Source organism: Pipistrellus kuhlii, unplaced genomic scaffold (assembly GCF_014108245.1).
Source record: "Pipistrellus kuhlii isolate mPipKuh1 unplaced genomic scaffold, mPipKuh1.p scaffold_m20_p_9, whole genome shotgun sequence".
Lineage (NCBI taxonomy): Eukaryota > Metazoa > Chordata > Mammalia > Chiroptera > Vespertilionidae > Pipistrellus > Pipistrellus kuhlii.
Window position 1 is genome coordinate 7,821,086 of NW_023425595.1, and position 121,896 is coordinate 7,942,981.

Below are 121,896 nucleotides of genomic sequence, written 5' to 3' on the forward strand. Positions count from 1 at the left end.
AGGCTGGTGGCGGGCGGGGAGTGTGGGAGTGTAGGAGAGCGCGATGGGGTGGCGGGCGCCGCGGCTCCGGCTCCGGGCTGGTGGGAGCCACCGCCGGGGCCTGGGCTTGTCTCTCAGGGACCCTGCCCAGGCCGGAAGGGAAGGAGCGAATGTGTTTTCTCTGCCTGTTGAAAATGATTCCGAGCGAAGGGCCGCGCCTCCTGGCCGCGCGAGCCTGACTCCACTGTGTCAGGAGATGATCTTTCACAGATGCTGAAAAGTTAGGAAGTGTAATTACGGGGAAATTGCACTCCGGCAAACGAGTACAAGCCAAGGGCTGCCAGGCCCCATTCCTCACCTGAGCCCCCTGATTGTGGCCGACAGCCCCACATCTGCATGTGCTTTGCAGCCAGGAGAGGAGAGAGAGGGGAAGCGGCGATGGCTCAGGGAATTGGGGGGAGGTGAGGGGACCTTTAGCTACCCTGCCAATGGCTCCCTGGCTTCCTCAGGGAGGAGCTGAGGGCAGGCTGAGGCCCGGGGCACATTCCTGGGCTCTGAGGGCTTTCTGGGGTGCCTTGGCTCCCGGGGTGATGGGCTGGGGTGAGCTGGGGCTGGCTCTGAGGGAAGAGAGGGGAGGCTGAGGCTGCTTCCATTCCAACTTCCTCATTTCGTGGCAGGGAAACTGAGGCTGGGGACGCCACCCAGTTCACACAGGGAGTTAATGATTTAGGCAGGATGCCACCCTCTACCTCCTGACCAGCTAGGGCTCTTACTGCCCCAGAGGAGTTGGGGGGGGGGGGGGTCAGGCAAGGGGCTGACCTGGTGAGCAGCAGGGTGCCCCTGCCCTCTGCCCAGCCCCTCTGAGGGCAGCCCTTGCATTCCTCAGATTCCTCCTTCTCATCTCCTCGCTTTGGTTTCTGCCCCTTGGCACCAACCTGCCAGGGAAGTTGGGAAGCTCCCTGTAGGGGGTGGGGGGCTCGAGCCCCTCCTTTGCTGTGGAGACCACTGCTCTGTCACCCCACATTGGGCCCCTTCTCACGCCTGTCCCTTCAGCTCCTGGGCTGGTCCAGAGCGTGGGGCAGCCCCTCCTTGTTCACATCGTCCCGGGCTAACTCAAGGGCAGCCTGATGCCCACTGCTCCCGCTCCTGGTCCCTCCCTTGGAGTATGGACACTCTGCTTTCCGTCGGGCACAGAGTGTGTGCCCCACTTCTATTCTCCTCTAACAGGAGCCCTGCCCGAGCCTCAGGTGAGCTCAGGCTGGCCCAGGCCGGACCCATCCCCCCACATCCTCTTGGCGCCAGCGGTTGGGTGAACATGTGAGTTGTTCCTTGGTGAGGACACCCGGAGCAGGAAGCTGGCTCTGTTCCCACTGGTCTCCATAGGCTGGGAAGCTGCAGGCTCTGGGTCCTAGGGCCTTCTCTTTAAATGTGGAGAAGCCCATGCACAGCAGGCAAGAATGAGGCACGTGGAGAGCAGAGAGCTTTGGGGAGGCAGTGAGAAAAGAACACAATTATCGTTAGCATTCTGCTTGTAGTCCTGTCCCCATCCCCACAGCTCCTGTTACATTAGGCAATGATTCTATTCTATTCTATTCTATTCTATTCTATTCTATTCTATTCCGTTCCATTTTGCTATTGGTGCATTCAGCTGGGTTTCTAACACGTGCAATAAAAGAGACCTGATTAAGGCAGCTGCTTGGGTGTCCTGGGAGGTGGCGCTGATGGCTAAGTTGGCAAAACCAAGGGAGGACCAGTGCCAGAGAGGATGGTGGTCACCTCCTGGCTAGGAGGGGCTTGGCAGGGGTGGGATGGCATGGGAGGTAATTGCCAACAAGAAAGCAGGCAAAAAGGAATTAAACAGCAAAACCTCAACACAGAAAGAAATGGACCTTTTTTGTCCAGCTGCAGCCACTGAGGGATTGCTTGTCTGTAAGAGAGAAGCCCCAGGAGGGAAGGGCATCTGTGGGACGTTAGAGTGGGGGGGGGGGGGGGTCAAGGAGGAAGCGGAGAGAGGGGGAGAACTTCCGGGCAATACGCAGCTGAGAGTGGCCACGGGGATGCTGCTGGGGAGGATGTTTCTGTCCAGGAAAGGGAGTGGTTGAGAATATTGCAGAGAAAGCCTGAGCAGAGAACAGCACCAACATCACTGCCGCCCGACCCAGGATCAAGCAAGCGGAAGCAAACCGGAAGCAGCCTGAGTGTGGGAACTCCCCTGGTGGAGGCCGTGTCCTGGGCAGAACCTTGAGGGACCTGCATTCTAAGGAACTGTGGGCGGAGACCTCCTGGCAGGTGGGGCTCCAGCTCTCAGGGACGATGAACAGTGTGGGATAGAAGACATGGGCCGGCAGGATCCAACCAGGACCACACTGATTTCTGGCTGCTGTGGCCCGTGGTTCTCAAACCCCCGGAGAGGACGGAGTGGGACTGACCTCCGAGGTGCAGCTCTTTAGAAGGAGGCTGTGACGTCTCCTTCCTGTCATGCAGGGCAGGTTCGATTCTACTGAGGGAGCATGATAGCATGGGGGGGAGGACCAGAGTTTAGAGAGGCACAGGTTTGAATTTGAATCCTGGGCCTGCCCCTGTCTAGCTCATAGACCTTGAGCAAGTTACCGAATCCCTCTGAGCCTTGGTTTTCTCATCTACGAAATGGAAACAATAGCATCTACCCCATGAGATTGCTGTGGGATTAAATGAGATCATGTGAATTAAATAAAGCAATTAAGTAAAGGACATTTGCCTGGCACGGTGTAGGCACTCCCCAAACACTCTCCTCTCCCCTTACTGGCTGCGGCTAAGACAAGCCACCATTTCCAGTGTTGTTGGGGCAAGGTACCGTCCATTCTCAGTAGTCAGCCAGAGCTGGCTAAGCAAGAGGCTCCCACACCTTCCCACCAGCATTCCAGGCAGACTTCCTCTTGGGAAAGCCAGACATGCCAAAAGGGCATAAGACTTGGCACTTTGTTTTTGTTTTATTTATTTATTTTTATTTATTTATTTATTTATTTATTTTTTTTACTAAGGTATTGTATGTGTACATATCTTACCATTGCTCTCCTTACCCCACTCCCATACATGCCCCCAGTGAGGACTGGGACACCAAGATCTTACCTACACATCTCTGTGCAGCGGGCACTCCAACATGCTCAGCCCATGTTTCCAGGATGATGGTGGATGGCCCAAAACACCCGCTAGTCCTCTTCTCTACATTGACTTAATGTGCCTGGGGTAGAGCCACAAGAATGGGATTGAGCCCCCTCTCCCCCCTCTGCCCCAGGCAGCCAGGGCCCTTCATGTCTGTCTCTCTCCTGGCTGTCTTAAATGCCTCTGCCACCAAGCGGTTAATCTTCGGTAACTGCCTCCCCTCTTGAAAACTGAATTTCCTCAACAGTCAGATGAGGAAGTTGACCAAGATCATCTCCACAATCTCCTTCAGCCTAAAAATTCCCCTCGCAGGCTCTCATGGAGGTGGATCAATAGAAATGGTGGATCTGTAGTTAATAATACTGTAGCCTGAGTATTCTCACCACAAAAAAGAAACAATAATTATGTGACATGATGGTGTTGGCTAACCCTATGGTGACAATCATTTTGCAACGTGTAAGTGTATCAACACGTTGTACACCTTAAACTTACATAATGTTATGTCAATTTTATCTCAAGATAACTAGAAAAGAAATAATGGTGGACAAACACTTGATTGGTGTATTCTAAGCACCTGGACAGCCACTTGGAACAGAGTAACCAGGTTGATGAGGGTGTTGACAGTGCTGTTAAGATTTATCCTGATCGTTTATTAGGTCTTGCTGCAAGTTAGGCAACTTTGTATGCCCCATCTTAAATTCTTCCAATAAACCTTTGAGGGAATGTTAAAACCCATTTTACAGATGAGGAGACTGAGGCTGAGAGAGGTGATGTGACTTTCTCATTAACCTACCGGCAAGCGGCCAAGGCAGAACTTGGAGTCAGGCCCACTGGGCTTCCTCCCCGGCTCCTCTGGCACATTCCAGGCAGGCCCAGTGGCCAGAGCAGGCCCCACCGGGCTCCCCACCCGGCTCCCCACCCGGCTCCCCGCCCGGTTCCCCTCCTGCCCTCTGCGGCTGTTTCACATCCTGCTGGATTCCTAAGGTGTCAGGCCTCATTAGAGCCCGCACCCGGGGAGCGCCGAGAGGCAGTTGACAGGTATACAATCTGACCGCGGCTCCCTTCAAATCATCAAGCTGTCTTCAGGCGGGAACGTGCCGAGAAGCCGGGCAGAGGCCCCTGGCTTGGCTGCATAATCTGATGCACATTAAAAACATCTTTCGGACGCCTTTGCCTGGCTGCACGCTCATTCTCACTCTGCCGGTTCCTCTTTTTCTCCATCCAACAAAAGCTGACGAACTTAGCCAGACGTGCATGCTCTCCAGCGGGAGCAGGGTCCCGCTGCCTGGTTGGCCACCCAGGGACGGCTGACATCCTCGCTGTTTGGCTGGCATCTGGGAGTGAGCCCCTGTGACATTGGGCCTCATCCATGCAAGTTTAATAGAGAGCAGGAGCTCCCCCTCCCGCTCCGATTCTGGGGAATAGGTACAGGTTACCACGTCCTTCAATTGAAAGCCTCGACTAGCAATACTCATGGCTGGCATTGAAGAGTGCTTGCTCTATTCCCTTTTCTGTTTGGGGAATTCCCCATCCCATGAGTCCAGAGGGAAAAGAGAACCAGCCTTCTACCAAGAAGCTGAGAAGGCCAGATCCCAGCTTTCCCAGGAACCCTTGCAATCAGGAAGTGGTCATGTGACCAGAGCCAGCCAATTGGAGCCCTCCTACCCAGTGTTGATCCAGCCCAGGAGCAACAGAGGGTCTGGCTTCACAGCTGGCAGAGTCCTGGGGTGGAGGAGCCCCAGGTGGCAGCAGCAGGCATGGGGTGCACAGGACTGTGGGTGGTACATGGAAAGTCTCGCTGGGCAGGTTACGTAGCATGGCCGAGGCTGTGGTTCTAGCTGCCGTGTTCTGGCAGTTTCTGACCCTACATTTGCAGCCTTTCTGATGACTTTATGAGCTTCTACTTTTCTGCTTAAAGCCGCACCAAGACAACGTGTGTTGTTTATAACTAAGGCTCTCTGGCTAGAACTCCTACAAAAGCTTGTTTAAGTCTCATAAGAACCCCTGAGTTTGCTTCATATTAGTCCCATGCTATGAATGAGGAAACTGAGGCACAAAGTGACTCAGTAACAGGAGGTCATACACTAAGAAATGGCAGAGAGGGTGGATTCAAACCCAGGTCTGTGGACATCAGAGCTGTCCACAGAGCTCTCAACCACTTCAAGAAAGAGATTGTTGCCTGGCCAGTGTGGCTCAGTGGCTGAGCATCAGCCTATGCACCAGGAGGTCACAGTTTGATTCCCAATCAGGGCACATGCTTGGGTTGCAGGCTCAATCCCCAGCAGAAGGCATGCAGGAGGCATCTGATCAATGATTCTCTCTTATCATTGATTTTTTTCTATCTCTCTCTACCTCTCCCTTCCTCTCTGAAATCAATAAAAATATATTGAACAATGCAGGAGGAAAGGGGAACTATTACCAGTTTCTGGAAGAATCCAGACATTATAACCTGGGTGTTAGAGGAAGAGTAAATGGCAGCATCAGGTAAGGGACCATCAGTCCAGAGGCCAGAGAGGAAAATGGGAAAGAGGAGCCCAGTTGCAAGGGCCAGCGATGAGTGGGGTAGAGAAAATGACCCCACACAGAGACCAGCCACTGACACAGACACAGCCACAGCCACAGACACAGCCACAGCCACAGACACGGCCACGGCCACGGCCACAGACACAGACACAGACACAGCCACAGACACAGCCACAGCCACAGCCACAGCCACAGCCACAGACACGGCCACGGCCACGGCCACAGACACAGCCACGGACACGGACACGGCCACGGCCACAGCCACAGCCACAGCCACAGACACAGACACAGCCACAGACACAGCCACAGACACAGACACAGCCACAGCCACAGACACAGACACAGCCACAGACACAGACACAAACACAGGCACAGCCACAGACACAGACACAGACACAGACACAGACACAGCCACAGCCACAGACACAGACACAGACACAGACACAAACACAGGCACAGCCACAGACACAGACACAGACACAGACACAGACACAGACACAGCCACAGCCACAGACACAGACACAGCCACTGACACAGACACAGACACAAACACAGGCACAGCCACAGACACAGACACAGACACAGACACAGCCACAGACACAGACCCCTCATCTTCCAGAAGGTGGACGTTCCAGACGTGCATGCTCTCCAGCATGTTCCCACCACGGCCTCTTGCGCTGCTCTGAGCCTGGGAAAACCTGACAAATCAGTCAGAGGCCCTGGGCAACCCTGCCTCTCCCCCTGCTAGAAGGGCTTGGTCTGTTTTTTGTTCCACAATTAGAAACGGGCTCTTGTCCCAGCCCGAGCAGGGAGCTTTTGTGTGACAGGAGGAGGAAGAGCCAGGCAACTCCAGAGAGGAGCCCCCCAGTGCCACATGCTCTGCGTGTCCCCCACTGTGCCCGCCAGAGCCCAGGCTGGCGGGCTTGGGGGACTTGGGAGCTCCCGCCACCTAGTGAGCAAGGCCCCAGAGTCCCAGCCCCACCGCCAGAGGTGGTGGCTGTCAGCGTGAGGAGCAGAGCATTCTGAGGCACAAGAATAGCCTGACCACAAGACAGGGAGGCGCTGTCTCTGAAGCAAGGCCCTCCTCCAGGAGCAGAAAAGACCACATGTTGGGAGGCCCCGAGGTTTCCTGGAACTGCGAGGAGCAGAGGCCGAACCCCAGGTAGACCAGTTTCCCTTGCAAAGTCCCGCTGCCCTGTTCACAGGTGGGCACATTCATGAAGGGTTCTGTTCCAGACTCCTTCCCCTGCAGCTGATGTAGGTGACAAGAAAGTGCCATTCATGGGACCACCCATCAGAACAAAGCCCCACTTTTATTGTATGTGTTGACAAAGCCTGGATCCCACGGTGAACCACAGACACAGACACAGCTCTGTCCCACATCCTGGTGCATTTCATTGTTCCGTGTTAAATATTAAGCCAGCACCTTTGTGTCTGGAGGGAGTGGGATGACAGACAGGATAGGCCCTTGCACTCACAGGGGTTACATCTAGGAGGGAGAAGAGAAAATGAACCAGGAAATGAAGGAAGATAGCAGATGCTTTCAGGTACTGTTAAGTGGTCCAAAGACCGTAAACATGTTTACAAAGACCGTAAACGTGGTTATGGGATGGAGATGTCTGGGCCTGGGTGCATGGGGCAGGTGCTTCAGTCTGGTGGTCTGGGAAGCTTCTTGGAGGAGGTGACAGTGGAGTGGATTCCTCGGAGGTGAGAAACAGGCAGCCATGCAAACATCTGGGTGAACAGTGTTTGGAGCACAAAACTCATCAAACTGAGCAAGCAGGAAAGGGCAGAGTGGCCAGAACAGAGTGTGAGCAGGGGAAAGGCACCAGATGGGCTTGGTGGGATAGCAATGGCTGGGTTGCCTAGATGCGGAGCATTATAAGTCAGGAAGGGAACCTGGAGTAGATTTCTAAATGGACTAGGAAGCCACTAGCAAGCTATAAAGAGGCATGATGTGATCTGGCTTTAAAAAAAAATCTTTATTTTTATTGATTTCAGAGAGGGAGAGAGAGAGAGAGAGGAGAGAGGACATAGGAGAGAGAAGAGAGAGAGAGAGAGATTAATGATGAGAGAGAATCAAAGATTGCTGCCTCCTATACACTCCCTACTAGGGATTGAGCCCACAACCCAGGCATGTGCTGTTGACCAGAATTGAACCTGGGACCTTTCAGTCCACAGGCCAACGCTCTATCCGCTGAGCCAAGCCAGCTACAACTTGGCTTTTGTTTTCAAGTGCCCACTCTAGCAGCGGGAGGCAAGTAGGTTGCAGAGGGGCAGTGAGGAAGAAGCAGGGAGATCTGGCAGGCGTGTTTCAGCTCCAGCCAGAGAGGATGGTGGCTAGGACAGGAGGGAGAGCAGTGGACAGAGAGTACTCTGGAAGGTTGCGCTGCCGGGAGCTGCTGATGGATGATGTGATGGAAAGTAGAGGATGAAGATCTGAGGCCTGAGCAGCTGGATGAGTGACGATGTCCACTTGCTGCAGGGGTTGGGGTCCGAGAGTGCCACCTTCAGCAGGAAGCGGGTGCCAGGGGGTTGGGCTGGACTCAGGTTCTCACAGAGTTCAGGAAGGTGTTCCGGGGTCATGGAGCTGCTGCTGCAAGGTGGTGGGGAGATTGTGGGAGGAATCAGATCTCAGTTCAAACACAACGACTCCTTTTTTTTTTTTTCCACTGAATCAGAAAAACAGAACAACCATTTAGCCTGATGGTTAAGGCTGTAGCCACTGACACCCATGCTCATAGCAACTTGATTCACAGTAGCCAAAGGTGGAAACAACCCAGATGCCCATCAACAGATAAATGGGTAAATGAAAGGTAGTACCAGTCACCCACAAAGAGGAGTGAAATTCTATGCTACAACATAGATGAACCATGAAGCTAAATGAAACCAGCCAAATATTTGTCCCCAGGAGGAGAAATAGTATATGATTCCGTTCATATGAGGTACCTAAAATAGGCAAACTCATAAGGACAGACAGGAGAGTTGATGTTATCAGGGACTGGGGGAAGGAGAAGGGAGTTAGTTAATGGGTCTAGACATTTTGTTTGGGATGATAAAAGTCTAAATGTAGGCAGTGGTGATGGTTACCCCTGATCTTCTGGGTACTTGGCCCCAGATTCAGGCAGGTCTGCATCCCTAAGAGTGTTCCCAGGTGAAGGCTCACCCAAATTCACTTCCATACCTAGAAGGGTCTTGTCTGAGTCACTCAAGCTGCCATAACAGAATACCATAAGCTGGGTGACTGAAACAGTAGACCTTTTTCATATTGTTCCAGAGACTGCAAGTTTAAGTTCAGGTGCTGATCAGCTCTGTTCTTGCTGAGAGTGCTCTCCCTGGCTTGCAGACCTGGCTTTATCCTCACAGGGCTCTCTGGTGTCTCCTCTTACAGGAACACTGATCCCATACAACCAGGGCTCACCCTTATGCCCTTACTTAACCTCAATTGCTTCCTTACTCTAAGTACAGCCATAGGGAGATGTGGGGGTTCCCACATATGAATTTAGGGGCTGGGAGACACAATTCAATACATAGCAGGCCTCCACCTCCATGTGGCCTAATCTAATATGTCACCCTGATCCCAAATCAGCATCTCCTTACTTCTCTGTTGCGCTGGTGGCCCCCTCTTAAAGATAAATAATGAATATCTTAAATACTCTAAGAAGCCCTGCAGCAGAGAGCATCTCGGATTTGTGTAACTCACTGGTTCCCAAGAAAAATTCATCACAGAATTCTTTCGTCTAGTAAATACCCTGAAGAACCAGTGTCCCATGGAACCCACATTAGGGACTCTGGGGCTGGGATCTTTAAAGCTGCTTTTGGCCCTGTCATTCTTGGGAAGTCGCTGAAGCAGCTGGGGGCAGGGAGTAAAAGAGGACCCATGGTCATGGTCTCCAAACCTTTGAACAGTTGTCACTGGCAGAGGAGGCTGTTTTGTACGATGCCCGCCTGTCCCCAACAATGCCTGCCTTTCACACCGAGCCCTTCCAACTTACTGGTGAGAGTATGAGTTGGGTCAGCTTGTTTCTTGCCATCCTTTTAGCAACAGGTGCCTCAATTCTTAAAAAGGTGTGCATCCTGCCGAAACTGGTTTGGCTCAGTGGATAGAGCGTCGGCCTGCGGATTGAAGGGTCCCAGGTTCGATTCCTGTCAAGGGCATGTACCTTGGTTGCGGGCACATCCCCAGTGGGTGGTATACAGGAGGCAGCTGATCGATGATTCTGCCTCATCGATGTTTCTAACTCTCTATCCCTCTCTCTTCTTCTCTGTAAAAAATCAATGAAATATATATTTAAAAAAAAAAAAAAGGTGTGCATCCTTTGCTCCCGCAATGCCACTTCTGAAATTTTATCCTAAGGAAATAGCGGCATGAACACACAAAGAGAGAACAAAGACATCCATCAGCTGTTGCTTGTTATCTCGTAAACAGAAAACTATCTGAACTGCCAGGGTTAAGGACAGGTCAACAACATTGCAGCACATTCCCTATCAGCCACTGAACACGTGACATGGTAAGGAAAACACGTATGAAGACATGGTGGGGAGCAGGCTACACAACAGAATATGAACCCACTTTTATTAAACTATCTATATTAGTGCTTCTTCAACTAGCTATGCTGAAGGACCACATTTTGGTTGGTTTCCAACTTGTTGTAAGTCGTTGCTTTTGTGAAACACAGTGAATAAGAATGTCGCCGAAACCGGTTTGGCTCAGTGGATAGAGCATCGGCCTGTGGACTGAAAGGTCCCGGGTTTGATTCCGGTCAAGGGCATGTACCTTGGTTGCGGGCACATCCACAGTAGGAGGTGTGCAAGAGGCAGCTGATCAATGATTCTCTCTCATTGATGTTTCTAACTGTCTATCCCTCTCCTTTTTTCTCTGTAAAAAAATCAATAAATAAAATATATTAAAAAAAAAAAAAAAAAAAAAAAAAAGAATGTGGTGGCCATGTTAGATTGCTGTACAAGTCTCTAAAGTCTTACTCTCCTTTTCCATACTTCTCTCTTCCTGTCCCAGGAGCACACAGTTCCCAGGCCACACTTTGAATTGCCTTGTTTTATATCTTCTATAAAAGCCAGGGGAGAAATGCAACACTAGGTCAAGAGTGTTTTTCTCTAAATACTGAGTTAAGGGTAATAATTCTTTTTTTTTTTTTTAATTTTTCTTATCTGTACTTCAGCATCAGTACAATGACTGAATACTTGAGCAATAAGAGAGCTGCAAGTGTCTGAGGTGGGGCTGGATGAGCAGTGACTAAGGAGGGTGTGCAGGCTGTTCTGGCACCGAGTGGGAAGCTGGGAGCAGATGGCCATGGCGGCTGCCTGTGTAGGAGGAGATACCCATGGGTCAGCAGTTTTCTGCAGGAGGCAGAGCCGGCAGATGCAGAAGGCTTTGGTTGTCTTCCGAGCAGGCGTCCTCAAACTTTTTAAAGTGGGGGCCAGATCACGGTCCCTCAGAGAGCTGGAGGGCCGGACTATATGAACTACTAATTCCTACTGTAACACCTCGGCTGCGCTCACTGCCCAAAAAACCTGGCGGGCCGGATCAGACTCCTCTGCGGGCCGCATGTGGCCCGCGGGCCGTAGTTTGAAGACCCCTGATCTAGAGCATAGTCCCTGGCCCCCACCCCTGCTGTCCCCACCACTCTATCTCCATCCCTGGGCACTGAGCTCTCTGGCCATCCTTCCCCTGGCCAGGTAGGCCTCACGCTGGGAAACACAGCAACATGCGTGCGCATCACCTGCATAGCACCCCGCGGCCAGGCCAGCGCCAACACACCAGACATCACGTCAGCGCATCCCCACCGGAGGCCGGGCCGTGGAGGAGGCATCCTGAATCCAGGCCCGTGCCAAGGCCCCAGGCACTGTCTGCCAGCTCCTCAGCGCTGGCTCCTCCGGGTAGCTTTCCCAGGGCCCTCCACCCTGCTGGCGGCCAGCCCCTGGAGGAGGGAAGAAAGGCAGGGCAGCACAGTTGTGGTTAGCGTGGGGAGGGGAGGAGGGTGGGAAAAGCTCTCTCCCCACTACTCCTGCTGGGGATGGGCAGTGCCGTCCCCTAAGACAGGAATGCGGCTTTGTTGTTGTTGTTTCCTAAAGAGAAGAAAGGGCAGCGATGAGTTTCCAGACACCAAGGATACGGAAGAATGAATGTAAACCGCTGCTACTGGGATGGCAAGGCCTTGGCCTCCCTAGTGCTCAGGCCCCAAGGATGCCTGAGGGCCAGGGCAGCCTTGGCAAACAAAGTTGCCACTCATTCTGGCCTCAAAACAGAGGGCAGCGTGACCTGGAGTGACTGCTGGCCTCTTGGGGCCTCTTCAGGGTCAGGCACATCATGACAGACAGGGAAGAAAGCTGAGAATTAAGACTCTTTCAGAGTTCACACCAACTCTGTTTTGCAGGTGAGGAGCCTGAGGCTCAGAGCCAGGCAGTGGTTGGGTTGCCCAAGGCCACAGAGCTGGGGCGTGGCAGGCCAGGCTGACTCAGAGATGTCACTCTCTCAGACAGAGTGCTGTGTGTCTGAAGAGAGTAAAGTAGGTCAATCTCATTCTGGTTTGCACCCACATCCCCACCCAGACACCCTGGGCCCAACCAGGGCTCTACCACCTGGCATGTAGCCTGTGCTTCTTCCTCGCCTCCAGCGCTGTTGTCAGGTTCCAGGAAGTCAGTCGCCAATGCGCCCGTGGTGATAATTTAGGACGTTTCCATCCCAGAAAGATTAGCATTTTCAGAGTGGACTCTGGGAAACCCCGAATCTTCAAGGCCCGAAGGAATAACTGCCTAAGAGTGGAATTTCGGACACGGTGGCAGGTCTGTGATTGTGGAGTTCTTCCTGAGGTTCTTCAGATTGTCCTCTACCAGGTATATATCCAGCTCCCCTCTCACCCTCCACTGGCCTGCCTTGAGCTGGATCAGGAAACTTCCCTGGGATCTTCCCTGAGATCTGACTCCCACTAGCAGTGACACATTGGATATCACCTACCATCTCTGAGCCTCTGGAAACCAAGGAGGTGTAGGAGAAAGTGTCCCAGAGTTCACCTGTTCCAGAGTCACTCTCGAGGGATGTGACAATTGCAGGTGCCTGTGCCCCACCCAGCCCTAACGGACTAGCCTGTCTGGAGGGTGGCCCCTGGATATCTGCCTTTAGAACAGAACAGGTTCCTCCAGGGATTCTAACAGCCACTGGGGTTTGACAATCACGGACATAGAGAATGTCTAAGGTCAGTTTCAGGCTCTGCATGTGACCCCAAGGTGGGTAAGCATCGTGTCTCTCTGTCCACCTCCCAACCTCTACCCCACTTCAGCAGCAGGACAGCGGTGGGTGAAGGCAGGCGCCTGGGTGGAGCAGGAGCTCTGTGCTGGGCCTCCAGGCTGGATCTCTGCTCCAGGGCTGGCTGGGCCCTGCCCCAAGTCCAGAAGGCCGTGTGGGCTGCAGCCTGAGTGGAGCCATTGCTTCAGCCCACATTGACCTGGTCTGCTCCAGACCTTTCCCTGCACCACAGCTCTGACCAGGGATGCCTGCCATCCCCGCTCTGCAGACTTGCCAAGGCCTGAATCTCTCTGCCCACACTTAGCGATTGCCACCCAGGAACTGGTGACTTAGGCCAGCCTAATGCTTTTATTACACAAAATGTATATGACATAGAAAAAACAATGGAAGGAAACCCCTCAACATTTGAATAGTGGTTCTCTCAGAATGCTGAAGTTCAGGCAAACTGTGTGTGATGGGTTCACCAGAACACACCTGTATTTTCCTGACACAGACTACATTTCCCAGCCTCCCTTGCAGTCGGGTGTGGCCGTGTGACAAGATTCTAGCCAATGAAATGTAAGCAGAAATAATGCTTGCCATTTCCAAGCCCATAAAACCCACTTCACAATCTTCACTCTCTTGTTTTCCCAACCACTGGTTAGAGAAAAAGCCCCCAGAGCCCTAGAGGATGATGGAACCACAAGATACAAGGATTCTGAGTCCCTGAATCAGCAAGAGAAAGGCTATGCAGCAAATATTGTCATTAGAGCAATGAGCAGAACTAACTATTGCATGACAGAAATAATCTAGTATATTAAGCCACTGAAATTTGGAGGTTGTTTATTAACAACAGGTGGTCTGTCCTAATGAGTGCATTGGCAATTTTCTCCCCCCCCCCCCCATGCTAATTTTCTTAACGTTCTATAATAAGTACTTATTATTTTTGTAAAATGAAAGGAAACATCAAAGTTATTCTTTTTAATGACAACATACAAAAATATTAAATTAGATGGTTAGAAAGGAGGGTGCCTGAATAATTTAAAAATGCTTCTGAAGAAAGTTTTAATAGAAACATTTGATAGCACAGGAAAAATCTTTGTTCTTCAGGTCTGACTGGCTTGACAGCTGAAGTTGGTCCGGGAGCCAGCCGGTCAGTATGTTAGGAGACATCGACTGAGGTCCCATTGGGAACCTGGCCTCAGCACGTGCCGGGAACCCAGATACAAGTGAGATGTAGGCCCTGCACGCCTCTGGCTCACTGTCTGGCCAGGCAGCACAAAAACATCTTTCCTGACAACCACCCAGCTCTCCAGACCCCACACTGCAATCCCTGGCCAGCCTTCACCTTCCCGCTCTGGAGTCTGGCCTCCCAGCCTCCAGGCTGCTGCCCAGTGCCAAGGCCTGGCCTCCTGGAGGGTGGTGGCATCTGGTTCTGCTTTGCCTGGAAAACAGCTCCGTTTACAAATATTTGGACGGTGGAGCTTCTCTCCCTGTTCAACCTCACTTGGGCCTCAGGATGAAGCCTTTCTGTAAGGGATGTGGCTGAGATGAGGCTCCAAGCGGGGAAGGGGAGGCCCCTGTGTAAGTCATCATTTTCCTTCACAGAAACTGGTCCCCCAAGTCTCCCCCCAGCTCCCCAGCAAAGCTGCCCATGGCCTGGAGCCCTGAGGCGGGCAGTGTGCCCAGATACCAGGGCTAAAGTGACAGCACGCCACTGAGACCTTGGGCCCTGCCTGTGACACCTCAACAGTAGCCTTCGACTCTTCTTTTCCATAACTCCCCCCTTCCTGCCCCCCCCCCCGTACTCCTCTCCCCTCCCACCCTTCAGTCCTGGCAGCCGTGCTAGCCTTTCTGGAGCGATGTGGCCTGGAAAGCAAGTGACTTGGGAACAAGGCTCTGGCTGTACAGAGATCAGGATGGTTCTTCCAGAGGGAAGTGCCAGGTATTACAAGGGCAGGAGGCCCAGTCAGAAGCCCCCTCTGAGGACCCACAGACAAGGCAGAGCAGTCCAACTATGCCAAGAGACATGATTCACTCACTTGCCAATTGCTGAGTTCCTCCTCAGTGCCAGCTCTGAGCTAAGACCTAGGGTACCTCAATTCCTCCTCCCAGGACCTCCCTCCCTAGTGGGAAAGTGGAGGGAAATCACACTGATAGGTAGAAATGAAAAACGAAGAGGAGTGCTGAGAAGAAGAGCTGGATTCTATGAGGCTTGAAACAAAAAATCAGATGGGAGTCCTGGGAGGACTCACTGGAGGAGGTGTCGCTCATCTGGGTTCTGTCATACGAGTAGGAGTTCACCAAGGGAGGGGCAGAGGAGTGAAAATCCCAGGTTTGGATGAGCAGGGAGTTTGGGAGGAAAGGAATGAAGTCCCAGTCAGTGGGAGGACAGGACAGAGATGAGGGGGCAGGTCATGGGGGATGGGCTGGAAACCCTGGAGGAGAGGCAGATCAGGCAGCTCCTGAAAAGCATGTTAAAGGTCGTTGTCCTGGCCACTGAGAGGCAATCTGTGTCTTCTATGGGCCTATGGTTGTCTAATGTCCATCCCTCACTGGAGCTGTTGGCATCCATATAGACTTTTTATTATTTCCTTTACTTCTCTTTGTCTATTCTTTTGGTACTTTTTTTTTTTTTTTTAAGAAATGTTATCAAGTAACAAAATTTGCTGAAAAAGAGTAAAATGACAGTTTTTAAAATCCTATTATTTATAAAAGTTTACTTATAAAGCTACTATTGGGTCAAACAGTTAAGAGCAGGCAGACTTGGAATCTCAGGTCTGTCCTTCATAATCTGAGTGTCACTTCCCCTCTCCGAAACTCTTTTCTCATCTGGAAAATGGGAAAGTATCTATTTCACAGTGTCACTGATAGATTAATGAAGCTAATGATATGAGCAAATGGTGAGCACATTGTGTCCCATTAACGATACTAATCCTGTTCGTCATTATATTTATGAACTTTTCATTTCCTCTCACCAAAATGCTGCTTCATCCTCTGTGTTTTTCCTCTTAGACCACAGCCTCCCCATTTGGCTAGTTCTGTTTAAGCTAAAATCCCAGGAGTCGCCTTTGATACTTCACTGTCTTTCTTTTCTTTTTAAAAAATATATTTTATTGATTTTTTACAGATAGGAAGGGAAAGGGATAGAGAGTTAGAAACATTGATGAGAGAGAAACATCGATCAGCTGCCTCCTGTATAAAACCCACTGGGGATGTACCTGCAACCAAGGTACATGCCCTTGACCAGAATCAAACCTGGGACCCTTCAGTCCGCAGGCCGACGCTCTATCCACTGAGCCAAACTGGTTAGGGCTACTTCACTTTCTTTTCTCCCAAGGGCTGACCCATGTGCAGATGGTACCACTACCTAAATCTGTCCCTTAAGGACCATGTGTCTGCATTTCCCCCACTTCCTCTCCTTTCAATTCTCCATCATCACACCCTCGGCTCACTGCACTGCTTCCTAAGTGATCTCCCACTTGCCCTTGCCCCCAACCCCCCAGTTCATTCTCCACACTGTGGCCTAGTGACTCCCATATCCTCACAGCTCTGGCTCTTAACATTCAGTTATAATTTAATTTCATCTCCTCAGAAAAGAATCCTGACTGTCCTAAGTCACTCCTCCCCACCTCTCACTTTCTATTCCTTTATACAGCACTTCTCACTATTTGAAAATATTTTATTCACTCATTTGTTTACTTGTTAGTGTCTAGAATGTAAGATTATTTTTAGGGTAAGACCCTTCTATCTCATTTATCACTATATCATCAGCACATAGTAAGGGCTTGGTAAATATGTATTTGTTTGGCGAAGGAATTAGTATCAATACTATTCATATAAAATTAATTTGGAAATGCCTCAAATGTCACCTCCTCTCTGAAGCCATCTTTGATTTCCCAGGGCACTTTGTGCCTGGTGACATCTAGACATACAGACACTGGCCAGCTGACCTGTGGTTGAACTGGTTTGAGTTGAGTTGGTCCAGAGCTGCTGAGAGGAGCTGTAGGTTTTTTCTGAGAGAATCGCTCAGTCCTTTTGCCTTAGAGGCCTGGAAACCCCGCCCAGGAACAGGCTGGTCCATGGGTCAAGGAGCAAGACGTTGGGATCAAAAACCAGCTGCAATTTTCAAAAGAGGAAGAAAACTCTGACCATCAACCACAATGTAATGAGATGAGAAAGCCACCCAGAGGATATTTTCATTTTAAAAAATGAGGTCTTCCAGGGCTTGGTCATAACATGTCAGTGTCAGCTTGCTGTCCCGTAACTCATCTCTGCACCCTGTCCTTGGAACCTGCCCAAATGGCTCTGCTTGGCCGGTCCTGTGTCCTCAGGCTGCCTAGAAAGCTGGGAGTCCATGACCTCCTGAGCTGGTGGCCGGGTAGAAGGAAATGAAAAAAAAAAAGAGAGAGAAGGGAAACCCTGTGGTGAATCTGAACTTGGGAATCAATGCTTATTCAGCAGCTTTGTCTAAAGAGCAGATTTGTACTGAGTTAACCCATATTGCTGTATTCACTATGGGCAATAGATTCTAGAGTCATTGGATTCAAATTCGGATTCTGTCAACTATAAGCGGTATGGCCATGGGCAACTCACTTAACTTTTCTGGGCCTCAGTTTCTCCATGTGTAAAATGGGGCTAATAATACCCACTTCCAAGGAATGCCTTGAAGATTAAATGAGAGACTGTGTGTGCATGTGAGTGTGTGTGTGTGTGTGTGTGTGTGTGCGCGCATATGTGTTTAGTACAGTGCCTAGCACACAGTTAGTACTCTGTCAGTGTCCACTTTTATTATTATACTTTATCCACACTGATTGATTTTCTGCAACATCAGAGTTCATCACAATCAAGTTGCATCTCAAGAAATTGAAGATTCATTATACCTCATTGTCAATTCAAAAGTCATTATTGCTAGATTCTTGTCAACTAACCTGGAAGTTTTCTATCCTGACGTAGTTTGTGAGAAAGAAAACTATATATATCCTATATAATAAAAGGGTAATATGCAAATTGACCTTAAAGGTGGAATGACCAGAACAACCACTGGACCAGTTACTAAGAGGCACACTGACCACCTCTCAGACTCTTTTCCCGGCTGGCAGGCTTCGATCGCCCAATGGTGAACGGAAAACCGGGGGTAGGGGTTAGGGGATGCAGGGGGCTCCAGGCCAAGGCCCCCACCCCACCAGTCACCCCACACACAGAGGCCAACCTGTGGCAGGGGTGTGGGCAGTGAGCAGGCAGAATGGCCAACCTCTTGGTTCCTTCCCCTGCCTGGCAGGCTCTGATCACCCGATGGTGAACGGGGAACTGGGGTGGGTGGTGGTTGGGGGCATGGCCAACCGTGGGCAGCTGGGAAAAATAGCCCTGACCACAGAGTAGGCCTAGGGACCATACCCAGGCACGAATTTTGTGCGCTGGGCCTCTAGTACTTAGCCAGGGCTAAGGCATGTTGTGCCTCCAACCTCTCACCTCATTTTTGTTTCTAGAGAATCATCTTTCTGAAGTATAGACCTGGGAGGCTGGAAAGAGAAGATAACTAATGGAAAAACTGTTATAAACAATAGACAGCTTGCTATTGTGCCTAGTTACAAAACATACACAAAAATCAGTAGCTTTCTTATATAGCAACAATAACCAGCACAATGGAGACAAATAGCCTATTTACCAAGGCAACAATAATAACGAATAAAATATTGGGAGTAAATTTGACAAAAAATGAGCAGGTTCACATGAAAAAAATATATCTCTACATATAACATGGAGAGGAAGACTTGAATAAATAGATATGTATCTTGTTCTTATCTAGAAGGATTCAAAATTATTCAATTGTCAATTCTCCTAAAATGTATTTAAGAAATTCAACCCCATCTCAATCAAAATTCCAGTATGATTATTTTTGAAGATTATCAGAGTTTTCTAAGTTTTATCTGGAAGAATGTAAAGGAGAGAATAAAAATCTGGGGGGGGGGGGATGAGAAAAGATTGGAGAAGTTCTACTAGCAGATTATTAAAACCTAAAGATAGACTAATATATTGTAGATACTTTGATATGGGATCAAAAATAGCCAGATTAACATAATAGAGAAGAAAGTTCAACTTAATACAGCAACCTAATAACTAGAAGACATGCTTCTAGTCAGAGAGGAATGTATTATTTAATAAATGATGTGGGCAACTGGCTGGCCATTTGGGGTGGGGGGGGGGGGGAGAAGGGGGAAGAGATGGATTCAAGTTTCTTTCACCAGGATAAATTCCAGATGGAATAAAATCCAAATGTAAAAACCCAAACCATAAAAACATTAGAAAAAAAACTATGGAAGAATATTTTATAAGGATAAAGCCTTTCTAAGTGGCAAATGAGACCCAGAAGCCATAATGGAAAAGATAGGCAGTTTGAGGTTTTACAGATTTTATAGTAAAATTCATTGCAGATAAAGCTGAAAGACAAGCTTCGCTTGGGGGAAAATATGACAGAGATACATTTACTATTCATAAGATAGCAATAGCTGCTACATCCGTGAGGGGGAAAAGCAAGGAATATAAACAGCATTCAAAAAGATGATCAACTTTTCTAGTAATAAAAGAATTGAAAACTACAATGAAACGTATTCCCCTGCCCCCCTCCCCCCATCATATTGACAGTTTTCAAAGATCAGATACTCAAAGCTGGCAAAGAGGTTGGAAAATAGGCATTTTCATCCACTGATGATAGAAGTATAAATGGTTTAAGCTTTTTGGAAAGACATTTGACAGCATCAATCAACATTTCAAATGTGCAAAATGTGTAGAATACATTTCTATTCTTCCGAGGATCTTTTATACATCTCTTCATGCGAACAAAATTGTGGTGTAATGGATGTGGTGCTGGATGACCCAGATCCTCCTTCAGCTGCTAAGAGGGTTGACAGCTGAGAGCTCAGAGCTGAGTACCACGCCATGTCAAGGATTGCACCCCCGGGACTGTTCTTGGTAGAAAAGAAACATCCTGCCCAAAGGGCAGCCTGAATCCAATGAATGGTTAATGGAGGTCTATAAACACCTAACCCTCTTGCCCCGCTTTGGGGTAACCACAGGTTCCAGAACTCCCTGTGGGATTGGCCGAGGCTCTTGTTGTGTCTGCAGTGCAGCCCAACTTCTTCCTGTGCCCAAACATGCTCCCTGGTCTCCCTGGCAGATGCTGATGCGGAGAGCATCTTCCAGTAAACCTTCCACAAGCAAGTGTCTGTTTCAGAGTCTGGTTCCCAGGGAATCAGCCCTGTGATAGTTGGTGCTATGAGTGATCCAAGAAGACAGACTTCAAAGTGGGGTTTTGGAGCTGGATTATCTTCTGCCAGACGGATACCAAGGGGCCCCTCACTGTTGGTGTGTGGAGCACTGATCATCATGGGAACACTGTAGCCATGAAGTTACTAGTCTCTGACTGGTGGTGAACTGGGAGGGCTTGTGAGTAGAAGAGAACAGATGGTTTGGGCCACGTAACAAGAGTTTGATAAGCATGGGGAACGTAGACATTCTAGGAACAATGGAATCGAAAGACAGTTGCAATAGATGCTTTGGAGATAGACAAGGAAAGGCTAAAGGTGTTTAACCTGCAAGGAAAGGTTAATTGTGAAAGCCAGAAGGTCTCTCTTGCAGTTTGAAAAGAGACTCTAATCTCTGGAGGCCAGGAGGCAAGATCAACTGAAGATCAGGTGCAGGACTGATTAGCTCCAGGAAAGCAGCTTCTATAATAGGGCAGAGTTTTGTAAAGGAATAGGGGCTATGACGAGGGGCTATCTGAATCGATACACTTGAAAATCATCTGTCCCCAGATGACCTTGGATCTTTGGGCACTGCCTGAAGGCAGTGCAGAGGCTTCTGACTTACAAGGCAATATACACTGAGTGGCCAGATTATTATGATCTCTGAATGCATAAGAATTTGGCTGCACTGCAGACACAACAATTTGGCCACTCTAATAAATATATATATTTATTAGAGATCTGGTTCATGAATTCATGCATGGGTGGGTCCAGCCAGCCTGGCCAGGGGGAGGGGACATGGGCAGTTGGCTGGCTTGCCTGCTGGTCGAAGTCCTGGTCAAGGGGACAATTTGCATATTAGACTTTAATTATATAGGATATACACTGAATGGCCATATTATTATGTGTTCAGAGACATCGATACTGAAAGCATTATCATGGGCTTTCTGTTAGGATGGAGACATGTGGGAGCCAGGCCAGCCCAGTGGGTCTATTTGGTCTATGGACTTATTCAGATCATTTGCCCAAAACCCCAAATTTATCACTGGAATGTCTTTACTTAGAAGTTGGCAAAACGCATTGGTTGCTTAGCATGTGGAGTGGGATCCAAGTGTAAACTCTGGAAACTGCTTCCCTTGCCCCAGCAAAAGCAGTAAATAAAAAACAGCATTGAATCCCAAAGTTGGGGTAAGGGATGGAGAATGGCAGCAATCAGTGCCTCGCTTAAAGTTCCAAATGATGCATGCATAAAAGGTGGTTGTCAACATGTTCCCATTTAATTTATCAGTCTGGCCCCTATGAAAGCCAAGCAGAATCTGGAGGAGGACAAGGGACCCCTGCAAACTTAAGCAACTAGTAGCTGTCTTGTCCAATGCTGTTTCTTTGTTGGAGCAGATTAATACGGCCTCCAGGTATAGTATATATGACCAGCCTTTTCACCAGAGAGACCTACAGCCACTTACTTGGGTAACTGAACACTGAATGTGTTTTTCCCCACGTCTAGCAGACAGAAGGGTCAGAAATAGTTTGCATTCACTTGGAAGGAACAACAGTGCACATTTACTGTCATGCCCCAGGGCTATGTTAATTCTTCCACCCTCTGTCACAATATAATCTGAAGCTAATGGACCATGCAGACATTCTACAGAACATTGCATTTGTCTACTGTGTGGATGACATCATGTTAATCAGACTAGATGAACAAGAAGTAGCAAATATACCTGAAGCCTTGGGGAGGACGTGCTCAAGGGGTACGAGGTAGTTATAGAAGGTTCATGAGCCACATTAATAAATTTTTGGGGTCCACTTTGGTCCAAGAAACTCCCTTTGACTTTGATCCCTCCTGCCTTCTTCTTATAAGGACGCTTGTGATTATCTTGAGCCCACCTCAATAATATAGGGACATCTCCTCATCTTAAAATCCTTAAGTTAGCCACTTCTTCAATTTCCTTTTTGCCAGGTAAGGTAACCTATTCACAGACTCAGGGGGACTGAAATGTGGACAACTTTGGAGGAAGCACTTCATTCTGTCTTCCACAGTGGTAACTCTGGCAACCACAGTGATCGAAACAGCCACACATAAACTGTAGGGTCAAATAGCTCTTTCACACACTATGCTTTGAAATCTGGTATGCTTGTCTGTCTGTCTTGGCTAGGACAGAGAGCAGAGCAAGCCATGTTAACTTAGAGCCATCAAAAGGCTAATAGCTTGGTGAGAGCTGAGGGTTGATGATGGTGGTCATGCTGGGCAGAGATATTAGCCCTGGGTCGCTGCACAGGTGGGTGATGGAGAGGGTGTAATGCAGAAGCTGACAGGATAGCACTGTTGTGTTGGTCAGACAGCACCCCTGGTCAGCCTTCAAGCCAGGGTCCATCATGGACCCAGCCACCTTGCCAACACAGTGAGAATGCAGGAAGAACTGCTGCTTCTGAGAGCCAAAACTGCATAGCCTAGCTCATCTCTGAGGGCCTCACTCCGTAGTTGGAAGATGAGGTGATAATATGAATTCTACCTCATAAGCATCCAAGAATTATGGGCATAAAGGGCATCATCACCTGGTGCAGGCACATAGTAGGTGCTCAGGGAGTGCTAGCCACTGAGGCAGTGGCAGCCATCTGTCCACTTCCAGAATGCAGTCATTTCTGACAAACAGCAGTCAATCCAGGGACTACATTTCCCAGACCCCCTTGCATCTGAGTGTGGTCATGTTACTGGTTCTAGTAGATGGAATATGGGCAAAAGTGATTGTTCCTCCCACACTGGGCCCATACAATCCCTCTCCACAGGCCTCCACACTCTCTCTTCCTTGTCTCTTAGTCTGTTGACTGAAATGTTAATGACCTTTGACCATAGAGGGTGAAGCTGACAGAGACTCCATCCGCAGTGGGTCCATGATAATATACAGTGAGCATCTCCCTGGGGCCTGCTGCCATGTAGACTTCGCATAGATGAGAAATGAACGTCTATATGTTAAACCAACCACTAAGATCTCAGGACTTAATCTGTCTGTAAAATCAACCAACCTGACCTTCCCTGATCCAGTTGTCCATGGTTACTCTGGCTATGCTGAAAATGCAACCCAAGAAAACAAAATTACCATGAAGTTCAGAGAAGAAAATCAACAAATCTGAAAACAGAAGGATGGGACCCTGCATTTATAATAACCCTCAAGTGCCAGGACTGACCCTGGGGGCACAGTTTGGGGGCATGCAGGCTAGATGCTGAACCTGGGACAAATGGACTCATTCAGCCCAGCAGCTTCAAATCATTCACTTCCTTTGGTCTTTATCACTGATTCCTAGGAGACAGGTACCAAGTTCACGTCCATCTTTACAGAGGAGCCTCTGTGAAAGCCTCATGGAGATGTTCTGTGATTTGCTTATACTTGCACAGCCAGAGAGCAGGAGGGCTGGGATTCGAGTCCAGGGTACCTGATGCCAAACCATGCTCTCAGCCCTGTGCCAGCCTCCCTCCACCATAGGCTGTTGAGAGCTGAGTGGATTGCAGACTCAGGAGAATCTTCGTTTCAACGATGAACAATTGCCCAGGAAGTGGATAAAGCTGTCATAGTAAGATGCTTATAATAAGATTTGAATATCAGCAAGGAAGGTCCTCAGGAGAGGGCTCTACTTTATTATTCCGGGGCCAAGAAGTTTACAAAAATTTGGGTTAGGAGACAGAAAGAGCAGCGGCCTGGCCTGTTTCCCCCCTTCTCACTTCTTCTGTCTGGCCAACATCACCGTGTTTCTGGCATTTTTTATTCTTGGCTCTTTATCTCATACAAAACAAGGAGGCTTATTTACTATAATTCAGATTTAGAAATTTATGGGTTCACTGTCAAAAAATCTTCCGGGGATTAGGACAAGAGTGAACTCTCATTACAAGTGTCAATATCTTTGGGTCCCAGAGGCCCCAAGACCCATCTCAAAGAGTCTGTGTTTCATTAGCAAGTGTCAATAATGTGGCACATTCCTATCTGTATTCATTATCTATTGCCACAGTAATGCTGGGTTACAGCCACAGAGGCTTGGATGCATACAATGAGAAATGTGTGTTTGGCTCAAGGGTCTGTAGGGTTCTGCTGACCTGGGCTGGGCTTGGCTGTCCTGGGCTGGACCCACGCCTGCATCTACAGCCAGTCATGGGTGTCTGGGCAGCCTCATGATGGTGGAGCTGCATACATGTCTGGAACTGGCTGGCTCTCCACTGATCCTGGATGGCATTGTCTGAGCTGACTCAGCTCTGCGGCTCAGGTCGCATCTTCCCACAGGGGGTCCTTGTCTTCTGGCAAGTGCAGAGGAGCAAAAAATAGGAAGTGGGAAATTGCAAGTGCTTTTGGAAGGAGGTGTTGGCATCATATCTGCTAACAGATATGACATTGGTCAAAGCAAGTCACAGTCAGAGAGGAAGGGCACAAAAGATAGAGGGTGAGCATGTAGGGAGGGTCAAGAATTTGGCAGTGGGGGAGGAAGAGGAAGCATCATTGTCACCCATCTACCACAACACCTATCGCTACTGTGCGTTCACCATGAGCCACGTCTTGAGCCAGGTTCTGTAGTCCTGTCATCCTGACCCTGATTGAAGGCCTCAGAGAGGTGTGGCAACTTGCCCAGAGTTCCACAACTAGTGAACCGCAGAGATGAGATTAGAATTCCAGGCCTGCGGACAGTCCATTTTGCATATTAGCACATGGATTGGATATACACTGAGTAGCCAGATTATTATGATCTCTGAACACATAATATTCTGGCCACTCAGTGTGTGTGTATATATATATATATATATATATATATATATATATATATATATGCACTGTGGCCCGGTGCATAAATTTGTGCACGGGTGGGGTCTGGCCAACCTGGTCAGGGGGAGGGGACATGGGCGATTGGCCGGTCTGTCTGCTGGTCAAACTCCTGGTTGAGGAGACAATTTGCATATTAGCTTTTTATTATATAAGATATACACTGAGTGGCCAGATTATTATGTGCTCAGAGATCATAATCATCTGGCCACTCAGTGTAAATACTTTAATACTAATTTTTTAGAAAGATCAGACCACAACTACTTAAAGTTCTACCTTAAGCGGAGCATCGGTGTAGGAGTTGGAGCCTTTGTTGGTTTGTTAGTGTGACCATTTTAAATATAAAATTTCAATATGAGATGATTACCCTCCGATAACAAGAATAACAGTGACCGTAATAAATAACTGAGCAACGACGTATTACATGACAAACACTGCAAAGAACTTTCCATATATTACACCTCATTTAGGCCCCACAGTTACCTTATACACAGGTATTATTTCTCCCTACTTTTTACAGAGCAGCGAGGAGAGGCAGATCGGGGCTCTCACACAAGTGGCTGATGTCAGAACTTACGCTTCCAACCATCTTGCTCAATGGCTCCCTCCCTCTGTTATTCAGTAGAATTGAACGTGCTTGGGGCTCCCTTTGGGGACAGTGAGCCTTGGCCCCCGGTGCCTCTCCATCTATGCTTTTGCAGCACCCCACTTCATCTTAGGTGGTTTATCTGCCCGGGGAAGGGGTGAGGGCCTGGGCAGAGTCGGGGAGCCTCCAAAATTGTGCTGAGAGGGCGGGCAGGGTGGGGGTGTTCCTGCACACGCAGTGAGCAGACATCGGCTACAGGGACCCGGCTTCCTGGCAGTGTAGACTCCAAGATGGATGGCCATGGCCTTCAGGGCTGAGCAACCTCTTCTCAGGCCTTTGATGCTGAAAGCAGAACAAATGTGAGCTGGCCGCCCGGCCACAGCTGCCTCTCATTAGAGCCTGCTTCCTCCAGCCCAGGACAAGGTGGACCCGCGAGGTAAGCCGGGGCAAACGCCAGATGTGTCCGCCACAGCTGGCTGCAAAACCTTGCTCTTGACTTCTCGCCCCCAGACCTACTTCCCTGCCCTCCCCATCCCCGCCCCCATCCCACCCAACCTCCCCTTGGTTCCCCAAGCAAGAGCCTGAAGTCTGAAGGGGTCTCCTCTCCCTGCTACAACCACTTTCCATCACACATCCCATCCATCAGCAAAACCCATCAGCTCTGCTTTCAAGGTATGTCTCCTGTCTAACCACGCTCTCCATCTGCGCTGACATCCCCAGACACAGGCTATCGCTCCCGGACAACTGTGTAGCCTCCTGTTCTGCTTTGAAATTTTCATCCATTTTGAATTCATACGTTGGAGGCCGAAATGGGATCTTATTTGGAAATAGGGTCGTTGCAGATGTAATTCATTATGAAGAGGCCATCATGGAGTAGAGTGAGCTCCAATCCAATAGGGCTGGTGTCCCTATAGAAAGGGAAAATTCGGACACAGACATCCACACAGGGAGAAGGCCATGTGAAGGTCAGGGTGAAGCGTCCATAAGCCAGGAATGCTAAGCATGTCCGCAAAGCACCAAAAGCGCAGAGAAAGGCACCAAGCAGATCCTCCCTCACACCCTCAGGGGGAACCAACCCTGCTGACACCTTGATTGTGGTTTCCCAGCCTTAAGAACTGTGTGATGATAGCTTTCTAGTGTCCAAGGCACCCAGCCTGTGGTTCATTGTTGCTGTAGCTCCAGCAAAGGAATATACCTCTGACCCCGATTCTCTGCTTTCTCTCTTGCCTCTCTCCCCTCCCACGCACATGACAGTCTCCAGAAAAAGGGCATTTTAGAAGTCGAGTCGGACTGTGTAATTTTTCTGCACACAATAGTTTGCCATGCCCTGCAAAGCCCTGGAAGACCCGGCCCTGTTGAGTTCTCTGACTTCCTCTCCTCTGCTCTCAACCCAGACCACTACACGTCACTCATACCAGCCTTGGTGTCAGTCATGCCAAGTCCTTCCAGCCGAGAGCCTTTGCACATGCTATGTCTCTCACTCCTCCTCCACGCCTCTGCATGGTCACCTTGTCTGAAGAGCGATGGAGACATAGACACCAATGACATCACTCTGATGGGGAGGAAGACACCCAATGAGAAAGGGGAGAGGCAGGCAGGAAAACTGATGGAAGGCTCAGGGTCTGAGCCCTACTCTGGGAGTGGACATTAGTTTGTGTCTCTGGTGTGAAGACCCAGGAATTTGGTTTGTGTCTCTGGTGTGGAGACCCAGATTCTTAGCCTGATTCTTCTCTAGGGACTTGTATAGCCTTCAGCGGGTCTCTGGTATCATGTCTTGGGCCTCAATTTACCCATCTGTAAAATGGATCTGTACATGACCTCATTTGATGACCCTGACAGCAGTGTAAGGGACATGCTATCTTGACAATAGGTGCTATTGGTATCCTCATTTGTTAGAGGGGGAAACTGAGGCTGAAGCCGATGAAACAACTTGCCCAAGATCACCCACCAGGAGGAAGGGCAGAGCTGGGGGATTTAAACCAGAGTCTCCCTGACTCCAGAATGCACTTCTTTGGTCTTGGTGCTAGAGTGCCTCTAAGAGCTGGGCCCTTAGTGTCCACATCTGTAAAATGGGCACGTGTCGGTGCACACACCGTTCTGAGGGACCCAATGCATCTGTCTGGTGTAATTCCATGAGCCTTTCCAAAGGTGAATTCCATCTAGATTGAGCGTGAGGTGGGAGAGCACCCACCAAAGCGCACACACCACAGGTGATGTGCACATTAAACATACCACGCGCCCTCTGCTGTGCAGCTTAAGCAGGAAGAGACCCCAAAGCCACACAAGCCACAGCCTGTGGGCTCTCCCCAAAGCCAGTGGCCACTGCTTTAGAGGAGAGGGAGACAGCACTGCTCCCATGAGGACTTCATGTTTTCAACTCTACAACAGCTCTGTGTTTTTGAAAAACGAGTCTAAGCAAGATCACACATTCTAAATGCTTGGAGCAAAGTTTTAGTCTCATGTACATCACCTGCTTGCCAGCACTGCATATTATAAACGGGAGTCCCCCAATACAGCTGACCTGTCACCTGAGAATGGCAGCTGGGACCCCCTGGCCAGCCTGTGTAGGGTGCCAGGCTCTGGGCTGACACTCACACACGTGCTTCTGGTTGACCCTCAGACAACCTCCTGAGGCAGATGCGACGTTCCTGTACCCGTTCTACAAGAACGGAAACTGAGCTGCAGCATCCGGATCGGGAAGCCCACGCTGCCCATCATGTCAGGACCATGGCAGGCTAAATAAGTGACACCTTAGTTAATAGGTTTTTCTACAACTTTCTCAACCCTCAATTGTGCCTTTAAGTAGTCGTTAGCTATTGTCCCCAGGAATGTAACATAAACCAACCTTGAAAGCACAGAAATTCTGAGATTTCATAACTTGCTGAGATTTAGGTGATTAGTTAAGCCCGTGGTCAGCAAACTGCGGCTCTTGAGCCACATGTGGCTCTTTGGCCCCTTAAGTGTGGCTCTTCCACAAAATACCATGCCCTGGGTGAGTCTATTAGGAAGAAGTGGCGTTAGAAGAAGTTTAAGTTTAAAAACTTGGCTCTCAAATGAAATGTCAATTGTTGTCCTGTTGATATTTGGCTTTGTTGACTAGTGAGTTTGCCTATCACTGAGTTAAGCAATTTGGGAAGAGGGTTTGCTTCGGGAAAGGCAGAGTTTGGGGGAGGTAGCAGGAGGCTTTGACTCAGAATCAGGGCTCTGCCAGCATTGGTTGGAATCTGGAGGTGAGAATAACAGTCCCCTATACATTGCGAGATGGAGAGGCAGAAGGAGCAGCGCCTTCCTGCCGCCCCTGCCCAAGGAAGCCCTTTGTCCCCAGGTATGACAGTGCCCCCAGGAGGACCTGTGCCAACAGCCCCTGAGCTAGATGTGTGGGGTCTCCCATGGCACCAGAGTGGGGTGGACAGCCTCTAGGTGGGTGTCTAGAGACACCGCCCCACTGCCTCTGTGGGACTCAAGTTGGCTAAACGACAGAACACAACCAGACGGTGGCCCAAAGTGGGTCCTGTTGGGAAGTGTTATGGACCCCAAGTATAAAGAGCTGCAAGGAGAGGCCCTCGGAGGCCCAGCTGCCTCCTCGGGCACCAGCCTGAGGAAGTGACCTCTGAGGGCCACATGGAAGGGATGGAAGGACGGGGCAGTGACCCCAGCGGTGTCATCCTGCCTCAGCAAAAGCCTGGGAATCGCATTGCTGTGAGCGTCTGCCTGAATGTGACGACGTTTTATTGCATCAGCAGAATGAGGTTTCTGAACACAAGTGAAGGCTGTGGCAGAAAAATTAGAGAGTTTACATGTATTTGCACACCGGAGCCTATAACCTGTAACATGTATACCTGCGCTATTGTTCCCCTCACACGGTGCATTGGTTCTGCTAGAATGTCCAGTTCCCTGTGCTCACACAAGCATGCAGACACTCTCATGATGTCTCTGTGACTCTGTGGTAGGCAGGACACAGCTCCCCAAATAGGCCCCTGTCCTAATTTCCAGGACCCGTGATATGTGGCGAGATGGGAGAATTAAGGCTCATCTGGCAATGGGCACCTCCCAAATCCCAGTCCCCACCGGGCAGGGCCTTCCTAGTGTTCTCTGAGGCAGGACCAACAGCCCGAGCCCTGGACCAGAGCCGGAGCGCCCCTGACTGTAAGGGCTCAGATGTGGGCTGGGCAGGAAAGGGGCCGGGCAGGGGCCTCCTGAAGGGAGCAGAGTGTGTCACACCTCGTAAAACCCTGGCACCGAGTGCAGAGCGGGACTGCCCCCGGCACTTTCATCTCCCGTCAATAAAGTGTTATCAGCGCTGAGCTGGGTTTTCAGCTCTTAATTCCAGATGTGTCCCGAGGCCCATCCCCGGCAGGGACCCCTTCCCCTTGCCCTCTTTCCACTGCTCAGGGCTCAGGGCGATGCTGGGCTGGGTGAAGGAGAGGGACAAAAGGCCTCGAGGGAACATGTCCTGGGGTCCCAGGAGCTTGGCCAGTGGTGGAATGACCTGATGCAGAGATTCCTGCCCCGTGAGCTGCTGGTGCCTCATGAGTCTATCTGTCCCCACTGAGGTGTGGGTGCAGGCACTCTCTGGACTGGGAGGCCTGGACCCCTAGGCTGTCCTTGATCTGAACCGTCACCTTGGGATAGGCAGTTTCCTTGTTGGGCCTCAATAGTCTTGGTAAAATGAAGCTTGCTCCAGTTCCTTTGTTCCTTAGTCAGTGCCCACGCAATAAGCCCTCCATGCAGCTGACTCCCGACTAGTCTTGGAGAAGCAGATGGACAAAGAGCTGGGCTCTCTAATCCTGTAACATATCCATCCTTTGGGGAAAGCAACAGTAAATCCCAGGTAAACACATAAAGGAGCAACAAACCCAGGCGGTGAGAAAGGCTGTGCAAAAAAGGAAGTAGGACAGTAGGACAATATGACAAAGGACAGACACCTCGGGGAAGGGTCTTGGTGGGAAAGGTGGTCAGGACACGGTCTCTGAAGAGGGGATGCTTGAATGGAGCCCAGTGGGAAGATGTAAGGGAAGAGCATTCCAGGCAGAAGAGACAGGAGGGAATGCCAAGTCTCCGAGTGGGAACAAGCTTGGAGCCTCAGAACAGAAAAGACACTGTTGCTGGCATGGAGGGAGAGGGAAAGGGCAGGAGGCGAGGACAGTCCAATAGTCAGTCTTGATTAGGGACTGACCAGGTCCATGGCAGAGAAACCTAGAGGTGTATAGTTCGAGGCTGGTGAGGCTCTATACCAGTGGTCAGCAAACTCATTAGTCAACAGAGCCAAATATCAACAGGACAATGATTGAAATTTCTTTTGAGAGCCAAATTTTTTTAAACTTAAACTTCTTCAACATAGACTCGCCCAGGCCATGGTATTTTGTGGAAGAGCCACACTCAAGGTGCCAAAGAGCCGCATGTGGCGCGCAAGCCGCAGTTTGATGACCACAACTCTACACTGTCACGTCCCCAGCTCGTCCAGGTTGCTGCTCCTCTACATTCTCAGCATGTGACGCACTCCTCATTGTCCATGTGGCCGCTTGAGCTCTAGCCATCAAGTCCGCCTTCCCGTTACACAGAAAGAGGGAGGAAAACAAACGAGAGCAGACCATTTCCTGTTCTGGGCACCGGGCACTAGTCGAACACAGCATTTCTGCTTGCGTCTGGTTAGCAGGAAAGCAGGGAAGTGTGTTCTGTATTTCAGGTGGTTACATGCCTCACTAAGAGCCGGAGTTTATATTACTCAGGAGGAAGAGGAGAAAAGGGATTGAGGTGACTAAGTGACAACTCTACCACCTGCCTACAAGGCAGGGCATTCCCATCCAGAGCTCTGCTGCTGGTTCCATAGCTCATACCCACGAATCACGAATCCCTCTCCCCGTAAACCTAATCTTCCCCATCTCAGGAACTGGCACTTTCCTTCTCTCTCTCTCTCTCTCTCTCTCTCTCTCTCTCTCTCTCTCTCTCTCTCTCTCTCCTCCTTCCACATTGGACTACTTTAAAAGTCATTAAACACTTCAAGTTCCTTCCTGCCACAGGACCTTTGCACATGCAGCTTCCTCTGCAGGATACTGTATGCTTCACTCATGGTTAAATCCTGTGTAAGAGGGCCCTCTTACCACCCTACCCTAGATGCCATTATTTGCTCCCATGCACCTGTATGTCTCACACATAACATATGTATCACAATTAATCAGTTGTTTCATGTCTGCTCTCCTGCCAGAACATCCACTCCTAGGGCAGGGAATGTACCACATTTATGATGTGTGTGTGTGTGGGGGGGGGGGGGGGAATCCAATAAACATTGGTTCAATGAGTGCACTCAACTTCTGTCAATCCCGAGCCCAGCCCTGCACCAACAGATGCTGCTCAGTCCTGAAGAGGGACACACGCACACATCTGGGAGTTGAGAAACTACGTGTTAATGGCAGGGCTCCGTTTGTATGGGCTGCTCCCTGCGTAATAAACCTTATGTCTCCTTAAAGGGGCCTTAATAGTTTCATGAAGTGCTGGGTCAGCCACAGGATTTCGACCTCACTGGAGACCTCCAACAGAGAATTTCAGAAGGCAAGAGAGGGAGGGCTGGTCAAGGGCCTGGGAGGGGGAGCAGGGGTCTCAGCAGGGTTTGTGGGAAGCCAGGGTGGTCTACAGTGAGCTCCCAGAGGCAGGCAGCATCTGGGAGACCAGAAGCCTGACCTCAAGCAAGATGTCTTTTTAGGCTTCTTTTAAGGAGCAAGTCTCTTGAGCTCTTAGAGGTTTTTTTTTCCCACTGAAATTTATATTTGATCAGAGTGGTGAAGATGGGCTTTGGATCAGGGGCCCAGCTGTGGACTCACCCATGCATCACCTGATTGCAACAGTGGGCATATGTTGCTTCCACTCTCTGGGCCTGCCTCAGTTTCTCCATCTGTGAAAAGGGGGTGATTGCATGAATATCCTTGCAATTAGCTCTCCTGTTGACAAAACTAGGAGCTCTTGACTATCTCTGAAAAACCGTACAAGATGTACTTAGGTGTGAAATCTATTAGTCAGGTTAGGCTAGGCTGTGCTGTGATGACTGATAAACACTGATGCCTCAGCAGCCTAGCACACTGTGTGTTAGTTGCATCATCAGTAACATGTGGCTAGCAAGGACCTGGGGCAGGGGAGAAAAAGTCGAGGAAGGTGCGCTGCTGGCTCTCACTGCCTCTGTCTGGAAGGGACACCCAAATTTTCCATTCATAGTCCACTGGCTGAAGGAGCCCTATGGCCCCACCCCAGCTGCAAGGGAGTCTGGGAGATGGGAGGAGCACTTGGAATATCTGGTGGGCCCAACTGCCTCTGACATTCCATGACGTCATGGCGGGGGTGATGAGCCTTTGTTGCAACACGTACCTTCCCAATGGCATTGATTACCTTCCCAATGCTCCCCGAAGCCGGGCTTCACCCCTTGCACTATGCTTTGCTCCCGTTCGCATGCCAGCTGACACTCAGAGACCCTGACCTCTCATCCATACCTGCCACTCCTCAACAGAGCATCCAGCTCCTCAGAAACATCTGGAATCCCAGTGGGAGACCTGGAGCTGGCCACAGATGGTGTCTCACCAATGTTGGGGCATCCTTGGTATGACTAAGGGGACATCTGTTCTCCCTTTGTCTGGAGCGTGGTCCAAGTGAGTGGAAAAGGAGAGTGGTTGTTCAACGGGAGAGAAACATTGGAAATATTCAATGTGCTATGTCTGTCATTCATTCTCCCACCACACAGCCCATCCAACCATTCAGTCAGTTACTCAAGAGCCATTTCACACCAGACACTGGATGACACTTAGGAGGGTAGTGTCCCTAGAATATGCCAAATACCATTGAGGGCACAAGAGCACTTGTTTTCTTTGGGAACAAGGCTAACTGGCTCGATGAGACTCATCACAAGATGATGAGATGTGAAGACCACAGCGGTAGCTGCCATTTCCTGAGTGGTTGTGGGCCAGGCATGGGGGCACGGTAAGGAGCACTCAGGGATGGTGGTGGCATGAACCAGTCCTCCCATGTGACTGAGGCACTGTTCCTTGTGGCATCACCTCCAAGCCTGTCTCAGCACTTACCTGCTTGAATGAGCCACATGTGCTTTCTGTTGCTTGCCACCAGGGGCTTTGTGTAGTTGGTGACGACCAGCAGGGAAATGCCTGGGCACACATGGGGAGGAATCCAACAGTCTTCAAAGGTACCTTCTTTTCTTTCCCCCCTGCTTCTGCCTGGGTCCAAAGCTGCACCATCTCCCCCGGGATTATTCAGATGGCCACCCACGTGGTCTCCTTGGCTGCTCCTCACATCCTGCACACAGCCACCAGAAAGTGCTGTCTAACATGGACACTGGCCCATCCTCACCCTCAAAGTGGACATGTGGCCAGCAAGGACAAAGGACCCTTCCTCCACCAGGCCTTCCAGGCCCCTCAGATTTGCCACGACTTGACTGTGGCCTCAGCCCCAGACCTGCCTTCTCCTGGCCACTCTGGACTGTACCCTCGACCCCCAGCCCCAGAGCCTGTATTCACACTGTTGAATGTTGAGCCTTGTGCTGGTCTTACAGCATCCACAGTGTCTGGTAGATATCGAGCTTCCCAAAAATGGTTATTGAATGGACTGAACTAAGATGTGAGGGGCCCTGGAGTGTCACCTCATTCAGAGGCCACCAAGCAGGTGGCCGTGGGCTGGATGCAGTCAGCATGGTTTAAAATTTTAGTGAATCCCACTTTCTGACTTCTCTTCAACCAGCAGAAGGGCGGCCCTCACCCACTTCCTGGGACCAATTCTGACCATCATCCGGTTGGCTGGAGCTGAGTGGTGGCCACTTCTTACAAACACTGAATGCTCTCTATGTTCTTTGGGGGGGATTGTGAGGGGATTTTTTTTTCTTCTTGTTTAGGTTATTTTTTTGGTTTTCTTTTTTCCTTTCCTTTATTTATTTACTTTCACTTTCCTTTCCTTCCTTCCCTTTCTTCTTTCTTTCTTCTTTTCTTTCTTTCTTTCTTTCCTTCCTTCCTTCCTTCCTTCCTTCCTTCCTTCCTTCCTTCCTTCCTTCCTTCCTTTCTACAGCTTCTACCAAGCCCACTCCCTTCATTTCTCAAAATCTGTCCTGGGCCCCTGTAGGCACCAATGTTTTCAGCCCCCAGTCAGCTTGAGACCTTATTCCACTGGTGGACATAGATGCCCTGCGAGGAGCGGGTGCACTGCCCCATTCAGTGGCAAAGCTGTGGCAGGAGCCAAGGTGCCTGGGTGCTCGCTGGGCTCCACCATCTGCCTCACGTTCTCCACGCATCCTTCCCGGGACACGGCATCGGCCCTGCGCACACCCCACACATGCTTGGAATCTCCGTTTTGGATTTGTCTTAAGCTCCTTTTGCTACAAGGTTGGGATGTTTTAGAGCCTCCTAAGTCTACACGGGCTCTTCCCATTACCACCCCCGGCAAGGCCCCTGGTGCCCCTGAGCTGGGCGTCCAGAGCCACATCCATCATGGACACTGGGCTGTCAGCACGGCCACGCGCCCCCTCAAAGGCCTGGATCCAGAACGGATTTATCCCAGGGGGACCTTGTTATGCTTTTATGTCTTCAGTTCATTAGATTTCCTGTCAGCGGCATAAATCAGGGCTGGACCCTCTTCTCACGCGCGTGCGGATGGGAAGACACCAGGAACAGATAGAAAATGCACAGAGGCCTCGGTGTGGCATACAGTGACTTTATCCCTCTCTATTAATCCCTTTATTTATAACCAAAAAGTTATCTCAGGGAGATCCTTGAGGATAGGGGTGGAGGGGAGAGAAGGATGAATGGGGAAACTGAGGCTGAAATTGTTGCTTTTCCCATAATCCTACCAGATTGCCCCAATTTTCCCCCAATGCCATAGTCAAAAATTCTCTCCTTTCAGGGTGTGCTTGAAGATTGATTTAGTAAAGATTACATTTCTTAGCTGCTGACATTACATTTCTCATCTAGACAAGACGAGTATACACTTGATTGTCTTATTGAATTTTAAAATATGTGAAAACTATCCCCTTTTATTCTGCCCTGGTGTGACTAAGGAGAGTTATTTTTAAAATTTAACAAAACTTTCACTTTAAACCGTCAGTAGCTCCCCATTGCAATCATTTCAAAATCCAAACTCCCTACCAGGGTCTTGCAGACCCCCCTATGGTCTGGTTCCTTCCTTCTCTCTCATCTCCGTTTTGGATTTATACAATTCAAATACAATCCTTGCTGTATTCATTGCAAAAATGCTTTTCTTTCCTTTACTTATTCATTCATTCGTTAGCCAAATGTTCAATGAGCACTTGCTGGAGCCAGCTACTTTGATGAGCCTGGAATGTGCAGTAGAAAACAGAGAAATTCCCTGTCCTTACAGAGCTTACATTTTAATGCAGGAAAGGCGGTGCTACAAATAAACATATATGTCAAGTTGTGACAAGTATATTAAAAGAAAGCAGAGACAAGGGGTAGAGAGGGAAAGGGAGCTATTTCTGATGGGGTGGCCCAAGAGATCTCTTTGGAGCCTTGTCTTTTGGGCAGAGACCAGAGAGAAACGAGGGAGTGAATCGCTGGGGTAAAGGGAAGGAGAGATAACAGCGAGTGCCAAGGCCCTGTGGTGGGAGTGTGCAGGGTGTGTTCAAGCAAGAGCAAGCAGACCCCTGGGTCAGGCAAATACTGGGATAGGAGTGAAGTTGGAAGAGGTGGCCAGAAGCCAACTCATACAGGGTCCCTGGGCCATAACAGGGACTTCAGGTATATTCTGCGTGTGGGAGAAGCTCTGGGTATTTCATAGGGAAGTGACATGCTCATCTTTATGTTTTCAAAGGATCACTCTCTGTGCTATTCTCCCTTGGGATAGACTATGACATGACTGAGTGGGTCCTGGAACTATGCAGGTGGAGCCTGAGCTGGGGCAGGAGAGGCTGGAGAGCAAGGAGTGGGTGGAGGTTTGCAGCAGCAGGAGACTGAAGACTCCAGCTTCATGCCTTGGGTTTTTGTTTGGGGCACTCACATTACACCTCTGCTACATTTCTATATTATTGTCACCTCCATTGAGCCATTCCACTCTCCAAAAACCCCCTTGGGCCTGGAACCTCATCTCACACTCTGTCTCTACCTCTCACATAGTTTTGTGTATCTGAAAGGGTATTTGGTCCACACCAGCATGAAGTTGGACTAGATGGAAGAAAGGCCTGTCCAAGAATAGAGGATGAAAGAGAAGAACTTTTGTTCCTTATAGTCCCAAATGCATTTCCATGTCAGGGCTTTGAAGCAGCTACTGCTTTAGAACGTGGGCCTCCCTTCCCCTAGCACCTTCACCCAGAGCCTCAGCCCCATCCTCCTTTAGGTAGAGGTGTGCTCCCTCCCCAAAATCATATGTTGAAGACCTAACCCCCAATGTAATTTATTTGAAGACTAGAAGACTAGTGTCCCCAGGCATGTGATTGGTGCCAGCAAGAGCTTTATATGTATTACGCATATGCAAGTCAACTTAGCTCTATTAAACTTGCTTAATTAGACCTGCTTTCTGATTTAGCTAAACTTTTTCCAGCACAGTGAAGCACCCCCACTTCTCTTTCAAGTAATTGTCAGCAACACAGCAGTAAATATCCACATGAAGCAGATTATTATTGTAGATCATGCAGGGAGAACAAAGGGTAAAATATTTAATTGTAGCAGTATTTGACTATATTCTGCCTAGTGAGAAAACCTGAAGTCATTTTCAAGGTCCACAATTTCTTACTTGTTTTCAGTCAGGTCAGGTTTCTAAACTTTCTAAATCTCCATTTTTTGGCTAATGAAAAGAACATAAGATTCTACTGAGTCTCCTATCTACCTACTCCAGGACTTCTATGAGGATCAAATGAGATGAGGCATGGGAAAATGCTTCACAAACATTTGGTTAAAGTGTAAAATGTTTGCACCTGGCTATAAAGCAAGTTGTGTTCCTGGGCTGAAGAAACTCCAAGGAGGCTAGTCACAAGGGAGAGGAAGCTGGGTGTTGCTACATGACATCATTACCCAGTGCCCACAGCAATGGTTTCTCTGCTGGGCTGGGCTGTGGACCGCATTTTGCTCCATGGGGTCTTGGCAGCATTGGCTGCGATTTGGTGGGGTGGTGGTGGAGCTTATGTCCCACTTTAGGGAAGCCAAATGTTGGTTTGTCAGTGCCAGGTCCATGGTACCATTTCTTTTTAAATGGCCAGTGTGCATCATGGCAGCTCTGCATTGAGCATCTGTCCCCTGGTAGTCAGTGCATATCATAGCTACTGGTTGGATGGTCGTTTGAACACTTAGGTATATATATATATGTTCATCCTCTCTCTCCTCCATATATATATGGAGAGAGAGAGAGAGAGAGAGAGAGAGAGAGAGAGAGAGAGAGAGAGAGAGAGAGTTTTTAGGAAGTAATTAAGGTTAAATGAGGCAATAAGGATGGTTTCCTAATCTGGTACAATAGGAAAAAAGAGAACTCTGTCGCCCCACTCATGTGCACATAAGTCATGTGAGGTCACAGGAAGTAGGTAGCTGTCTGCAAGCCAGGAAGAGAGTTCTCACCAGGAATCAAGAGGCAAACACCTTGATCTTGGACTTCTGAGCCTTAGAAGTGTGAGAAATAAATGTCTGTTGTTTAGCCACATTTTCTCTGTGTTCCACACGGGCTCCTCTTGCCACTCTACTTTGGAGACATTTTCTAGAGCTCAATCTCTGTTCTTCAGGAAGGCCTCCTCTGATCTACAACTCACTCACTCATTCATTCATTCGTTCATTCATTCACAACAAATATTCATAAAGGACCTACCAGGGACCAAGTATAAGTAGACATGGATCTGTTCGTGAAGGCAACAATCCCGTCTTGGCAGGCCTTCCTGTAATGCACTTTCCTCTGTAATTTGCTGTAATTAATTAAGTGTTTAATTACCTGTTTACAAGACATCTGCCTTTCCTACCAGAAGACACAGGCTGTGAGGACAGAGGCCGTGCTGGCCTCATTCACTGTTGCATCTTCAGTGGTTGGTGCATAGTAGGCACTCAGTAATTAGTGAATGGGTGAGTGATGAATGATGAGTGATGAATGAATGAATGAATGAATGAGTGAACGAAAAGTGAATGACTGAGTTTACTCCCCTTTTTCCTCTGGTCAGTCCTGCCATGGAGAAATGTGGACTGGCCAGAGTGGAGTAAGGGGGAGAGATTTGCGAGCAGGGCCAGGTTAGCAGTGGTTTTATTACATCCCATTAGGCATATGGTCATGATTATAATAAGCGCATGAGTTATGGCGAGTGACATATGTTCCTTCAAATAAGAGAGAGAGGAGGAGGAGGAGAAAAAGAAGCACAGCAAGCCCCCAGAAGCTGCCTGCTGGCTGGGCAGAAAAGTGGGCCTGGGAATAGGCCTGCTCTGCCCCCTGCTATTTAACCCCTTCCCATCCTGGGTGGGTCAGGCTGGGAGAGAGGAATGTCCAGAGACCAGTCAGGGCCTGGGGATCCTCAGGAGGATCTTGCCCACTTGTCTGAGCACCACCAGAGGATAGGGATGTGGTCAGCTCCATTTGATGGGTGTTTGTGTGTAAAGGTTAGGAGGACCAAGGGGGTATAGTAGGAAGGAGAAAGAAAGGAAGAATTAAAGGAAGGAAGGAGGAAGGGAGTGAGGGACAGGAGAAGGACCCTGAAGGTTCTCGATGTTCATTCATTCATTCGTTCATCATTCAACAACTGGCATCTCTTTGGCACAAAGCATGGTGTAGCAGGTAAACCCCAGGTTAGGGTCAGGACACCTGGGTTGCTCCCTAGTCCTGGCCATGCACATCCTGCGTGGCCTTGGTGAGTCCCTTTCCTCCTCTGTGTCTCATTTGCAAAAGGAAGTGCTCACTCAAGTCTCCCCTGGCTCTGATTTTGTGGGGGCTGCAAGTCTCATGATGCTAAGGGGCCCAGAGACTCCTATCTCCTGCCCCAGCCTCAGGAAGGTCTGAGCCCAGCCCTCAGCTGGACAGGGCCTAAGAGATCATCGAATCGCCCTTCCTTCTCACCCATTTTACAGGTGTGGAAACCGAGGCCTCGGGGTCTGGGCTGCCTAACGATGAACTCGCAGGGTCTCCTTCACGCCAGGTCTCCTTCACGTCCTTTCCTTCCTCCTTCTCACCCCAAGGTCAAAGGGTATTCTAACCAGAGAGTCAAAGACGTGAATATCGTCAGCCCATCGTCTGCGACAGACAAAATCCCACCTCTGGGCGGCAGCAGCAGACAAGGACCCTGTCCTGGGAAGCTTCACCTCCCCCGGCAGCCAGGCCGAGCTCTCGGCTCCAGGAGCAGCCATTGTGACTGCAGTGGAGGGTGTGGGAGCTGGACCGTAGGCCCTCGGGTGTCAGACGTGCCAGGACCCCCTCTCTGAAAAGGTGCCCAGGAGCCAGATCCCCTGAAGTGGTTTCACACCCTCTTTCCAGACGAGGAGATGCGGTTTGCTCACACTCCCCCAGCAGCAGGTGGCAGAGCCGGGCTGAGGTCCAGGTTTGCCTGGCTCCAAAGCCCACACAGGGGTCCTCCTCTGTAAGGCCTCTGCCTCTGCTCAGGAGAGGCCTGGCCTGGACTCCACCTTTGTGACTGCGGGCAAGTCACGTCACTTCCACAATGCTCGCCTTCCTCAGCTGCATGTGACCGCACTCAGAGGCCGACGGGAGGGGCGTCAGAGCAGCCCAGGCACGAGCTGGGCCAGTGCACAGGGCTCGGTGCTGTCCTGGATGAGGGCTTCCTAGCCTTTCCCCCCAAGGAAGGTGGCTTTTGGTGTCCTGTGCTTGGACAGATCTTGTCTCTTGAACAAACCCTGTTTTTAAAGTACTAATGAGCCTATCTCCCTGCTCTTCTGCCTTGTGTGTGCCTGTGGCCATCCTCTGAGGTGACAGTCAGGTCTGCACTGGGCTGCGGGAATTCTAGTCGCCTTCAGACCGGCTCTGTCCATCTGGCTGGGATTTCCTGAGAGGGGTTGTGGGATGACCCCCATCACTAACCATGGGCCTCAGAACGGTGGGGACTGTGGGATGACCCCCACCACTATCCCCTCTCTCTGGATCCCGGGTAGAGAGCCTCTGGGAGGTTGACTGTGAGAGTAAACACCTTCTGGGCCCGCACAGTCCCAGGAAGCTACTCCCCGGGCTCTTTGCTTGTCCTCCCTCTGCACGGGAGTTGCTGAGAACAGAGACATCAACAGCTCCCCGAGGTCATGGGCTGGGATATGGGGAGACTTGGCTGGAGCCCTGTGTGACTCCAAAATGACCCCTCTGAACCCAAAATGACCCTCTGCACAACTAGTAAGCCCCCTTCCCAGGTCTGAGAGATTGGGCAGGGGGCCTGAGGCAGCGTGTGCCCTCCTGCAGGGCTTCCCAGGCCCGCCTCGGACATGGACATGACCTCATCCGCCCAGACCCACAGAGCAGCAACGCCAAGGCTCCCCCACGTCTCATGTGCTTGGCCAAAGGCAGGCCACTGGGCCACTGGTACCCACAGCAGCAGAGCCAGGCAGCCAGGGAAGCCCCGAGCTGAAGGGCTTGCCTCTCTGTGCCTCAGTTTCCCCCCGTGCAGCATGCAGGCACTAATGTTTCAAAGGGCTGCTGTCAGGCTGCCAAGGGATGGCAGAGGCCCAGACACCGGGCCAGCGCAGCCTGTGATGAAGATGCATCGCCCTCAGCTGCAGGCCTTCTCTCTGCGCTGCCAGGTGGGGACGGGAGAGGAAGCAGGAGGAGGATCGCATTCTGGGGGCCTGTCCTGAGAACAGGGGGCCGCCCCGCAGAGTGATGGCCACAGGGGGACAAACCCGAAGATAAATAAGAACAGTCCGCGTGAGCCGGGGCTCATCTTAACACTAAGCAGAGAGGCCTGGGGCCGGACTTGAAAGCCCGAGGCCGAGATGGATGGGCTGCTCGCCAAGGCGGGGGCAGCCGGGCGTGGGGGATGAGTGATGGGGTGCCGGGGCGCTCAGTCACCGCCAGCCAGAGATGCCGGCCTCTGTCCGGCCGCCAGGACATGTGCGGGGGCCGGCCCCTCCCGCCACCCTGCCCGAGGATTTATGGCTTCGTTAAGGCCCGGAGAGGGGCCGAGGCCAGGCCTGCGGTGGGAGGGTTTGATGTCAGCTGGCCGCCCCGCTGGGTTTCCGCCCTGCGCAATGGAGGGAAAGCCGGGCCAGGCCCCGCGGGGCTGCTGTGGCTCAGGGTCACGCACACAGGGGGCTCCAGGCCTGGTCTCCTTCCTCTGTTGTCTGGCCCCCAAGGACTTCTGGGTAGGGTGCCTCCAGGCGACTCCCTCAGTTGCCCATCCTCAAGCCAATGCATGTCCTGGCTTCTCCAGGCTCTTGGCCTTTACCCACGCAGGTTCCTCTGCCTGGAGTGCGGGAGGCTGTAAAAGTGCCACCCACCTTTGCCGCTTTGGCTTCTGTGCCATTGCAGGCCTGGCATCTGTGCCACCTGCTGTATGGGGCTTTCTCCTCAGGATCCTGCCCCACCCCTAGCCTTACCAGCCTCTTTCCACAGTCGTTTGGTATGTCCCCATAACCATGAGCTTGAGGGCAGGCAGCCTGTTTTTCTCCATCTTGACAACTCCCAGAATTTACTCCATGGAATTAACCAAACGGCCGTTTGTTGGGTTTTCCTGCATGCCAGCCGCTGAGCAATGTGTTTTACTGTTTCGCTTTTTACCATTTTCATGTGTGTTACAGGCATGGAAACGCAGCTCGGAGCACCGTTAGTCAGGAGGCAGATGGAATCACCAGGTTCCAGAACACAAGTGCTCGGCTCTTCAGCTCAGCGCCGCCTGGGAGAAAGAATCAGCCAAAGAGATGCAAGTTTTCTCTTTTTGCTCTGAGTCTACCACCCAATGCCCACCCTTTGCCTTTGAACCATAATTCGGCTTCACCCATAGTCTCCTATTTGACCCCCATAGCCATCCTGTGAGGTCAGTGTTACTGTGATCATCTCATTTCACACTGAAAGAAGTGAGGTCCAGAGGGGGGGCATGCCTTTCAGGGTCCCAGCCGGTGGGCGGCTGAGCCAGGGTCTCCCCACAACCCCTCAGGGGGTCCCACACCTCCTCCTTCTCAGCCAGTCCCAGCTAAGGGGGGCCACCCCTGCAGATGCCAAGACTCTGCAGGTGACTCTTGGCCTTCACACTGGGGGACCAGAGGAGCTCCCCAGAGCCCATGCCCTCACTCACAACCGCTGCTCTGGGAGGGGTCTGTCTCTTTGGGGGAATAAAGCCCCTGGCAGCCAGCCAGCCTGCCTCTCCTGAGCCCTCTTTCAAGGGGCCCTGACCTCCTGCCCCCCTCCAGCCCTCTGTGCCGGGGTTGGAGGTACCCACCACATTCCCATTCCTGGCCAGGCCTGCAGCTCCAGAGGCAGCACAGCTGTTAGGAAGCAGCCTTCTCCCACCACCTTGGGGGCTCTGAGCACTGCAAGTAGGGGTGTGGATGACGGCCCATCCAGGCAGTCAGGGAGACGCTGGAGCAAGGCCAGCTGGTCCCCTCTCCAGCTTCCCCCCCTGGGTCCTCCAGCTCCCGCAGCCTTGCTGCTTGCTGGCTCTCTTAACTGCCTATTTTGGGTCCAGACATTTAATGAGTTGGGATTCTCAATACCTCTCCCAAAAGATCAGGCAAGGCCCCCATTCACTCACCATTTGGAAGTGGGGGGTAAGGGAGGGGTTTTGAGGAGGAAAACTGATATTTCTGCCACCTCTTCAGGCCTGGAGTGAGGTTAGAACTTGATCCTGCAAAGATTTTCTGCTTCTGTCATTCATTCATTCATTCATTCATCCATCCATTCACCTACTGTGAGCAAGGCACTGTTTGTTGAGCACATGATATATGCGAGGCACTGTTCTAAGCACAGAGACACCCTCATGAACAAAACAGGCAAATGTTTTGTTTTCATGGCGCAACAGTCCAGTGGGAAATACAAACATCAAAGAGGTCACAAGAGAATAATGAATGCAAGCTGGGATAAATTACTTCCCTCACGGCTCTGCTCAAAAGTCATCTTCTCAGAGACTTCCCTTGGCCCCCCAAATCTAAAATACCACCCATTTTATTTCCATCCCCCTTTAAAAAAAACAAACAACAACAACAACAACAAAAACACTTCATTGATTTCAGAGAGGAAGGGTCAAGGAGAGAGAGAGAGAAATACCAATGATGCGAGAATCATTGATCAGCTGCCTCCTGCAAGCCCTCCACCTGGGCATGTGCCCTGACCAGGAATCAAACGGTGACCTCCTGGCGATGCTCAACCACTGAGCCACGCCAGCCAGGCTCCATCCCCTTTCTTGATAGTGGATAGCGGTATTGAATCGTGCATTTCTCGGTTTATTTTCTCTCTCTCTCCCACTAGAATGTAAGCACCACGAAAGTAGAGATGATGACTGTTTTGTGCTCAGTCTCCAGCCGCTGGCATGCAGTAAGTGCTTAGTAAATACCTGTTGAATGAGGAAGAAAGGAAGGAAGGAAGGAAGGAAGGAAGGAAGGAAGGAAGGAAGGAAGGAGACAGGAAAGAAGGAAGGAAGAGAGAAGAAAGGAAGGAAGGAAGGAAGAGGGATAATAGCATGTGTAGAGCCCAGGATGCCAAGGAGAACTGATAAGGCCCTCGTGGCTGCCTCAAGGGCACATGAAGGTGACCACTTTCCAGGGGGTCTTGGGTGGCACCCAGAGGGCTCTGGGTCTCTGAGTTAAATCCTGGCTCTGCCACCTCCTGTCTGAGGGACCTTGGGCAGAGACGTAACCTCACGTACCTGCAGTTTCTCCATCGGGAAAGTGGACATGAGCGCAGCATCTACGTCGTGTGGTTGCTGTGAGGACCCAGGGAATGCCAGCTGGGAGTTCTTTAGGTGGCAGGGGCTTCAGACATGCTGCTATTGGACAACTAGCCATGGAAAACTAGGCTAAGGCGTTTAGGATTTTAAAGATGTGGCTCCTGGTTAGCTTTGATCTGGGGATGATGGGGTACAAGGTGGGAAGAACGAGTTCATTCTCAGCCTCTGCCTCCAACAAACCATCCGCCTCCCAGCCTCAGTGTCCCCATCTGCTCAGGGAGGCATCCCCCAGCTTCTCTCAACAGCTGAGGGCCCCTCCTCCAGCTCCCTGTTCTCCGAGGCCTTCGCTCCCCATCAGAGATCTCAGGGCCATGCACAGCTAGGCCTTCGCCTCCTGCACAAATACTTTGCACCTTCCCCAGCCCAGATGTCCTGGAGTCTTGCCTCTCCGGCTCCCTCTGGGCCTGCTCTCTGTCCCCACCGGCTCCTAGCCAGAAACTGAGGACCCCTTTCCATGTCTCCAGTCCCCAGTTGCAGGGAATGGTGGGCCCTGAAAAGCCCCCACATTCCCAACTCTCACCCATTCATGCCCTCGGCAGGAGGAGGTCACCCCCAAACGTTCAGTAATTAATTTGAGGGTGGTTGGGAGCCCTATTTCTAAGGACTCTATTTCTAAGAGAACGCCCCCACCCCCTACTGCAGGGGAGACATGCCCCAGGTAAGCGCGCGCGCGCACGCGCGCGCGCACACACACACACACACACACACACACACACACACACACTGTGAAGCTTTCCCTAGAGATGGAGGAGTTTCAGAAATGCAGGACAGTGGGAAGGGGGTCGCTGAGGGGGCAGGCTCTGGCAGTAGGCCCAGAGCTGTGGTTTCAGATGCTGCCTCAGCCTCGGGGCTGGAGGGAAGCTGGGGAGGGAGGAGGGAGAAGAGGAAGCGCTGAGTCTGCAGCTGAGCCATAAAGAAACATTTCCCAGGGCAGAGGCGGTCCTGAGACCTACACCAGGGCGAGGTGACCTGGGTCTCCTACTTCGGGGGCTCTGGGAAGTCACTGGCCTTCTCGCAGCACATTCCTGTCTCTTTGAAACGGTGGCTCCCGGCAGCAAGTAGAGCGGAGCCATGCACAGAGCAGGCTGAGCTGGGTCCCAGTCCCGCCCAGGCCCCTCAGAACTGCAGCTACACCTTGTTAGGTCTTCCTCTCCTCATCCTGAAAATGGGGATGATGACCTTGCCTCACAGAACTGCCACGAGCTGGAGAAACGTGTATGGAGGGCACGTGCCGCAGTGCCTGGAAAGCACACCCCTTCCCAGGGAGCCGCAGGAGCCAGGGCAGGAGCCAGGCCCCTCAGCAGGGCCTTTGCTCATGGATCTGCCCCTCACGGCACTGAGCCCCTGTTCTGACCTACAAATTTTGTGATGGTTCGGTGAGTGCCCTTCTTCCCCGCTAGATTATAAACCTTTTGAAGGCAGGGACCTGGATGTGGCATGTAGTAGGGGCTTCTATTCAATCCAGTCAGGAAACCAGAACTCAGGCAGGTATTTCAACAGAGAGAACTGTGTGCGGGGAACTCATTCTGCGGGCGTTGGAATTGCTGACTGACCTGAATGGTTTGCGGGGCAACTCAGAGACCAGCAGCAGCAGGAAGCTTCCACGTCTCTAGATAGAACAAGGAGGGCGAGATGACATCAGAGCCCAGGGGCCAAGGTCAGTGGGGACACTGGAACCGGAGTCAGGTGAGGATCTGGGCTGAGGGCCTGGAATCAAGGCGGTGGCCTAGTCATTGCCCAGATCACACTCAAAGGGGGTGGCTATCTACCTTGGCTCTGGCTCCTCCCATTGGCCGAGGCTGACAGGAGGCTGGTTGGCAAAGGAGCCTGGGAGATGTGGTTTGGCAGGTGTCAGTCCTAGGACACAGAGTAAGACAAAGAAAGAATGGGGACAGATCTGAGTTGAACAGACACATGGGTGGCCCAAGCCTCAGTTTATTATCCACTCACAAATGCATATACATCTAGTATTCACTAGTTACTGGGCACTGTTCTAATATTTTTACTAGAACAAACTTAGGGAATAAGCATGTGTTTAAAGAATAAACAGCAGGCACTCAATACCTGCTGCCCCATCCTTGGTGATGGTGGTGCTGTTGTCAGACTTGCTGGGATTCTGGAATTTTCCTGTGGACACTCCAGGACCTCCACCTGGGCCCTGGCCTCCCAGGACCCACACCCCAGGCTCTCCTGGGCAGAGAGGAAGGGCAAGGGATGCTGGCCCTGGAGCCAGAGCCCCTGTGGAGCCCCCGAATCTCAGCCCCAGCTCCACAGGGAGCCCCGCGGCCTTTCCCTGCCTGTCAGTCAAACCCAGCGCTTGGAAGTTCAAGCGTGGCCAAAAGGAAGCAGATTTCAAAACACACCTCTGCTCGCTGCTTTCCTCCCTCCCCCTTGCGGCCTCTGCTCCGGGCTCCCCAGGGCTCCGATGCCCTGGCCTGTCCCAGGCAGAGCTGTAACCATACGGTTTTGAGGCAGAAGTGAGGGTGAAGGGGTAGGGGTAGGCGGTGTAGCTATGAGAGGGAGAGAGGGAAGGAGGGAGGGAGGGGTACCAGCCAGTGTTCACAAGGTCCCCTGCCTCTCTGGGGACTGCTCCTGGGGGTGGAGGAGGAATCTGGGTCAGATAAGGGCCACAGCTGTCCCTTCTCAGTGAGGAGGGGTCCTGGGGGTGGCAGGGAAAGGGGCCTGACCCCCCAAAATCAAAGAGGCTGAGGGTCTTTTTATCCCTCTCTCCCTGCATTAGCACAAGCCTCAGCTTCTAGAAGATGCTCCGGAGCATCTGCTGAATAAATGAGAAGTGAACTCCCACTAGGGAGAAGCTGGCCTAACTTTGACACTGAAGGTAAAGAGGAGGTGGGGTGGTGGAGAATAGGGCTGGAGGGGACTCCTGTCTGCCCCACAAGAAAAACCAGAACCCAGGCCGCCTCTTTCCTCTGTCCCCTTCCTCCCACTCTCTCTCTCCACAATGGGCTTTGGGTCAGTGTCCTGACTCTGCACCTTCTGACTGGATGGCCCCGGACAAGCTGGAGGCCTCGGCAAGCCTCGCTTTCCCACCTGTGATACCGGAGACCAGCCCCCTCCACCGTGGCTGAAGGAGGCCCCCAGGCAGTAACCTTGGGGAGCAGGGGATTGAGCCAGAATGTCCAGGCGGGCCTGGACGGTGGGAGTCTGCCCTTCCTGGCTGGCTGGTTCGTGTGTGACTGTTTCTTCTCTCTGGCACCCCCTCCCTGCTCAGAGCCCCACCAGGACAGTGGTGACAGCCATGCCCACGCTGTTCCCGTTAGGGCAGGGTTGTTTTCCATTTGGAAGAGCTCTCTCTCCGAGACGTGCCTGAAATTTTGAAGACGTGAGTTAACAGATCGATGATGTCTTTATGGTCGGGACGCTTCCTGAATTTGACATAAAAGGCTCTACTGCAGCCAATCCTTTCCCAGGATGGAAGCCCTGCTTTGGTGGCTCGCTGGGAGGGGCTAGGGCCCCACGTTCTGAAGCTCAGGAGATTCTTCTGAACGCTCAGAAGCCAGCTTCCTGAAGGCAAAGGAGAAACCCCTGCCCTTTTGGGAAGCAAAGAGCTAGGCCCAGGGCTGAGCAAGCGCCCAAAGACCAGCCTTTGGTTTCAGACCCAGTCGCTACGTCTCTGGGTGGCCCGTGGGAGACACAATGCTACCTCTTTGTGACTTGGTTTCCCCATCTGAGTAATGGAAGTGTTCCTCCCCTCCACGCCATCCACATCTCTTATTGCCCAGACACTCCAAGGAGCCTACGGGAGAGGGTTCCAACAGCTGTTGTCTGGGGGTCTGGGGGTGAGTGAAGCGGGTGGGGAGAACAGTCAGCTGGCCTGGCTTAGAGGCCAGAGGAGGTGAGGAAGTGGGGAGGAGGCCATGGGACAGCCCGCCCGCCGCAGGCACATGAGCAGCCCTATCCAGACGAGCCGGACCCCACTAGCACACATGGCCCTGCAGCCAGACCTCCAGCACGCCCCCACCCCGCTGGCTGCCTTCCCTGCCACCCCCGGATTTGTACCCACAATCTGCATATTTAGCAGTTCACCACATGGCAGGCCAAACCATAAATCCTCCTCCTCCTCCTCCTCTTCCTCCTCCTCAGAGAGCCGGGAAAGAGCTCCCCATACCCTGCAGCACCCCAAGGCCTGGCTTCTGAGAACCCGCTCTCCAATCCTCCTGGCAGGCAGGGCTGTCGGCTCTGTCCTCAGGTGTCCCCCATCTTCCAGGGGCTGAGCTTAGAAATTATTTTATTCCTCTGAGCTTAGAAATCAGAGGAATAAAATAATTCGGAGAGAAATACAAGGGAATAAGAGCAATTTCCTTTGACCTGCCGGATGCTCCGTGAGGTGACCTGGGCAGCACCTTCCTCCCCGCCCTGCAGAGGGGTCACCGGAGGCTCAGGTCAGTTCCCCGTCATTCAGGGCCCACTCAGCAGCAAAGCCAGGCGAGGCTGCCGGGTCTCGAAGGCCTGGCCAAGGCAGGTGCAGGGCTAGCCATCGAGTCCGGAAGCTGCTGGAAACTATGGGCGGGTCACAGCATGCGGAGCCCACACATGGCTTCCAATCCCAGCCCTGCCCAGCCAGTGGTCTGCACGGTCCTGGGCTAGACCCTCTGACACAGGTTCCGTGCGCCCCCCCCCCTCGCTCCTGGGCCCTCTCCAGCCTCCTGATTCAGCCCCCAGCCTCCGCCTTCCCTGCCCCCACCCCACAGAGGCAGGGCCTTCCCTGTCCCTGATTCCCTTCAATGCAATGCAGATGGACAGCCTTAGAACGCTGCTACCAAGAAATATGCACAGCAGACACCCTGGGGCCCTTAAGCCGTCCTTGAACCTGATCTCTTCGCTGCCATACCAGCCATTCGCTGTTCTGAGCTCCCTCCGTGTAAGGACCAGCTGCTCAGTGAGCCCTTCGGAGAGGGAGGAAAACAATGAAGATGCTGGTCAGTGAGCAGTAAAGGCTGTGCTCCAGCCAGAGCTGAGCTTCCACACCAAGCTGGAGAGCCCTTGGCCTTGGCGTCCCAGGGAGGAAGGAATCCTCTCCCTTTCTGCTTAAGCGGCTCCTGCAGCTCAGTCTGCGTGTGACCTGACCTCTCCCCATCCCAAAGGGCGTGCACACACCCAATTTTCACACCCATCTCGAACTCCTCTGTCTTCTGTCTGTAGAGATCTACCAACAGGTGACTCCTCCGTAGCCTGGCTGTGTGCCATCGGCTGGTCTATCCCTAGCAGCACCAGGGTTCCAGGTCTTCTCTTCTCTCTTCTACTCATTTCTCTAACAAGCACCTCGTGCCAGGCACTGGTCTGATGAGGGAGAAAAAGTCACTTTAAAGATGCCTCAGGCGTATCCTCTCCAGCCCAGGTTGCCCCTGCCCACCCCCCTTAAGTGTCCACTCCTGGGTGAAATAGAAATGTAGAACAAAGGTGGGAAAACCTCTCCTGGAATCCAAGGACCACGGTGTAGGTGCCCACCTTGACATTTGTAGAGGGCCACCTGGGAAGGCACATGGGCATTTCTTTAAATTGCTGTCAGCTGAGCCCGAGGCCACTGGCAGAGCCATGTCTTGGTTAGGTTACACGCCCCTCCCCAAGAAGGTGGGGGTAAAGGGGGTGATGTTATCAGTTCTGATTTCACATCAGCCCAGGTGTCGGCAGGGGGGCGGGTCTAGATATGTAAACCCAGTCAAGCACTAGGAATGCTAGAGTCTACTTAAGAATGCAAATAAGCTCCTCTGATCCTAAGTTTTGGTGATACTTCCTGGTATTGGGGGTATAAAATAAATGTTCTGCTTGGGCTGAGTCATCGCTGCCTCTCCATCAGAGAGAATGGCGTCCCACCTAGCTCCCAGCTTGCTTCTATTTCTGCATCTTGTCTCTTTCTTTCTTTTATTTCTTTTTTTTAAAATATATTTTATTGATTTTTTACAGAGAGGAAGGGAGAGAGACAGAGAGCTGGAAACGTCGATGAGAGAAAAACATCGACCGGCTGCCTCCTGCACACCCCCTACCGAGGATGTGCCCGAAACCAATGTACATGCCCTTGACCGGAAACAAACCTGAGACCTTTCAATCCGCAGACCGATGCTCTACCACTGAACCAAACTGGCTTCGGCTCTTTCTTTTATTTCTTAATCCCCAGCTCCTCCACGCAGCAACGGGACCCGTGCATTTTTCCTGCTGGACGTGGGGAAAAAAGAGAAACACCCCTACAGGCATTAATTTGTGGGTCACTGGACTTCTGGGGGTCAGCTTGCCCAGCTGTCATGTGGGGAGCCTGGACTCCATCCAGCAGGCAGCCTCAATCACTCGGGCCCCTCCTTCCCAATTTTTGTCCTGTTCACCTACTCCTGTAACTTTATCAACTGAATATTATTCTTTAAATAAATGTGCTTCCCCCAGTTAAATGAATTTGTTTTAAAAGGAAATTCTAAATCACTTCCACAAATGAAAAGCCCAGGTTCTCTTGCCATGAGAAATAAAAGGTAACCAGAAAAATAAATACAAGGAAGACAAAATCGTGTAATAGCCTCAGGGGGAACTGTTCCCTGCCAGAGGCTGCGGTCCCAACGCCCTGCTCTCCTTCCACTCATTCATCTACTCCATGTTACCCAAGCTCCTTTCCTGGGCCGGGCATTATTCTGGTTCTGGGGATAAGGAAACTGAAAAGCAATAGACAACGTTTCTACCTGTTGCAGCTCATGTACTGGTGGAGAGAGGCAGAAAAGAAGTAAAATAAGCTCAGTATGGGAGAGGCACATGCTATGGAAGAGAAGCAAAGCAAATGGAGAAGGGGCCATTGCTTTACCCAAAATGGCCAGGGAAGGTGTTGATATGAATTTGAGCAAAACTCTGAAGGAGGCAAAGGCATGAGCTACGTGAATGGCTGAGAAAAGAGCATTGGGTCAGAGGAAAAAGCACATGCAAAGGCCCTGGGGCAGGAGGAGTGTGTTCACGTGTCTGAGAAATCTCGAGGAGCCCAAAGGTGAAGGGAACAGCGGGGCCTCCAGGGCTAAAGAAGTCAAAGAAGTTAAAGAAATCAAAGCTTTGAGCTCACCCTCCGGGGCTGCCTTCAACATAGGGAGGCAGACCCCAAAATCCTCTTTCCAGAAGGATCCAGGCTGGGGGAGAGAATGAGAGAGAGGCCCAGAGCTGGGACCAGGGGGAGGCAAGCTGGTGTCCGGGGCACAGACCTGAATGAAGGAGGCACTCCTGGGAGGGTGGGCCCTCACACACACACACACAGAAGCAACTCCTTACGTTTTGCTCCCCTGTGTCTGGCTTGCCTCCCCCAAGTCCTGGCCCTGACCTCCTATCCCACCATCTAGCTTCCCCTAAGGCAGGAGGATCCTCCCCCACCCCACACCCTTTCCCGAAGCTCAATGCCTTGGGCTGGCAGAGCAGACACTGCTTATGAAGAGTGTGCTGCCTCCTACTCTGTGTGATCGGAGGCTAGCTCCTCCCCGCTTGGAGCCTCAGTTTCACTGTCTGTGAAAGTGAAACTACATTAAGCTGCCACAGCATCAGGACCACTTGGGACTCACGCAGGGGCGGAGTGGGGGGAGCCCTACTTATTTCAGGTCTCCACTCCAAGCCTACACATCAGAATCTCAGGGGGTGGGGCCCGGAAACCTATTTCAAGTTCATGGGCCATTTGCTCTGTGAGCGACTTAGAGCCTTCCAGCTCTGACTGTCTTTGGGTTTATATGCCCAAATTTAGAGAAAAATGCCATTGGTTGGTTCATTCATTCATGTGTCCTTCCAAGCAAGCGCTTATGGAGGGCCGGGACATATTCTAGGTCCATAATCCTGTATTCACAAGGCACACATACTGACTGGTAGGGGAAGTTGTAGCTGGGGAGATGGGGGGTGGTGAGTCATAGGAAACAGGGCAGGATGGTTTAAATGACAAGAGCTGTGAGGAAAAGACAATGGGAATGAGACTGGAGGAGGGGCAGGGCTCCCTGAGGGTCCTTATAGGTGGCCCCTTGAGAAGAGACATTTGAGCTGGCACCTGGATGACATCCTCAAGGAAAAGGTGCTCCAGGCAGCACGAACAGCCAGTGCAAGGGTCCTGGGGCAGGGGCAAACTCGGCGCATGTGAGCAATAGATAGAAGGCCAGCACAGCAGCAACATGGTGAGTAGAGACAAGGAGAAGGTGACAGGGATAGAGAAGAACAGGGGACAGGGCATGCAGGGTGAACCTGGACAAGGTGTTCAGCAGGTTGTAGCAGGATGGGATCTTCTTCAACAGGTGACTCTGCTACTGGCTGAGAACAAACGGGAAGGCACAGTGGAGTCAGGGAGGCAGCCCCAGATGCTCAACTGAGACTGTCTGGTCTGGTGGCTGAGCTGGAGGTAACTACAATAAATACTAGCCTGCCTGCAAGCTATGCAGAGCACAGGTAATTCGTGGCTGTGTCCACAAGATGGCAGAATTCCAGCGAGCACAGGGGAAGCCAGATCCAGGGTCAGCAGGGTGGCCTGTGGGGCCAATGGGTGGTACAGTTCCAGGGGGCACCCCTCATGGTGCATTCCATGTGAACAGTGCCTACGGGAGTTGTCCAGTGCACGGTCTGGCCTGGAATCTGAATTCTGCTTTGCCTGGTGGTGCTAACCAGTAAGTGGAGCTGAGGCAGGCCTAACGTGGCCCCCTGTCCACAGCAACTAGCCCCTCTGAAAAGCCCAGATCCCTGCTGGTCTGACCGGGGCTGAAGCCTGTCTCTGCTACATACCAACTGTGCAACCTGGACATGCTGCTTACTTTCTCTGTGCTTCAGCTTCTTCACCTGTCAAATGGGGCTGGTAATAGCCCCCCCCCCGCGCCCCCTAGTGTTGCTGGGCAGATTACATCAGCTAATATGAAGAAAAAAAAAAAAAAAAGAAAAAAGCTTGGGATAGGGCCTAGGTGTGGTTCAGCGTTAGAACCACTTCTTCAAAACAGACTCCCCCAGGCCAAAAGCCGACTTCTGCACATGGGCCATGAAGTTTCAATCACAATGTACATATGTGCCTGTACGTGCTCTTTTGTGGAAGAGCCACATTCAAGGGGCCAAAGAGCCGCATGTGGCTCGCGAGCCGCAGTTTGCCCACCACCAGCCTAGGTCATTGTTAGCTCTCACCACATGCAAGCTTTTAGGTGCAGTGAGAACTCCTTTCTTTGGCAAGTGAGCTGAGAAAGGGTTCAGCAAGTGGGTGGAGAAGGTCCCCAGGACCTGGAGGCCCGGAGCAGATGGTGATGGCTGAGCAGACACCGGACCAGCAGAGGAGAGGGAAGGAGTGGACTCTTGATTTGCATGGAGGCAGGGTCGGGGAGGAACAGCAGCAGTGGCAGAGGTGGGTGTTTGTGGGAGGACCGAAGGAGCTGGCACCTGGAAGTGAGAGTGTGGGGAGGTGGTGTGGAAGAGGAGAGGCTAGGCAGACTGAAGACCCAAGAATGCTGAGAAGAGAAGCTGTGATCTGGGGGAAAAAATAATAAAATGATTTAACAATAGCATATGTTGTACATAGTCTCTCATTTAATATTCCAAACAAAACCTGTTGTTATCAACAACGATTATTACCTCTGTTAGGGATGAGTCCCAGGCGGGAGAATTTTTTGTTTCAATTCCACTCAGAGAGGCAGAATCGGTGAGGTGGGCAGGTCTGCAAATGCCCTGGCTTTCTCCAATAAACACAAACAGAGAAACAAGAAAGCAAGTCAAACCCTTTTCAATGATCAGATAGGGTCTTGTCATAGCATATGGCCCCCATTTGGCATATGAGGAAACTGAGGCCCAGAGGGGGGAATGGACTCTTCGATGTTCCCAGCTGGATTAGAACCCACAGCTAAGACTCCACTGCCCATGTGGTCTGCTATGGTGAGGCTTTGCTTTGCACACCTCTCCCAGTGCCTCGTACTGAATGCAGCCCCAACACCCCACCACCACCATCATCTGCTGGGTCAGCAGCATCCTCAGGTATCACCTGCCCCTCCATCAGCTTGGAAGAGTCCACTTTTAAGGACAAGTGCGACACCTTGTGGAAGCCATGGCATCCTGTTAAATGTTATGGGCATTTTCCTGGAAGGTGCCTGGGCACGTTCACCCCTCGCTTCCTTCCTCTCGGTGAATATTTATTGAAGGCCTGTCGTGTGCCAGGCAGTCTAAGGCGTTATAAACACAGAACGAAATGGGATCCTTTCCCCAAAGAAACTTCCAGCATGGGAGAGGCGTTTCCCTCAAGAGCCTTGCAGCATACAATGTTGTTTTATTACGTAGCAATCATTGCAATCACCATTGTCAGCCACTATCATCAGTGTCACAGTGATGTCATCCATGTCACCACAACACATCGCCATTCTCACCATTACTGTTACCATATACTATCACCATCCTCATAGACCACTCCCATACCCATTGCCTTATCATCATCATCTGTATCACTGCCACCACCATCAGTGCCACTATTAACTACATCCATTTATGTAGTTCTTCTTTAACGGCATTAATCAGGGGTTTATTTCCTTTTCTTGTCTTATCGCATTAGCTAGGACTTCCAATATGGTGTTGAAAAGGAGTGGTGAGAGGGGACATTCTTGCCTTGTACCTGACCTTAGTAAGAACGTTTTAAATTTCTTACCATTAAGTACAATGTTAGCTGTAGTTTGTGTGCATGTGTGTGTATGTGTGCATGTGCATGCATGTGTGTGTGTGAGTGTATGTTCGCTAGATATTCTTTATGAGGTTGGGGAAAATCCCCTCTATTCCTAGTTTACTGAGAGTTTTCGTCATGAATGAGTGTTGGTTCTTCTTCCTCGGAAATCCAGGCTGGTGGATACTTTTTCTGTCAATTGCTTTTCTGCATCTGTCGATATCATCATGTGATTTTTCTTTTTTCAGCTTATTAATGTGATGGATTATAGTAATTGACTTTTGAAAGTTGAACCAGATTTACAGACCTAGGATAAATCCCACTTGGTCACGCTGTATAATTTTTTTTTAGGCATTGCTAGATTTGATTTGCAAATATTTTATTAAGGATTTTTACATCTAGGTTCATGGATGTTATTGGTCTGTAGCTTCCTTTTTTTTGTAATGTCTCTGGTTTGGTGTCACAGTAATGCTGGCCTTCTAGAATGAATTAGGAATGATTCCCTCTACTACTACCTCCTTTTATTTTTATTTATGGTGAAGTTTAGAACACACATACACATGTATATGAAAACGTGTATGTCCACCATAAGGACCATATTAAAAACAAATGTCTGTCTACCCAAGCCAGGAATTGTGACCTTGGAATAGTTTACTCAGCCTCTTTCTTCTTTTTCCTCATTTTTAAACGAGCATTAATCATCACAAGCATATTGAACCTCAGGCCTATTTCAAATATCAAATAAATTACAGCATGTTCAAGGTTTAGCAGTCTCAGGGTATGGGAAGGACCCATTAATATCAGGTATCACTATGACCAGGTCTTTCATTTTATATAGAGAAGTATGTCTCAGCCTAAAAATTGAATCCATGCCTGAAGTTTCACACAGTGAATTTTGCATAATGAGGGACTACATTCTTCTATATCAAAAACAATGCATTCCTAACCCACCCCAAATTCCCAACCAAGCCCCCAATTATTATTTAAACATAAAGTGGCTAAAACACTCATCGTCTAATTACTCAACCCCACATGGACTCTTTGGTGTGCCTGCTTGTCCGCTGGGCACACACTGTATGGACACGATGGATCAGGAGCTCCTTGGTGAGTGAAGGTGGTCAGTACAGCACTCAGCATTTCTCTAGGTTTTTAAAAAAAACATGTCATGCTCAGGAATGTGATAATGCATTCAAGAACCAACAGCACGTGTATAAGTGTCCTTTACTTTTTAATTCATAAAAATGTGTGTGTGTGTGTGTGTGTGTGTGTGTGTGCATGTGCGGGCCATTGATGGAGGCACATGTGTGGCTCAGTGAACAGCTTTATCCAGACATTTCTTTTCTCTTCTTTTTTTTTCTAGTTAAACAATGTCTTTGTTGCTTGAGTACATAGACATTTTATACAACCAAGACAGAGGTTGTGGATGGACTTGTGTTTCCAATGAGGGGGGAAGGGGAGAGAGACTCATTTGGTCTTATAATATTGAGCCAACTGGTAAATACAACTGGTGAGTAATATAGCTCTCGATCAGAATCAGGTGGAATTAGCATTCTTATCCTTCCTGTTCCTCTCAAGATGCTTTCGAACAGCAACTGCTTTTTTCCCCAAGTATATTTTTACTGATTTCAGAGAGGAAGGGAGAGAGACAGATAGAAACATCAATGATGAGAGAGAGTCATTGATCAGCCGCCTCCTGCACACCCCACACTGGGGATTGAGCCTGCAACCCTGGGCATGTACCCTTGGCCAGAAACAAACTAGGGATCTTTCGATCTGCAAGCCAATGCTCTATTCACTGAGCCTAACCAGCTAGGGCTGCTTTTTTAATTAAATGGCAGAGATCCTCAGGAAGATCAGGCGCAAGTCCTTTGGACTTATGAATTCTCAAGATCTTATTGTGTGTTACAAATGCCATGTGAGTCTCCCGGGTTCACAGTAATTTGTGAGCGAATAGGACCCTTCGTGGCCAGTTAGTAGTCCTGCTCCTTATCCTCATCAGATGCCCACATCAGATGCCCAGGTGGGGGCGCTGCAGCAGGGAGGGAGGACCCCCTGGGACAGGCCCTTCCTGGGAGCACGCCCGCGCCCCCTGGTGGCAGCAAACAGACTCCGGAAATGGGCTCCATTCTATAATATTCATAGATTCGGTTTTATGGGTTTATTGGCTCACCTTTCTCCACCGGCTTTTTCTTTTTTGGGGAAAACCTTTCCAATGAATAACGTGAGGGAGGAGAGAGAGGCTGCACGTGGCCCATCACGCAGCATAGATGGTGGGCATGGATCCCTGGAAGACCCACTGAGGCCCAACGACACCTGGTCCACCCACAGCATGGACGTGTTCCTGCCATTCTTCTGCTGAATCACCCGAGCAGGCTCCCCGCCCCCTTGTGTTTTTATTTTATTTTAATTTCTTTATTGATTAAGGTATTAATCAATTGTCCTCATCCCCCCATTCCCATCCCAAACCCCTCCCCACGAATGCCCCCACCCCCCTGTTGTTCATGACCATTGGTTAGGCTTATATGCATGCACACAAGTCCTTTGGTTAATCTCTCCCCCTTCCCCCCACCCTCCCCACCTTCCCTCTAAGGTTTGACAGTCTGATCCATGCTTTCCCTGAGCAGGCTTTTTGTCCCTTAGAGTGAGTTTGGGGTAAAGATGGCTAAAGTCGTGGTGTGTACCCTTTCTTCAGGAGAAATCTTGTCCAGACGTAAACAGCACAGCCAGGAGCGGAGCTGTGGGAAGAGGGCCTGAGACCCCATGCTGGACTCTGGGCGCGTCCCCTCTACGATGTGCCCTGGATGCTCCCTGCACCACCTTGGACGCATGCAGTGGCCTCCTCCCTGGCCTCCCTTCTTCTAGGCTTGCCTCTCTCAGGCCTGTTCTCAGCAGCAGCCTGAGGAGCCTGTTAAAACACAGTCAGGTCATCCGTTTCCCTGCCCCAATCCTTCCAACTAAAGCCCAAACCTGTCAGACCCCCCTTCATGGGGCCTGTCACACCTCTCTGGCCTCCTTTCCTATCACTGTGAGGATCAGATGAGACAGTGCCCAGCACGCATGTAGCACGCTCTCCAGCAGGACGAGCTGTGGTAGACAGCTGTCATATTCAAGCTGCCTTGCGTCTTTTAAGTAGTAATAGTCTTTCCGGATTTGACGAAATTTCTACATTACAGGTTCTACCACCCAGAGTGGACATGGGAACTCCGACTCCCAGCCTCCCGGCAGCCAGCCCTTCCAGCAAGTGGCCTGGGCTCCTCCAGTCAGACCCTCCCTGTAAGGCTTGTACCGGAGGGAACAGCTCTGCCAGGAGCTGTGTTTTGTGGTGTGATCTCCTGGTGGTGGTCTGCCAGGGGTTCCTGGGGGAAATGGGTGTCAGATGGAGGAGGGTGAAGACAAATTGTCTTGTTCAGCCAGTTCTGCAGTAATCTGAGACCTTATTCCTGGAAACTGAGCTTGATCCTGACTCTCCAGCCAACTCCAACCTTCCTCCCTGCCTCCACCTCCCAATAGCTCAGGGGGCTTTGCAAATGCCTTTTAGTACATTTTTCTGCACTAGCCACCAGGTTACACTTCCTGTGCTTATAATGCCGACTAGACTTGATATTATCTCATCACCATTGTGGAATAAGAGTCACTGGGTCCTTGAGGCCTCCAGACACCCAGGGGGACTGTCGGCTGGCCAGCATTGGCTTGTAAATCCCATACCCCGAGTTTCCTTGGATGGGGAATCTGCCTGTTGGAACCTGCTAAGGAGACCTAATTTCATGTCTACCTTCGCCTGGCACTCCTGCCACCAGGATGGGGTGGGGACCTTCCCCTGCCCTCCAGATTTCCTTCTCTCTCCTACTCTCTCTAGGCTTCTCTTTATTGGCTGCACTGAATACGGTGGACACCAGAGGGCGATAAATACCCACTTTGGAGAGAAGATTATGGCGAATTAAGTTTCTTTTTTCCACTCTATTTCTGTTGTTGAAAGTAACGACTTGGAGACAACAAACTGGTCTGACTTAGAGCCCTAACGTAGCAAATGTTGTGTGTGCATTGCCTGTATCTTACATACAGGTGGGGAAACAGACCCATAGAGGTGACTAAGGTCACATGACCAGGAAGTTAGCCCAGCAGGGACTTGAGATTAAACCATCTCTCAGGGGAAAGCTGTGCTAACACTGCAGCTTTCCAGGGGAGCATGGTGGAGAGTAGAAACAAGAGAATATGGGGTCCCTATTTTCCTAGGACAGTCTGTTTGGCACTGCCCTACGTAGAAAGTTCGCCAATTCAACCAGCATCTGCTGACACCAGACTGCAAACTCAGTTGCCCGCAGGGACCAGGCAGGTCACCCAAATGAGAAAAGCAGGTTGGGTGGGCAACAGGGAGTGGTGGAGACTGTGGCCAGCTGGACGGTGTATATTACGACTGAAGGGGGCAGCCACACTCAGCTCCAGCCAGCTGCTGCTCCATGAGAATACACATCAGGCTGTTTGGATTTGTCTATTTTTCAAAGTTAGTTTTACATCTCAGTGTTCATTTGAAATTTCCCAGTTGTGAAATGCTGGTGACAAACTCAAAACTTTTCAACTCAATTCTCTGAGTCTTGGTGTTCTCACCTGTTAGGGCCACAGACGTATACTTGATAGCCCTGGTTTAATTAGGGATTAAAGGATTTTGGTCTGGTTTTGTGCAGCTCCACCCAGTGGCAGGTGCAAGACTCCCATGCCTGACCTCCTTTCTTTTTCTTCTTTGTTACTTTCTTTTATTTTTGTTGTTGTTAATCCTCACCCAAATATTTTTACATTGATTTTAGGGAAAGTGGAAAAGAGAGGGAAAGACAGAGAGAAACATTAATGTGAGAGAAACATGTTAATTGGCTGCCTCCTGCACAAGCCCTGACAGGGCCCAGGCTGGGGAGAAGCCTGCATGAGAGGTATGTGCTCCTGACCGGAATTGAACTCGGACCTTTTGGTCCACAGGCCCGACCCTCTATCCATGAGCCAAACTGGCGAGGGTGCCTAATCTTCTTCCTGCTGTTCTCCCTGTCCATCTCAGGGACTGAGGAGTATTTTGAGACACGGAGTAAGGGGTGTCCAGAGGAGGCATCTCTGCTTTCTGTCCCAACAATTCTTCCCTGTGGGAATGGGAGCCATGGTAGGTCAAAGAGAAAATAATAGACTTTCTTTATTTTTGAAACTATATTAATTATTTTAAGTAATTTTTTTTAAATGTCTTTTTCCATTTTGTTTTTACATATGGTTCTGAATATGCAACATGGCTAGCAAATTGGTACATACTAGTTCATCTCAATTATAAGTAGATAAACTAACATATATTGGGGTGTGGGATCATGACTGTTCCGGGTGCCCAAACCCTGCTAGAGTTAAGCTGATAGCCAAAAGTGGAAAACAACAGGTATAACCAGAAATTGTGGATGGGCCCTGAGGGAGGGGGTGGCATAGGGGGCTCATTGATCAATGAGAGCCTTTGGGGATGGACCATGCGGTTCACTGTTGAGCACCCATGTCCTGATTCTGAGCACCCATGTCCTGCCCAGTTCAGGCCTTTCTCAGTTTCTGCAACAAAATTGGGTTGCCCATCAACTTTCATTTCTCTTTCCCCCATCACTTGCTATTTGTGACCTTGGGCAAGTTACCTACCTTCTCAGTGCCTCTATTTCCACATCTGGGAAATTCACAGACTCATGGGGTCCTTGCTGTAAGGACCAAAGGAGTGAGTGCTATTTAAATTGATAACTTTAATAAATAAACTTACAACTTTTAAGGAAACAGTTCAGGAGGAGGGGAAGAAGGTGCTAACTCTACTCCAAGGAAGAACTCTGAAGAAAGAATATAAATATAACAAAGTACTGAAGACTCGTTGTCTGCCGCGGGACTTACGCATTCACGCACGAATGGTTATGTGAGAAATATTGTCTGCTTTCCTTCTTTAAATCAGCTTAGTTCATACGTACCACAGCCTTTTCTATCCACTCATCCATCAGAGGGCCCTGGGGCTGCTTCCACGTCTCGGCTATTGTAAATAATGCTGCAGCAAACAGAGCAGTGCATACCATTCTTTTGAATTAGTGTTTTGAGTTCCTTCAGATAAATCCCCAGAAGTGGAGTCAGCTTACTTCGGATGCTCAGTTCCCATCAGAGGAATTTCTACTCCAGTCCTTCTTACAACCTACTTGGGGGAGGGTGTATTTTCTTGGCTGAGGCCCCGGCCAGCAAGAAAAGGTGCAACAGTGGCGTCCATCCTACAAGGTCTTCTTAAACTTTGCCACATCATCCCCCATCAAGAGAGGGAGTATGGCCGGGACCGGTTTGGCTCAGTGGATAGAGCGTCGGCCTGCGGACTGAAAGGTCCCGGGTTTGATCCCTTGGTTGCGGGCACATCCCCAGTGAGGGGTGTGCAAGAGGCAGGCAGCTGGTCGGTGTTTCTCTCTCATCGACATTTCTAACTCTCTGTCCCTCTCAATTCCTCTCTGTGTAAAATCAATAAAATATATTTAAAAAAAAAAAAAAAAGAAAAAGAGAGAGAGAGGGGGAGTATGTCTTCTCCCCTGGAACCAGGTGGGCCTTGGTGACTGCCTCCACGAATAGAATACGAAAGAAGCAATGCTACACGATTAGAGTCTAGGTCAGAAAAAGCAACGAGCTTCTCTGCTTGCTCTTGAAACCCAGCTGTCTTGCAATGAGGAAGTCCACGTCGCGTGCAGAGGGGCCTCATGGAGAGGAACTGAGAGGCCTTGGTCCCCAGCGCTGGCCCAGCACCAACTTGCTAGCCATCTCAGAAATGGATGCTCCAGCTCCGGCTGAACCAGCTGACATTGCACAGAGCAGAGATAAGCCCTTCCCACCGAGTCACCCTAAATTGCAGATTTATGGGCTACATGATTGGGTGGTTTGTTCCCGAGCGATAGGAAACAGATGCAGCGCTCTTCCTGCCTCCCTCCCTCCCTATGGGCACCAGTGAGACCCTCACAGCCATGTCCTTGCCCACCAGAACCCTCAGGTGCCCTGCTCTGCCTCTCCTGTGCCACACCCGGTGTGGGGGGTTCTCTGAGAAGCTGGGACGCCCATGGGCATATCCATCCTACCACCTCCCCTGCCTCCAACTTGGTCATTTGATATCTTCTCTCAAGGCTTCTGGATTCGTTCTTCTTGCCCCTTTTTTCCCACCTCCAGAACTCCCAGCTTCACTTCTGGATGGGACTGGAGAATTTCACAAGAGATGCAAGTAGTCTCTCACTAAAGGGAGCTCTGCTCCCTGCCAGCAAAACGCCCAGGTGAGCCATGCCAAAACATGACTGCTACTGAAAAGAGGAAATGCTGGCACAACCAGCCTGATTTGATGTCGGTAAAGAACTCAGACACACATCTACTCAGTGACTTACGCTTCCAATGTGTGTGAGCATGGTGCTGGGTGCTGGGTGCTGGGGAGACAAGGACAAATGGCAGTGCTACCCATAGACCTGTTCCACTCAGAGTCTGCACTTCACCCCATCCCTCTCTTCAGTCACGCTTTAGGCATATAAACCCCCCGAAATCTCTGCCTAGAGGACCCAACACCAGTGTTAGGGCTTACACAAGCACTTTCCCCAGGATCATCCCTCTGAGGGTACAATGTGGCCCTGTGTGCATCCCTAAAAAGGTGACCAAGTACAGAATATAGGCAAGACCGGTGGACAGTTTGGCCACATGGGCTGGGATATTTATATGCTTGGGTCTAGGCCACTTGTAACATAGGAAAGACGTGGGGCTAGGAGGAAAATCAAGATGGGTGGGCTGAAAATCAAGTTAAGGCTGACTCACCCCACACTGTCAGTTCCTACAGAGAATTCCAAGAATTTTAAATTTGAACATGGCCTTCTTGGTCATTATCCTATATAATAAAAGCATAAATATGCTAAGTGTCTGTCCACTTGTTCAGCCAGTCACTGTGATGCGCATTGACCACCAGGGGGCAGATGCTCCAACCGGCAAGTTAACTTGCTGCTGGAGTCAGGCTGATTGGGACTGTGTGAGATGGGCCCTCCCGCCATCCTTCCCTGGCTCCGATCGTGCATTGGTGGGGTCCCTCAGCCCTGGCCTGCACCCCCTCACAGTCTGGGACCCTTTGGGGGATGTCGGAGAGCCGGTTTCAGCCTGATCCCCACAGGCCAGGCAGAGGGACCTCACTGATGCATGAATCCATCCACCAGGCCTCTATTAAAGAATATTTCTCAAGACAGGAGAATAAACATGTTTTATTTTCCAGTCTGTTAAAAGTTTAGCCGAAACGGGTTTGGCTCAGTGAATAGAGCGTCGGCCTGCAGACTGAAAGGTCCCGGGTTCGATTCCGGTCAAGGGCATGTACATTGGTTGCAGGCATATCCCCAGTAGGGGGTGTGCAAGAGACAACTGATCAATGATTCTCTCTCATGGATGTTTCTAACTCTCTATCTCTCTATCTCTCTGTAAAAAAAAATAAATAAATAAAATAAAAATTAAAAAAAATCAATAAAAATATATTTAAAAAAATAAAAGTTTATATGTAAGATATGTGGGCCTTAATTTGCACTATTAACATGTTAGGGTAGTTCATGTTAGGGAACGGGACCAATGCCCCAGTGGGGACGGGTGGCAGGAGTATGGCAGGCATTTCAGAAGCTGCCTGTAGACTGCCCTTCATGTTGCCACAGCTGCTCCCATCTCTAATCTAGAGTGACAGAAGTAGGCCTGGGTAGCAGCTGGGACTAACATGATCAGATGTCTGACTGGAGGAGGGAGGGGCCAATGAGATCCAGCTGTTTTGTCAACGGCCAATCGCCATCACCAACACACCCAGTTTGAGGGGCAGGGCATGAGCACAGTAGGAGAGGAAGGCATTTTATGCCCATTTTGCATAGGTTGGCTGCGAACCCAGCCCAAGGCAGAGTAGCACCGTGGTTCTCACAGTGTGTCCCTTAACCAGGAGCAGTGGCATCCTCTGGGAGCAGGTCAGGCTCTCGGCCTCTCGCAGGGTGGATGGTGTCCCTCCATGGGAAGAACAATTTGGTATGGAGATTCTATGAAGAAGACTTTTTACTGGGAAAAAAACATTTGTTGTGCACGTACAGTGTCCAAGTGTGGGCTGACGCTTCATGAACACTATCAGAGTTGATCCTCAATATACACTCTCAACATCGGTAGTACCGTGTTTCCCCGAAAATAAGACATCCCCCAAAAATAAGACCTACTTACAGGTTTCCTTCTGAGTGAAATATAAGGCATTCCCCGAAAATAAGGCCCCCCTAGGCTAAACATGAGAGATTTGGTCCACTGATTCTGAAAGAAATGGAGTCACAAGAAATTCACCAGGAAAGTCAGGAATTGGATTGTTATGATGATGTTCCAGAAGATGATGACATGATTGTCATTAAATAAATGAATAAATTCTTGATACTGTAGGATTCAGTTTGTCTGGTTTGTGTTGACAACTACCGTACTACCATACCGTACACAGGTAATAAATTTCCTTTATTTTCATTTAACAATAAATGTGTACCGTATTCTTCTTCATGGAAAAATAAGACATCCCCTGAAAATAAGACCTAGCGCATCTTTTGGGAGCAAAAATTAATGTAAGACACTGTCTTATTTTTGGGGAAACAGGGTATTACCCCTTTAAGGACTTATCTCACAAAAGTGAAGTCCTGTAGATGAAAAGGGGCTCTATAGAAAGTCACCTCACATGGTGATCTGGTCATAAATTCCTAACTGGCAGGTCATGGAGGGTAGGTAGTCACCTGCCAGGCACATAACTTTTTTTAGTAAAAGGGTTTTTGTTTTTTGCCTTAAGCAAGCTCCGTCCCTGTGCATCTAAATATACACATCTTTGAAATAATCATAACCGCCTTCAAGAAGGCACAGAATCTTGTTATCTACCCTGTAATCCAATCCCCACCTTGCTCTCACCTCACCGTCCTGTAACCTTTCTTACTTCCCACGTAATTCCATGTGCATAATGGAAACGGTTAACCTGTCCTCTGAAGCATTTAAGATCTCGCTTCCCTGAAATGGTCATCAGTTTTGAGCTCATATGAACTCAGAAGAATTCTCTGCATGCTTGGACCTGCCTTGGGCCACCAGGTTCCCAGGAGCCTGTGTGGTCTGTATCATCCGACCACTCTAACTTCTTCTCAAACTTGAGTGGGATTCAAAATCACCTCGAGACCCTGTTAAAACAAATTGCAAGGCTCCTCCTCCGACAGAATGTCTCGCTCAGTAGGGCTGGGATGGGACCCCAAAGCACACATACCTAGCAAGTTCCCAGGTGCTGCTGCGGTGCAGGGACCATTTTTTGGGAAGGACTATGCTGGTTGAGATCCAATTTCCTCCTCCACCCACGCAGAATGACTTCCACAGGAGATTCCAATGAGATAATGGGAATGAAAGAGCTTTGACAACTGCGCAAGTCAACGGCCCTGGTCTGTAACCCGCCCTCCGAAACCTTCCTGAGGCCAGTCCCTGGGGTGTGAGAATGCAGAGGGCTGGAATGCAGGTGGGGGCACCACAGCCATCTGGAGATCCTTTGCAGCCCATCTGAATTCTGGGCTTTGTCTTCTCAAGGGAGAAAGTCACCTTCTGAGGGTTCTGGTCCACCATCCCTCCTGCCATCCCTCCCGTCCCCACCCCTTCATCAACCCATGCCTCCTCCTTCTTCACCTCAGTCAGCCTGTTGGGCATTGCCCCAACATCTGGCTGGGCCAGGCCACTTCCACAGGGGCCAGCCAGTCCAGGCAAGCTGGGGCAGCGTCAAGCCTATGATTCAAGGCTTGGGGCTGGATCCCTCTCACACCTCCACCACTTCCCTTTCCTTGGCTTCAGGTTGCTCCTGGGTAAAATGGGCGCAATATCGGCCTAGAGTTGTGCAAATTCAGGAGCCAGTAGTTTTTTTTTGTTTGTTTGTTTTGTTTTTGTTTTTTTTTTTACAGAGTTTGCATAGAGCCGGGCACCTGGCCAGAGTTCTATCAGTGGTAGCTGTCCGTCTTTTCAAAAAGTGCTTGGGCCCAAGCCGCCTCCTGATGATAGAGGTTCGGACTTGGAACGCAAACCGCTCCCACACCGTTCGTTCACCGGTCACCCCCATACACCCGCCCGGGGATGCCAGCGTGGGGGCCGGAGGCTCGCCCGCCCGCCGGGCTCGGGTTGGCAGGACCGGACAGAATTGGGTAGGCGCTGAGGGAGGGGCGTGGCCTCCTCCCAGAGGGGCGGGGGGGCCAGGGCAAGACTGGGAAGGCCGAGGAGGGACGGGCCCGGTTTAGGTAGCTCTGCGAGTGGGGCTCCCCACCTTGCAGGGCTCGAGCGCGGAGCCCCGCCAGTTGGGGAGCCAGGCTGTATCCCGGGGGTCCAGGAAGCTGGAAGGGCACCGAGGACCGAGCTGCGGGGGCGGGCCTGGGGTCGGACTCAGCCTCTGCGTACTGGGGCTTGGCGTGTAGATTGGACGCCGAAAGAAGCGGAGCTTGGCGGTGTGGATTGGGCGGCCTAAAGGGGCGGGGAAGTGGGCGGGAAAGGGGCGGGGCTTGTCGGTGTAGATTGGGCGGCCGCAGCGAAGCGGGGCAAAGGGGCGGGGAAAGGGGCGGGGCTCCACCCCAGCCGGGTCCAGGGCGGAGCGAGCGGGTTCGGAGTCGGGGAGGACCAGGTGGGAGGAGCCTGAAAGGCGACCTGGCTTCGGGAAGGCAGGGGGCGGGGCGTGTCCTCGGCGGGGGCGGGGGCGGGGCTTGGCAGAGGCTTCTGCTTTCTCTGAGGACCGCGGGCAGTGGGTGAGCCTGTCTCTGCACAGCCGGACGCTGACCGGGTAGCGATCGCGCGACCCCAGGCTTGCTGCGCCGAACAGAAAGCCAAACCAGCAGGTGAGGAGGAGCAGGGGGTCCGGGAACGCTGGCCGGGAGCAAAGTTAGTTTTCCGCCACCACTTCCAGGGCGCGCTTGGGCAGCTTTCTTGGAACAAGTGACAGGTCTGGCCGCCGCGAAGGCAGCTGGTGGTGGAGAAGAAGCTTAAGTTCCGGAGTCCTGAACCCCGGTTCTCCAGCTCCGCCATGCACCAGCTGTGTGTGTGTGTCCTTCGGCAGATCCCTCCCCCTGGGCTCTGGACCTCTCGGGTTCCAGGAAAAGGAGGGAAGTTGAACCAACTGAACTTCATGGTCCCGTTGTTGCCCTTTCTCACTAAAACCCCGGAAGGTGAGGGCTGGCAGGTGAGAGCCAAGTGCAGTTCAGCCAGACATGCAAATCGCGTTGCTCAGACTGCAGTTTTCTGCCTGCCGAGCGGCACTGAGCAAAGCAACGACTTCGGGAGCGTGAAGCGAATTGCTTCAAAACCCACACTAGTTACTCAGTTGGGGCTTGAACCCACAAGCCCAGAGGGAGTGGAGCCCAAGTCAGGGAGTTTTCAGTCTTCCCTCCCCCCAACTCTGAAAGCTCAGTATGACTTTGGGCCAGAAACTCAAGGGGGTTTTTGTCCACCTCCCAGGGGCTCTCCCCCACCCCCAAGGTGAGTTGGCCTGGGGGGGGCCAGGGCAGAAAGCAGGGGACAAGTTCTCATCCGGTGAATGGGAAAGATAAGGGGAAACCCCACCAGACTTTGGATCCAGATTAAGCCCAGGGCCTGGGGTTCTTGCTGCATGCCCAAGGTTTTAGGTTAGTTCCTGGTTCTGGAGGTTTCTGTCCTTGGTGGTTGTGGTTTTCCCTGTGCCAGGGCCGTGGTAGGTGGGCTTTGGGACCAAACTGACTTGGATTGCTCTTCCCTGTAAGCTTCAGTTTCTTCATCTGTAAAGTGGGGGTAAGGACAGTACCCAATGGTGGTGGAGAGGGCTCAATGGAATAATGAGAACACAGTGCTTAGCAAGATGCCAGGCTCTCAGCGAGGCCACACTCCATGCCAGCTGCTCTGATGTGGACGGGCAGGTGGTGGACTGGCTTCCTGCCTGGGAATGAGCTGGGATTTGGAGGGTCAGAGGCTGGCCGCATCCCCTTCTGACCCTGTGGGAGCCAGAAATTGCCACCTGCCACCAGCATCACGCTGTCCATTTCAGGGTTGAGGTTCAGATTGTCATCTGAACCAAAGAGCGGCTGAGTTTTCTATAATATGGCTTGAGGTTGGTTGGGTGTCCAGTGAAATAAACACAAAAATGTGTCCAGAGCACCTACTATCTCTTAGGTGTTGTTTCCGAGGTGAACTAGCCCGACCTGGTCTCTGCCTTCACTTTGAGCTGCTGACAGTGAGGACTCCCCATCCGCACTATGGTCCTTCGGGAGAGGGTACCTCAGGTCCAGGGCTCCAGGCCAGATGGGATTTCATGGGTCTGTACTGCTATGGTGGCTCGAATCCAGCTCCTCTACTGCACACTGGGCTTGGGTGGAGGTATGAGGCAGTGTGGGCATCTGTTATCCGTCTGATCAGAGATGGGCACCAGAGGAGATTGGGAATGCTGTATGCCGGCTGCCAGCATCTCTTTGGGGAGATGAGCCCTACGCTTTAGAACCAGCTAGGAAATACAATGGACACAGTCTGATTGAAGGCTGCATCAAATGGAGGAGAGAGAGAGAGGGAAAGTATGGGGTAGACGTGGTGCTTAGAGGTGAGGCACTGGAGAAAGCAGGGCAGGAAATGAGGGCACTTCTTAGAGTTGGTGAGACTCTCCACCTGGGCTTCCAAGTCCAGATTGGGCTTGAGTCAACTTGGGGCTACAGACTCCCCTCTCCAAGCATCTGACATAAGGTTGAAGTTCGGTGTGGTGGAGAGGGAGAAGTCGGTAGGAGGAGCCTGTGGAGGGAGATGCTTAGTAAACATCGCCTGGAAAGTCGTATGCGCCACTCTCCTCCCCACATGATGAGTGACCAGCGGTGACACACTGATCCCATCTTTAGCTGCTTACAGTTTGCAGGAGATAAATGGAAAAAGGGCTAGAGGGGTCATTAGGAAAGCTTCATGGAAGCGGTGGAGTTTGGGTGAGCCTGACGGATTGGGTGGGGGCGGGAGCGGGGGAGAGAAGGTTTCAGCAGCCACAAGGAAGACAGTGTTGGGGCAGCGGAAAATGTCTGGTCAGAGGCAAGGAGGTCAGAGTGCTCAAGGAGACTGAAAGGAACTTCTGGCTGATCAGTCCAGCTGAAGAGCTGGGACTGTGCAGGTAGGTTGGGTCAACTCGTGGAGGGCCTTGAATGCCAAGGTGAGACATTTGGATTTGATGTGTAGAAAGTGAGAGCCACTGGAGCATGGGAGTGACACAGTCTGAGTGGCACTTTAGGGAAGGCGATCTGCCAGATGTGCCGGAGTGGGTGACCCAGCCAGCGGTTAAGGGATAAGGAGCTGATGGCTGTGGTGACAAGGGAAGGAGGGGGTCGGGGAGTTTTGGGGGTATCTGCATCTGGGGCTTAGAAAAGGCACCAGCAGAGGAGTGGGAGGGACCCAGGTGACGTGGGAGAAGTGAGAGTGTCCCTGTGTTTCTTTCTGTTCTCCACCCAGGTTGGATCACGGTACATAGCAGGGGCTCAGAAGGTGCTGGACGGGGTGGGCAGGGGAGGTGCCGGGATGAGTGCTACGGAGTGATAGGGAGGAGGAGCCACCCAAGGAGGCCCCTGTGTTCGCCATGATGGGAGGCACCTGGGCCAAGTGGCAGAGCTTTAGCCCGTCAGCAGTGGGTTTGGGAGCTGGGAAGATGGGGAGAAATGCCTGTGGCTCTTCCCCTCATAGCCCTAGCCCTGGGAGGGCCGGGGCCAGAGGTTAGCCCGTGGGGGCACCAGTTTTCTGCGTGTGTGGGTGGATGTGGGTTCCTCCAGGCTCCTCGGAACTTTCTGCCACGTGGGGCAGTCCCCTTTCTTTCTCGGCCTCAGACTTTTAAGCCACGGAATGGAAGCTTCTCCTCCCCATTTACCCTCCACCCCCAACCCTGGGCCCAAGCCGTTTTCCCTGAGGACCGGACAGGCCCTCCTGGCACGGGCGGAGCAGACCCAAGCCTCGAGCGCTCCTTTGGATTTGGAGCTTCTGGGGTCAGCTGGCACCACCTGGTTTTGCCTTGGCCTTCACCCCCTGCTCCAAACTGTTCTACCCACTTCCTCCACCCCCGGGGGAACACCAGAGGGGGCGGTTGTGATGTAATCAAGTCCATCCAACCCTCAGGAGTTGACTCTGGGGGAGGCAGGAGGGAGGAAAGAGTCTGGAAACAGGCAGGGGTCAGGGGTTTCATCTCTGTGGGAACTGCCCTGCCCACCACTTCCTCTCCTCCAAGCCTCAATCCAAGGAGCCAGGAGGGAAGCCCAGAGGTAAACATAAGCGTATGGGACACATCGCCTCCCTCTTCCCTTCGCCCTGATGTTGCCCGTGAGGAGGAGGCCAACCACAGACCCAGTTGGTGTTTGGTTCCTGCCTCACCCCTGGGCTTCCCCCTCCACCATGGTTTTCCTGTCCACAGCTGATTCACTCTGTGCTGTTATGAGAAGCAGCTGAGGGGAGGGAAGAGGCCTGTCCTCTGGGTCATGAAGTTCATTCCAAGTCCTCAGTTTGCAGGCTGTGTGACCTTCTGTAAGTGCCTTCTCCTCTCTGGGCTTTCCTTCTGCTCTGCTAATGGCCTATTCTCTCCTTGGGTCTCAGAGGGTTCTAGAGCCAGGATCTGTCCTTCGTAAAATAGGGCACAGATGCACACGTTCACAACACAGATTCTTGATACAGAGTGGAAGTGGGTGGCTTCTTCAGACGTACAACAATCAGTCCCCTCTCCTCACTCTTGCTTATTCCTCCACTAGAAGCACCCTCACCTCCCTTCCACCTGGCTGCCCCTTAGGTTCATGGGGTGGCATGGTGGTGAAGAATTGGACTCGGAGCCACAATCTTCACCCTGCTCGTTCCTCACTATGTGACTCTTTCTGAGCCTCAGTTTCTGAATCTGAGAATTGGGGATAATAATGGTAACGACCTCACAGGGGAACATGAGGAAAAAACAAAAGTGTGTCTTATGGCATGGGCCCTCTGTGCTCTCCAGCATGTGTCTGTGCCACCAGACACGAGTCATATCCCACTGTGTGGTGCCACCTGGCTGTGTGGTGCCGCCTGGCTCTTCCTGGTGGTACCTGGGACTCCCCAACATGACTCTACGCTTCCTGAGGGGAAGTAGGTCTGAACGTCAGTGGCCGACTTTCCTGAACCCACTTCCTCTGCGCTATGTACACCCAGTACTCGGCTCTTGGCCGCTGTGCTTTGGCATACTAAATGTCTCCGGGAACCCCCGGGCCGGGACTGCCCTGCCCAGCTCTGTATCCTTGATTTCTGGCTCCAGGCCTGGCACACAGCAGTCAGTCGGGAAATGATGGTTGAATGAATAAGTGATTCTCCTTGGGGCAGCCCAGCAGGACCCAGCGCGGTGCCAGATCCTTGGCGAGTCCTTGGAAGCCAGGTCTGAGTGCCCCTACCTTGCCCTTCAGGCCTGCCCTCCTCGTTCCTGGAACCTGGGTCCAGGGAGGCCGGAATGGTCTCCTGGCCTGGGATTGCTCAGTTGGTGTTTCAGTTTCCCTTGTGAGGCCCTGCCTTTGGCCTCCTGAGAGGGGAACAACCAGACTTCCTCCAGCCTTAGCCTGTTGAGGGGTCATTCTGGTCCTTAGTGAACCCTGACTCAGCCAGAGAAGGCACCTCAACTCAGCAGTCATTTGCGGAAGGCGCTACTGTCCTGTGAGGGCGCGGGCTCAGGGTTGGGGGAGTGGGAGGTTCATTCCTCCAAGAAGTCCACCCCTGATATTATCCCTCCGGACGCCAAGTGGGAGTCTCTGGGAAGCACCCCCACTCTCCCCTATCTTCTTTCCCGGTAGTGGGGGCTCCTGCCCCTTCTTTGGTTACCACCCCTGGCTTTCCCTCATGTGTGAAGGGTGATCCGGGGTGGGAGTTGTTGAGGATCTAGACCTGGGCTCACAGAGCCAATACAGAGAAGTAGATGGAGTGCTAGAGACAAGGCTAGAGGGAGCCAGGCTTCAGATCTGGCCCGGGTTCCAGCTGGCCTTGACCTAGGAGAGTGGGGAAGGAGTCATGGCAATGTCACGGACTCTGGAACCAAGCGGCCTATAAATTATCCCCGCCTCTGCCATTTAGCTGTGGGGCGTGACTTTCGGCAAGCATTTTAACCTTTCTGTGCATCTAAAACGGAGATGGTAATACACTGGCCTCGTAGCGCCGTTTGAGAACGGTGTGAATTCATGTACGTGAATCATTTATGAAGTGTGCCTGGCACAGAGTAAGTGCTATGTGGGTACACGCTGGTTTTGGTAGGCTGGCTATTATTAATAGGAAGCAGGACTTAAGTCTCTGGGGGCAGAAAAACTTGGTGAATCGCTCGTGTCTGGAGATCAAGTGACCTGGGTTCTCATCCCAGCTCATCATCCTACACTTGCCATGTGACCTTGGACAAGTTTCAGCCCTTTTTGAGCTACAGAATTATAACAATTCTGCTGCACTTGGTGTTTGTGAGCGAGGCCCATGTGATGTCGCAGTGGGCATCTACAGGGTTTTATTCTCGAAGGGACTTCTGTGTGCTTGGCCCATTCTGCAGGCATTCTGTAAGTGGGCGGGTCCTGGCACTCCCGTGGAGACACAACAGGCACAGAATGGCAGAGCTGTCCCAGCCCCCACGACTGTACTCAACAAGAAGATGAATCCACTTAAATATACACACAACTGAGAGATTATATAGATCAGATTACAGACCTTTATTTATTTATTTTTTTACTTTCTCCTATTTTCTGAATCTTCTGTAGTGAGCCCATATGTTTTTTTTTTATGCTTAAGAAGACACAATAAAGCTATCAAAAATCTTATACATAGTTAAACAAATATATATTATATGAACTTGGGCTCACATTGAGCTTTTTGTTGTTAGTAAAGCATATGTGTTTTTTTTTTCAAAATGAATATCATTTGTCAACCTGCAAAAGACAGAGGGAATGTCTATGGAAGGAGTGGCCTTGGCCCTGGGCCTCCGATCCTGGGAGATAAGAGTCTGATATGGACGGGAGTTTCACCAGTTTCCATTGTGGAGGACACGCCCCGAGTGCTGCTTGGTGATTAGAAAACTTTTCAACCAGCTGTTCAACAGTCCTTGACACCCACAGGCTTAGTTTCCTCACGTCAACCTTGGGGGAAATAATAATACTTAATTCAGGGAGGTGCTGGGAGGGGTAAAGGAGCTTAAGCGTGTTGCGGTTTTCGAAGGAACCCCCTTTTTCCTCCTGAGTTTGGAAGCGAGCAAAAAGAAAACAGTTGACCAAGGTGGAGTGCCAAACGCCAGCGTCATCACTGGGAAGGCCAGCCGGAGGGAGAGCGTGGCTGTAGATCCGGGACCCAGAGGGCTCGCTAGCTGCTTTCCCTGGCACTGGCAGAGATACCCGTCCGTCCGGTCCCAGGCGGCGCTGGGCCGGTGCCAGCCTCGCTGCAGAAGCAGGTGGTGGCAGAGGAGAGGAGCTCAGGTGATGGAACGCTCCAGCAAGCAGCTCGGCTCTGCAGGAGGCGGGCCCACTGAGCATGCCCAGTGTGCCTTCCAGACGAACCAATCAGAGGAGCCGCTGTGGGTCCTGGCATGAAGGGGGCGGGGCGAGGCCAGAGGCATTCTCCCAGTAGAGGTTCCTGGTCAAGGAAAAAATGTGTTCCCCCTCATAGATATAAGGCACTTTGGACGATGCCAGGTATGCAATGGGCACTCAGTAAGTGTTCATTTGTCGATGTGGATAATGATAACAATGAATAATTCTACTACTGCGGTTGCAAAAATCACTCTCCCGCTCACTGTCTTAGGAGATGGAATATTAGGATGTTGTTGCAATGGGACCTGATGGGACAGCCTCAATAGAGGAAATAGAAACTCATGAGGGGTGAGGCGCCTTGGTCTGTAGGAAGTTCTGTGGTAAGCGAATGAGTGGGTAGGCCTTAGGTCACTTGGTCATATAGTCAACTAACCTCCCTGGCCTCTTGCCTCTCTGAATATGCAGCAGAAATGTAACTGGGGCAGGAAGGATGTGTCATCTACTTTATTTTTTTCCCAGAAAGGCTTCTCAGGTTCCCTTTTTCTCTGTCCCACACCTTGCATGGGATGGAAGGAGTGGCTTTAACCAATGCTCCAGATATGGCAGGGTCCAGCAGAGGATTTTTGTTTTGTTTTGGTTTGGTTTGGTTTGGTTTTGCCAGGAGACTGTATAACACGGTATCATGTTTATCAAACTTTGTGCAAATCAGAAATCCCCTCGAGGGGCAGAGGGGTGTGAGCTGCACCTAGGGAGCCACTGGGGTTGTACTTACAGCCTAGGCTTCTTTCTGGCTTCTTAGGACTGCCATTGGCCAGACCTCGGGCTGGCCCAGCGCTTCCTCCCACTTACCTGCTCACCTCTGGGCAGATTTTGCAGTCTCTCATAGCTTTGGTCTGTTATCGTGAGATTAAATGGAGAGTGATAATGGTCCCTCTCTTGGGTGGGCTTGCATGAGGATTAAATGAGACAATTAGTGTGGGTAAACCACTTAATGCTGGGCACAGCTCACAATGCATCCTCCCTTCAAGCCAAAAAGCTAATGAGATTGATAACGATGAATGAAGGTTGATCCTGCCACTCCTTTGGGGAAATGGCAAAGAGGAAGGCCCTGATCTGGAGTGGAGATTCCCCAGGCTGTTGGGAGCTCTGGGGACTTGGAGGGCCTTGGGTCTCTGCTGGTGTGGTCCTTGATCAGAATGTGGGAGCTGCAGCCTCAGCCTGGATGCTCTTGGCTTAGAGTTGAAGGCCAAATTGGATGCTTGCAACTAGACTCGCAGGATTGTGGTTTTGTGGGTAGCTCAATGGTTCATTGAGTGAAAACACCCACCAAGTCTGATCCCATGGAAAACATCCAGTTTTTGCTTACATACCTCAAGGCTTGGAGAGTTCACTACCTTTTGTCTCTGGACAGATCTGACTCTTTAAAAAAATGTGGTATAGGATTTAAGCAAACCTACTCTCCCTTGGCTTCCACTCATTGACCCTGATCATTCTTGATGGGACCATATGGGATGTGGGATGCTCTCTGAGAGGACTAAGTCTCTCTTATAATCAAGGCCACCCCAGGCCAGTGATTCTGATGTACAAAAGAGATGTTTCTGTTAAAAAAAGAAAGAAAGAAAGAAAAAAAAAGTCATCTCCATAGAACCCAAATGGGCACTTAAAGAATAACTTTCTAATTACTGAAGAAATGGTTTCTGTGGAGAAATTTGCTGGGTGAGGGAGGAACAGATGCAAAGAAGGAAATAACCGTTCAGAGATAAGCAGTGTGAACACACACACACACACACACACACACACACGCACGCGCACGCACGAGCGTGATTGGGAGCATACCACATGAACTACTTCCTGTGCTGTGGCATATCAGTTAACATTGGAAGGGAGAATTTTTCCACATTATTTAATCCTCTCCTACCACATGCTTTTCTGTCCACAGAGAAGCCTGTGCCACATGGACTACTGTGACCCAGTTTAGTGGCACGAGTAGGCCAGTTGGCATTTTTTATTACGAACCACGTTGCATCAGCGATCACCTTGTCCAGACATACACTTTGTGCTCAACAACCACGGAGTGAGTTCCTCCAAGTGGCTTCCTGGTCACGTGACTAGAAACTGCCCACAAAAAGGTCTGGCCCTCAGACCTTTTTAAACACAGATTCTCAGGGAAAAGCCCTTTCCCTGACACCCACTAGAATGTACCCTCAAATTTAGCTCCAGTCTCCCTGGGGGGAGGGACAGACAGACAGTGTCCCTCATTGCTAGTTAGCAGGCCCACAGAAACAAGCGGACAAGCTCTTGCCGTGTGTGTGTGTGTGTGTGTGTGTGTGTGTGTGTGTGTGTGTGTGTGTGTAAGACAGATATGGGGGAGCTTTTTCTCCTCAACTGTAACTTGACTTTTGACCCCCTCTTCAAGAGCCAGTGGTGTCATTAACTAATTATGGGCTCTCTTTACTGTTTAATGACCTCTCTCCATGGTGACTCCTTGCCCGGCAGCCTTCCGGGAGCCAGGGACTGGGGAGAGGAGGCTGTGGGAGGAAGTTTCTCCGGAGTAGGAGTGGGTCATGGATCATGAGGTGGTGCAGGGCCTCTCAAACTGACAGATGCCAGTCTCCTGGAGCATTTGTGAAAGCACAGGTTGTACCCTCAGGTTTTCTGATTGTGTTGGTCTTGGGGGGTGGAGCAGGCGGGTGGGCAGCCTGAGAATGTGCCCAGCTAACATGTTCCCAGGAGCTGCTGCTGGTCTGGGCGCCACACTTTGAGAACCAATGGAGTAGTGGAATGGGGCACATGGGGGCCGTGTGGTGAGTCTCAGCTCCTGGTGCTGCTGACAGCAGGAGCCTTGCCCTATTTGGTAAAGCCTCATGTGAGGCCTGAACTCACCTTCCCCTGCCCCCACCTCACCACCCTCCACCAGTGTGTGCTCTGTGCATATTGATGGGCAGGAGGATAAGATGATTATCACTGTCCCTATTTTGCAGAAAGGAAAACTGAGGCTCTGGCCAGGGGCCTGACGTGTCCAAGGGTATGCCCTCAAAGCCGGCAGGAACGCCAATACAGGACCCCTGGCCTTGTCTCCTCCCTGTGCCCTCCCCTCCCCTCCCCTTCCTTTCCCTCTTCTTCTCTCCCCTCCCCTCCACAACTCTGGGCTTATTCTATGCGGGTCCAGTGGAGGAGCAGGGGTACCTCCCTTGAACACTGTGCTTCCCCAGGGGACCCCAAGTGAGGGGGCTGGGAAGGCAGGTTCCCCTATACTGGTCCCCGAGCCTGGGTCTTGCTCTACTTTTTACCTCCCTCCCACCCCGCTGGCCATTCGGTAATGTGATCTTCTTCCAAGATCTGGTGTCCTCCCACCAGTTTATGTTCCCGGTTATAGTTCTGGCCAAGTCTTCCCGGAGGACGGAAAGTTGCTCCTGCCAAGCCTGGGAGTGCCTGGCAGGCAGAGCAGAGGGCGAGGAGAGAGAACCCTCATCTGTGGAGCATCTAATGTATGCCAGACCCTGCCCCGGGCACTTTGCAGCCATGAGGTCAGGTCAGCCTCCCACCAGACCCTCAAGGGGAGGTCATTATCAGTCCCCATTCACTGAGGAGGAAACTGAGGGTTCCAGAGCTGAAACTGCTTATAAAAGGGGCAGAACTGGGCTCTCAACCCCAAACTCCAAGGCAGGGTACCTGGTCCAGAGTGGCAGCCAATCTTGGGCCGAAGGAGCTGGGATGTGAGGAGGCCACCACCCATGCAAAGAGGATCAGCCCCGGGGGCGGGGCTCCCTGGGATTTGGGGGGAGGTCTTACAATGGGAGAGCCCTGGCCTAGCCATCAGGAGGCCCAGTAAAACCAAGCTCTGTAGCCACCTGACTGAGAGACCATGGGCAGTCACGCCCATGCCTGAGGCACCCAAATCCTCATTTCTCATAATGATACCTTATGCTTTACTAGCTTTTAGCAGCGTACATTTTCTCACATTCTTAATCCTAAAATCCTCCCAGCACCTTGTGAAATAGGCAGCGAGGGTGTTATTACTGAGCCCATTTTAGAGATGATGACAGAGGCTGATACCCAGGATCTTATAGCTAAGGAGGTGCTGGAGCCAGGAGTTAGACCATGTTTTCTTTGCTCTCCATCCTGAGCTTGGTCCCTGGCCCCACCCTGCTCCCTAACTGAGGCGGGAGAAATCTGGGCTCTTCTCTATTCTCAACCACAGGATTAGGGCTCTTATTTGGGCTGGGGAATTATGGGGAGATGTTGAGTGCCAGGAGCCCAGATTTCCAGGAAGGCATCCTAAGATTCTTGCTCTGGGCCAGGAACCTGGGGAGGCAAGATCAAGTGGTCCAGGCTGTCCCTGTTCCCAGTTCCTGCCCAGACCTGGGCATTTGAGACCCCTGGTGGTGGGGGGAAGTGGGGTTCAGCTCCTCTTCACCCTCCCACCTCAGACCCTGGCTTCCCCTGGGACCTGTACCTGCCCTCCAAATGCACAGTACAGAATTTTCCAGTCTCAGACATTGGTGCCCAGGCCTTGGGGTTCTGCCTGAATGCCCTACCCTCCTCCCCATCTCCTGACCGGACTGAGTCTTCCTCATTCCTTCAGGCCCGGCTCTATCCACCTTCTTCCCCCGAGAGAGTCTTGGTATTCCGGCCAAGACATTTCAACTCTCTCTGGTCTGTTCCATGGGTGAATTGGCCCACTGGATTAATAACTCCCCAATGAGGCTGTGAGAGCAAGGGCTGTGGCTGCTGTGGTTGTTGTGGCTTCAAGACCCCTGTGGGGTCTCCCCAGGCTGGCAGAACTCGGAGCACTGGGTCTGCATGGTCTGTGGGCAGCTGATGACTTCAGGGTCAGCCTCAGACCTGTGACTCCCATATTTTGTGACCCTGAGCGAGTCACTTATCTCCTCTGGCTCCTGGTTTCCTTCTCCTGAAAATGAAGTTATGTGCCTCCCTGACCTCTGGAAGGTTTGCGTAAAAGACAAAGCACGCAAAATACCACCGCTGATGTCGGTGGATTCCAGGAGCTCAGGAAATGCCGACACCTCCCCTTCCCTGCAGTCAGCTTCATTCCACCGCCACCCACCTAACCCCCGTGAGAGGGGCGTCTGCTTGGGCCTGGTCTGAGGCCTGAACTCTATCTGCTCCAATAATGGGGGAAGGATTGGGCAGAGGCACAGAATCAGCTCCAAGCAGGCTGTGCCAGCTCCAAGCTGTGACCTTGGGCACAGTACCTCCCTGAGCCTCAGCTGCCAGATCTGTGGGACGGGATCATATGTGTCCTGTGTTCTCAGGATCACACAGGGGCTCCCTGGTAGACTTGCATGAGTATGAGTGGGCATCCAGGTGACCTGAAGCTCTGAGTGCCTCTCCCAGGAGCCTGGAGGCGGGCAGTTGTGGTTCATTTACATATCCATTTTCCTGCTGCAGAGCAAACAGTCTACTTTCCCTCTGGACACTCGGAGGCTCCCCAGGCTGCTGTGCTCTTGGCTTTGGGCCCTGCGTGCTGGGCCCTCCCTCTGGGAAAACAGCTTGTCTGATCTTCTTTATCCTGTGCAGCCTGGGGACCCAGGCCTGAGGCCCTGCCTGACCCTCTGAGACCAAGGTGTTGTCACCACGGGTCCCTGTGCCAGACCACATCCTAGAGCACACCAAGCACATTTTCTTTCCATTTTTAAAAAAATATATTTTTATTGACTTCAGAGAGGAAAGGAGAAGGGGAGAGAGAAGCATTAATGATGAGAGAGAATCATTCATCAGCTGCCTCCTGCACACCTCCCACTGTAGATTAAGCCTGCAACCCAAGTATGTTCCCTGACTGGGAATTGAACTGTGACCTCCTGGTTCATAGGTTGACGCTCAACCCACTGAGCCAAACCGGCAGGCTCCATGTCTGTCTGTCTCTCTGTATACCCCCTACTCCTAACTGACTATGGCCCAGAACCTCTCATGGTGATAATAATCACCTCACTTCCCTTAATTGAGCTAGAGCATTTCTGCTCCTCAAACCTCACACCTCCCTGTAAGGGAAGAATGAACGATTGTTATCCCCGAGAGGGAAGGTCCTGGAGCTGACTTGCTTGCCCAGGGTCACAGCCAAAAGGGGCTTTCCACCCCCAACTCCAAGGCGGAGGCCCCTGGTCCAGAGTGGCCATGGGGGTCTTGGCCCAAAGGAGCTCGGATGTGGGGGAGGCATCCAAGGCCCATAGGTGCCCCCACCCCATCCCCAACTCTCAGCAGGTACTCACATTCTCCACTAAATGTCTTCCAGGGGAATGCCCTTGAGGAGTAGGAAATGGGTTGAGAGGAGGTGAGGGTGGCAGAGACTTAGATCTCCAGGGTGGGGGGTCCTAGATGCTCACTCTGCTTTGGGGCTGGCACAGGGATCACCCCCCATTATATAGAGAGGGAAGCTGGGGTTTAGGGAAGGGGCATGATGACAAGGTAGAACTGGCTGGGCATGGCCCCTGTCTTCTTTACTCCCCAGGGCCCTGAGGGCTCCATTTCGGGGGATTTCACGGGGCACTTGGGACCTCTGTGCTCATTTTGGTGTGGCTGCTCCTGGCTTAGGGCAAGGCCCTCTCCCGGCGTCAGCTCCCTTGGTGCCTGTGAATTGCCCCAGAAGCCCGTGGGAAAGCCCCGGCTTTCTCTGGAATCTCCGTGGGGGAGGGGGTCTCCTTCCCAGGCACTGCCCCGAGCTCACAGGATCTGGGCGAGGCCAGGGCTGAGAAGAATGGGCTGTGGAGGGGCTGGGCCACTGCTGATTGCTAGTGGGGGAAGGGTGTTGTGGGTAAGACCAGAGGGTCCTGATCCCTCCAGGAGGCCGCTTCTCTTGGCTACAGAAGAGGATGAGAGAGGGCATTTGGGGTGGTCTGGGAGGCGGACCTGGGCTGGGCTGCTTCCCAGGGTGGGGCTGTGCCTGGGTCAGCTGGGCTGCATTCCTGAGCAGGTTCTGCCTAGGGCTGCCCTGGGGGCTTTCCATGAGGCCAAAGGGCCTGGATGCATAAGGTTCCTGCACCTGGGATCTGTCTCTCCCTGCCCTTCTTCCTGTCACTCTCAGTTTGTCTTGGTCTCTTGGTCATATTCTCTTATCTCTTTGTCTCTGCCTCACTCACTCCCTGCTTGCCATCTTCCCCTCTCTTTTACCTCCCACTCGCCTCAGTTTCCCTCTGGATCTAGAGCGTCTCAGGAGGGTCTAGCAGATGTTGAGGCCATTGGAAGAGTCCAGACTCAGCTCCCCAGAATCCCAGAGGACCGAGAGCCCAAGACCGCCTCTCCTGGGACAGGGAGCCCCGACAAGCTGTGCTAGTCTGTTATCCCTTTCCTGCTCCAACCGCCAGGGGTCTGGTTAAATGGCCATCACCCTGCCTGGGACTTGGGGTTCCGGCTTTGTGTGCCGTGTGGATGCTGTAGCCTTCCATTCTGTGCTCAGAGGGCCTGGGACCCTGCAGTTGACTCCAAGTGGATTCCTCCGGGTCCCTCCTTCCCGGAGCGGCTGCCCACCATGGGGAGGGTGGCTGGGAGGGTGGCTAGGCTGGAGCTGCGCCTGTGTGCTGGGTGAGGTTGCCTTGGACCCTGCCTGTTCAGAAAGGTTCTCGGGATGTGAGAGGGAGAGACTTGAGAGGTGGTCTTGGAAACAAGGAGAGTCAGGGCAGAGGGGAAGACTCAGAGGAAGCCACTCACAGAGGCAGGGACATATACAGAAGGGAAGGGACAGGGGAGAGGGAAGACCAAAGGACAGATGGGTGAGTCTCTGGAGAGCCCCACCCTGCCCTCTCCTTATCTGGGTCTCAGCTAGGAAGATTATGCCCACCCACCTTCAGGCTTTAGAGTTGGCGTTGTCCCCAAATTTTCTGTATTTTTACCCAAGGACCCACGGGTAAGCAGCACATACAGTGTGTTTACCGTGTCTCTCTTACGCTTTCCCTCTCCCTATCCTTCTCCCTCTCCCTCCATCAGGTACCCCGAAAGCCAAAGTGGGGTGTGGAGAGCGGCAGCCTTGGGAGGTAGGAAGTATTAGCCCAGTTTGTAGATAAAGGAACCTGAGGCTTAGAAAAGCTATGTGACAATTAGGGGAGGACAGAGCCAGTGTTTGAACATGCATCCATCTGATGCCCACCCTAAGTACTCATGCCGAGAGGATTAGGGCTGCCAGATAGGGCTCTGGGAGGGTCTGTGCAGGAGAACATTCTCGGAAGGCTGCTTGAAGGAGGGGGCATCTCAGCGGCCCTGTCTTTTCCTTCCTGAGCCCAGTGCCTGGGGAATTGTGACTGAATTACCAGCCTGCTGCTATGTGGGGGTCCCATCTTCCTAACTACCCTGCTGAGAGCCCACACCCAACACCCAATCTCTTAAGAACCCCAGTTCCAGCCCAGATGTTGTTAACCCTTTGTTGGCCACCTACTCCCAGCCGGCCAAGCTCGTGGGTGGGTGTGCAAGCTGACCCCTGGTGCCTCGAGCAGCCACAGGATGTCCTCAGGTGGTTAGGCTTAGAGGCTGAGCTGTGAAAGCCAATGAATGTAGGCTGGGCCTCGGTCAGGTTATTTTAGTTCCTATCATTTATAACTTTCTGCCGGCAGCACAGCATGCCGGGAAAGCACAGGGGCTCTGCATTCGATGTTGGGCTTCAACCCCCAGCCCCATCAGCTGTAACCTTGGCCTTGGGCCTTCGTCCCTGAGTCTCGGTATCTTCAACTGTAAAATGCTTACCTCATAGGGTCATCAAAGGGAGAGCTGGAGGCTGGGTGGGATGGCCATGCTACTTTATGATTACGTTGGTGTATAATTGCTTGTTTTCATGTCTGTGCTCCTCCACTGGGCACTCCCGGGGGCAGAGATAGGTCTCGTTCATCCATTCCTGGTGTCCGGCTCGGGGACCACCCAGAGTGGGGATTCAGTGAATGGGAACTTGAGCAGAAGACGTCCACTCGGACCCTCTGGGAGGGCAGCCCCTCAGACCGTCCTTGGGAAGCAGTATTATAAAACAAGGAGGCCCAGGGGCTCCAAAGTCTGGAGTGCAAAGCTCAGCTAGGCCACTGTCTCCATGTGACCAGGACAAGTGCCACCTTGCGGAGGCCAGAGGTCCTGCTAATAAAATGGGAGTGATGAATCCATGCTCTTTCTTCCCCTGGCGGCAGGGAGTGGGGTTAAATGAGATAAGATGAGGGAAGCAGGCTCCCATGGAGGTGCTTTCCTATGTCTTTGTTTCATTCATCAGTTCTCCCTCTGTTTCTAGTTCTTGGGCGATGGCAACCTTTTGGGGCAGTTTATAGGAACCCGAGTGTGTCACACATCTCAAGGGGCAGCATATTCTCCCCCTGACATGTGAGGAGGGGACTCTGTCTAGCATGACCTCTCCCCAGAGTCCTTGTCTCTGTCACACTCACATTGGGGGTTGGCAGCTGATTATGCCATCTTCCTGGACAAGCCTTGATTAGGTCTCTCTCAATTCCAAGTCCATAGTATGACCTGGCTCACTGCTCTGCCTCCCTCTGTGGCCTAGAGACTCCTTGGGAATCTGGGTTGCAGGGCCCCTGGAATCTGGGGCTCCTGGAAAGTCTTTAATCTTTCTAAATTTCCCTTCAGGTTAGGGCCTCCCAACCCATATGCCCAAATGGGTTACGGATGTGTTGAGAGTCCCCTTAGCCTATGGCCGGTCACCTGAGACCAGGCCTAGTTCTGCCTCTCCAGCCCAGTGCACTGAACAAATATGTACACTTCTCTCTGTGTATCACGATGTGAAGCTGGTTGGGAAGTACTGTGGTTCTAACCAATGCCCTCCTGGCCCCACCATACACACAGAGCACACACTTCCCCCTTAAGGGTAGGGATTTGAGGTACTCTCTGGGCCACAGTCTCTTCATCTGAGAAATGGGGACCGATGTAGGTGATGTCAAAGGCCTTTCTGGCACTGTGATCTGAGTGTTTGAACCTTAGAACCCAGGGTTGGGAGGGAGCAGGGTCTGCATGGGGCCCAAGCAGCCTGCTAAGAAGACCAAAAACATCAAGAAAGGGAGCCATGGAGAAGGAGAGGCCAAAGGCAACGACTCTGCCTCAGTTTGAGTCTTTGGTGGTGTGAGGCCAGCTGAAAGGCTCCAGGTGTGTGCTCTTCACCACGCTGCCAGATGGGACCCTTTCTTTTCTTTCTTTCTTTCTTTCTTTCTTTCTTTCTTTCTTTCTTTCTTTCTTTTCTTTCTTTCTTTTTTTTTAAAATATATTTTATTGATTTTTACAGAGAGGAAGAGAGATGGATAGAGAGCTAGGAACATCGATGAGAGAGAAACATCGATCAGCTGCCTTTTGCACAGTCCCCACTGGGTATGTGCCCGCAAACAAGGTACATGCCCTTGACTGGAATCGAATCTGGGACCTTTCAGTCCTCAGGCCGATGCTCTATCCACTGAGCCAAACCGGTTTTGGCGGGAACCCCTTCTTTGATGCTGAAGGCTCTCCAATCTCATTTCTTGGGTTTCAGAGCAAAGCCTGCTGGGAAGGGCCACATCTGTCGGCCTCATCAGGCACACTGAAGGAACACCCTGGCCAGGTTTGGTGGGGCTGACCTTTTCCTTCCTGACAGGAAGCTAAGAGGCAGGCCTCAGAGCTGGGGGAGGGCAGGAGGGCATGCGGGCAAACAGAGGAATCAAAGGGTAGGGTAGGCAGACGCCATCATCTACCTTGTTCCCATAGGCAGCAGGTCGAAAACTCTGAGCAGTGGATGTCCACTGAGACGTCTTTAGAGAGAGAGGGAAAGGGAGGGGTAGAGAGAGGGTAACATCGATGAGTGAGAACCATCTATCAGTTGCCTCTTGTATGCCTCTTCTTCCTCCCCCCCCCCTCCATGGGGCTCAAGCCCACAACCCAGGCATGTGCTCTGACTAGGAATTGAACCAGTGACCTCTCAGTGCATGGGACAATGCTCAATCAACCGAGCCACACCAGCCAGGGCCAGACAGACCTGATTTTTAATCAGGGTTTTAGTCACTTACATGTGTGACCTTAGGCAAGCCCCTGAACCTCCGAGTCTCAGTTTTTTCCTCTGTTAAATGGGGACAATAATATCTCAAGGGTAGGGCATTAGATTAAATGGGGGACAGTGGGAATGGCATGATACAAACTATAAAGTGCTATCCCTACTTTGCCACAGACTGGCCAGCGGTGGCTGCTGCCTACATTCCTCTGGTACCCCTGGCCTTCCCCCCCAATGCCGGGGTCAGCTCCAGCTCCAGGGGGTTAAGCCCTCAGGAGAATGGGAGCCTCTTTCACACATGGATGGAATCATATGGCAGGAGCCGCTCCTCATGGAGCCTTGAGTTCTGTATCAGTAAGAAGAAAGGAGGCCTTGGGGCTCAGAAATCCCATGATTCCCGGGAGGGTCTGATCTGAATATGTTTCTTCCAAGCCATGATGGCAGTGGCGGTGGGATTTACTCACTTGTATTAAGCAACTGACCGTTTCCCCAAAGCTCTTTACACACCTTGTCTCAGTGCCCCAACAACCCTACGAGAGGGTCCTGCTCGTGTCCCTGGGTTACAGGTGAGATGCTGGGCTCTGGGAGGTTTAATTACTCTCTTGCTCAAGGTCACAGCTCAGCTAGTAGGAGACAGAGCTGGGATTCGAACCCAGGTCTTGGAGGAAACTTGAGATCCTAATCACGCCGGTGGCCTCACGATTTTTCTGTTTCCCAGAGTAACAGCCTTTTACTTTTGTTTTTCTTTTATTGTTTTAACAAGAACAAAAACAAACAAACAAAAAACAAAACACACACACATACACACACAAAACACACACACACACACACACACACACACACACAACAAAACAAAAAAAACACCAAGATCAGAGCCTGAAAAATAAGATATTGAGGAGTTCAAAAGGCCAGTCCCTGGAGTCAGCAGTGTTTTCAGGAAACACATTACCTGTCACATGTAAAAACAAATGCAGCCACCCGCGGCCGGCCTCTGCATGGGTGACCGACACAAAGCCCAGGCACCGGAGCGCAGGGTGCCCAGGACCGGGGTTGCAGGCGGAGTGCCTGCAGATAGGGCTCCAAGCAGAGCGGCCAGGTCAGGCTCTCTCGCTCCATTTTCTGCCCAAGGAAGCAGCCTGAGCTCCCACGGCATCAGTTGTCCAACTCACCAGACTGGCTGGACCTCCAGGCCTGAGACAGGCCCCTGGGCACAGCCAGAGGCTCAGAGACAGAGGCCCCTCCCCTGTGAAGGCAGAGGCCCTCCTTCCTGAGGCGGCTCAGCCCGGTCCTGTTTAACCTCACCCCCACCCCCTGCCTCAGAGCAGCGGCTGTCACCCTCTGGCCCGGAACCCCCCAGGCTGGGCACACATCTGGAGGCTGGTCAAGCCCCTCGGAGGGCTTTCAAACTGTTGGTGGAAACTAACTACTTCCGGAGACTCATCGTCATCCTCGTAATGGGTAGCATTTAGTTGACATTTACTGGGTGCCAGGCACTTTACAGATACTAATTCATGCACGTCTCATCTTAACCCATGATTAAGTCCATTTGATAGGTGGGAAAGCTGAGGCACCATGGTGAAATGGTTGCCCAAGGCCACACAGCTGGTAAAATGCAGCCGATTTGGCATTTCAGGGAGGAAGAGGAGGGGTGGGCTAGGGTGCCAGCATGGCCTGAGCCCTCCTGTGTGCTAGCCTGATAGCAGGTCACCGTCTCAGCAGTGTGGGTGGGCGGGTTTGGTATCCCCATTCGCTGATAAGGAGGTAGCTCTGCAGTGTCTCCCAGGCCCATGTGGCTGAGTTCAGTTCTGGTACCTTCCTCTGCCGAAGGCCCGGTGAGCTGGGACAGGGCCGCAGACGGAGGGAGAAGAGCTCTGCACCCAGGCTCGCCCAGGCCTCCGTCACGTGCTCAGCCCTGATTTCACTGTGTGGCCTGCAGGCTCCTCCTCCCTCCGGGCCCCTCTGAAAAATGCACTGATCTCAAAGGCCTTCGCCCGCAGAGCGGACATTGCTTTGGAGTTGGTGACTCAGGGGCATGTGCCTCCTGAGGAAGAAAGGATGGAGCAGAGGTGCCGGGAGCTTTGTGGGAATTTCCCCTGGCCAGGCTCTGCTGCACTGGGATCCCAGCCTGCCTGCATCCCACTCCCAGCAGAGGCACCAGGCCATGCTGGCCATGGGGCCTACGGCAGTGGGTCTCGCACGTTAGAGTCCCTGGGAAAGCTTTAAAAATCCTGATGCCGGGCTGTTCCCCGGACCAATGATATCAGCATCTCCCGGGCACCGGCCAGTCTCAGAGCTCCCAGGGTAATTCCTGTGTGCAGCCATGATTGAGGGCTTGCTCCACACGAAAGGGAGCCAAAAGGGGAAGTAAGCACCTCCTGGCTCTCCCTGCTTATGTCCCGCTGGCCAGGTGACAGCATCTGCCTGCCCCACTGTGTGCGTCTTTCTTGGGGGGGGGGGACAGTTCACAGCTTCCCTTGGCTTTTCTGACCCAAAGGAGATGAAAATCCCACTCTGTGGGAAGCAGCCCCCTCCCCACGAGCCAGCCACGTCATTTCTAAGGACAAGAAGCCTCCAGTTGCAGCGTCAATGTCGGTTTGTCTCATCTTCTCTAAGAAACCTTTCCTGACCTCTCCAGGCTGCCCTTGCCCCCGCTGTTTCCTTTCCTGCACTGTCCTAGGCTCTGGGGTATTGGGTGAATAAGACAGACCCAGTCCCTCCCCGTAAGGAGCCAGACTCTAACGGGGGCTGCAGACACAGTAGTGAACCAAGAGGACAAATGCAGTGAACAGGGCGTATGACAGGGCCATGTGTTAAAGCTACTGCTCTTATATAGTCACTAGGGGAGTTCCCCAAGATTTTGATGACTTGGTGGGTTAGGGATGGGGGGTGGACATTGCCATATTTTGGCTCCAATGTGCAGCTGGGGGTGAGGCCCAGTGAGTAGATTAGGTGTTCGGGGAAGGCCTGTGGGAGGAGGGAGCTCAGCCTACAAGGAGGTTCGGAGCCAGCCTGGGGTTTGCGGGGAGGAGTGGTCATGGGGGGGAGGAGTGGTCATGGGATACGAGGCCAGTCAAGGGCCTGCAGTGGACAAGGGCCTGCTCTACTGGAACAACAGGAAAGCGTGGCCTTTATGGCCTGAGGAATGAACGTGTGTGTGAGAAGGGGGAGGTGCTAAGGACAGAGGGGAGCAGGGGACACCAGGCAGGGCTCCGGGGGCCACATAGAGTAGGGGTGTTGAACTCAATCAGAGAAGGGGCCAAAATCTAAAATCCAGCCTAAATCGCGGGCCGAATGGTTTACTGAACAGTCATAAACTGTCATTGTGATGGAAACACAGCGGAGTGCAGTAATGACAGCGCGGTGCAGGCCACATTGCAAGGCCTGGCGGGACGGATTTGGCCCAAGGGCCTTGTGTTTGACACATGTGACATAGAGCATGGATGCTATAGCAAGCCTCTCGGATTCATCACCGTTGCAGGGCTGCAGGGTTGGGGATTGGCAAGATCTGGCCTACGTTTTGCAAAGCCCTTCCTGGGGTGTGGATAACAGGTGGGGAAGGGCAGGAGTGGGACCCGTGACCAGCCAGGGAACTGTACTGGTCCAGGGGGAGGTGAGGCGAGGGGCCGGGAGGGGCCCTGGATTGGGCTGTGGGAGGAGGGGAGGAGGCAGAGACCTGCCTGAGGCTCCCAGGTGTTCAGCTGGAGGATGGAAGGGCCATCTCATCCCCTCTGAACTCACGGTACTTAGAATCCTGGAGCACCCCACCCTCCACCCCCTCCAGGGACCTCGAGAGCTTACCAGGATGTGTTCCACATGGTGTGAAGGGCTATTAAGTGAACAATGGTTTTAAGTCAGCGATGTTTATAGCCAGTTGGAGTCCTTAAGAGCCTGAATTACGGTCACTCTTGGAGAGAACTGTTCCTTCCCAAACTCAGTGACAGCAAAACTTTTTGTTCTTTACAGGGATCTCCTAGGACTAGTATTCGGAGGAACTACTCCTAAAACACTGCTCTGGTCCTGCCATTCAACAGGTGAGGAGGGTGGGGTAGGCGTGAAGGGTGGAGGGTGGGAGTGGGGACAGTCGCCTGTGCTAGGTTTCCTACTGAGTGACCCATCAGAGCAGGCCTCAGCCTGTACCTCCTGACTCTGGACCTTGAGGTACAATGCTGCAGGCCCCACCCAGTGTCCCCAAGGCTAGGCGGGGAGATCCAAGTTCTGGGGTCAGGGTGGTCATGGGGGATGACCTCCTCAGCCAAGGGACAAACCAAACCTCCTCTTCTTCAAGTGCAGGGGCTCTGGGGAAAGCAAGGGAGCCTTGGGAATGGGTCTGACTTTCAGAGCTGGCCCTGGGTGCTCACCCTACACAACCCCCACTCATCCTGGGCGAGGACAAAAGAGGCCTGGAATATAGTCTCAGCTGACCCAGGGGCAGTGGGTCTCAACCCCTTTCAGGTGGCTGAGTACTTGAAAGTCCTGGTATTCAATGTGGAATTTCTTCTCTCTCCCCTTCACCTCTCCATCCATTCATTCCTTCATCCATCCCTCCTTTCTTCCATCCATCCATCCATCCATCCATCCATCCATCCATCCATCCCTCTATCCATTCCTCCATCTCTCCCTCCATCCTCCTAGCCCTCGATCCACCCATGCTCTAGTTGGCAACATTTTTCTAGGGGCCTACTTTGTTCTCATAAATAATACACAGTTTTTCCCCTCAAAGTACCACAACCCGTAGGGGAGATGGACAAGTGAGTGGAAAATTACTGGACAGCTTTCTGAGTTGGAATAGTAACCTCCATTTATTGAAAGCCTACCAGATACTTTACCCACATCGTCTGAGCAAATCTGCCAACTAGATTTCATTTCCCTCTTTTCCCAGATGAGTCAGATGAGGCTCAGAGAGGTAAATTTCTTTGTCAAAGGCACACAGCGAGGAGGTGATAGGATCCCATTCAAACCCAGGCAGTCTGATGCCAGAGCCTGTTCTGGGAACCATTCCAGCACCCAGAGCTACTGGAGCGGAGCAGAGAGGGAGCGCCCGGAACCAATGTGTGTTGGCTCTCGGGGAGGGGTGGCCATGGTTGTGGTGAGAGGACTGGCTGGAGTAAGAGGGCTCCTGGAGGGGGTGGATGTCTGAGGTGAGACTGAAGGATGAGTAGGAATTAATAATATATTAGCACAATAATTTCACTGTACAGACTGGTTTGGCATAAAATGACATATGTGGTCGATTTAAATGATAGATGCTTAGAAATGGTCGATTTACCTGCACCAAAGCCTAACATAAAATCAGTACCTTCTTCCTCCTACCGCTCACACAGCTGCCAGTGACGGTTCTGGAACTTCCCAAGTAAAACGTGCTTGTTTTGTTAAGACATCCTCATAGGAAAGCCTGGGCAGACCCTCCAGTGTTTACAGAAAGTGCATACAAGGAAGCATAACCCTGGGGAGAGGCTCTCTGTTTAATCTCATCTGCCAAGGAGACGCTCACCCTCACTTCTCCCAGAAGGCCCAGCATAGATGCTTAGCCAGCTCCGCTCACTGAGTCTGTGACCTCACTGTCTTCATAACAGGGGCTTCAGTTGGGAGCCCCATTCTACAGGTGAAGAGAATGAGGCCCCGGAAGTCCTTCCCTGTGGCCATGGATGGGCAGAGCCAGGGTTTGCGCCTTGTCCGGGGATCCTGTGTCACCATCATTGGCTCCCCTACACCAGGGACCGGCAAACATTTTCCATAAGGGGCCGGGCAGGAAATGTGTCGGGCCCTGTGGGCTGAGGGTTTGCTGAAGCTGTCCTGCCCCCACAGCGCCGTAGCAGCCTCTGACTAGACACACGAGAGGGTGTGACTGTGTGCCAGCCCACTTTATTTATGGACATCGGCATTTCATTGTCATGTGTCACAAATACTCTTCTTTTTATTTTCCCCCCACAACCATTTAAAACTGTAAAATCTATTCTTACTTTGTAAGCCATATAAACATGGGGGAGGGGTGGGGGCTGGGTTTGATCCCCCAGCCTGGCAGGCCACCCCCTGTCCTACCTTAGCCCTTATTCATATCTGTGAATGAGGACACTGAGGCTCAGACCCCTCAGCATGAGCAGGGGGAGCTAGAATGGAACCCCACGCCCTCTGATTCCAACTTTGGAGTCTCCTCGGGGCCTGATGGTGATGGTGGGCTCTCTAAAGTTGATGCCACACACCATCGGGGGAGACATGGGTGTGTTCCCAGCCTGCAGCTGACCACATGCCTGGGTTGCGGGCTTGATCCCTGACGTGGGGTGCGTAGGAGGCAGCTGATCAATGATTCTCTCAAATCATTGATGTTTCTAGCCCCCGCCCCGCCCCTTTTTCTCTCTCTGAAATCAGTGGAAAAGAAAAAACATTTTTTAAAAGCTGCTGGGAACACCTGGCCCGAGAAGAGGATGTGGGAGCCGGAAAGTGTACAGAGTCCCTTCCCAGGCTCCGAGGCTGCTGCCGTTGCCAAAGGGCTGTTTCCACACGTCTCCAGTTTCACAAGAACCCACTGGCCCGCCGCTCCCGCCTCTGGGCCCCTCCACGCCGGGACGTGGTTACTGAAAAGCTCTTCTGGTGAAATTCCGACTATTTCATCTCCCGGATGGCCGGCCGTTTGGCCGGGCCTGTGTCTGCCCGTGGGGCAGGCATCACGTGTCACTTACGGGGGGAAAAAACAGGCAGGCCAGCCGGTCCGGTCCCGGGAGGAGGGAGGAGAGAAAAGCACGCCTCCCTCCACAGGAGGACCTTCCTCCCTGGCTGTTTGTTCCCTGCAAGTGTCTGCAGAGCCTGCGGGGTGTCAGGCGCTGTGCTGGGAGGGGCCGAAGGAAAACAGTAGCTCTCCTGTATGCAGACCGTCCTCCCCGCAACCCCCTGGCCCCCCGCAGGCCTACTCTCAGATCTCTGTGTCTCCTGACATGGGGGTGGCCGGCCTGTTTTCTCCCCCCAGAGTCTGGGGCGGGGGGGGGGGGGCACGGTTGCTAAGGCTGGACTTCCATGGTTGCTAAGTCACTGCCCTCTTTCCACTTCTCAGACCCAAACCGTGGGCCCCTGTGGCTTGGAAGAGCCGTTTCGTCTAATTTCCCCATGGAGCACTCGAACCCCCCATTTTCTTGACTCAGACTGTGTTTCCATGGCGCTTGTGATGGGGCGCTCACCACCAGCCAGGCAGCCTTCTCCCTTCTTTCAGGGGCTTTGGTTCATGGGCCCAAATCTGACCCCTAGATAGGCAGCTGCTAAAGACAGGGATGTCAGGACACTGGACGGGGCCCTCCCCCATCCCTCTCCCCCGTCCCCTTCCCCCTCCCCCGTCTCTGGCTGGAATTGTGTAAAGCTGAAGCCGAGCTTCCACTTGGCAGGGATGATGGAAGATTGTAATTATGGCCAGAGCACATGAGGGACCTCCGCAGGAGATTCCCATGACTTAGGATGCCCTTCACCCTGCAAGGGCCTCCGGGCCCCTATTCTCTCTGCTCTGTGCCTGCCCCCCACCTCCACCCCCACCCCGCTCCTACTTTCATAGGGTGGTGGGAACGTGGTTGGCTCTGGTGCCTGCTTCCCTTACCCCCAGCCTGGCTCTAGCCCTGCAGCTGCCCTGGCCAGCTGTCCCAGCCCTGGCTGCCTGGCTCTGGTTCCGTCATTCCTGTGTTGTCTGGCCTGGGGGAGGGCACAGGGGCAGCCAGCTTGCAGCTTTCCCCTTCTGCCCTAGTCCTGCCCTGGCCTAGGGTCCTGAGTAAAGGGTCACAGCATGCTCAAGCATGGTTTGTGCTGTTCAGAAGCATGAGTGGTGTCTGAGGGGATCTGACAATGCGTGGAACAAGCCAGGGGTCTCTCACCCTCTGGGTGTCCAGCAGACACTCATTAACATTTTGGACTTCCAGGAGCCCATGTAGGCAAATCCCAAACCCTGAGATTCTCCATATAATTTTCCTCCAGGCCTGGCCCCAGTAGAGTGGCTGACTCAGACACTGACTGCCAAACATCTAACAGCTGAAACCACTCAGGACCATACCTCCCAGCTGTGTGGCTTTGATCAGTCATCTAACCTCTTGGGGCTTCACAGTGCCATAAAACGGGACATCACATTAGTACTACCTCCGTGGGTTGTTGTTAGATGGTCGGCGCCCACTAGCATTGGTTCCCTCTCCCTCCTGCCCCGCCCAGTCCCACCCTGCACTGACCTACCTGCCTCCTCTCTCCACAGGGAGCTCCAGGGCCGCAGGATGGGGTCAGCCTGTGTCAAAGTCATCAAATACTTCCTCTTCCTCTTCAACTTGCTCTTCTTTGTAAGTATGGCCAACAGGACTCTTGTCCCTGGTGCATCCCAGCCTGAGACCCTTCGGAGCTACCAGGCCTGGGACGGTGGTGGGGCGTGGTAGATGCAGGCTGAGGGCAGACCATTCCAAATGGAACCGGCTCCAGGTGGGCAGGAGATTCCTGGCATGCTCAGCTGGCTCCATGCAGAGCCCTGGACTCCTGGCCCAGCGTCCCCTTCTTCTGGAGCATCGAGGCCCGGTAGGGCTGCCAGGGCTGGAGCCTGGTGTTGGGGATGACAAATTCTTGTCATCAGGGAACTGTGTGTGAGGCGGTGTCTCTGGAACCCTTCTTGTCCCACCCTGACCACCACCTTCCTCTGCCACTCTGAGAACTTGCCTGTTACAGTGCTGGGTCTCAGCTGCCCTCACCACCGGCATTGTGCAGGATGTGCCCTGCGTCCCAGAGGGTGTGAGGAGGCTGGGCTCTGGGCCAGGGGGAGGCGCAGTTCCCTTCCCCCAGACCCATCCTGGCAGGCATCACTGGTCCCTGAGCCAGGGGACGCCCATATGTGAGCTCCGTGCACATCTGGACCTGGTTTTCCTGGGGCCTTGGTTCTCTTCGCTGGCCTGGCACCAACTGACTCCTCTGCCTTGGAGTTGCCAGGATGATGGTGTGTGTGTGTGAGAGAGAGTGTATGAGTGTGTGAGAGAAACAGTGTATGAGAGAAAGTGTATGAATGTGTGTGAGAAAGAGTGTATGAGGTTTGTATGTGAGTGAGTGTATGAGTAGGTGTGTGAGAGAGACAGTGTATGAGTGTGTGTGTGTGAGTGTATGAGTGTGAGAGAGTGTATGAGTAGGTGTATGAGAGAGAGAATATGAGTGTTTCTGTGTGAGAGTGTATGAGTAGGTGTGTGTGTAGAGAGTATATGAGTAGGAGTGTGTGTGTGTGTAAGGGAGAGAGAATGTGTGCACGACAATGCATGTATGAGTGTGTGTGAGAGAGTGTATGAGTAGGTGTGTGTGTGTTGAGAGTATATGAGTTATATGAGTAGAAATGTGTGTGTGAGTGAGGGAGAGAGAATGTGTGCACCACAACATATGTATGAGTATGTGTGATGGGGTGGAGGTGAGGGTGACCTAGAGGGGCCTTCACAGCCCAGACTGGAGCTGGAGGCTGCGGCCTCTCCCTGATGGTTCACCCCATGCTGTTAAAACCAGGCTCTGCAATAGGATGTTTCTTATGAACCAATTTTATTTTTAAAAGTTGTACACATGCGTGAACATTTTTAAGAGGAGAAAAAAATACCTCTGAATGTTAATGTTGGATTCCTAGGAATTTGGGGTTTATTCTTTATGCCTCTGAATTTTTCAAATTTTCTACAATAGATAGGAATTACTTGAGGTGGTGGTGGGGGGATTGCTTTATATTACAAGTTACCTAGGATTACGGAAAGTTTAGGAAGTAAAGATTCATTCTAAATTCCTCCTCATAACTTTAACTCAACACACAGATACTTCCAAGTGAATTCCTGGCATGTGTAAGCTCACACGTGTCACACATGTACATGCACATGCACATGGACCACCCTGGCTCCAGCCCCCTCCTCCCTCCTGAGAACCTCGCTGAGGCCTTCCACTGATGGCAACCAGGCCTGGAAGCCACCCAGGCAGGGCCTGGGCACCTGGGCTTCCCCAGCTTAGCAGTCCGGCCCTCCTGGCTGGCCCAGGTCCGTGGAAAGCAGCTGCCCCAGCAGCCGGAGCCAAGCCTGCCCTGGCAGGCAGGAGGCTCCCTGGTTTCTAGGGCCAGTGGGGGATGGGGTGGGAGTGCTGTGGCTCCATCCCTGGGCGCTCTAGGCACAGGAGAGAGGGGTCTACACTATATCCTAGATGGTGACGCTGCTTGAGGTTCAGGACGGTAGACCCCCTCTCCCCATGCCATAGGAGGGAGGGTAGAGACTTTGTGTGGAGAGGCCTGGGCTTGATGGTTTTGGCCGGCTGTCCTTTCCTGTTCTGCGAGGCAGCCCCATGCAGCAGCGCCTGGAAAATTCTCTCTGGCCAGAGCCTGGGGCTGCTCTTGGGGCTTGGCTCCCTCCCAGCTACTCCAGGGGGCTGTCGGGAGTCCGCTGTTAACTCCCTGCGTGCCTGGGCCAGACTGGACCCTCAGGAAGTGGGCGTGTGGTGGGGAGGGGAGAGGGAAAAGAGAGAGCGGGAGGCAGCAGTGTGTGCTTGCTGTTCGCTCATCCACCAGATGTGTATTTGCCACCTCTGTGTATTCGCACCCGGTGGGGGTGCCAGGTACCCACTAACCAGCAGAAGAGCCAGTCCTGGCTGGGGCTTACCTCCGGGCGGTGGTAAGACTTACTCAAATGGGTGAGGAACTCGCAGTTGGAGATTCTGGGAAGGAAGGATGCCGCCCTAGGAGAGCAGATGAGGCACGTGACCTCAGCCGGGCCGTCAGCAGAGCTTCCCGGAGTTCCGTGTGGCCAGGAAAGAGGGCAGCTGCTGCAGGGACCGAGGCCAGCGGGGAAGGGGACAGAGGCTGCCTCCCCAGGCCTCACCCGCGGGCTTCCGGGAGCGATCCTAATCTCTGTGTTATGCGCAGTGGGAAGCAGTTACGTGATTGGACTTGCGGTCTGGAAATATCGTTCTGGCTGCCGTGCAGGCTCACATGCACACGTGTACACGTGTACATTTTTGCCTACACCCTCCTGACCCCAGACTCCTCATCGTTGTCCCGTCAGTTGTTCTGATGTCAGAGAGCCCTGAGGCTGCTGGTGCGGGCTTCTGGGGAAGAATGCTGATTGTCTGGACCCCAGCTCCTGGAGAGCCCTGGCCAGGGGAGGGGGGGGGGAGATTCTGGCAAGGCTGGGGGAGGGGGGAACGGGTTACTGTGGGGTGTGTCCTGGGCCCCAGTCTTGGTTCTCAGAGAAAGGGGGTACATGGTGCCTCCCCCATTCTGGTCAGCCTCCTGGCCCGGCCTCCTTTCTGGCTGCAGCATGACCTGGTGGCTGACCTGCCATACCTGCCTGTCAGGCTGCAGTCATGGGACCTACCTGCAGAGGAACGGACAGGGCACTTCCCTTGGGTTTCTCCAGGAGAGCGAGGAGTTTAGCTGGGCAGCCCGGGATTTATATTTGCCCAGAGGGAATGTTCTGCCCTGCCTCTCATCCCTCTTTGGAGGGTGGCTCTCCCCACCCTGCCCTGCCCTCTGAGCACAGGCTCAGAGGTGGGTGAGACTGGGACTCCCTCATCCTTATGCGTTTGAGGTGACAGGAACAGATCTTGGGCCTCACTGGGGTGCTTGCCCAGCTGTGCTGCGAGGTTTGGTGTGGGGAGGGCTGGGATTCAGGAGTCTCTGGGAACCTAATTGCCAGGGTCTGTAAAGCCCGTCTCCTTCCTCCTAGTAAGCTGTGCAGTCTGAGGCACCCCCACTCCTTGTTAAAAGGAAAAATCGGCCCTGGCTGGTGTGGCTCAGTTCGTTGGGCATCGTCCCATGCACCGAAAGGTTGCTGGTTCGATTCCAGCAGGTCAGGGCACGTGCCCGGGTTGCTGACTCAATCCCTGGTAGGGCATTGCAAAAGGAGGAAGCTGATGGATTTTTCTCTCTCACATCAATGTCTCTCTTCCTCTCTCCCTTTCTCTTTCTAAAAATCAATAGAAGTATTATATTTTTTTAAAGGGAAAAATCAGTAATACAGAGACAGTTTTTATTTAGAAGTCATTTTGTTCATCGTGGATTTTTTTTTTTTTGCATTAATTTTGTTTTTTTAAATAGTTGCTGTAAACTCTTGTTTATCTTGGTGAGTCTTTTGGCATCTCCTTAATTTTTAACACCTGAAGCAAATGCCCCGTTCGCCTTCCTCAGGATCCCAGCTCTGGTCTTCAGTGACACATGGTCCTGCTGTTTGGATTGCTGGGGTTCACTGAGGCTTGGGGTTCGGGGCCTGAGGCCACTTTGACATCCTGGGTTGGGCAAGGATGGTGGTGGCTCCCCTGGATCTCCTTGGCCTGGGCTGCAGGGACAGCTGGGCAGGGTTCTCTTCCCTACCTACTCTCAGTCCCCCTGTTAACCTCCCCCCCCCCCCCATTTTCTTCCTCCAGATCCTGGGCGGAGTAATCCTGGGCTTCGGGGTGTGGATCCTGGCCGACAGGAGCAGTTTCATCTCTGTCCTGCGTAAGGATCCCTGCTTCCCTCCCCTGCCCTGCCAGCCCTGAGGGGAGGGCCGGGCGCAGGCAGGGCTGGCCCTCAAGGACTCCAGCTCCAAGGCCGCTGTCACTTTCCCAGCTGACCTCTGGCCCTGCCCAGCCCGGCCGCGGACTGCTGCTGCGGGGGTTCCGGGAGGAATTTTCTCTCCCTCCCCAGACAAAGCGCTGTTGTCTGGAGAACACTGCGGGGTGGGGAGGCTTGTTCTCCCATCCTGGCCCCTTCCCTCCGCCCTGACCTGAGAAAGCCTCCATTGGCCGTTCAGCAATGTGTGGGCAGCCATCCTGCCCCTTCCCAGCTCAGAGAGACGGAGGAAAGCCAGGAGTGGCAGTTTGTCGGGTGCTGATGAGGTGCCTGCCATATGCCTGGCACTGCCCAAGTGGGCACGTGCACTGAGGAGGAAGGCACCAGATACCACTTCTGTTGTTCGTGCTCACAGGTCTAAGCACGTTGCATACATCTATTGTCTTCATCCCACAACAGCTCTGCGAGGTGGGAACTGCGCTCTCCCTGCCTCACAAAGGAAGAAATGAGGTCCGAAGGACTCCCGCCCCTTGCTCAGGTTCACCCAGCTTATGACGGACAGGTGCGGGCGTGAGCTCAGAGAGCGCTTTGGTCCTAAATGCTGCACAGGGTGAGAGAGAGCCACAACACAGAAGGCCCTCCTCCCACTATGTAGAAGCAGGAAGAAAGACGCCCAACACGATAAGAGCCATCCCCAGTCTCCTCGCAGCCTCCTCCAGGAAGCCCACCAGGCTTGCTGCACTGACCTCTCCTGGACGCCCGTGGTGAGCGGGAAGCCGAGCACATGGCCCCAAGTAGCCCAGTGATGCCACTCCCATCGGCGAGTGTGTCGTCCTTGGCTCACTTCCCCTCCCGGCAGCTGCGGAGGTAGCAGGATTGTCGTGGGACTCGGGCCCACGACAGCTGCTCGATTTGAATAAAGCAGAACCGGGCTGGGATGGGTGATGGAGGGGCACACCTGTCACCGTGGCCCCAGGGGGCTAGGCCCTCGCCCCTCCAGCCACATCAGATGCGACCTGGGGCTGTCAGTCTTTCCTCCTCCTGGGGGGCAGCGGATTGTTCCCCTATTCTGGGGGGAGGGTCCTGGTTTCCTGTCTCAGCCGGGTGCTCACACTCCCGTGCCCTCCCAAGAGGGGACCTATCCTCCTTGTCCTTGACTAAGCCCAGGCTCACTACTTCCTGGGCCATGGCCCACACCCAGTAGGCACCGTGCCACAGGGCAGAGTCCTGAGGCCCAGCCCACCCACCGCCTTTCTGCCCTCTGCACCCCGCCCCGGGGCTCCAGGGACTGCCCGCTACTCCTCCCCTCCACCGCCTCCTGCTTCCTCCCTGTTCAAGTCTGAGAATCTCAAGCTGGCCAGACTTCAGAGGCCCCTGGATGCACACTGTGTGTCTTACCAATGCCAGGCCTGGAGCCGCCCCGAGGGTGTGAGTGGGGCCTGGAGCACCGTGGTTTTTTACAAAGCTCCCCGGGTGGTTCCCCAGGCAGCCAGGGGAGTGAAGCTTGGTAAGGGGAAAAACGACTTGCAAAGTCACATCGCAAGCAAGGATAGGGAGCTGGGAACCCAGGGCTCCTGCCCTACTATGTGCAGGCTGTGTGAATCCTCATCGAATCCTCCCCACATTACTACCCACGTTTCACAGTGGAGGACGCTGAGCCCAGGGAGGGCAGTAACTTATCTGAGGGCACACGGCCAGAAGGGGGAGAGCCAGGACGTAAGCCCAGGTGGCACGGCTCCCGAGCCCCCCCACTTCCGAACCCCCAAAGTTCTGCGGACGCCACGGGATCACAGGGCTCACACAGTGAGCGGGAGCAAGCTCAGGGGTAAGAGTGCAGGTTCCGGATACAGGCTCCGCTGGTTCCCATCCCTGCTCTGCTGCCTGTGAGCTCTGGGGTCGTCCCAGGGACATGACCTCACCTCTCTGTGCCTCTTTGTCTGTAAAACAGAAGCAATAGAATGTACCTCGTTAGGTGATTGTGAGAAGGTAAATGAGTTCATATTCAAAAAGAGTTCAGAAATCTAAGTGTTTGGTAAAGATTAATATTTATAACAATTATTACATTATTTCTAATAATTGTAATTGTTAAAGAATAGCATTAGTAATGCCATCTAATCCTTATAGGATTCTTAGGAGGCAGGACTTTGTTCCCTTTCACAGAGAAAGAAATAGAGGTCAGGGAAATGGGTGCAGACCGGACAGCCTGGTGTCTGCATTTCTGATGCGATTCCATAAGGACCCGCTCCATCAGGGAAGTGCCAGCCAAGTGCCCCGACGCTGTGGGCAGCAGAGCTGGGATTAGAGCTTCCTCCTTGTGGTCCCTTTCGGTTTGGCCACATCCCTCGCCCTCGCTGGTACTTGCTTGGCCCAGAAAGATCAAGGTGTTTCTGCCACCCAGCGGATGGGTCTCCCTGGAATAGTCACGGGTCCCCTCCTCAGCCAGCGGCTCAGATAGGGGCCGGCCTGAGGCCTGGGTGAGGAGAGGAACTGGTCTTGACGAAATGTCCTGAGAAACCAGGACCCCGAGGCTCTTCTGCCTCCCAGGGGCGGAGCCTGAGTTGGATCTCAGCCCTGGGCCTGGCCACCTTGGCCTGCTGCCTCTCAGCCTCTCTGGGCCTCGGGCACGGGCACGTAGGGATCAATCAGGATGTGAGCCCACCCCCGCGGGCTGTGGAGGAAGTGAAGCAGGACGATGGATAAAGGGCCTTGCTGGGGCTGCCCACACCATCAGCGCCAGCTCCTTTGTTCCAGGAGCCGTGGCTGGGAGGATCTGCCGGAACCCAAGCCCAGGAAGTGCAGGAAAAGTGAGATCTGTGGGCTCCTGCTGCTCATGGAGATTGCCCAGGGCCAGGGCGGTGAGGGCCTGGAACCAAAGGAAGCCCCACCCTCACCCAGCAGGACCTGTGCGGAGCCAGACAGAGGCAGCCCTGCCCTGGCACCCTGAGAGTGGGGTGGGTGGGCCAGGCTCTTCCTGAGTTCCAGAACATTCTGTCTGCCACCAGGAAGTGGAGCTGGATCAGGCCCTCCTCCCACCCACACTCCAGGGGTGTGGTTATTCCTTAAGAGCGCTAAGCCCCTCGGTGGCCTCTCAGGCCCCCCAGGGGCAGGACTGTGTTCTCCCTGGGCCAGCCCCGACGGTGCCCCCACCCTGTGGAAGCACATCGAACATGCAGACTCCAGCAGTCTTGTGCTGCACCCAGAAATCCGAATTCATATCCCTAGGAAGTTCCTCCGATCGCTAGTGTGGTCTCCAGCCTCTGCTCCCGGCTGCCTCCTGGGAGTGAGCCCTCAGCCCCTGCCTGTGGGGGCACATTTGCCCTGGCCTCCTGGTGTGTCCCAGCCTCAGGCTAGTGGGTACCCCACGCCTACAGGCCAGAGGTGGACATGCGCTCTGCCCTGGGTGACCTGTTGGGCTTCTTGGGAAATGCCGGTCCTATGCCTGCACAGAACTGCCCATCTCCACTCACAGGGGCGGGCTCTGTCTGCCCATGGCCCTGGGGAGGGACTCTTGCCATTGCCTGTCACACTGCCCTGTCACTCATGCTGGTCCATTCTTTCTCCACTTCTTTCCATTCTTCAAATACATCAAGCTTACTCCTTCCTCAGGCCTTTGCACCTGCTGTTCCCTCTGCCTGGAATGCTTTGCTCCTCATTTGAGGTCTTCACTCGACTGACCTCTCCTTTCCGGTCTCAGCTCCGATGTCACCTGCTCAGTCCAGCCTTCCCCACCCTGCAACCCACTCCCTGCTCCATGGTTCTCTGCTTTACCCGGCTTAGCACCTCCATGGCCCTTTATGCAGCCAGATTATATTGTTTTCTTGTTGTCTCTCCCCCCCCCCCCCCCTCCCCGTCCCACATAATGTTAGCTCCTGGGATTGGGAACCTCTGCCGTCTGACTCTGCATCCCCAGCAGCCAGCACAGTGTCTGGCAGGTGGTGAGCACCTGGCCAACATTTGAATGAATGAACGAACGCCACACCTGTGCCAGGACACGTGCCCCGGGCACTGGTGGAAAGAGCGGCCTCGGAAGTCCGCACGTTTCCAAACCCCAGTCTGTTGTGTGCTGGTGCCGCTCTCAGCCAGGCCCGGGGCTGAGATCCCAACTGAGCCTCCGTTCCCTCAGCTGGAAGTGGCTGTGCCGAGTTAGGTCAGAGTTGGAGGTGGCCTGCGCGAAGCCCCGGAGGCACAGGGCGTGGGCAGGAGAGGCTGGTGTTTGTTTATGGATGAGGAGGCAGGCAGGCAGCGGTGTCTGTCGCCCCATCAGGACCTGCCAGTCCGTGGTTCGTTAATCCAGCAGCTGTCCACCCATCCTTTTGCTGTGCCAGACACGGCTTGGTATCTGTGGGTTCAGCAGGAGCCAACCGAGTCCCCGCCCTCCAGCAGCTCTCATCCTCGTGGGACGGCAGACTGGAAGGAGCAAGAGAGATTAGTTAAAGGTCGTCTCCTCGCTCCTGGACGGTGCTGAGGAGATCGAGCAAAGCAGGGATGGTGGCGAGGATAGACGGGGGGGAGGCACATCCAGGCAGCTTCCCGAGGGGGCGAGGAGCAGGTTCCTTGCTGGGAAGCTGACCCAGCACCCCGACCTCTGGGCCCTGCCCCTGATTCTGTACTTCCTGAGAGCAAGACATCCAGGCTGATGCGACACCCTCCTTTCCATCCCCCAGAGGCTTCCTCCCCGTCGCTCAACGTGGGCGCCTACATCTTCATCGGCGTGGGGGCCGTCACCATGATCATGGGCTTCCTGGGCTGCGTGGGCGCGGTGAACGAGGTCCGCTGCCTGCTGGGGCTGGTGAGTGCACCCCTTCCGCCTGCCCTGTCCTGAGCCCACCAGGCCCGGCCTGGGTGGGGAGCTCCTGAGGGGGGGACCAGGTCCTAGCTAACCTGCCTGCTCTGTGTCCCCAGTACTTCGCCTTCCTCCTCCTGATCCTCATCGCCCAGGTGGCTGCCGGCGTCCTCTTCTATTTCAACATGGACAAGGTACGCACCCCTCCCTCCGTCCCCAGCCAGCATCGGACGGCCGTGTGTGTGTGTGTGTGTGTGTGTGTGTGTGTGTGTGTGTGAGGGAGGGGGGTAGGCCCGGGGGTTGGGGTAGACTAGGAGCCTCAGCTGGCCCAGAAGATCCCAGTGGGTGCAGGCAGCCTCCCTGTGGTTACACCCTCGGACCCTTAGCCTGGAAGGCGGGGTCTGTGGGCAGAGTCCCTCTTGGGCCAGGACCCTCCTCCGCCCCACCTCGTTCTAGGCCTTAGCCTCTGTGCGCAAGCCGCTTGCCTGCCTCTCGCTGCTCGTTTCACCCTCTGTAAACGGGGGGACAAGAATGAAATCTAACGCTTTGGGTTGCTGGGAGGGTTCAGTAAGTTATGTGAGTGCTTGGTGTGGTAAGGACTCCATAAACGTTTCCATTGATGTGAAGGCTCCTTAGCAACTGTGAAACCCATGACCCCACAGAGGAGGCCCGGGGAGGAGACTGTCCGTAAAAGCACCGGCCCCGCGTCAGAGGGGAGGTGCGCAGCTTTGAGGAAGAAAGAGCTTGAGACTTACCGGGCTTCAGCTCTAAGGGCGCCGGTGGACGTAGCCAGCAGTCACGTGTGGAAGCTCAGGGACCGTGGTCCTGGCTGTCTCTTCAGCATCCTCATCGTGACGGCTTTTCCACAGCATGCCACTCGCCTTGTGGTCCCAATGTGGCTGCCCTGGCCCCATCTTGTGCTGCTGTGACCAGATCCAGGGAAGAAGAACGAGGCCCCTAAAAATGTGCCCCAGACTGCGTTACCAAGGCAGCCTGGCTTTCAGGGTGGCTAAGAGTATATTGGGCTTTCTGACCCCAAAGATAGGTACACAAGGAGCCAGGAGTGGCTGCTGGGTGAGCCAGCCAATGGTAGTGATCACCATTACTTAAGGAACACCTACTGTGTGCACATGGTAACTTCTAGAAGCTTTACACACACAGTGTCTCCTCACAGCAGCTCTGTTACCATAAGTGTTGCGTTGTCAGACAGGGAAGCAGATGCTCAGAGAGACGAATAGCAGGAGCAACATCAGCAGTAGTCACCGTGGCCTCCACCATCCCTCCATTGGGTCAGCGCAAACCAATGCTGGGCCCGTGTTGGCCACTTTGCATTCATTCTTTCACTGATCTCCACCACGCTCTCCCAAGTGTGAGAATCCCATCCTACAGGTGAGGGCATAGGGCACCCAGCAGGTCAATGGCCAGAGCAGGGAGAGCTCAGGCTCCCGGGCTGCAGGAGGAGTTGAGGGGGCCCAGCCGGGCCGGGGCCTGCCTTCCTCCAGGGCTACAGTTCTGGTTCACTGAGCAGGTGCAGAGCCGGCAGCCACGTGGGCTCCTGCATCTTACCATTGGAAGGTCAAGTTACCTCCACTCCCTCTCAGAAGGAAGCTGAGAAAACATGACACCATCCACAGGTAGCACTAGAACATGCCTGGAACTGCATGCTGTGTTCACTTGCTGCATTTAATATCCGATCCTCACAGAAATTCCCTGGGATCATAGATGGGAAAACCCTCATGTTCACATATGGAGGCTGAGGCACAGAGAGGTGAAGCAACTTGGCCAAAAGTCACACAGCTAGTAAATGGCAGAGCCGAGATTCAAACCCCAACAACCTGGCTTCTGGGTCCCCGTGGGTGAAGTTTTTCCCTGCGGTGGTTCCTATGTGAATCTGCTTTACTTATAATATTTACAATCCACACCCAGCCTGCTTCCCAGGAGTACTGGCCCTGACTTCCTACCGAAAACCACACAGGAGAGATCAGAATGCACACTGAGAAAGAGAGAAAGAGAGAGAGAGAGGGGGGGGGGAGACCACTGTTCCTGAAGCCATGGGATAAGGTTCTCATGTCACTGAGGGCTGACTGGGACACTGAGCTTCCTGGCAGTCAAGGCAAAAAAGGGAAAGAGTCTCCATAGATGAAAGGAAGCTTGTTTGGCCATCATCCAGGAAGCAAATGCTTAGGGCAGGGACTGTCCTTTTCCAGGGACAGAGTTTTAGGATCAGTCCCTGGGGCTTTTCTGGGATTCAGTCAGCCACATATTATCATCAGGTTAGATCAGAACTGGGCTACCAGGAGGTGGTTCCTATGACTCAGAAGCTAGTCAGCTCTGCAGGGTGTCAGGGCAGTCCACCTTCTCACCCCTGTGTGTTTCCCCATTTCTCAGTCATAACGGTGGTGCCCATCTGCGGGCACCAACCACACACCAGGAGCTGCCTTCATAACTTGACACACGTCACAGTTTTGCAAGCATTTTCCACCTTAGGAAACTGAGGCCCAGAAAAGCAAAGTGACTTTTGGTCCAGGCACCCGCAGGTTGGAGGTGTCAGAGTGGAGATTTCCCTCCACTTCCTGTGCCTCGAGGCCCACGCCTCCCCCTGCACCATGCCGCCTGCCCACAGGATGGTACAGTCTCTCTGCTTGGCTGATGCCCAGGAGCTACACCTCCGAGGTGTCCCCAGTTCCAGAGCAGGGCTGGGGGGGAAGATCGCCCCTCCTGACTCCAGGCTAGACTCTGTCCCCTTCTTTTTTTTCTTTTTTATTAAGCTATTATATGTGTACATATCTTACCATTGCCCCCTCCCCCCCAATCTGTCCCCTTCTTTGCCTCCTTCACCACCACTCCCAGGCTCGATGCCCCTCTCTCCTGGTCCCAGCCCCCTCCCCTCGACCCACCTCCTCTCTGGAAGGCAAGGGAAATTTTCTGGCTTTTCTGGGGAAGTTCTGGCGCCACCCTATCGCCCAAGTTGGAATGAATGATTTATTTTTTCTTTCCCAACACATTGTAAATCCCAGCTAAAGACTAAACATGCCCTTGATGGTGTTTATTCCTGCAGATGAGGCCCAGCTGAGGGCGGGGGGGGGGTCTGGGGGAGGCTGAAGGAAAGGCCTGTTCCATGGCAGGGGGCTTCTCCCCCCTCTCCAGGCCCCCTGGGCAGGTGAGAGGGAAGGAGCCCTGGACTGCCATCTGTCTTTCCTGCCTCTCGTTTCCAGGGCAGAGCCGAGGGCAGCTGGGTCCTTGGACAAGTCATGTGGGCTCTCCGGCCTTGGGTTCCTCGATTATAAATCAGGAATAAACCTGCCTGGTCCCCACCCTCACACCCACCCCTGCCCAGGTGCACCGACTGCAACGCGTTTGTAAAACACAGAGAGGTGGCCCAGTCTGACTCCAGAGTCACCACCCATGTTGGAACCTCTGCGCTTTACTTAGCCTCTCTGGGCCTCGGTTGCCTTGTGTGTCAAATGGCAATAAGCAATTGTCTGCAATTCTAAAACCCCAAACCATTTTGAAATCGCTCTCCCCCCGGAAAAAAAAAAAAAAAAAAAAAATTGCAGCTCATTTGGTGGCACAATGGACCTGAACCGAAGCGGGGTTCTTTGTGGCCTTTGTGTACCCCATTCAGGTGTCCCCCAGGAAATGGGAATGGGAGAGACTTTGGGGTGTGACACAGCCTGATCCCTCTGTGAGACTTGGGAGGGTCTCAATGCCGGAGCACATGGGCCCCAAGAGCCACCTTCTAGGCCATGACGAAGGTGAAGGGCGCTGACATGGGGGAGGGGCTCCGTGTGGTGCTGGCCCTGAGCAGATGTTTGCTGGCATCATTGCAAGTGTTATTGCTGCTGTCACCATTATTAACTTCATTGATGCCTAGTAAGGGATCAATAAATGACAGCTGTTCCTGTGGTTGGTATCCATATTAATATCAGCAAGGACTGTGGTACCGGAAGTGCGGGGTTGAGATTCCCCTGGCTGCTTCCTCGCCTGACTGTTTATCCAGCCTCCATTGAGTGGGCAAAGGGCAGGTCTGGGATCCTGGGATCCTGGGTGGTAGGGTGGGCTCTGCCACTGGTTGCTGTGTGTGTTTAGACAGGTTCCCCAGCCTCTCTGAGCCTCCGGGGACCTGACAGTCTGGGGTTCTGACGTGTTCCCTGCAGGCAGTGGAGGGTGGGAGGTCAGGAGGAAGGAAGTGGGCTGATAGTGCCGCCTATGACGTGTTGGGCATCAGGCTGACTGCACTCACGCAGGGCACACTTCCGACCTGCCCAGCAGCCTGCACCGATGCCGTTGTTATATCAAGGGCTCAGGAGAAGGCCTGGGGGATGAGAGCTTGACAGGGGAGGGGCTCACATGGTCTGAGTGGGAGCCGGAGGTGAGGGGTCAGGACACTGTCTGAGCCAACTGCCCTGGCGTCCTCAGAGAGTGTGGTCAGCAGAGTTGTGCTCCTTCCTTCTCTCTCCCCAAGGTGGGGGGGCGGGGGTGGGGAGGGAGGAGGCCTGCCAGGCACATTGAGGGGTGCTGCCCCTTAAGGAAAGGAGCTGTTATTTCACAGGGAGAATGGGTGCAGGGCAGTCAGGAACCAGAGGCAGCCTGTGGAGGCGAAGCGAGATGGTGAGCATCCTCTCACTCTATCTCCCTGCCCCTCCTTGTCTCAGGAGCCGCCTGGTTGCCAGGGTGACCTCCCTGGGCTCCCAACACAGCCTTGGGATTGGGATCCCCAGACATCAGCTGCCAGCTGAACCAGCCCCTGCAGCCGTGGGCCCTGTGGCTCGGCCGTGGCCTTCAGCCACCTTCTGGGCTGGAGGATGATGTGGTGTTTCCACGGAAACCACCCCGTGTCAGTGGAAAGCACGCAGTTCCCACCACCTTCTCGTTTCAGGAGGGCCTGAAACAGGGAAGTCCAGGCCGCTGTGGCAACCACACTGGGGTGTAAATAGAGCCTGGGCCAGTGGGGGAAGGCCATGAGAGGATGTGGGAGAGGTGGCTCTCCAAACAAATGCCTCTGGGGAACCCCCTTCTTTCCACACCCCAGAGATAACCCGTTCCGTGGGGCAGAGGTGGGGAACAGAGATGGTAGGGGCAGAAAGATAGAAGATCTGCAGGTGGACAGCCCCAGCTATGTGGCAGAGGCCAACCACTGGGCTTCTCTGGGCCCTTCTTAATTGTGCTATGAGCCACTTCAAGGAATAGCCATGTGGTTAAAATGCCAGGAGAGCCGAATGGGAAAAAGCTTGGGATTTTTAATCAGTTCAAACCTCAGCTTTTGTACTTGTTGGCTGTGTGACTTTGAGCAAGTTAACGAACCTCTCTGAGCCTCCTTTTCTGCATCTCTAAAATAGGGAGCAAGGTTAGTACCCAGATCACAGGTCTGCTCTGTGGATTGAAGTGAGATGCCGCACAAAAAGTGCTTAGCTCAGTACTGGTGCAAAGCAAGCCTTTGGTCCACGTTAGCCATGGGGCTTGTTGTTACTGACCGGAAAGCGTGGTGAACTATAGCGAGCTCTGGGGAGTAAGCAAGACGCGACATGCAAAGCGTTTTACCGAGAGGGAGGGGGCAGAGCGAGTCCCTCGGGCTGGTTTCCCCAGGTTCGTGAAGGAGGCCCAGGAGCCAGGCCGCAGGTCCATCCGGAGGATGTGGTTTCTCTGAACACAGCAGGCGAGGCTGCCTGCGGGGCGCTGGCGGAAGTCCCACGCGCAGGATTCGGAGCCAGGCTGTGAAAGCCCCTGCCTGGAAGCACCTGTCCCCGCTCCCTCACCCCCTTTTCTCAGGGACTGACGGGCAGTTGTGCGGCTGTCCTCGGGGCCCCTTGCCTGTGCATGCTGAGCCGGGCCTTGGCAAGGTCCACGGGAGAGGCCCGGTAGGGCCAGGCCAGGGCTGGCTCCGGGGCCCCGTCCCACATGGGGCCGTTCTAGTCACTGGGGAAAGTCCTGTGCTCAGCCGTCTGGGCTGGCTTCTCTTTGCTTCCCTTCGCTCAGCTGCCTCGTTCCTGAAAAGCTGCTGTAGTGAGGTTCTCGGTTCAGGATCCCTGTGAGAGGCCTTTGGGGTGAATTCTTTTGATCCTGCACTCCTCATCTGCCTTATTTGTAAATCAGTGCTTCTCTGTGCGTTTAGTGAAAAGCGGGTGTGCTTTTCTCTTCTTCACTGTGGGCCTCTGAATTCCTGAGCATGGCAACCAGCACTGCCAGGATGTGGATTCTGTGGGGCCCAGGGCAGGCGTGAAGGTAGACAGGTTGCATGCATGAGGACAGCGGGTGCGTGCAGATAGAGGTGGTTACGAGGACTGTGGGTGAGTGCATGAGGACTTTGGGGTGCGTGCAGATAGCAGCGGTTCTGCACATGTTCCTTATTGTGGACGCAGCACACCTACTCTGGCCGGGCTCACAGACACAATTCCTGCTCCCACAGAGCTGACGTTCTCAGTGGGGAGAAGTGGGGCTGATAAATCCTGGAAACAAATGATCACGTCATGACGATGTTATGGAGAAAATACAAGACAAAGAGGGCTGGGAGGGTGTGGGGAGGGGAGGGACGCTATCCTGTAGGGTGGTCCAGGAAGGCCTGTCTGAAGAGGTGACGTCTGGGCAGAGCCCTGAAGGACGTAAAGAGAGTCATGCTGATGTTTGGGGGAAGAGGATTCCAGGCAGAGAGACAGCAAGTGCAAAGGCCCTGAGGCAGGAGAGAGAGCCTAGCACAGAGACTGCTAGGAGACCAGTGGAATGGAAGCAGAGGGGACAAGAACAGAAGGAACCAGGTTTGCTGAGATCAGGGGACAGAAGAGGCAGGGCCCTGTAGGCATTGAGAAAATGTTGGCATTTGTCCCAAGAGCTGCAGGGAGCGACTGGGGGTGGTTTTTAGCAGTGACATGGAAAGATTCACATTTAAAGGGCCCTGCGGCTGCCGAGTGCCGAATAGACTGCAGGGCAGGAGTGGTCCTAGCTGCACTGGGCATAGCGTGGTGACCAATGGGAAGTGCCAGGAGAGTGGTTGGAATGGACAATGAAGTTCTGTGGCCCCGTGAGCATGTCCCTGGGCTCGGTTTAAGTCGATGTGACCAGAGGTGGGCATGGGTTTCCAGAAATCAGACCTGACCCCAGCTCTCCTCTCCGCAGGTGAAGCAGGAGATGGGCAGCATCGTGACCAAGCTCATCCGGGACTACAAGGACGGGCAGGAGGACAGCCTGCAGCAGGGCTGGGACTACGTGCAGGCACAGGTAAGCTGCATGGGGAGGGGTGGCCAGCGTGAGGTTCCGGGCCTGTGGGTTCCTTTGTGTCTGGGTCTGGACGTCCGTGTGCCTGTATGCACCTGGCAGAATAGGTTAGCTAGCGAGTTTGAGTGTGTATCTGATGCGGGGGTGAGGGTGGGAGGGGGCCTTCTGGCACCTCAGCCACTAGCACAGCTCCTTGCTCAGGGGCCCCAGGTCTTGGAGGCTGTCCCATAGCTCACAGTGCTCCCGCCTGTGGCCAGAGGGCAGGGGTCAACTCTTGGCCCTCTCACCACAAGCCAGGCTGGCCAGTGTTGGGAGCTCTACCCTGGAGGTTAAGAAATGGGGCGCCATGTCTGAATGGAGGCTACCTCTAGGGAGGAGCCCGTGGGGACTTCTGGGGTAAGAGGATATTCTAGTCATTGATCCAGGTGGTTCTGCCGGCACGCAGATAAAACTCACAGATTGAATTTGTGTATACTAGCGTATGTGTATTCCACCTCAATTAAAGTGGGAAAGGCGGAGACCAAGTGACTGACTAACAGAATGAAGGACTACGTGGCACGCTGACTGAATGACTGATGGAATAACTGACTGACTGAAAAAATGGCTGATTGACTGACTGAATGAATGAATGATGGAATAACTGATTGACTGCATAAATAACTGGTTGACTGACTGAATGAATGAATGAATGGTCATCTGACCAGGCTCCCAGCTGCCCTGGTGGTGAGCCATCATCACATACACATCAGCTCAGTGATCAGGTCCCAGCAGCCTCCTCTCTCATGTGCCCTTGGCCAGGACCCCTCCTCTGGGCAGCAGCCTCCTCCTCTCTCCGGAGGACACTGGACACAGCAATCATGTAGGACCCACTGGCACCGACTGGCAGGAGCATCTGGAGACTGAGGAGGGACTTTGCCCAGGAGACGTGGGCATGATCTTCTGAGCTGCGAAGGGGGAGGGTGTTTTCTGGCCTGAATGCCTCTCGGATTTCCTGGTGAGGCCAGGCGGGAGGGCCTGGGTCACCTGGAGGGCTGAGTGCACACAGGGGCCTGTGGTCATCACACCATTAGTGTGACCCACAATTCCTGAGGTGCTTTGCTCAGGTTGGAGGGAGTGGCTGTGCCAGGATGAACAAGTGCCACCTTTCAAGGAGCCTGGGGTAGCAGGGAGACCTTGGGAGCTGAAGAACATCCACAGGGGAAGGTAGTTGGCCAGTCGGGGGGTCCCTGTAGCTGGCAAGGCTCTGGGTGATTCTGATGTCTGCCAGGCACCACTTGGGAAGATGGTCAAGAACGTAGACTGTGAGTCAGGCTCCTGACGACTGGGATACTAACTTGGGCCCTTCCTGGCCAGACCTCTGAGACTCAGTTTCCTCACCTATAAAACGGGGCTATGAGTCCATACCCATTTGGATAGTCATAATTTCATTCGTGGGGTGAACTTGTAAAGCCCGTGGCACTGAGGCAGCACTTAGCACTTACGTGGTGTTTTATTCGCCACGCACAACCACTGAGACACAGGGTGGGTGGTGTCCGGGCTCGGACCTCAGCACGAGGTGCTGGAGAGGAGGGCTCCGCCTGGTGCAGTGGAAGGTCAAGGAAAGCCGCCCCCCTTTGTGGGAGGATCTCCGAGAGAAGGCAGATAGGCAAAGGCAACATAAAAAGTACAACCCGAAGCCCCAGAATACCTGAGATGGAGATGCTTGGCACGCCCCCTGCTGGCGACCAGGCTGCTTGGCAGGGACTCATCACTGAGATGGGAAGGAAGCAGGTGAGCAACTGACCATGTGCTGGGCACCGTGGCTTGCAGCGCACCCAGCTCACCCATGCAACTCATGTAGTCCTCCCAGGGATCCTAGCCTAGTGGTTACTGCCATCCCATTCTCCAGGGGAGGAGTCCAGCCCAGAGAAAGGCAGCGGCTTGCCCATGTACAGGGCAGGGCCAGGATTTGAAAGGAGCCCTGCCCCCACTCTGCCCCACTCTGCTTTCCTGGGGCATTTCCGGCAAGGGCCCAGCCCCTGGCAGTGGAACTGGCCTTTCCTAAGCAATTACTGTGCTGTCCAGACCTGTGCCGGGCGCTGCGCCTGCCTCATCCCGTTTAGTCCTAGTCTCAGGGAGTTAGAAAACGTATCACCCCATTTTGCAGATGAGGAAACTGAGGTCAGTACTTTGACCAAAGCTGAGCAGCTGGTAGGTGCCAGAGCTGGGATTTGAACTCAGGAGCCTGACTCCAGACCCCACACCCTTAGCCGAGTGCCATCTGCCCTCCTAACTGTCCCCACCCCTGTGTTCTGCCTTTCAACCTGAACTTCCCTCCTGTTCCGCTTCCTAGTTTTGCTAGTTATGTCCTGATTTTTTTCCTTCCTACTGTTTAGCAGTGTATGGTATGTGTTTCCCGAAAGTCCCTTTACATTCTTCGTGGCTCACAGAAGCTGAAGCAAAACTTAAATTCGACAACTCAAGTCCTGGAGGTGTGGCTGGGACCGACCAGGGAGACCTAGACCTGAGCCTCTTCCCAGGCGGCCCCACCTCTGCCAGGAGGGCAGCCTGCCCGATGGGCATGGGCATGAGCATCCTGTCCCCTCTCTGCCCAGGGCAAGTGCTGCGGCTGGGTCAACTTTTACAACTGGACCGAAAACGCTGACCTCATGAACCGCACCACCGTCACCTACCCCTGCTCCTGCGAGAAGAAGGGGGAGGACGACAGCCCACTCGTGAAGAAGGGCTTCTGCGAGGCTTCCGACGTCAACGGGACCCTGAGTGGCAACGGGACCCAGGGCGACAACAACCCGGAGCAGTGGCCCGTGTACCAGAAGGTTCGCAGAGGGCGGTGGGGTCCAGGGGCTGGGCTCCCGCTCCTTCCTCTCCCCCTCCTCCACTTAGTTGTTCCTGCCTTTGATCCATTTGTCTGCCTGTCACCTGTCCCTTCATCACCTATTCACTAGTATATCTATTCAGGATACACACAGGCCCCTCCAGGCTGGGGTGGCCACGGCGGTGCTGCCTGATGGGGTGACGTGGCTGTGTTCTTCCCTCGCAGGGCTGCATGAAGACGGTGCAGTCGTGGCTGCAGGAAAACCTGGGCACCATCTTAGGCGTGTGTGTGGGCGTCGCTGTCATTGAGGTCCGTGTCCCCTCTCTGCAACTCTCCCCATGCTCTGTCCCCATGGGTTGTCCCTGCTCTGTTGATGTCCTGGGGGAGTGGGGGGAGAGGGGGAGGACACTGTGGCAAGCCTGGCCTGAGCACTGTCCCCCGGCCCTCTGCTACCTGAATCTCAGGAATCAATCTCTCTCTCTCTCTCTCTCTCTCTCTCTCTCTCTCTCTCTCTCTCTCTCTCTCTCTCAATCTTTTATTGATTTCAGAGAGGAAGGGAGAGGGAGAGAGAGATAGAAATATAATGATGGGAGAGAATCATCGATAGGCCGCCTCCTGCACGTCTCACTCTGGGGATAGAGCCTGGAGTCCGGGCATGTGCCCTGAGGGGGGATTGAGCCGTGGCCTGGTCCATAGGTCCACGCTCCATCACTGAGCCGTGCAGTTGGACGAGGGTTCTCTTCCTCCCTGTGTGTGGAGCCGGCCAGGGGGGTGCTGCCCCGGGGCCTCTGGGGGCTGGGTAGCCCACCTCCGCTGACTCCCGCCCTCTCCCTCCACAGCTCCTGGGCATGCTCCTGTCCATCTGCCTGTGCCGGAACGTGCACTCCGAGGACTACAGCAAGGTCCCCAAGTACTGAGGCAGCTGCTGCCCCCGCCTCCCCGCCCAGCCCCCAACCTCAGGGCTCCCAGGGCGTCCCTGGCTCCTTCCTCCTGGCCCGCTGCCCTCCTCACTGCTCAGGCACCTGTGCGCCGCCCTGTGCTGCCGGGAGTGAGGGGCTGTCCGGGGCCCGGACCCCTCCCTGCCTCTCTGCCTCCAGCCTGGAGCCCGGCTGCTCTGTGGCTCCTCTGCTCGCTGCCCGCCAGGGTTCTCTGAGCAACTCAACGAAAACCCTCCCTGCGGCGTTTCTGCGCAGGTGGCTGGGTTTCTACCTGCCTCGGGGGATGTGTGTATATATATATATATATATTGTAAGGGGGAACATGTATTAAAAACGGGGGGAGGGGTAGATAAGGCACCTTGGGCTGTCAGGGGACTACCCACCGCGTGGGTCAACTGTCTTTCCACTATAAGGCTTACACCTTGGCTCTCCGATTTTCATTAAAGGCTGCGGGAAAGGGTAGGCTTTGCTCAACGACGTGAGGGAAGGCACCCCTCCCCAGGCCCGACCCCGCCCCAGCCAGGCAACTCCGATCTGCCGGGCCACCTCGTGGGGGCAAGGCCGAGATGGGCCAGGCTGAAGGGGGCTTGGCCTGGCCCTGGGCTGCTTAGGGAACCCAAGGGGTGCGTCCCCGAAGTGTGTGTGGCACAGAGCCGGCCCCTTGTTCGCCGGGACCTGAGCCGTCCGGGAGCGGGTGGGTGAGGCTGTGCTTTGCAGGGTGAGGAGGGCTCCGTGCGCCACTCTGTAAAGCACGCTGCATATCTGAAGACTGACCATTAAAGAGGATTTGTAAGAATCTGGTCTGACTCAGGGATGCTGCGCCCCGGGCCCGGGAGGACGAGAGGGGAGAGAGAGGGTGTGAGGGAAGTGGCGGGGTGTGCAGGGAAGCGTGGTGGCACCCACTGCTGTCCCCAGGGCAGGGGCCCTTTCTCGGCACCTCTGGCCTCCTCTTCAGCCCCGTGCCTTGGTCCATCCGCCTGGCTGCCCGTGTGGCTGGAATTTGATTTGTATATCGAAACAGGTGGGTAGATTGTACCTCTAGGTTCCTGCCTCTGAGACCAGGTGGCCCCAGAAGGTATAGAAAGTGGGCTGGTGAGGGAGGGGTCAGGGAGGCCGCAGGACAAGCCTGGCCTCTGTCTGAGCATCTGGTTTTGACAAAGGTAGGAAGCATTTTTTGTATTAAAGAAATGTGATAGCAAAGGACGTGCAGCATTCAGGAGCTTTTACAGTGCAATGTGGACCTTGAAGGAAGCTCTTACTTGTACTCACAGGGAGACCCAGCGCTCCCCAGGCCTGGCTGCATGAGCCTGCACTGCCGCTGTGAGGCATGTCATGGCAGGTCCCTCTCGCTGAGATGGGTGTGGAAGTCAGCGGGAAAGATGGTGTTGCTCAACCATCTCCTCCTCTCCAACTTCTTGGGGCCCTGGAAGAGGCGGAGGGGTGGGGTGGAGGGACTTGCTTCCCTACAGTAGGGCAGGAAGGGCAACAGATGGGAAGTATTCCAGAAGAATCCATCAGGTGGCGCTGCTGCCCAAGCCTAGGAGAGTTGTTCCAGTTACTGCAGGTCCCTCACCAGGCCCAGGTCTGTGGTTTCTCTGGCGAAATGCAGATTCCAGGGACCAGGAATTCTGATGCAGCCATTCTGAGCCGGGGGCAAGGAACCTGCATGGTTAGCAGCCCTCGGAGGTGGTTACTACATCACAGTACTTCAGATTCTTAAGGCCCTGATTCGATGTAGCCACAGATGTACCCCAAAGGGAGATGGAGCGCTCACAGCAGACATCACTAATTGATCACTGTTCTCTTCTGAGCCTAGATGCTCCCAACTATTCTTAAGGCCATCACTCTCTGCCGCCTCAGAATCCTGCTCAGCTCAGCACGAGCCGTCAACCAGGTTGAATGGCAAAACGAAAGCAGCCGCCACCCTTGAGCTCCAGTTGTTTAGACGAACTATACAGGGTTGGGCAAAACCCATATTTAATTTTGCCTCTGGGCTTCCCCAGCGGTCAAAGCAAAAAAGGGAACTATTGCCAATTATATGGCTCTCCTTCCCCAAGGCTTCCTCAGGCCTAGCTACTAGGAAGAATGTGGCTGGCTGGAATCTAGAATTCAAACCACCCTCCAACTCACGAACCTCAATAGCCCTTCATGACCAAAGCAAAAAGAGCTCTTTGGTGGGAAGTGCAGTTAACTTGGCTCAGGGACTCCTCTGCTTGCTGAGCCCTGAAGTAGGATGATGGAGGATGATCCAAAGCCCCACCCTTACCTCCCAGGTCTTTCCCTGAAGTAGGATGATGGAGGATGATCCACAGCCCCATCACCCAGATTTCAGATTCTGGCCCCAGGACGGGAGAGCATGTGCTCCTGTTTCTTTAAGCCAGTCTGTGTTATCAGAGCAGCAGCCTCAGGTGATACTCACCCACCTGCCCCCCACCTTTTGGGGCTTGGCCGGGTTCTGGGAACAACTGGGGCTCCCAGGGAGATTCATCCCTGTGTCTGTGCCTCAGTCCTTTCTGAATCCCACCCCCATACTTCCCGTGGCTCCCTGGCAGTGACCGTGCATTGAGCACACCAGGGCAGGCTGCGCCTGTGTCATAGGTTTTGAGTACACGGTGGCGAAGACGCTGCATGGCAGCTGTGCTCTGGTGAATGCGGGGAGTCTTGCACACTCCTCTGTATGTACCTGTACCACCGACACATGCACACACAGCACACGCATGAACACAGCTGCCAACTCCCGACAGCACGGGCCATGCTGAGTGTTGCTGGGGACCCCTGGGGCCCATCCCGGGCCTCTGGCATCCTGTGGAAGGAAGCTGAATAATGAACACCGAGTGGAACAAACAGGATAGAGGGTGGAAGCGCCCATCACTCAGCTCCCTGCCCCCCACCCCAGCCACACTGCACAATCAGCCATTCCCACGGTAAACCCCTTCCCAGCCGAAATGAAAGGAAATCAAAACAGCGGCTGGCAGAGTGGCATCGCCTGTCTAGTGTCATCGCTGAGATGGGACCATAGTTCCTTCCTCCAGGGTTACTGTGGGGCAAGTGAGGGAATGTACTTCCCTCGCTGCTTCCCAGTGAAGCCAGTCCCAGGACCGCTCCCCTGCTCCATGGGATCCCTGCCTCAGTGCTGCCACCCCCTGGACAGGACCGGGCAGGCCATCCTACCTGGCTGTGCCTGGGGAAGGCACAGCCAGGTAGGATGGATCTCCAGAGGGCACCTGACCTGGGAAGCCCACTCCCACCCCCACCCCCCACCCCCGCCGACCCCTCTGAAGTCATTTCCCCAGCATCTGCCCTCTGGCCTGGAGCAATGCCAGACCCAGAGCCAAGCCAGTCACCCCTCCCCCTAATGTTCCCTGAGATGCTTCCAGCAGCACCCTCTGCAGACAGAAATGGGCTTCCTGCAGGATGCGGGGGTGGGTGGGGGTGGCAGGAACAGCTGGACGTGCAGAGGGGCCAGCGGAGAGGGCGGGGGAGGATGGGAGGCTAGAACAGCCTCCCGGGATGCTGGGGGCGTGGGAAGGGGAAGCAGTGGCAGCTGACAGCGGTGCAGGGGTCTTGGCTTCTGCCCCTGCGTCACACACCTGGTGAGCCCAGCTTGCGGCGTCCAGGGTGACAGCAACCCTGGGATCCCAGCAGCCAAACCTCTTGGTTCTCTTGGACACACAGAATTGTGAGCTGAATCCACGGTGGTTGTTTAGGCCCCCACATTTGGGGGTAACCATTACACGGCAGTAGCTAACTGATACAATGATGACCTCAGATAGGAATAATGATAGCATCACCTGCAGAGGGCCTACTATACACCAGGCCCAGGCCCTCATACAACACAGATGACCTCATTTCTTCCTCTCAGCAGCTCTGAGAATTGGTACTGAGACCCTCACTTTATAGATAAAACACACACACACACACACACACACACACAGGCTTGGAGGGGACATGGGCCTCTTCTAAGGCTGCCTGACAGGAAGCAGCCGAGCCAAGGTTAGAACCCAAAGTCTGTCTTCTTGGACTCAGATCTGAATCTCCTTCCCAGACCAGCCTCAATGTCAGAGAGAGCTTGAGGGAGTGTAATATATTCTGCACACAGGGGCTGACGTCATTGAGAATGTTCTCAGCCTTCTCTGCCCAAGAATTATGCCGTAGCTCACCCTGCCATTCTCTCACCCCAGCCCGTGCCTCTAAAGAGAGAAAGACGAAGGCAGCGATTTCGGGACCGTTCACTTTTTTTTAATGCCGCCTCCTATTTAATCAGCCGATATGTATTGGGAGCCTGCGCCCAATTCCACAGCGGTCTTTCTTTGGTGACATTTCCTGGATTCCTTGCATGCCAGGCTGTCACCCAGTGCACACCGAGGTAGTTGGGATCATCCTCTCTTTACAGATGGGGAAACTGAGGCCCCAGAGAGGGGAACTGACCACCTGAGGCCACCTAACTAGTCAGTGTTGAAGATAGAATTCGTTCCAGGGTTGGCTGAGTTTAGGGAGGGCCTCGCCTTCCTCTATCACTGTAAATGATATTGGTGTTTTTATTATAAAAATAGCACATGATTACTGTCAAAAGCCACCATGGAGACAAATATAAAGCTGTAGAGCAGTGGTTCTCAACCTTTCTAATGCCGAGACCCTTTAATACAGTTCCTCATGTGGTCTTGGGCAAACCTGTCTCGACCCACAGGTTGAGAACTCACAGCTGTGGCTTTTTAAAAAGGGATTCTGAAACTTCCCCTGGGTCCTGTGTATGTGGCATGTTGGGCCTGGGAGGCTGAGAGGAGAAAGAAAGGGGAGTGAGGGTGCTGGAAGGGGTCCCTGACTCGAAGAGCTGATTTTCTCTCTGCCTCAATGATGCCCAGGTGAGAGGCTGGGGGAGGCCTCATTCTACACATGGCAGCCCTCCTCCGGGACAGCCTGCCCAAACCCCTGCACTGGAGCTGAGAACCTCAGTCACTCTCCATCTCTGGCCCTCTGTCTCCTCATCTTTCAGTCGGAGAGGATGCTCAAAGCCACGTCCCAGCAGATACTGAAAACTAGAGTTTCCTGTCAGCACTTTGCACACATTATCTTAATTATTCCCCCAAACAAAACGGAGATCTAAGAATTCTTAGTGTCATCTTTATTCTAACTGCCCAGGGTCACATAGCTGGTCAGTGGGTGGCTACAGGGCATGTAAATCTAGCGCACGCACATACACACACACACACACACACACACACACACACACACACACACACACACCCCGCTCCCAACCCTGGGGCTCAGACTCACTGCTGCAGGCCTCCTTGCAAATGCCTGGACCACACCTGCCAGACTCACTAGCTGCTTGTCAGGTGGGTCTCCCACACTTGTTTGCCTGGTGTCTTAGAGTAAGTAGCTGCCCCCAAACTCCCCTAGTGCTCTGACCTCTCAGAAAGGAGTCCTGCTCTTCTAGCCCTCCTCTCCCCGCAAAAATTATCCCTCTGTTCTCCTGCCTAACCTTGCTCCCCCTTGGATCAACCTTCAGGCTGCTTTCCCTGACCGTGCCCCCAATGATATCAGGGTTTTGCTATGCCCTCCCCTGCATGGTTCTCTCCTCTAGCACTGCCTCCTGTCCGCACACATAGGCCATGGGTTCAAATCCAAGCTCTGCCCTCCTGAGCTATGTGAACATCAGCAAGTGAGTTAACCTTTTAGCTCCTCCTCACAAAAGTGGGCATACTGCCGGTCCCACCCTCACACTGACTAAATGAGTTGGCAGCTGGGCAGGCTTGGAAAGTCTGCCTGAGGGAGCAAGCTCTCCTGCCTGGTTCCAGGCACTGTTCTCCCCATGGGGGCTCTCCTGGCAGAAAATTGTAATTGCTGGTTAGGGTTTGGGTCTTCTGGGCTGAATTCTAAGTTCCTTGATGGCAGGGAAGGCTTCTGGCTTGTTCCTTGCCCTGCCCCCAGCTTGGAACAATATGCCTGACACATTAAAGGCAATTAATACATATTTTTTGGATGGATGGATGGATGGATGGATGGATGAGTGGATGAATGGGTAGGTGGGTGGATGGATGGATGGATGGATGAGTGGATGGATGGATGGATGGATGGATGGATGGATGGATGGATGAGTGGATGGATGGATGGATGGATGGATGAGTGGATGGATGGATGGATGAATGAATATAAAGTATCCCTTTCTTGGTGCCAGAATAAAATAAGATGAAATAAGAAAAGAAGTTGGGCTACGTCCTGCTGGCAGTGCCCCATGCTTACTGTATGTAACAATCATTGGAGCTTCTTCTTATAAATCTAGGTTCCTGGGCCTACCTGGAGGATCTGGCTCCTTGAGAATGAGGGGCTCTAAGAACCTATGAAGAATCAACAGCATTCCTGCATGCAGTCAGGAGCCCTACAGGTGAAGAACAGGATGAGGGCTTAGGGGCGAGGAGCAAGGACACGTGCTGGGTGGAGGAAGGTCAAACCCCCCTCAGCTCCCTGCCTGCAGAGGAGAGCCAGGGTAGGGCACTAATTCTAAATCAAGTTCACAGTTGTGAGAGACTACCACCTGGGACCAGGGGCTTCTCGTGGTTACTCGGACTCGTGTTTGCAACTTAAAGTAACCTAAGCATTTTGTCACCAAACGGAGATCAGAACACTGTGGGGCTGCCTAGTTCTCCCCTCGGCATGGGGAGGAGCTTCCTCCAGTGCAGTGGTTCTCAACCTTTCTAATGCCGCAACCCTTTATTTTTTATTTTTATTTTTTTAAAATATATTTTATTGATTTTTTCAGAGAGGAGGAAAGAGGGATAGAGAGCTAGAAACGTCGATGAGAGAGAAACATCGACCAGCTGCCTCTTGCACACCCCCTACCGGGGATGTGCCCGCAACCAATGTACATGCCCTTGACCGGAATCGAACCTGGGACCTTTCAGTCCGCAGGCCGATGCTCTACCACTGAGCCAAACCGGTTTCGGCTAATGCCGCAACCCTTTAATACAGTTCCTCGTGTTGTGGTGACCCCCCAACCATAAAATTATTTTCGTTGCTACTTCATAACTGCAATTTTGCTATTGTTATGAATCGTAATGTAAATATCTGTGTTTTCTGGGGGTCTTAGGCTCTACAGCAGTGGTTCTCAACCTGTGGATCGTGACCCCTTTGGGAGTTGAATGACCCTTTCACAGGGGTCGCCTAAGACATCCTGCATATCAGATATTTACATTACGATTCATTAACTAGCAAAATTACAGTTATAAAGTAGCAATGAAAATAATTTTATGGTTGGGGGTCACCACAACATGAGAAGCTGTATTAAAGGGTCGCAGCATTAGAAAGATTGAGAACCACTGCTCCAGTGAATGCGACAGAAATAGATGTCGGGGGACAAGAATCAAGTTGCTTTCCTCTCCCAGCCCATGAGGCCAGCTCATCCAAGGCACCAGTGCCAGTCAGTTACCACAGGTAGGAATCTAGTTCCTTAAAGGCAGGCCCTGCCCAACCCAGCTTTGTCCTTCTGGGCCCTGGCTCCGGGCCCCTGGCACCTGTAGATGTTCATTTCCTCCCTTGCTGCCTGCCACCTGACCCTGGTTGTTCAGAAGGGGCAGCATCAGGCACCTGTGAGAGGTTAGCGGAAGGTCTCACAGAAGAGGGCTGAGATGCTGGCCATCCCTGCTGACATCTGCAAGTGTCAGTCACGTAAATGAGACAGTGCACACAAGCAGTGAAGAAATCAGGACGCCAGACAGTCAGGCATCGATCAAGGGACAGCTGGCCACTAGACTTGCTAGTTACACAGACAGAGAGACAGACAGACCGCTGACAATCATCCACATCCATTCGATATGGACACTGCTTTCTAGAGTCTCCTCCCAGGACTCTGAAAGTGTCTCTCCTCTACTGAAGGCCCCTCCCCAGGAGGCCGGGTCCCGGGTGCTCCTGGCACAGTGCCAGCTCCTGATCACTGACTTGGCAGCCTCCTAGCTGTTGGCTCCAGCACTGCCCCTCCTTCTTCCTCTCTCCCTCCTAAGGTGGGAGCTTCAGGCTCTGCCAAAGCATTACTAAGAGTGGGGGTGACGTCACCCTCCCTGGTCCCACCCCTCCCCAGGCCCCCCACTTACCTTTCACCCTTGGCTGCCCCTGAGAATATGACACATCCTGGGTGGGGGAAGGGCCATCCCCGGGACAGACATTGACGGTCCTTGGCCCCAGGCTAGCATACTCAGATCGCCCTGCCTCCCCCCAGCCACAGGCTGCTCTGCCTAGCTGAAGCAGCTCTGCTCCCAGAGACCACGCTGGACAGATCCAAACGCTCACACAGGCTCTTCCACTCATGAGTTGGGTGGCCCTGGGCAGGGGCCTGCACCTACCTGGGCCTCCTCTCTAAAATGAGGCTAATAATCAGACCTGCCTCAGAGGGCCAGTGTGAGGCTTAAATGAGGTCAGGTCCATCAGCACTCTGCCCCAGGGAGGGGAACTTGGGTCCATTTTGATTGCCTGTGGGATGTTCACTTCTGAGATACACCTACACACACCACTACCACCAAAACCAAAATAGAGTAGGGAGGGTGCATGGTCCACTAAATGTGAGGAATGATGCCAAAAACCTTCTCAACATACTCCCCATCTACCCAACCCCACCTCAGCCTTTCACAATGAACGCTCCAAGTTTTTATTATAAAAATAGCACATGATTATTGTCAAAAGCCACCATGGAGACAAATATAAAGCTGTAGAGGAAGCTCCTCAATTCACTTTAAAAATGTGAACAAGTAACAAGAGTCCAACAAACTAGATAGATTTGGAAATTGATCAAGCTTCTAGAAATGAAAAATACAACCCTTGAAATTGCAGAATTCAAACCCAAAGAGGAGATCATATATATATATATTTTTTTTAAAATAAATTTTATTGATTTTTCACAGAGTGGAAGAGAGAGGGATAGAGAATTAGAAACATCGATGAGAGAGAATCATCAATTAGCTGCCTCCTGCACACCCCCTACTGAGGATGTGCCTGCAACCAAGGTACATGCCCCTGTCTGGAATTGAACTCGGGACCTTTTAGTCCGCAGGCTGTCGCTCCATCCACTGAGCCAAACCGGTCCCGGCAAAGAGGAGATTATATAAAGCTGAAGACATAATTAGTAAAACATTAGTTAGAGCTACAGAAATTATTCTGAATGCAGCTCAAAGAGAAAAGAGTTGGAGAATGTAGAGGACAAGTGAAAAGAGGTATGATCATCTAACATGTTT

At 52.8% G+C, this 121,896-nt stretch overlaps 1 protein-coding gene and 1 long non-coding RNA gene across 4 annotated transcripts; both read left to right on the plus strand.

Annotated features, from left to right (window-relative positions):
- The first annotated feature begins 66,688 nt into the window (after positions 1-66,688).
- On the plus strand, positions 66,689-113,471 carry CD82 (CD82 molecule). Of its 3 annotated transcripts, XM_036427004.2 has the most exons (11): positions 66,689-66,844; positions 88,398-88,465; positions 92,382-92,505; positions 92,648-92,731; positions 96,804-96,876; positions 101,595-101,719; positions 101,833-101,907; positions 108,824-108,925; positions 111,517-111,738; positions 111,963-112,046; positions 112,577-113,471. In XM_036427004.2, the coding sequence occupies exons 4-11, from the start codon at positions 92,669-92,671 to the stop codon at positions 112,652-112,654; spliced, it is 822 nt and encodes a 273-aa protein (XP_036282897.1). In that variant the 5' UTR covers positions 66,689-66,844; positions 88,398-88,465; positions 92,382-92,505; positions 92,648-92,668; the 3' UTR covers positions 112,655-113,471. The 3 variants fall into 3 exon arrangements, with proteins under 3 accessions (XP_036282897.1, XP_036282896.1, XP_036282898.1); XM_036427003.2 differs by lacking the exon at positions 92,382-92,505 and having other exon boundaries at positions 92,650-92,731; XM_036427005.1 differs by lacking the exon at positions 92,382-92,505 and having other exon boundaries at positions 66,749-66,832; positions 88,395-88,465; positions 92,650-92,731.
- Positions 113,472-118,728: 5,257 nt separating this feature from the next.
- Positions 118,729-121,468, plus strand: LOC118712826. Its single transcript, XR_004986139.2, has 2 exons — positions 118,729-119,357; positions 120,001-121,468. It is a non-coding gene; the product is annotated as an uncharacterized LOC118712826 (long non-coding RNA).
- Positions 121,469-121,896: the final 428 nt, after the last annotated feature.

What these genes read in the sequence shown, in the direction of transcription:
- CD82 (XM_036427004.2), top strand. Translation starts at nt 92,669, where the DNA reads ATGGGGTCAGCCTGTGTCAAAGTCATCAAATACTTCCTCTTCCTCTTC. An exon ending in TCTTCAACTTGCTCTTCTTT is followed by an intron (nt 92,732 to 96,803) that starts GTAAGTATGGCC and finishes TTCTTCCTCCAG; the next exon opens with ATCCTGGGCGGAGTAATCCT. An exon ending in TCCGCTGCCTGCTGGGGCTG is followed by an intron (nt 101,720 to 101,832) that starts GTGAGTGCACCC and finishes CTGTGTCCCCAG; the next exon opens with TACTTCGCCTTCCTCCTCCT.